Here is a 144,179-nt window from a genome sequence, read left to right as displayed (position 1 = left end):
TCCTTGTTTTTGTGTTATCTGTTTGTGTGCTTTGTCTTCTCTTTTGCAATATTCACTTAAATGGTGTAAGTTTAAGTTTAGGAGGATGACATGGGTGAGCAAGTGCTAGAGAACTATGGAGCTAAGACTTATAATAGGAAGTATAATTTTTCACCATTATCTTGTTAATGTAAAGCCAATTGTTAAGTTTAGTTTATTTTTAAAATTTTAGGATGTTAGATGATAAAAGTTTCAATATATCATTATCCTTTAATATGATTTTAAAATTCCTATCCAACAACAAGTTCTTTTATTATTTGGATTTGATATAAACAATTTGTTATTAAATCTGAAGTAGGCTTAATGACATGTGATGATTTTCACTCAAAAGATTTGTGTTAAACTAACGTGAAAATTTGTAAAGAGTGACTGAATAAAATAAATGTTTATAAACAACTTTACTGTATTGTCTAATAGAAAACATGCAACTTTTAACATATGTGATGAATAATATCAAATATGAAACTAATATTGTCTAAAGAAGCCACCAAAGTGATAATCTAATTTAATAACAAGAAATATTGTTTTGGTCTTTTTCATTAATTTATTTTAATATTTCACATAAATTAATTATATCAAATATATTTTGTTTAAATAAGAAAGGGTGTCAATTATAAATTAAGAATTGTTGCTCCATTGAAATAAGAAAAGATTGTAAATTGAGTAAGAATTTTCTAAGAGAGAAATTTCAAATTATATTTTTTGTTTAGAGTAAATTCTATTATGAAGGTAGATTGAAATTCATTATCAATTGAATTATATTATTTTTTTATGTATGTTTTTTTTTCTTTAATTTATTTACATTTTACGAATTGTCTTATGTGCATACACTTTTGCAATGGGTTAATTAGAACAATTGACAATGGTTAATAATGTGTGTGATTAATACTTTCAGCAGTGGATATTGTCCATTAGCAGGTGCACCTCGACATTTCTATGATTCAACGGCCTCTCTCTCTCTCTCTTGTCGGCTTTTCTTCTCTTGTTCCTTGTTTATTATTATTCTTTTATATGTCATTTGTATCTCTCCACTTTTCCTTTTGAATAATCACTTGGCTTTTATAGAAATCATTTTCTTTTCGTTCTTTTCTTTTAACTTTTATACGTACGAGGACGACTGTTTTTATTTATTGCACTATAAATTTTTATTATATAATTATATATAAATTATAAACTATTTCTAATCTTAATTATTTAAATATATTGAATCACTTTATATTTACTATTAATCAAATGTTACCGAAGGACTAAATATTTTTATCCTAAAGGAAGTTCACAAAAAGGGTGTATATATATATATATTCTATTGTTTTTAAATATTTTAAACCAATTTTAAAATTTAAAATAAATTAGTAAATTTACTTAAATCCTTAAATGGTCTACTTAAATAAATATAATCATTTAACTAAATTAGCCTACCCCTTAGTGTTTTCAGAGACGCATGGATTAAAAATACCTAACAAATTACAATATATATAGCTAATTTATTTAAACTTAAAATAAGTATTTCTAAAAAAATGTATTATTAAAATATATTTAGCTTTTATTTCATATGTTTTTTGTTTTAATATGTACTGCAAATATTATTCAAACATAACCCAATAAGGCATTTTTTTAACGAAAAACACCATACGAATTTGAATAATTGACGAATACTTTGCTTGATTAAATTGCATTTAATCTACCTCCCCGTGATGCATGCAAACCAATTGATTTATCAGTTTGAATATTCATTTGTTTTTGGTAATTTCTTTAAATAATGATTTACTCAATTAATTTACTCAATTAATGATTTACTCAATTAATTTCTTTAAATTATTAAGTTCATTTTATTGAATAATTAGAAAGTATTAAACACGATAATTTTATTTAATAAATTTTATAGTTAACCTAGGGTCGAAGAAATTTAATTAAAAAATATTAAAATGAGAGAATATAATAACATATTATATATATATATATATAAATATATATATATATATATATATATATATATATAAATATATATAAATATATATATATATATATATATATATATAAATATATATATATATATATATATATATATATATATATATATATAAATATATATATATATATATATAAATATATATATATATATATATATATATATATATATATATATATATATATATATATATATGGGGTTTGCTAACGCGCGTACGCCTGTTTTTCAGTTGGTACATTTTAGCAATGTGTACCGGGTTTTAGTAGACAAAAATATCCTTATATACCATGGATTTTAAGTTCTAAGGTTAAGGTAAAAAAAAAAAAAAAAGAAACCCCCAAACCCTTACTCACCTCTCTCATTCCTGTAAACCCTTTCTCTTTCATCTTTGTCACTCCATTCTTTTCTCTGTCATCCCTACTGTAGCCCCAATTGAAAAAATCAGAAACACCCTACTGTAGCCCCAATTGAAAGTTAAACAATCTTACAAAAAAAATGATTTTATAATGAGTTTTGATCTTATAATTTTTGTCTTATCTAATTTTATCCAATTTTCACAAGCATAAAGGAATTGGTAATTGACCTGGAAAAAATCAGAAATACTTGTTGTTAAACAATTTCTTACAAAAAATGACTTTATAATGAGTTTTTATTTTATAATTTTTGTCTTATCTAATTTTATCTAATTTTCACAAGCATAATGACATCCGAAAGAATTGGTAATTGGCTTGGAGGGTTTTTTTAGAGATGATGATTCAACATATGCAGATGATGAAATTAGAGAAATTAGTGAAGATGGTGAAATTGAAGAGATCTTGAATGAACCTTTGCCTCAAGGTGAATATGTCAATGACTCAACTCTTTAGAAAGACAAATTGTTTAAAGGCAAGTGTTTCTGATTTTTTCAATTGGGGCTACAGTAGGGATGACAGAGAAAAGGTAGTGAGAGAGATGAAAGAGAAAGGATTGGGAGGAATGAGAGAGGTGAGTAACGGTTTAGGGGGTTTCTTTTTTTTTTTTTTAAGTTTTGAGAATGAAAATTATTAAAATACCCTTAACCTTAAAGCTTAGAATCCATGATATATAAGGGTATTTTTGTCTACTAAAATCCGGTACACATTGCTAAAATGTACCAACTGAAAAACAGGCGTACGCGCGTTAGCAAACCCCTATATATATATATTTATTTATATTGAAAGGTTATAGAAGCATTATTTAATGTAAACATTTAATTGATAGGTTTTTGATCAAGGGACTCTTAATTGCCCAAGCTTGCTAAGTATCTTGTTTATTCAACGTTATCTTCACGTTGAATCATGATAGAATATGCTTACCCAGCTATATGCATCCCACAGTAACCAAAACTTGTTAACTTATGTATATGTAACAGCTGTTACAAAAAATCAATATTATCATATTTTATGTCAACTATACTTTAAATCAATGTCAATGTAGTGCATATATAATCAAAATCATAACCCATATATAAAGTAGACACATTTTAGTGTTCTGTTTATTCTGGAAGTATTCCCTACTAGTAAAATAAATACTTTCCACTCAGATAAAACTAAATTTAATTAAACACTTTTTATTATCTAATACCATTATAAGTAAAAGTATATAAAAGTACTACATATGTTACTAACTTCTAAAAGTTTGGTTGGCCATTTATTTTTTAGGTTATCATTTGTCTTCATAGGTAATGATTGTTTTTTTCTCTAAACACCTAAAACATAAAAGAATTTATATATGTTATTATATAATTATATTCCCTTGTTCCAAAAAATTTTATAAATGTCTCTCTTCTCTGTCCAATAGCACATTGGAATTTGCATGTAATTGTAATACCATAAACACTTTTGTTTGTCAATATGTATCACATCGACAGAAATCATACCTTTTTAGTTGTATGCCCTCCAACAAAAATCTAACACCATAATGCTATAAGATACTAAAATTTGACCTCTTGCATACCCTTTTAACATAGTTTTTGGCAAAGTATTGATTGCAGCTCCATGAGTTTATCAACTTTTAGTTCCTTGATTTTCATAATTAATATTAATGGTTTAAAGTGAAACTAAAGCCTCTTCGTATGAAAGATTGATGTATGCAAAATTCTTGAATTGTTGATTTACAAGCCACCTGAGTTACTCAAATAACTTTTGGTTCTAGGGTATATTGAGGGGATATATTGAGGGGAGAACTTATAATAGCAATGAGACTTGAATCCAATCCGTATAAGAATTGACCTCACTTCCAACCCAAAAGCTTAAGCAAAAATAGTTATGGGTCTTCCTTCTAATAAGGTGTTTAACTTTTTTATTTCTATCCAATGTGTGACTTAGACTCACATTTGTCTTCTCAACAATAAGGGCGAGTGCCTTCTACATTGGTATACTTCCTTTCAACTGGAAGCATTTCCAATCATGAGTATCCTTTTCATATCATCGTTCATCTTAACGAGACACATTTATTTGAATCTTTTGTCAAGAAGACTTTCGATATTAGAATCATATTGTACTCGTATGAGTCGATCACCAAGACTAACAGAAAAAATATTCCTCCAAACTTATAAGAATCTATGAGGTGAAACAACAAAAAGAAAATGACAACAATATTCACAAAAGATAACACCAATATTTTTAAGTTGGAAAACCCCCTCAATGTGAGAAGAAAAATCCACAGGCACAAGTTAGTAAATCAAGATCCCCTAAGATCAAATATCGATATAAGAGAGTCAAATCAATAGCACAAACAAGTGCCTATAACTCGCAAATACATCAAAGTAATAATGCTTTCAAATATGAAGAACAAGGAAATAAGAACCTAAACTAGAGCAATAATGAAAAAAATGATTTCTTTAACCACAAACCTCTAATTAATGATCCAACGGTTAAAATGACAAACTTTATGCAGCAAACTTAATGTCAAACTCTTATAGTCAAATCCAACCATGAATGAATCAAGAATCATAATTTTATTGAGGCGACTCGGTGAATATGACAACACATTTTGTATCTCTTTTTTTCTTCCAAGGGCTACGACTTATACACTTTCTTGACCTAAAAGAATCTCCATACTTAAGTTAAATAGTGAATTAAAATGGGATTGACTAAATTTGACATTTTTAGACACATACACTAGTGTAGCGAAGGGAAACGACCGCGGTTGTTTTTGAATATACGCTTCGGATTTAGAACCACGACATATACAGGCGAGGTAAAAGGGTCTGGAACTTTAGGCCGCGGTTCCAACCGCAGTAATACCTTGAAGGCTACTGCCTCGATTCTTTAGAAACCGAAGTAGTAAAGAAGAGAAAAAAAAAGGTGGGGGGAGGGGTTATTACCTCGGTTGAACCAAGGTAATAACCTAGGGATATGATAGTGGTTCTTGCTTGAATCGCGGCCAAAACCCTGTTTTGTTTTAAATTTTCATGTAACCTTTGGCCTCGGATTTGCCACAACTGAGGCCTATTCTCCTACAATTTTTTTAATAGCAGGTCTGTTTTTGTGATATCCACTATCACCACTATCACAAAAACAGACCTGCATATCAAACAATATCATAACAACACAGTTTCAACACAATAGTCAATATTTACATCACATAATGTACAAAGTCTAATAACTATAAATCAACATGTTCTAATGTATTTTAAATCTAATAACTATGAACTATTATATAATCTAACTAAATGTTTTGCAATTGCTTTCCTCAGGAATGTTAGTGGCTTCTCAGGAATTGGAGTAGGAGTCTTGAATATCTGCACAAGACACATGATATTAATTAGTGTATAAGAATTCCAAATGATAGAGAAAAACAAAATTCATTAAATCTAAATATTACCATTTCCCATCCTCTTGTGATATAGGCACGAATAATGTGTGTCATCCAATACATTACATAGTATCTGCACTCATATGACCCACTTTATCTGTTACACTATAATATATCATCACAGTTGTAAATAGTTAGTGAAAATCATTAAAACAAAACAACTATAAGAAAGTATGGCTTTAGCATATGATGGACGAGCGACCAAGGAGAGGTCGATTGAAGCTGTGCGAGCACGATTTGAACTCCTCGAGCCTTCCTCGACGAGATAAGACGCAACGGATATGTAAACGAAGCTCTAGATTGAGAGCTGACTCGAAGGAAACTGAGAGAAACGAAATCAATTGTAGAAAACCCTAAAATCATGAACGAACCCTAGAAAAGAGGGAAAACTCAAAATGAACCGATTAATTGGTTCAAAATCAAGATTGAACGGTGGAAAAGGTTTGGAACGGATCAAAAGTGATTTTAATCAACTAAAATCAGAGAAAATGATGAACGAAGAAGAAAAACCTAGGGAAGGCCATAGAACGAAGTACTGTTCGGTGAAGATGATGCACTGTGAACGAAAATGGATGAAACGAGGAAGAAGTGGTGGAAGAAAATGTAGATCTGTGAAGAAGATAACCTGATTTGGAGTGTGGAGACGCGAGAAACTTGGAATGGAGATAAATGAGAATGAGGCTCTCTGATATGCGCGAGAGAGAATAATGATAAGGCAATGTGAATGTTGACGCGCGTAAGGATGTGTCAGCGAAGGAATGGCTGACGCGTATGGAAGCAACGTTGTGGAAATGAGAGAAATAAGGTGGAGCACGGTGGAATTCAAGGAAAATGAAAATGGAGGCAGCGTGCAAGGAAGGTGGCTAGAGGGAGTCTTTGGACTCTCTAGCATATGACTTTCAAGAAAGAATTATTTCTGAATGTCAGAAAATCAAATTCTCATTAAGCTCAAAAGTCCTAATACAAGAGAGGAGTTGGGTATTTATAATAACCCATGCTCCTTAAGAGCTAAGCTATGAAAAGGATTCATCAGCATATGTCGAACCTTGATACCAATCCATGCAAGCTTTCTACTGTGATCAATTGATCTCCCAACCAACATCATACTTGTTGAAATAGAACTATATATAAAAAAAAGGTTTTAACATTCATTTATATAACAAAGAAAGCCCAAACATTGAGGTTCTTACCAATCAACTGCTTGTCTGAGATGTTTGGGAGGAGACTTGTGCAATGAGCAGAATCACAAAGCATAGCTCTCCTGTACAGAAATAACAAATAGTTGCCAATGGCACCTGAAATTCATAATAACTTAATTATTATATATTAAAATCCCATATGAACTTTATTATGTTAATAACATTCACTTACCCATATATATAAGGAATAAAATGTATGTTCTTTCCGCTTGCAAATCTGCTTGTGAGATATGTTGTGATCTCATCAAAATCATTTGTTTCGTGAATGACTTGTGGATCAATGAACCCATATACATCATTGTACCCCAAGTTGTTACTGATACCAAACATATACCTAAAATAAAAATTACCTTTGATATAAGTATACTTGATATATAAATCAATTTTATATAAATAATTGCTCATAGTCTTACATCATCCATAGCTGAACTAATGTAATATTCAACTCTTCTGTTCCCAACGCAAGCTCTCTGCCATCTTGGCTATGCAGGTATATTGGGACCTTAGAGCCTCTCCCAAATACACTAGCATCATATTCAACCTCGAAAGGCTTATTTGCAATGATGTCAGCAAGTTGCTGCAATGGACCAAGAGGATCGTCCTCAGATAAACGAATCTTCTCCTTTGCATGCGTTTGTTGTTACATGGAAAAATAAGATAAGTTTTGACATCAATAACATGTAAACTTTAAAATTGATAAGTGTAAAGTAGAATTCCATACCGGGAGGTTAGAAACCGAACCAACCAAGTGTTTAGGCCAAGTGATAAAAGACTGGAATGCCTGTGCCACAGTGAAAATCTCATCTGTGGGCAGAGTAATTGACGCATCTGGTATGATAATGTCGTCCACTAAGACCTTCACCTCATCCTCTGATAACTCCATACCATGAACAACAGTCGCTGCCTGAAACATTGTTCCACGAGCTACCAGCATCGTCACGGTACCATCTAAAATGTATAGCAGACATGGACTAGCATCGTCCATGTCATCCCCTGGGATGGCTGGTGCTGGACAACTTCCTTTCCCGCTTCTCCCTGTCAGAGTAAATGTTATATTATACAAACAAAACATAGAAATTATTGAACATAAATGTTTATTAATTTTACCTGTAGGAGGCACAACATGTTCCTGTTCCTGTACAAGAGATGGCAACGGGCGCATGCCATAAATCTCAAACTGCTGCTAGAACTGACGCATAAATCTGTCAATCACTTCTGTAGTGACCTCATTATACAATTCTAACCTAAGCTCCGTCCTAAGCTCCTCCCTAAGGTCCGCACGAAGCTTTTTTGTGATCTCTTGTGTCAGCCTTTGTTCTTGTGCTTCGTTGTATGCATATGAAGTCTGACGAGAAGAACTCCCAAAATAATCTTAAATTCCTACTTCAGTTCCAGCAGCACGCACACGTCTAGGGTGCTCAAGTCGTCCAATTGCAGTGCTAAGAATATCCTGGCGGCCCTCTGGAGTGAATTGACCTTGGGAGCTCTACTCAACCAAGGAGTCCTGTAACATAACAAAACACCATTATTCTTAAAAAAGTTCAAGGTAGTATGTATAATGAAATTATTATTATTTTAGGAACAGTGGTAACTTACAATTCTTTCAGATATTTCCTGTGCAGTGTCAGAAGAGTAGGCGCGCGATGATCTTAAACGAGCCAACTTCCATTTCTCATGTCGAGAAGGTGGAGAAGGAGGCTGGGGGCTACCACCCTCAGATGATGGTCTAACTTCTACCTTTTGCTTGAGGATTTTCTCCTCAAGCTTCCTATACCCACCACGAGATAATAGGTGGGGTTTTTATTTTGAGCACTTATTCCTTGTGCTTTGCTTTTTTTTTCCTGTCACATATGTTTAATTAATTAGTTCATACGATATATATTTGTTAATGAGGAATTGAATAATATCAACTATACTGAGCTACCATTCCTCTGATGTCCGACTCTGTACAAAGAGGCGCCAAGTCTCCTCATCAATGACCTTATATGTTTGACATGGAGACTTATCTTTTTTGCTTCCAAATATATATCTCGAGGTCAACTTACTCTTAAAACCTCGGAAGTTTTCAACAACAGTTGATAAACACTTATTTTTAAGTGTTGTGACATTTGGAATGTCAAATGTCATCTGAAATAAACATAATAAAGTTGTATCAGTACAAAATTATCAATATAAACAAACTCTAATTTAAATGATATTAATTAACTTACCAATATATCGTTCCATATAATGTTCCAATCAACCTCAAACACATGGTCAAAAGATGGAGTACAAATATTAATCCTATCACGCACCACTACTCCAAGGTATGATCAGAAGTCATATGCATTTGGGCCAGATGCCACACCCACGATCACATTAACATTCACGGGTGTTCTTTCACCACTATTTTTTCTGACCAAAAGTTGTTTCATTCTGGTGGGTCCTCTAGTAGGTCTAGATGGGGGAGCCTCATCCCCTGATGAATGTGGATGGTCAGCCATATATCTGTCAAAATAAATAACAACATGTAATATTAATAAAAGACTTATGTAATATCATATAATTTAACAAAACATGTAATAGTAGTCATAGGAAATATTAATAAAAGACTTATGTAATATTAATAAAAAACTTATACACAAATTTGAAATTCATACATAAAGATATGGATTCATATATTCCCTCATTATGATCTGACCAAATTGCATGTACATCATCAACTAGAGGTTGGTCATCCAAATTTGTCGTAGTTTAAAATGAATGGTTGTCAACAATATGAATATTAATCAGATTGTCTTTGTTAACTTCAATTTGTTTTTTGCCTTGAAGAGCAACATACCAATGGTCAGACACAAGATCTTTGACATAAAAAACCTGAGATGCTTGAAGTACCATGATAAACGGTTCGTCATGATAACCCACCTTTCAAAAATCAACTAGTGTATACCTAATTCATCTATTTTCACACCACTCTTATTGTTAAACCACTTACATTTGAACAATGGAACACAAAACTTGGTGTAATCAACCTCCCATATCTCTTCTATTATACCATAATATCTCATTGATCCAAGTACAGGAGATTGATCTTTTGATGTGGAAATTTAAGCTACTCAACTTCTAAACTGACTCCACTATTTTGTACTATGCTTTTATCATCCAAATTCTTCGTATAGAATGTGCAATTATTAACTTCATAACCTGTACAACATACGACATCAAACTTTAAACCATTTGCAAGCCACAACAAAGTTTGAGAAGAATGTGACTCTTTGTCAATTTCATATTTGAACCAAGACATAAATGTTTTTTTATGCTCCATCAACTGCCATTTCTCTGATTGTCTTGGATCTTTATTCTTCACAATGGCTTTGTGTGCTTGCAAAAAAGGGATCACCTTATCTGTGTTGTTCAATATATAAAGATGTGCTTGCAACAATTCTTCGCGATCTTTTGTCACCACATTCACACCTTGGATGCTTTTACTTGTAGAACATTTATTCAACCATGATGTGCGAAGAACTCCTATTGGATTTGTTGATGTCATGTAATCTGAACAAAACTCGATACTTTCTTCAGCAATATACCTTTCAATCATTGAACCTTCGGGACGATATGGATTTTTAACGTACCATTTCAAAATCTTCATATAACGCTCAATAGGATACATCCATCTTAAGTATACCGATCCGCATAACTTGATTTCTCTAACCAAATGAACAAGTAAATGTACCATGATGTCAAAAAAATATGGAGGGAAAAACATCTCTAGTTGACACAAGATGATAACAATCTTGCCTTGAAGTTCATCTAACTTTGTAGGATCGATGACTTTACTACAAATTGACGAGAAAAATGAACACAACAAAGTTTGAGAAGAATGTGACTCTTTGTCAATTTCATATTTGAACCAAGACATAAATGTTTTTTTATGCTCCATCAACTGCCATTTCTCTGATTGTCTTGGATCTTTATTCTTCACAATGGCTTTGTGTGCTTGCAAAAAAGGGATCACCTTATCTGTGTTGTTCAATATATAAAGATGTGCTTGCAACAATTCTTCGCGATCTTTTGTCACCACATTCACACCTCGGATGCTTTTACTTGTAGAACATTTATTCAACCATGATGTGCGAAGAACTCCTATTGGATTTGTTGATGTCATGTAATCTGAACAAAACTCGATACTTTCTTCAGCAATATACCTTTCAATCATTGAACCTTCGGGACGATATGGATTTTTAACGTACCATTTCAAAATCTTCATATAACGCTCAATAGGATACATCCATCTTAAGTATACCGATCCGCATAACTTGATTTCTCTAACCAAATGAACAAGTAAATGTACCATGATGTTAAAAAAATATGGAGGGAAAAACATCTCTAGTTGACACAAGATGATAACAATCTTGCCTTGAAGTTCATCTAACTTTGTAGGATCGATGACTTTACTACAAATTGACGAGAAAAATGAACACAACAAAGTTTGAGAAGAATGTGACTCTTTGTCAATTTCATATTTGAACCAAGACATAAATGTTTTTTTATGCTCCATCAACTGCCATTTCTCTGATTGTCTTGGATCTTTATTCTTCACAATGGCTTTGTGTGCTTGCAAAAAAGGGATCACCTTATCTGTGTTGTTCAATATATAAAGATGTGCTTGCAACAATTCTTCGCGATCTTTTGTCACCACATTCACACCTTGGATGCTTTTACTTGTAGAACATTTATTCAACCATGATGTGCGAAGAACTCCTATTGGATTTGTTGATGTCATGTAATCTGAACAAAACTCGATACTTTCTTCAGCAATATACCTTTCAATCATTGAACCTTCGGGACGATATGGATTTTTAACGTACCATTTCAAAATCTTCATATAACGCTCAATAGGATACATCCATCTTAAGTATACCGATCCGCATAACTTGATTTCTCTAACCAAATGAACAAGTAAATGTACCATGATGTCAAAAAAATATGGAGGGAAAAACATCTCTAGTTGACACAAGATGATAACAATCTTGCCTTGAAGTTCATCTAACTTTGTAGGATCGATGACTTTACTACAAATTGACGAGAAAAATGAACACAACCTGTTTATGGTCTGCCTAACATTTTTGGGCAAAATTTCACGAATAGCCACCGATAACAATTGTTGCATTAAGACGTGACAATTGTGAGAGTTCATGCCAACAAGCTTTAAGTCCTGCATCGACACTAAACTCTTCATATTTGAAGAGTATCCTTGTGGTACTTTGATACTCTTTAAACAAAGGCAAAAACTTATCTTCTCTTGTCTATACATTGTGTAACATGCATGGGGAAAATAAATACGTTTACCAATCTCCCTGGGTGCCAACTCTTCTCGGATATTCATGTCAACCAAATCGAAACGAGCATTCACTCCATCTTTTTTCTTTCGTACTAGTTGCAGTAAAGAGAAATGACAGTGGTTATTTTTGCCTATCTGCATCGGTTCTGCAACCGAGGTATATACAGACGAGACAAAAAGTCTATCACTTTTTGCCTCGGTTCTGAACCGAGTCGAAAAAGTGTATGTTTTTGCCTCGGTTCAAATGCAACTGAGTTAGTAGAGTTACTTTTTTTTCATCAGATGGTCTTATGCCTCAGTTTGGAGTTGAACCAAGGCAATAGAAGGGTATTTTTTAATATTTTCAAACGACCTGTTATCACCACCATCCAGAAGAAAAGTAGAAACGGAAATTTAAAAAGTGGCAATAGCTTGGGACTGAGAAGAAAGTGCAGAACCAGAAAGAGTGGATGCTTATTAAATATACAGACATTGGCATGAGAGATAGGAAGAAAGAAACATAAATCATAAAGGCAATGTGAAATCATAAAAATAAATTCCTGCTCACAGAGGGGTATTTACCAAATTGGTATGTTAATCCTGTTGTGCAACGGAAGACACCACCAAAGCTTAAAGTAGCATACGTAACACAGAAACTCAGTTTGTCAACGTATTAGAAGAAACAAAACCAAACAACTTCTCAAACATATTAGAAGAAAGAGAAGGAAACAACTTCTTAAACATGCTAACGTTTCATTGAGATATGCAACATCTGAATATTAGTTTAACACAGTTTAAAAGTGTTGAAATACAAAGTTTCGAAGAGCAACCTTTGTGAACAAAGTTTAACTTACATAAAAATTCACTCTTCCATTAAATCTCAAAATAATGTTCTATATAGGGGATTTGAGACATGGGAGGAGTCACTAGCAACTATTTGTAGACTTCCCTATTAGGTCCTTTATAGAAAATAAAAAATTATTTCCTTAACAGAAGCCCCAAATCTAAAATAAAGATAAAGTTTTAATTAAAAAGTAAAAATGAAAATGAAAAAACTCTGGAAATTGAATGTTTCTTGGAATTACGTTAGATGCTATAGAGCTACAAATTCCAGTGTAAGACAAGAACTCAACACATAACTAATTCCAAGCAGGTTGTTTCTACACATTAAGGAAAAGGAAAGATAAATAAATAAAACAAACAAAAACACTTCAAGACATTAAATTAATCAAACACATGTTTTAGTAGATTACAAGAATGATAAATTACTACTGCTGCATTGCAAAACAAGGATAACTTCTAGATAGCAGTGGAGCCCAAATGCTTTTGGCATTTTTTTATCACCATTAAGGAGGCACGTGCAAGTGCCAATGTTTCCAGTGACCAATTTCTAAAGCTCACTAGCAACAACACTGATGAGAGGGTCGCACCTCCCACAAAAGTTGTGCATAAAAGAATGCAGTATAGTACTAGGAAGTGACCTAGGTCGTCTCTCAAGGACCAATTTCGGTTCAGTCTTAGATCAACACGTAGTGGGGGGGTTTTGTGAATTTTCTGGTTGCGGTAAAATTAAATTAAGCTGGAAATTAAATAAACACGACCGAATATAATTGAAAGCATTAAGGTGCATGAAAACATTTAAATAAAACGATACAATAGATAAATATGCAAACACAATTCAAATTATAAAAATACAACACTTAAGCTAAAACATTAAATAGACAATGCAACAATAAAACTTAGAATCACAGAGTGAATGCAAGAAGGTAAAATTTAGGATTAACCATGCTAAATAGCTCAACAGTGTAATCACAAAATAAGACAATAAAAAAAATTACAGTGGCAAGAAACAAAGAAAGTGATGCATAAATAGGAAATCTGAAATTTAAATGCAAGAATTGTAACAAAACAAAAAAAAATCATAACCCCAATTTAAAAATCTTTCCAGGCAAGAAGTCAAATTAAATTCTTTGGACATCACCGTCCATGTGCATCCAAGAAGAATCCAGCATGTGAACTTCTTCTTATCCGTAACACCCATGCACCTTCTTCTCCACATGGCAGCTGCATTCTCCACATTCCAGTGCACACCGCTTCTGCATCTAAATGTAACACCATTCATTCCTAAAAAAAATAATGCTGCACCGCTGCAACCCCTTATTCAAACGTTCCAGCCCCTTCTCTTTGCTTCCAGCTCATTCCGTGCACACCATTCATGCTTAACTCCATATGCTTCTATTTAAAAGAAAGAAAAAAATTATCCTGCGTGCTGCATTCAAAAGCCAGCACCGTGTGCTTTCTGTGTGCTTCCCATATTCCCGTGACACCTTTTCCAGCACCGTTCCAGCCAAGCCGTGAATTCTAAAATGAAAGAAAGAAATCTCCACTTTTTTGAATCAGCGTGCACACTTCAAAGCCAAATTGAATGCGCCTCCCTCCTTGCTTCCGTGATTCAGCACCTTGTGCCATAAATCAGCCCTCTCTTCCAAAATTTAATCCAGCGTAAACGTGTGCCTCTCTTGCTATATCAGACCGAAACTTCACTCAAATTCATGAGCCAAAATGAAATTAAACGGAGAAGTAAAACGTAACAGCGTGCATAAGACAAAGCTAAGAAAATGAAATTGAATCAAAGCTTCATTCTCAAACAGCGTTTTTCAGCCAAAGAAAAAAAATTCTAAAACAAAAGTCTCCCAAAACCAAAGACCGAGAGAGACTCTCCTCGTGAGTGGCGGCTGCACTCTTTTTTAAGGGCCGTGTGTCCTTCCTTTTTTAGGGTAGGGCCCACATAATAAAACCCTAGGGTGCCAAGTCACTAACTTCTAATTTTGGGTCTAATCTAATTTACCAAAAATTGTCCCAAAATGTAAAAGTTGATACAGAAATTCTAAACTACTGAATTACAATTTAATTAATTCTAAAATGTCTGTGTGGAGAGTCTTGAATTTATTTAGCATTCTTCCTGATGTCCCAAAATGTATTTCCGAAATTTTCCTGCACTTCAAAAAAAATGCACTTAATCAGCTCAGAAAATCCAAATTAGCACAATTACAAATTTCCGACCAAATTAAGCAGAATTCGGAAAACGGGGAAATAACAAACAATTAAACACAATTCCCTGGTTTATTTAAGTGCAATAAACTAAATATAATTCAAGAAATAATGACTCATCAAAATAGACCACACTTAGTCTTTTGCACTCCTGGGCAAAACCAAGACGAAAACCAGGGAACTACTCAAACATCAGGGAGGTGACACAGACTCGACAGACAAACCACAAAGACTCCAAAATAGGAACAAAAAACAGAATTACACAGTTCTCCAGGAATCTGGACCAAGAAAGGAAGTAGACAATATCCAACACAGAATGAGTCAGAGAAAGCAGATACTCATGAAATCATCCAAGCAATTCAAGACATGGCAAAATGATTAATCAGCTCAAGAGGTGAATCAAAAGTAACAAAACCTCACAGATGCACTATCAGTGTTTCCCTCAAGTGTTGAGGGTAAATCAATGTCTCTCAATGCACTCAAGAAAGCAAACAACAACAGACTTGGCAAGCCTCTAATATCAACACTCAGAAACCTATGCATGTTCAAATCAAAAGGTCTTTTCATGGTTGTGATGGGGCCAAGGACAAGGGAGGATATATCTGGATAAGAAGCTACAAACCATAAGGAACAGAGGAGCAATGGGGAACAAGTGTAAACACATTCAAACACACCCACAATCTCTAATTCCATCCTCTTCTTGACTCCATTATTCACTTTTTTTTTTCGCTATTTTTCTGCTCTTCTTTTTTTTCATCCTGTCTCTTTTCTTTTCTCTCTTTTCAAAACAAAACTGTAAAAGACAAGATACACATATATTTACCAAAACAAAACAAGAAGAGGAACCAACTAGCCAACTCATCAGAATCCCCAAGGAGACCACACTTGTTCCCAAAACACTTCCAAAGCTCCAAAATTCCCTAAGGTTAAGGTACTCATGGTTTTTCACTTAGGGCTAGTGTATGAGCTTCAAAACAAGGAAATGGAGGAAAGTATAGGCTCAAAAGGGGTTATCAAAGAATCAGAGCAAGGTAAGCTTATTTGGCTAGAGAGGCTCAACAACAAAACTGCCTTTATCACTTCCAAACATGCATATCAATCAAGAATTATCAACAAGAGTCAAGCCAAGGCATATGTGCAAGCAATCAAGAGACATATCACACACAAGAAAGAACATAAAGTGGCTCAAATTCTCACACAGGGCATTTGTGTCACAATCAATTCAACTCTCAAACATCATGATCATCTTCCAAGCAAAGAAAAGCAAGGATTTCAAACAAATCAGAGTATCAATGAAGTGAAAGACACATCTACAACCTAAACAAAGTCCAGAAATCAAGAGAAACATGTAAAACTGTACACAAGACACGACAAAAATAACCTAGAAAAGAAAAAAATTTAACCAAGAAAACAAAAACTAACGAAGAAAAATAAAAATCTCCCCCTATATAGACCACACTTAAACTACACAGTGTCCTCAATGTGTTCTAAGCATAAGATCAGAAATCAAAACAATGAACAGATCATGGACAAGTGCAACAAAAGTAGGGAAAGGGGGAGAAGAGAGAAAGAAAACTCCCCTTATCATGGTGGCAGTTGCCAATTTTGGACTTGAAGGGAGATATCTTCCACCATTGGATCCAGCAAGGAAGTTGTGAGGAAGAATTGCTTCATCCTCCAGATTTGATCTAGCAGGGAAATGTCTTCCATAGCTGGATCTAAGAAGCAAGGATTGTTGATGAGCAGGTTCAGCTGGTGCCTATTGATCTTGAAGCTTTTGTCAGTGTTAGCACCTTTATTTTCCACTGTGGGTGCATGTTGGTCAAATTCATGTGTACCTCCTGCAACATGGTTAGTGCAATGTGGCTCCAAAGAAATGACATGCAGAGGTATAACACCCAATCCTAGTGTAACAGGCATAACCTCAGATACATCCTCAGAACATGAATCAATTTCAAAATCACAAGCAACATCAACTACAGATTCAGATTCATGTTCAATGCATGGAGAATAAACATTCGGATGCGACAACAAAAATTGGTTCTCATCATGCATAGAGGGAAAATTAAAATCAGACTCAACAACAATATAATTGTCAGCATACCTCTCAACAACATAATCATCAATATAATCAAATTGAGGTATGTTTACCTCCACTTCCCTAAAGATTGGAATAGTGGTGGAGGATGAAAATGGTCTACCTGGCTCAAAATTGCTGCTTATACCTGCCTGCTCCTCAAAATACTCATCACTCTCCTCAGGTGCAAGAGTAGGGACATAGGATGATGGGAAAGTAGATGGCACCATAGTAAGTTCATGACTCTTCTCCCCATCTTCTATGTTGATGCCACTATCATCATCATCTGGAATCTGAACAGTCTGAAATGGTAACTCTGAATCTTGAGACTGTTCCTCAGTGAGTTGAGTGGCCATCTGCCCTATCTGATCAGTCATACTCTGAATGGCAGCTCCTATTTCTTGCTGGAACTGCATGTTCTCTTGCCGAAACTGAAGGTTCTGCATGGTCATCTGCTCCAACAACTCCTGCAATGTAGGCTCAGAAGTAGAAGGCTGAGGAGTTATTTGGGCAGGAGCATCATATTGCTGACTTTGGTATTGCTGGACTGGTGGAGGCATAAAAGTACTCTGGAATGGTGGTTCTTGATATTGATGCTGTGGAGCATCATACCATCCCAAGGTAGGGTCATTCCATCCAAGACCGTTGTTGTAAGCATATTGCACAGGGGAAAATTTGCTCAGAAACTGATGCTCAAGATATCCCCAATCGGTAACGGATCTCAGAGGAAGAGAGTCTTTCCAATCCTTAGCTGCTCCTTGTAATGAATGCGGAAATGCGCTCAAGAAAATGTAATCAAGAGGGACATCTGGAGGCTTCATTGAAGAGCACATGATGTGGAGCTCCTCCAAATGTCTGTGTGGGCATTCTCCTGCAAAACCATGAAACTTAGGCAGCAAATGTATCAGTCCAGGGGTGAGATCGCAATGAAGATCATCCTCCTTAAGTGAAACCGGCTCACAAAGAGCACTCTCAGAAATTAGAGGATGAGTCGTATTGTTCTCAACATAGAAATCAGCAGAATATGAATTACAATCAGAGTAACATGCAGAAGGAGAATCATAATCAGAGGCACTAGCAAAACAAGCAGTGTTCACGAAATCAAAATAGGTAGACATGGAAAAAGAAGAATACTAAAAATCACGAAACAAATAAAACACAACACATTTATACATGCAACACGCACACTCAAAACAGGACATCACATCACATCACATCACAACACAACACAAGACAAAACACAACACACACAAACACAACAAAAAGACCTAAGACTGAACCGTTGATCCCCGGCAACGGCGCCATTTTGATGAGAGGGTCGCACCTCCCACAAAAGTTGTGCATAAAAGAATGCAGTATAGTACTAGGAAGTGACCTAGGTCGTCTCTCAAGGACCAATTTCGGTTCAGTCTTAGATCAACACGTAGTGGGGGGGTTTTGTGAATTTTCTGGTTGCGGTAAAATTAAATTAAGCTGGAAATTAAATAAACACGACCGAATATAATTGAAAGCATTAAGGTGCATGAAAACATTTAAATAAAACGATACAATAGATAAATATGCAAACACAATTCAAATTATAAAAATACAACACTTAAGCTAAAACATTAAATAGACAATGCAACAATAAAACTTAGAATCACAGAGTGAATGCAAGAAGGTAAAATTTAGGATTAACCATGCTAAATAGCTCAACAGTGTAATCACAAAATAAGACAATAAAAAAAATTACAGTGGCAAGAAACAAAGAAAGTGATGCATAAATAGGAAATCTGAAATTTAAATGCAAGAATTTTAACAAAACAAAAAAAAATCATAACCCCAATTTAAAAATCTTTCCAGGCAAGAAGTCAAATTAAATTCTTTGGACATCACCGTCCATGTGCATCCAAGAAGAATCCAGCATGTGAACTTCTTCTTATCCGTAACACCCATGCACCTTCTTCTCCACATGGCAGCTGCATTCTCCACATTCCAGTGCACACCGCTTCTGCATCTAAATGTAACACCATTCATTCCTAAAAAAAATAATGCTGCACCGCTGCAACCCCTTATTCAAACGTTCCAGCCCCTTCTCTTTGCTTCCAGCTCATTCCGTGCACACCATTCATGCTTAACTCCATATGCTTCTATTTAAAAGAAAGAAAAAAATTATCCTGCGTGCTGCATTCAAAAGCCAGCACCGTGTGCTTTCTGTGTGCTTCCCATATTCCCGTGACACCTTTTCCAGCACCGTTCCAGCCAAGCCGTGAATTCTAAAATGAAAGAAAGAAATCTCCACTTTTTTGAATCAGCGTGCACACTTCAAAGCCAAATTGAATGCGCCTCCCTCCTTGCTTCCGTGATTCAGCACCTTGTGCCATAAATCAGCCCTCTCTTCCAAAATTTAATCCAGCGTAAACGTGTGCCTCTCTTGCTATATCAGACCGAAACTTCACTCAAATTCATGAGCCAAAATGAAATTAAACGGAGAAGTAAAACGTAACAGCGTGCATAAGACAAAGCTAAGAAAATGAAATTGAATCAAAGCTTCATTCTCAAACAGCGTTTTTCAGCCAAAGAAAAAAAATTCTAAAACAAAAGTCTCCCAAAACCAAAGACCGAGAGAGACTCTCCTCGTGAGTGGCGGCTGCACTCTTTTTTAAGGGCCGTGTGTCCTTCCTTTTTTAGGGTAGGGCCCACATAATAAAACCCTAGGGTGCCAAGTCACTAACTTCTAATTTTGGGTCTAATCTAATTTACCAAAAATTGTCCCAAAATGTAAAAGTTGATACAGAAATTCTAAACTACTGAATTACAATTTAATTAATTCTAAAATGTCTGTGTGGAGAGTCTTGAATTTATTTAGCATTCTTCCTGATGTCCCAAAATGTATTTCCGAAATTTTCCTGCACTTCAAAAAAAATGCACTTAATCAGCTCAGAAAATCCAAATTAGCACAATTACAAATTTCCGACCAAATTAAGCAGAATTCGGAAAACGGGGAAATAACAAACAATTAAACACAATTCCCTGGTTTATTTAAGTGCAATAAACTAAATATAATTCAAGAAATAATGACTCATCAAACACCATGATACTTTCATGTTCAGCAGAAATCCAAATGAGATAATCAACCCAGGTCCCAAAAATCCATGTGTAGAGTGATCCCAAAAAGCATAAAAAAGAATACTTTTACCAAAACCAGAACCAGAAAACAAGTAATCACAGAGTAAAATCCAAATTCCTTTGATCAAAACCATCACAACTATTAGACAACGTTATCATCATCATCAATATCATTCATAAAGACAGGGATATCGTCATCAATATTCAATACCCTTCACCCCAACTACTGAATGAAGTTCTGAGTTACAATTCCACATGGAATTGTATTGAAAGCTGAAATATTTATCACAGGATTTGCCTGTAAAGAAAACTATGATCATGAAGTCCAACCACTATCATGGAAGCTCCAAGCTCACGCACCGTTGCCAAAATTTTCATTCCCTCCCGGTTCTCTTTCGTGATAATAATCTCAACCTTTGTCTGTAACACAATCCTAAGATTATAGCACATACCCATTTGAACAAGCAATATTTGTCAAAATAAATGAAACAAAAATGGCAGTGTTATACTTCCTTCTCCATTTCCAACCTTTCTTATATAGAATACTTCTATATTCTACCTCCTCTGCCACTTGTCCACCTCTAACACACGTCCTCTTCCAAACAATTCTCTCACAGTGGCAGCTTTACCACAACCTTGTTGTTTCTGTCCCAAAAAAAGAAAATATCTTTATATTTTTATTTAAAAACAACTATAAACGTTAATTATAGATATCATCATATACTAGAACTCCAAGCTGTCACAATATTTATTTTAGAATTCAAATTTAGCACCAAACATAATCAAGTTCAATGCAGAAAAGGAAGCATACTTGTGAAAATACCATAGCATAACAGCTGATGCAATGTAGAGCAATTGTGCAATCACAATCAACCACCATGATGTGTTAAGAGTGATAGTTGCTCCAATCACCCACAAACCAAATTTTCCTTCCAAAACGAAGCATATGTGTTAATAACATTTGAAGTTGTAACCTACAGCATGTGAGATTTGAGATTTTTCACCATTGGGATGAGGATTTGCCTGGATGAGTGATGACAAATTTATGAACACCGAAAAACGGCGCCACAAACTTGTTGAACAATCGGCAAGTGTGACCGAATCGTTTCAAGTAATAAACTCGGTAAGACCAAGTATCGTTCTCCCAAAGGACTCACGGCCTAGTTTAGTTATGTGATTCGTTGATTATTTAAGACTTAAGAACGAAATAAGTGGAGTTTAATATGCAAAACAGAAAATAAACATGTATGCATGAATTTGATCAATGGCTAAAACAAAATACAAACACTTCAATGGAATATATGGATGAGTATGTTGTTGGGGTTATCAATTTCATCTTATCCACTCTCATATACTTTAGGAATTCAACATTCTTTTCATCATTGTTAATGTCACTCTCTAAATTACCTTGCAAGAAGGTCTATCCCTAATTACGAGTTCATACGATTCCTAGCATTCCTAATAATTAGTTCTTTTAGTGCAGGAGCTTAACGGCAACCAATATACTATTGGGAGAAATTCCCCGGATCTAGACTTCCCCGTACGTTCCTGTATCGACAAAATCAATAATCATGCATTGAATGAGTTAAACAAAGCAAGCATTGAGCAAAGAGGAAAAACCCTAACTAATGATGAAAGAAAGCATGTATCTCAAATAAGATGTTTAAACACTAATTCCATATATGAGAGTTTCACAAGACTACATTGATTCCCCAACAACAATATAAGGTTTAGTTCACCATATTCATGGTGAAACTAGATGAATAATAATGAAAGAATGAAAGATAAAATCCTAGAAAGGTGAAGAGGTAGCCTGAGCATCCAAGATCCTCCTTCAAAGGGGTGGAAGAGAGAGTGTTTGCTTCGTTTCTGCCAAAGATACAAACCCTAGGACGTCCTAAAGCTTATATACTATTCTAAAATTACAGAAAATTTAGGCCCAAGCCCATAAGTGTGTCGCTCAGCGGTAAAGTACCGCTCAGCGGTAAGTGCGTGAGTTGGTTTCTTCCCCTCAGCGGCCATTTTTCCCCTCAGCGGATCCCCCGTGAGCTTCTGAGTGTCGCTCAGCGGTAAACTGCCGCTGAGCGGTAGTTGCGGCTTCTCCTTTTGCACTTTTTGATGTCTTTTCTGATTTCATCTCTCTCCTTCTTCACTTCTTTCACCAAATTCACCTTAAAACCTGCACAAAAACACTGAAATCAAGCATAAACCTGTCCAGCTCTCTTATTTCTGAAAATATGAATAAAAGCATGATTTCAAGCTAGTTTCAAAGTGTTAAAGGTTGCTTTTAGTATCAATTTCAAGCATGAAAATAACAGTTTTTCAACTGTTATCAATGAGAACCCTAGAGCTGTTATCGAGAAGCTGCTTCACTCCAAAGGCGACACATTCGCAGGCGAGGTGGAAGCCGCGCTCCCAGCCGTCGCACACGACGAGGTGGGGGTGGCTCCCGGCGACGGCAAGGCATGGCTTAGAGCAGGCAATGCAAGGAGCTTGAAGTGAAAATATGAAGAGATACTGACTCAGTTACCTGATTAACCGATGTTTAATATGTTTGGAAAAATAAAAATTTAATGCAAAAGAAGACACGTGGGATTTTTTCAGGTTTTTATACCTCAATTCTGAAGCAACCGAGTTAATAGACGTTTTTCTGCCTCGGTTCCTCTTGAATCGAGGCCTATAAATTCGTTAAAATTACAAAAATGTCACCGAATTTTTTATGCTTGGGTTTTCTATCAACCGAACCGTATTATCCGCGTTTGAATCCTCATTTTGTACTAGTGTCCCTGAATGTTGAGTAATGTATCAATCAAGCTTTCACACACATTCTTCTCTACATGCATCACATCTATGCAATGTCTAACATCTAACTTTGACCAGTATGGAAGATCAAAGAATATTGATTTCTTCTTCCAAGGGGTCGTTACAGATGACTTCTTGGATGTTTTCCCAAATACATGATGTATTTTATTAACTTTTTCAAGAATTTGAAGGCCAGTAAGTGGATTTGGTGCGTCGTCCTTCTCTTGATATCCATTGAATTCTTTTTTTAACCTTCGATATGGATGATTACATTTTAGAAATCTCTGATGACACAGATACACTGTCTTTCTTCCGTGTTTCAATTGATGAGTTGTAGTGTTTTCTTCACATATAGGACATGCTTTATGACCCTTGACACTATATCCTGACAAATTACCATAAGCTGAAAAGTCATTAATGGTGCAAAATAACATTGCACGCATCACAAAAGTTTCAGAATCGAATGTATCAAATATTTCAACCCCATCAACCCACAACAACTTCAAGTCTTAAACTAGTGGGCTTAGATAAACATCTATGTCATTTTCAGGCTGCTTTGGACAAGATATCATCATAGACAACATCATGTACTTCCTCTTCATGCACAATGCAGGAGATAAGTTATAAATTATCAATATAACTGGCCAACAACTTTGATTGGTAGTTAGATTACCAAATGGGTTCATTCCATCAGTTGCTAAACCAAGCCTAAGATTTCTACATTCTTGACCAAATTGGGGGAATTGTTGATCAATATTTTTCCATTGCTTTGAATCAGTTGGATGACGAAGCAGCCCGTCAATTTTTCTCTCATTTGCATGCCATCTAAGGTTTTTAACATCTTTTGGATTCGCAAACAAATGCTTAAGTCTGGGCACAATTGGAAGGTACCAAACTACTTTCAAAGCAGATCCATTTTTTCTATCTGACCATTATCTTCACTATTGTTTTTTGACTTGTATCGTGATAGCCCACATTTTGGACACTTTGTCAAAAATTCAAACTCTTTCCTATATAAAATGCAGTCATTTGAAGCATGTATCCTTTTATACTCCATTCCCATCGGACAAAGAATTTTCTTCGCATGATAATTACAAGTGGGTAGTGTATTTCCATCTGGCAGCATTTCATTCAACAACGTCAACAATTATGTGAAACTCTTATCAGTTCATCCATTGGTCGCCTTCAAATTCATGAGCCTTAACACCGCTGACAAACGTGTGAACGTAGTTGAACCGACATACAAAGGTGTTTCTACATCAGTCGACATCGTTTCATACACATGAGCTTTGGCAAAATTTTCTGCGTCAACATCGCGGATCATGTCCTCTAATTTGTCTTCATCCGGACGATCTTCTTCCATGGTGGAATTAATAACATTTTCAGTTAGGGAGTCAGTCGGAAAGTATATTTCTTCGTCGTGCCATATCCAAGTTGTATAGCATGTTAGGAAACCATCACAGATAAGATGTTTTCTAATTTTAATTTGGGTTGCGTTCAACTTTCTCGCATTCAAAAAGTTCACACAAGGACATCTAAATTTCACTTCATCATCACTTCTACCCTCATTACGTTGCACAAATTGTATAAATTCCTCTACCCCTCTCTCGTATTCAGCACTAATGCGTGGTAAATTAATTCAATTTCGATCCATACGTAAATATTCTACAAAATTACAATCATACAATTATACAATATATTCAACATACAATCAATTCAATCATATAATCAAACAATTAATAAACATTCAAATTATCAATTCAAACATTCAATCATATATGATTATTCATATTCAACACACAAAAAATTAAAAGTTAACAAAATGAAAATTAATAAACAGAATAATACAATCATACAATCAAACAACTAATACACATTCAAATTATCAATTCAAACATTCATTCATACCTAATTATTCATATTCAACCTACAAAAAATTAAAAATTAACAAAATGAAAATTAATAAACAGAATAATACAAACCGGAGAGCGTGAAAAACCACACAATAATTGAGAAGATGGAACAACCCGTGGTCTGAAACGAAACAAATTTAAAAGAAAAAATACAATACCTACAAAAAAATACAACAAAATGTATGTTTGATAATCCGAATCAATAAAAGAACATATCAAACCAACCGAAAAACTAAAAAAAAACAAAAAAACTCCGGCGACCAAAGCCAAATTTGATCGAATACAAACGTAGGTGATGAAAAATGAGGAAGGAAGTCCTTCTACAGTGACGACGGCGGTGCACCGATGGCGTAAGGAAGAAGGGAGAAAGGTCGCGGCGGCATAGAGAAAAAGAAGAAGTTGTAGAGAGAAATCACTGGAGAAGAAGAATTGTTTGCTTTTTTGCGAATTTTTACCCTAGATAGGGGCTACTACCTCGATTTTCAATGAACTAAAGCAATAAGGGGATACTACCTCGGTCTATAGTCCCCAGAAAAATATTCAAAATTAATTTAAAATGGCATTTTACCTCGGTTACACGCCCAACCGCGACAAAAGAGCTTTGTTACCTCGTTTCCCTAGCAACCATAGTCAAAAACCAATACAAAAATATATATTTGAATTATGTTACCAAGTCAGGAAATCTGAAAAGACATTAGGAAGTGGGTCTATGGCCTCGGTTCTGCAAGCAACCGAGGCCATATACCCTTTCCGAAAAATCAGTCATTTAAAACGTCAGAGTGCAGGCGGCAATATCGTAGGGCCAGGGGGTTTTTGGCCTCAGTTGTGTGGACAACCGCGGTCAAATCCTCTGCACAAATATTTGGCAGGTGAAAAGTCTTTTATTGTCAGTTCTTGGAGACATTATGGCCTCGGTTATGAGGGCAACCGAGGCCATATACCACTTATGGTCGTGGTTAAAATAGAACCACGACATATACGTTAGCGAAAATTTCAAAAATCCCATCGCGCCAGCTTATGCTTCGGTTTCTATTCAACCAAAGCATAGTAGGCGCGTTAAAAACCCATATTTTTACTAGTGATAGTTGGGAGTCCAACCTAACACATCTCCTCCTTCACAACTATGTGGAGATGACAGCCAATGTAACAATCTCACAAAAAACTTTAAACTTCTGCTTTAGGAGTTTCTTAGTCATCATATGAACACCATTGTATTGTTGGAGTTTCTTATCCAACTCCAACAACTTAACATACAAAGCATCAAATCATTAGTACCACGAAGATACTTCAAAATCCATTTCACAACATTCTATTGATTGTTATTTGGATTTGACAAAAATCGATTAATTGTACCAGCAACATGTGCTGGTCTTGTACCTACCATTGCATACACCAAACTGCCCACGCAGATGCATAAGGAGCTTTGCTCATATATGTCTTCTTAACTTCATTTGAAGGATTTTGTTTAACACTCAATTTTAAATGAGTAAAGGAGTGTTAATAATTTTAGGATTTTCCATCTAGAATCTCTACAACACCTTCTTGATGTAGTGCTCTTGTGCTCCTGTGACAACTAAATTTTATTTTCTCTTCAATCACATGAGATACTTATGCAAGGAATCTTTTTAGTAGCTCGCTAATTTTTCATGGAAAAAGACTTACCAAGTGTCTTCTTGAACCTGTCAATTTTGGAAATATTTTTCCTAACAATAAGTATGTCGTCAACATACAACAATAAGATAATAAAGTCATCATTAGAGAACTTTGTAACAAAGATACATTTATAAGTAGTCTTTTTGTAATCTTGATCACACATAATGACTCAAACTTCTTGTACTTGTCTTGAAGTATGCTTCAAGTAGTATATACTATATCTAAGCCTACACATATAATCTTTCTTGCCTTTCAACAAGAAAACCATTAAGTTGTTTCATACATATCTCTTCCTCCAAGTTGCCATGAAGGAAAGTTGTATTCACAATCATATGCTCAACCTCTAAATCAAGAGTAGCAGCTAAACTTAACACAATTTTGATGGATGATATTTTCACCATAAATTAGAAAATCTCACTCAAATCAACACTCGTATAAAGCATTGCACCACTAATGTGGTATTCTACCTTGGAGATGTAGAATTAACATCTTGCTTCACCCTGAAAATACACATGTTCTCTAAAACCCTTAGGCAATTTCATAAAGTTATCATACAAAGATTTAATCTCATATTGCATTGCATTTAGCCATTTTGGTTTTTCATCATTATCTAAAGCTTCTCCAAAATACTTAGATTCTCCACCATTGTTAAGGTTACATAATCATTAAAAGGATACCTAAAAGATGGTTTTACCAACCTGTTGGACTTTATCATAAGGACTTGTGGTAATTCAGGTGTATCACTGAGATCATAATCATGTTGCTCTTGAGCATCATCAATCGAAACCTCGATTCCACCTTTAACTTGTTGATAATCAAAACTACCAAGTTTTCATCATCTTGAGCATCAATCTCAACATTATCTAAATTATGAATAGGCAGCATTATTAGATTACCATCAATGAGACTATTATCTCTCTCAGGTGTTATCTTTTATACCTTGTTAATGTCTTCAATGGTTTGGTCTTTCATGAATTGCACATCACCACTTCTGGCTAACTTCTTCTTTATAGGATTATACAACCTATAACAAAATTCATCCTGACAAAAACTAGTAAATATACATTGCCTTGTCTTTGCATCTAACTTGTATCTTTCATCCATTGGAACATAAACTAATGTCTTGCAACCAAAGACACACAAATGATCACAAGTAACATTCTTACCAATAGATGCACCAATAGATGTATGATTTTATATCTAATGAAGAATGAGACTTTAAGCACCAATAGATGTATGATTTTATTCGATAATATGTAGAAGACATTGTTTATAACTACATTGCTAATGAGACACATGCTACAACTTTGTAGGAGAAGATTAAGTCTTTTTATGTTTTTAAGTTAGGCAATACTATATTGTGTTTGTTAAATTGCTTGATGAATTTGAGGTATAAGGATAACTCTTCCATTTCAAATCATTTCATTGAGTTTTAAGGATTCCTAAATTAACTATCAGGAATGGGCATCAATTTTGATTAAGTTTTAGGACTATGGCTACTAAATACTTTATCGTAGTCTTAGAGATATTTCATGTTTCAATTATAAAGTTAGCCCTTAATGACATTGTTTCTTTATTGATGGAAAAGAGTGGTGATCCTAATGAAAAGATGAAAAGGAAGACACATGGTTCTTCATCTTAGTTTAAGGAGCTTGTCATAGAAAATAGGGAGAGAAGTCAAAGAAAGGAACTAAAGGGTGCTGAAGAGAAAAGCAAGAGCAAGTCTAAGTCAAGATACAAGAATGTAGAGTGTTATTGTAATAATAAAATTGGACACATTTGAAAATATTGTGTTAAGAGGAAAAAATAGAAAAAAGACAAAAAGAGAAAGAAAAAAGACAATGATCATGATGATTATGCTACTAATATTATTATAGGTGGTAATCTTGTTCTTCTTCATGACTTTGGGTATGATAATTGATTATAGGTGGTAATCTTGCTACTAATATTATTATAGGTGGGTAATCTTGTATTGTATCTAATGAGAGCGTGCAAATAATTGATATGGTGCTACATTACACGTTACACCAAGGAAGAAATTCTTTAAATCTTACATTTCTTGTGATTTTGGATTGTTGAACATGGGTAATGATGGTGTTTCAAAGGTTGTTGGTGTTGGAGATGTATGCTTGCAAACCAACACGGGAGCGCAATCATTACTCAAAGGAGTAAAAAATGCTTTAAATGTTCATTTTAATATGATATTGGTGCCTTTGCTTAATGATAATGATTATGACAATCACTTTGGTTTTGGTAAATGGAAACTCATTAAAGATAACTTGGTTATGACTAGAGGGGAGAAAAATTCTAAATTGTATTGGGCTAAAGTTTTGGTTGCTCAAGAAAGTGTGAATATGTATATAAATGCCTCTTTATGGCATCAAAGGCTTAGTCAGATAAGTGAGAAATGGCTTAATTGCGTAGCAAAAAATGATGTACTTTCAGGATTGAAGTGTGTAGAGTTCGAGAAATGTTCTCATTGTATGGTTGGTAAACAAATTAGATTATCCTTTAAGAAAGATCCTCCCTCAAGAGAGTCATAGTTGTTTGAATTGATGTATTATGATGCTTGTGAAGGTAAAGTCATTTAGTGGTGTACTTTACTTTGTTAATTTTATTTATGATTGTTCCATGAAGTTATGGGTCTATGTACTTCAGCGGAAGGATCAATTACTTGAAACGGTCAAGGAATTTCATGCTTTGGTTGAGAGGAAATCGAGCTAGAAGTTGAAATGCATCCTACTAATAATGGTGGGAAGTACATGGACCCTTTGATGTTTATTGTAAGAAATAGGTTATCAGACCTGGGAAGACTATTCCTAAAAGACCTCATTTGAATGGTTTAGCAGAAAGGATGAAAATGACTTTGGTTGAAAAAAGTTAGATGTATGCTTTTTGAAGTAAAGTTTCCTAAGCACTTTTGAGTTGAAAGTGATGTTGATCCTTTATGTGGATTGGATTGAGGTCTTAATGATTTTGTATTTCTCCAATGAATTCTCTTCTTGAAAAGACCCATCAACATTATTGTTTCAAATTCTTCTTATCATTTCATATTTTTAATGTGTCGATTCAATTGTTGTTAAATATTCAACTAATATAATTAAAATAACCCTTATTGCATTCCTTGTTTAGTTTTCATACTTATCCAACCCTACTTACTAGTTGATCAAAGAATTTTGTTGGAAGTTTCACATCAACTAGAGATAAGGCCAATTTAAAGTATATAAATGGATGCAAACTTCACCTTATAAGTTGATTTTGTAGTATTGAGTTAGGATTAAACACCAGTTCATAACATGGTATGAGAGCCATTGTTAATAGCCCATCCTAGTAAGATTTGTTGTTTGATGGAGATACTATCTCACTTGTTATCGAGTTGCTATCGGACTCCATTAATGTCTAGCCCCTCGCTCAAGGTGTATATACCTTGGCTTGATAAATTTTAAAGTATATATGTGGGTGCAAACCTCACCTTACAAGTCAATTTTGTGAGATTGAGTTAGGCATAAAGTCCACTTCTGAACAAGGTATCAAACCATGGTTTAAAGTTTATCCTAGCGAATTTTAATGTTTGTTGGGCTATTGTTACCCGTTATCGGACCACTTATTAATGTCTAGCCCTAGTCACGAGATGTATATGCTTCAATGTGAGGGGAATGTATTGGAAGTTCCACATCGACTAGAGATAAGGCCAACTTAAAGTATATAAGTGGATGCAAACAATTAAGACAATATCGTTTAGAGAGACTGGATTGTCAAGAGAGACTAGATCGTCTAACATCTTTGATTTTGAAGTTTAACAAATAACATTAAAAGAAATATCATCCTAGACAGAAAAATGTCTAAAGATAATGAATATAGATGATATGATCATAGATAGGGCAATAATGAAGAGTTTTCAAAGTGACAACAAGCACAAAAAGAGTATAATAGATTTCATAGGCTTGTATTTGCCTCTTTGTTTCTTTTCGTTAGTTCTAGTTGAATAAACGCTTATAAACCTTTCTTTTCGTTTATGCACAAGCAATGTGGGACTTTCCATGGCTTGGTCTTAAAAGAAAAGAAGAGAAAGAAGGCGTCTTAGCTTGTAGCGCAAGGTAGCATAGCTAGCTTTTATTTTTAACTTTAGGAGAACTAAATGGCTTATAAATCCTTTTGGATGGAGAGAATTAAGCAATGTGGGACTCCAAGCACCAAGGAGAAGTGTTGCAGCTGTTGGCCGGCATTGAGACTTATAAGTCCCACATCTCTTAATTCCATTCTCCAAACTCACTCCAAGGGCTATATAAGAAGGCTAAGGGGTCTCCTTTGTAGCAACCTTACCTTGAATCAATTGAATTTTGAGTTGATTTGCACTTTTGCAATCTTCTTTGAGATAGTATTCTGTCTCCAAAGTCCCTATTTTGGGCATACCTTATCTTGCTCAAGCAAGTGGCGGTCCTCCTTTGATGCTTATCTTGGAGCTTCCTTCAAGTGGCGCATCTTCAAATCATAAGTTTCCTCTTCCTTAATCTCTTCCATTTTTAATTTCTTTCCCATTCCCTTAAATGTCATTTAGTATATTCTCTCTAGGTATGCACTTCCCCATCAATAGACATGACCCTAAGAAAACATACTTAAACAATAAACTGTTAAAGAACCTTGTAGGAAACAAATGCTTGAGGAAATAGAACATAGATACATGTTGATGAATCGACAAGTGTACCGAATCGCACAAGTAATATAAAATTGTAAGACCAAGTATCGTATCCCTAAGGACTCTCGGCACTAGAGTGTCATTTGATAACTCGATTAATTAAGACTTAAAGAAAACGAGATCATTGGTTTTAGATGCAAAGACAGATAATTAAATATGAATGCAATTTGATCAATAGCAGAATAGCACAGTAATGAACAGATGTTGTTTAATATGAGATGAGTATCTTGTTGGGGTTAGATTTCACTAAGTTTCCTCTCATGTATGTAAGAATTCTTCTTTATGCATTAATGTTAATGTCACTCAGTAAATCACTTAAACCCGATCTCTCGGCGAAATAAGCTTGTCCTCAATCACTAGTTCATGCAATTCCTAGCATTCCTAGTAATTAAATATGAAGATCAAGAGCTTTAAGACGACCAAGACTCATACCCTCATCCTTGATATATATTACTCTTGGGAGTAATTCAACAAGAACCTGAATTGTAAGGAACCTCCCGGCACTCATGCAATTCATAGATCATGCTATGAATGAGTTAAACAAAGCATGTAATAAGCACAAATTAATTACTCTAACAATTAATGAAAAAGCATATGTTATTAAGAATTAATTCAAATACATGAGAGTTCACAAGGTTACATCATCCCCCAACACAAAATAGAGTTTAGTTCACCATAGACATGGTGAAACTAGATAAATAATGGAAAAGCATGAGATAGCAAAACCCTAAAAGTAGAGCATGGAAGCTCTCGCATCCAAATCCGCCTTCAGAGAGTGGAAGAGTGTGCTATTGTGCTGCTCCAGCTAGAGATACAAAACATAGGATGTCTGGGTCCTTTAAATAGAGCGAAGACAGAACAGAAACAAAGCCCAAGCCCGTGTCGCTGACGCTCAAGCGCCCCACTTAGGGCGTCCAGGCGGTGAGCGGTGGTCTTCTATGATCAAGCCTCAGAAATGACGCCCAAGCTTCGTGCTTCTGGCGCTCAAGCGCCCCAAAAAGGGGCGCCCGGGCGGTGAGTGGTGGTTTCATACGCTCAAGCCTCCAAAAAGGGCACCCAAGCTTTGAGCACCCCTCCCTTCTGGTGCTTTTCCAGGCCTTTCTGAGCTCCATCTTCATGGCACTTCATCCCTGCTTTCCATATTATCTCAGTTTCTACCAAAACAAGGAGAATTGGTAATAAAATCATCAAATTCAACCTCAACTCTCTTATTCACACAACTTAACAGAAAAACATGATTCCAAGCAAGTTTCTAAGCAGAAAAGGGTGCATTTAGTATCAAAATTACATCACAAATAACGGTATTTTCAACCGTTATAACAACCCCAAACTTAGAACTTTGTTTGTCCTCAAGCAAACAGATTGTAACTCAGCTTTTCAGAACAATCACTACAATGACTCAACATTTTTCAAAAACGTTTTCTTCTAGGACAAGAGATTACTTTTATCAGCTCAGCATACAGATGTCAGTCAAGATGTACAGATGCCTTAATTCCATAAAAATCAATGTGATGCTCATATACTTCAACAGATGCTATCCTTAAGAATAATCAATCAACCAAGCAAAGATGCAATCAAAAATTCAAAGAACTACTCCTCACCAAGGAAAGTGTTTCACTCAAGTACTCAAAAGTGTATCACTCAAGCATTCAAAAGTGTATCACTCAACTAAAAGGTGTATAGTGAGGTGTTGGTGTCTTTTTCACTTTGCTATCACAATGTCACACAAATTAACTTTTCCTTTCTTTTAACCACAATCAAACATACTCACAAGCAAGTTGTCATCACAAAGGCTTTTCATGGCTTGTAACTTGGCTAGGCTAAGAAGGAAATTGGTTTTTCTGGTCAGCAAAATCCTTGAGTTAAGAGAGACATTTATGATTTCATCATTCAAGTATAAACTCTCTTTCTTTTTCCCAGCTTTCCCTAGCATTGAGCTTTTCTTGTCTTTTCTTTTTTTCTTTTTCTTTTGCTTTTGCTTTTCAATTACTTACTGCTTAGCTCAATGCTTTTTTCCTTTTCAATTTTTCCAGTAACCCCAAACTTGAACCTTTATCAATACCTCACAAATCTTCTCAACTTAACTCAAGGTAAAGATTTTCACAAAGGGTTTTCAAAACATGCATAAGGCTCAAGGTTCAAAGGGTAAAACAAATTGTTTTCTTTTCGGTGGATAAAATCATGTGAAGGCTAAAAGAATAAGGGATAACAAAAGATGGCCTTGATCATATGAAACCTGCAAGCAAGTAGTTCAATTACAGAAAATTTGGGCAAAATCATTCATGCTTCCAAAGTAATGGCAGTTATTCACAAAAACTCTAAAGCCCAACTCTCACACAGGTAACTCTCAAGTCCCAGAATTCAGAAAAACACCCTACTCAGTATCGCAATTAAATTTTACCTCAAGAACCTGATCCATACACTATGAACCATCACCTGTATATTATCACATCATGCATAATCTCAACATCAATCAATACACTAGAGCATCACAAAGCAATACTATAAAACACAGCACAGTTGAATCAAAGCAGTGTAATTTATCCAAGCAGAGTAAATAGCAAAACAAATGATTAAAAGTGGCAAAAGTGGCATCCAGCAGTAGATGATTAAAAATAGCAAAACAATGAAAACAAAAACAAATCAAAGCAATAAAAACAGTAAAATAACAGAAATCATGTTCTAAAGCAAAAGTGGCATCAAGTAGTAGATGCCAAGTACAACTCATCACTCATCATCAGAGTCCTCTTCCTCCTTAGCTTCATCATCCTCATCCATGGGTGAAGCTTCAGCTCTACCACCCTCCTGTGCTGGGCCAGTGGGCCATGCCACTCGAGCTACAAAGTCCTCCTGAGATATGAACTGTCGCTTAGGGAATGCGAACGTTAGTGTCCTCAACAGCTCCTGCTCGCCCTTGTATAAGGCAGCCAGTCTAGAATCCAACAGAGAAAAGTACATGTCCCGCATCTAAAAAGGAGCGGCCTCATGAACTGGATCCTGGCTTGTGGTGGTACTCTCTTGTGTGCCCTAGGTTGTTGTGGTGGTGGCGCTGGATGGCCTGGCTCATCCACTGCACAGTAATGTGTAAAATAAGCTACGTGCAACTCCTTTCTTGGAAGCTCCAGTGGTGGTCTAGAAACATCAATACCAGCAGCCTCACAAAGATGAGTGATCAAGGAGGGGTGTCCCAAGGGTGCCTTGCTTCTTGCACCAAGTGCACAACTTTGGATCTCATCAGCTATAACCTGACCAATATTAATGTTGAGGCCCCTGAGAACACAGTAAAGGAAGATGGCCCTCTAGACAGTGATGTCTGACACATGGGAGCACGGCTGAATGTTGGCATGAGAGAAAGTCATCCAATACTTTGCCAGAGGTGTCAAATGGGGTCTTATGATGTGGATGGGTGCCCCAAACCTATTTCTCTAAAAACGCCCTCCGGCCACACATAAAGTCCGCTCCACATCCTCATAGTCCACTTCTTCCATCATGGACATAGCATACTGGCACTATTCCCCCTCCCAGTTTATACCTAGAAAAGTTTCAATGGTGTCAGCATCAAAGGTAACCCTCTTACCCCTTACGTAGCTAAAGTACGTCTCATCATGTCCCCCAATGCTTTGGCTTTTGTGTAGAATTCTTTGATGATGTCAACATTGGCGGGAGAGGGATAGGTAACATGCTTGATGAAGAGGGATGATGAACCAGATCAAACTACAAGAAAACCTGGTAGATGTAGGGTAAAGAAAGTTAATATTAAATGTTCAAAATAAAAAACTTCTAAAAAACAATAAGTTTTAATGGCATTTTTGGGAACGCAAGAGGGTTAACTAATGATAAATCTTTTAGTAAATTAAGGCATTTGATTACTCAACTTCAGTTTTGTATTGTTTGGTGTTGTATTGGTTTATTATTTTCCATCTAAGTATTTACTTAATTTTTTTGTTCATAATATGTATTTTTTTTTACATATGTGTGTGTTGTATTTTTATCATGGGTTTGGTATGGTACCCAAAGTTTTTTTGTTCTTTTTACTTTTATTTTTAACAAAATCTCCATGTTTCGGTAGTAATGTCTAGCATGAATTTATTTAAAATAAATGTGAGATATCTAATAAATTTTCCCACTCGAGACAAGTACATCTCAAATATAAAACTGGATATTAATAGATTTTAGTAGATTATTTGGTAATAATACAATGATGAATGATACAATAATATACTTAACAAACAACACACCTACATAATATATGATTTAAATAACTCTAATATCATCTTGAAAAATTGATTTTAAACTTAATTCAACGTTACAAAATTTTTAATATAGGCTATAAATATATCATCTTAAGCTTAATTCAACCTACACTACAAAAGATTATCATATCACTCCTCACTTTTCTCGGACAAATTCAACTTTGAAACTTTTAACATAGACCCCATCAAGTTTTTCAAGCTTTTTTATGCTTCTCGATGAACAATAGCAATAAGTTCAATAACTCCTTTGTCATTACTCATGATTTTGTGAACCAATACTTTGGCCCTTTCCTTAAATTACTTGTTCATCCAACCCTATCAACGATTTTATCAAAATATATATATATATATATATATATATATATATATATATATATTAATTCTTATATTAAAATTTCATTATGTCTAACCTAAATTAATATACATTTTCGTTAATTTTCTTTTCAATAGTAATTGAGTTAAAAAGTTGAATATTATTCATAGATTGTTGATATTTAAATCATTCTATTTTTATTTTACATATACTCATCTCATATGAAAACACTTAGATTTAATGTGGTACTCCATGTTTTTCGGTTCTTTTTATTTTTATTTTTTAAAAAAATATTCATGTTTAGGTAGTAATGTTGAGCATGAACTTATTTAAAATAAATGTGAGATGTCTAATATATTCTCTCACTCGAAACATGTACATCTCAAACATAAAACTACATATTAGTAGATTATTTTGTAATAGTTTAATGATGTATGATACAATACACACTACAAAAATATCATATTTTAGTAGAGGTTAAATTTTGGGGGTTTATAAAACCTCCGTAAATTTTCGACGTTATATTAAAACCCCGGTTAAATATAATTTTTAAAAATTTTTAAAATAAATTTCTGTAGTTCCAACTTCAAATGTCTCCAACCCGCCCATCTTACACATTTTCCTCTTCACTTCCTCCTCCCCTCTTCCCAAACCCTAGAAATTAAGAAACCAACCTCCTATTGATCTTGACATTTTCATCGTTGGTGGAAGCGTTGGTGGGCACTGCGAGTGTTCTATGGTGGTCATTTTCGTTCCCAAACCTTTTTCACTTCTCCAGTTCCTGTAAGATCTCTCTTACTCTCTTTGTCTGTTAGGGTTTTAGCATAGGTCTAGACATTGGCTCCCATGACGACATTGTAGAAAGCGAGTCTTCCATCGCCCTTCACCATCGTGAAGGGAACTCCCAAGGTCCGGTTCTGAAACGCTACTACGACAAGGAAGGGGTAAGTGTCTATGTCATGTGGTTGTCGGCCCCAAGGACAAGGATTTTGCCATGGACCAGCTATTCATCCATGTCGATGTCTCTAAATCCTCGCAGAAGGAATCGTTGATTTTCCTTTGTAGTTTGTACGAATTCTCTGCTTCCATCAGGTCTAAGGTCTAAGCTCCAAGACACTGGATAATGAAGCTCTCGATAGTGAGGTAGGGAAAAAAGAGACGGAATCTGATGTCGAACCTGGTGAAATCAAGGTGGCCGAAGATCGAGATGTTCAATATAATAATCAAAATTTGGTATGTTGTGATTAATTTCGTTTATTTTGTTTTAGTTCACTTGTTTTCATTTTTGTGTATCAATAAACGTGATATTTGTTTAGTCTCGGAGAAACTAGAGACCATTTTTGTAAAGGGAAAGGTGTACGCTACCGGGGAAGAGCACGATTACAGGTTCCCTGTGTTCAAGGCTAACTTGCGTCGTGCTCGGCACCACCAGAGCCTGGATCCTTTCGCAGTTCACGGCGTGACTCAGTTCTCCGACCTTACGCCAAAGGAGTTCCGAAATAAGGTTTTGGGCCTGCGAGGTGTGAGGTTGCCCTCCGATGTGGAAAAAGCTCTCATTCTCCCCACCAATAATCTTCCGAGTGATTTTGATTGGAGAGATAACGGTGCAGTTACCGTTGTCAAGAATCAGGTGCCAATAGTACTAATCATGATGATATGATTTGTGAATGTTTGTTTTAGAATAATTGATTTCAATTGGTTGGTGAGTTAGGGTTCATGCGGCTCGTGTTAGAGCTTCAGCGCTACTAAGGCTTTGAAGGGGCTCACTTTCTGGCAACAGGGGAACTTGTGAGTCTTAGTGAGCAGCAGCTTGTTGATTGTGATCACGAGGTTTTTTTCCGTTCTTTCTTTCGCCCTTTATCTTCTTGCTAATGACCTTTAACTCATTGTTTGTTTGTGCAATTTTTTATGTAGTCTTATTATTGCTCTTGATATGGTGTAACTTTTGTCTTGGTTTAAGACACTTCATGTCCTCTGTAGTTAGGAAACTAACTGTTCTGGAAAAATGATAAACATTTAGGACATGAAGATCAAGCATGTGTGTTTTTACTACGCCTGTGTTCTTTCAATTGTTCGTTCTTTTGGGGTTTATCATTGATCAGGACATGTCACTATATTGCTGATAAGTGTGAAAAAGAGTTGTTTTTACACTTATAAATGATCTCAATCTTCTAATTATTCATGTTATTACTTAGTGAAATGTTGTAATAGGAAGTAGATTGTTATGTAAATTATTGTACAGGAAAGGATGTATAATTGGGAGTTTGTCAGCCAATTCTCGCATAGCACAAGCCAAAATTCGCACTGCCAGGAAACGGAAATTTGCATAGCGCATCAATACTTGTGCATTGTGCGAATAACATCAGTTAAGAGGCAGCAGTTACAAGAAATTCGCATAGCGCACACACACATGTGCGTTGAGCGAATTAATGAAGTTAAGTGGATTTAAAAGACGTGACAGAAAGGCAGAAACCATCTTCTGACACAGGAAAATAGCCAAAAAAATACTGGAGAACTCAGGAGACGATCAGGAGACCTTTCAAGACATCAAGACTTCACTTTCTGCAAGGAATTGCTGAAAAGAGTACGTTTGAGATGTCTAGGATAGGCTAAATTTTCTGTTCATTGGAATTGGGTGTATGACGAAACATTAATGTAAATTTCCTGTGCAATATATGTTTTTGTTCTTGTTCTTTTCTTGACTTGCTTTTGATTATACGGAAGTATTAATGTCTTTAAAAGTTTTATTGTACTGGAAAGTATTTTTAGAACCAGAAACTTAAGAAAAGAAACTAAAAGTAATTACGCTAGGAATAGTTTCTGTGCTTTTGGTCATTCTCAACATCTAAAGTCAATGCAAAATTATCTGATGAATTAATTAAGGAATTAATAATTCAATAGATAATTTTAGAACTTGTTTTAAGGAATTAAACCAAGATACTCTCATGTGAATGCTTGAACAGAGATATATGTTGTCCAGGATTTTACTGTAATGTTAGTCAAAGACCAATTCCAGTGATCTTTTATTGCATTTTTCAATCTTAATTTTTTTTACGTTTTTAATTTCATGCTTAAATTCAAATTGAAATCACAAATGTTATCATCAGTAATTGATCTTGATAAATAATTTTAATTGAATAACGTAACTAAAATTCCCTTGGGAGAACGATACTCTTTTACTTATTCACTGTATTACTTGAAACGATTTGGTATACTTGCCAAAAAGTTATCAATTGCGCTGAATTTGGGAGGTGAAATTTTGTAATGGTTTGTTTAGAACGAGTGTCCTAAGATATAATTTGGCTTTACCATTTAAGGTGTTTTTTCTGAACTTAATTCTTCTATGCTTATTGATGGGAAAATTTAGTCTGCCTTAATTCTTTTATGGCTGCCAATTAGAGAATATGATTTCGAAGGGTGATATTTTTAGAGGTTAAAATACTCTTATTTCATTCATATATGTTCAGACATCAATGCAATAAATGCAGTCAATTTTCTAATGTATATCCTCCATCTTAAAAGGTGGTGAATCTAAAAAGGTCCATGTTAAGATCTTTTCATAGCAATATGCATACCATGAGTATGCTTTGCCCTATGTTTGGAACATTCAATTTTAGACGTGACTTTGAAACTGAATTAAATAATTTTATTAACACTCTTCAAAATAGTAAATGAGTGAAATAATTCTATTGAATCAAACACAGTGAGGGAGAAATATTATTAATCAAAAACTATATAATTGATTTAAAATGTGTGAACTGGATAGCTGGAGAGAACTGCTCGTGTTCATTTTGCTCCATCGTCAGATCAAACTCCCATTACAAAGAAAACTTCTGCTTTTGAGAATGGTGTGATCCTCTGCTTCTCTTTCCATCACTAAGGCTGAGTTGTCTGTGATATATGTTTAATATTCTTTATGATGCAGGGAACCTATCTCGGAAAATCTCTAGTGCAAGCTCCCTTGGAAGCTTGGAAGAAAGCCACTTTCTGCAAGCATCGTTGGACTCATCTGATAGTATTTCTGATAGGAGAAACCCAGGAGAACTAAGTATGAGTCCTTACTATGTGAAAAGCATGACACTCAGTTCTTTTGAAGCTGCACTTTGTCAGAAGGAGGCTAAACTTGCTTCATACATGTCACGTCTGGTATGATTTTTCTTGCCTTCATTCCCTGTAAACTTTTTGCACCATACATTCTTATTTAGGGCTCGACATTCTCTTATCATTGAGAATTTATCATGATGTTCAAGTAATAGAATTTATAGTTTATCACTAATATAATTTATATTAAGCTGTTGGATCATAAGACAGTGATCTGGATGACCCTTTTTTATTTGGGATACAATGATGATTTATTTTAATAATACAAATTTCAGGCATCAATGGAATCTATCTGTGATTCTCTTGCTAACGAGCTGGTCAAAATGACAGAACAGGTGAATTTTGCTTCCTGTTTACCACTTATGGGTCATGTTCCTTGTCATTAACCATGACATGTATATCATATCTACCCTGCAATGTGAGAAGTTGCATGGGGAGGCTGCTGTATTACCTGGCTTACGATCAGAGCTAGAAGCACTAAGGAGGAGGCACTCTGCTGCTTTGGAATTGATGGGCGAATGTGATGAAGAGGTAATTCTAACTTTGCCAACCTCTGCTTTCTTCCTAGGTCTAATTTCTTAGACATAATTTGGTTTTTGGATTCCTGACCTAGTGGCCTGTCTGCCTATTCAATCTGTAGGGAAATCATTGCCATCCTATGGACTAATTCTTAAGTTTGTTTTCTGATCATTTTTCTTGTGTTTGAAATACTTTAGGGTCCAGACAAGAGTATGGCACTTCTGAATCGTGACCTATTCAGAAAATCTGAGAAATCAAATGAAAGAAAAATGCTAAACAAACTAGGCCATAAATACAATAATGGGTGAAAGAAAAGAAAATAATCTCTAGGCTTGTAATTATATCATATTTTAACATTTTTCAACCATCAATAATTCTTAAATTCGTCTAATAATTTTTTCAAAATATTATTAACTAATTATTGTTTTATATTGTAGGTATTTGAAAAAAGAAATATATCAAATGATGGAAACAATGAAGAAGTACCAAATGATGAAGACAATAAAAAAGTATCAAATGATGAAGACAACGAAGAAGTACAAAACTATAATTATTATTCATAACATGTTAATTTTAGTCTTTAAGAAACATTAATTGTATTTCTATTGTTTACAATTTATATAATAATATTTTGGTTTATATTTAATGTTTACATTTAATTTTGGTTTCATATTATTTAATTTTGGTTTATTAATGATAATCAAGTCATTTGAATAATAAAAAAAATAGATTACTTACATTTCCGGCGGTTTTGGAAACCCCAACTATGTAAACTCAAAAGTTATCGACGGTTTTCATAAACCCCCACAAATTACCGACGGTTTTGTTTAACCTCGGTTATTTCCAACGGTTTTAGTAACCCCTACTAATACCGACGATTTTAGTAAACCGCCGGTAATTACTTAGTGACGCAGGTTTTCCCAACGGTTTTCCTAACCGCGGGTAACGTATTTTTCGAGAGTTAAAACCGTCGAAAACGAAACTTCGGTAAAAATCTAATTTTTTGTAGTAACACTTAACAAACAACAAACCTCAGTAATATATAATTTAAATAACTCTAATATCATCTTAAAAAGATAATTTTAAACTTAATTGAACATTACAAAGTTATTAGTATAGGTTCTAAATAACTCTAATATCATTTAAGTTTAATCAAACCTAATTAGAAAGAATTGTCGTATCACTTCTCACTTTTCTCGGAATGACACATGCAATTAAGTTCAATAACTCTTTTGTCATTACTCTGATTAATTTACTTCTTCATCCATCCCTATCAACTATTTTATCAATATATTTTAGTTTTAGAATATATATATATATATATATATATATATATATATATATATATATATAAATAGAGGTCCTTATACACCTGGATTAACATGCTTGTTTAGAGTGAATTTGACCCCACTCTTTTATTAATATTTTTATCTTTTATTTATTTCCTCTATTAACGCCTTTATAAAAAAAATAAAATTTTTTATTATTCAACGTGGGTTTCCCAACACTATCCTTTATAAATAAAATTAATTTTTTGTATTACTCTATATGAACTTGGTTGATGCTATATAAATAAAATTTTAATTTTCTTTTATTATTTATCATTGGTTTGACCAAAACTACTCCTTTATAAATAATTCTTTTATTACTCTGATTGAGCTTGACTCACGCTCACCTATATAAATAAAAATTTAAGTTTATTTTATTATTCAGTATGTGTCTGACTAACTCTCAAATACTTTATAGATACAATATACTTTTTCTATTTGCAATTTGAATATGCTAGATGTTTAGAAGAGTTTAAATTACATCAATGAACTTTGTTAATTACATAAAAATATTTCGTTTCCAAAAGTAGATCACAAAAGCATGAGCAATTTATTATTGTTATTTATATTTTAAATTTCATTCATTACTTTTATATTGCTCAATTTAAGGGTAATCAAAGTGTAATCAAATCAAATATTTTCATATATTTGTTCAAAAAGATGTTAAAGCAAACGAAACAAACATAATTAAGACATGTAAGATTTAAAATAAAATGTTAAACTATTTTTTTATCAATAAAAATTAATTTATTAAATAGGGAGAATTGGATTTTTCCAAGTCATACAAAGAAATATGAACATTCAAGAAAAAAATGTTTCTTTCTTAGCAATCAACTAAAGCAAGCCTAAAATAATGAGTGTGTTTATCAACTTATGAGTCATCTTTAACTCAAACATATATCGTATTTCAGTCTAATAACAACAAACGCAATCGTTACCCACACGGCTAAATACATGAAATTCGTATGACATACCTTATACTAAACAACTTGGTACTAAGAGTATATAAACTAAATGACAATAAATGCTCGAGACAAACCAATCATTATTAAATCAAGTTTAAAAGTTCAAGAAAAGGGTGAAGATTTAACACATGCGCAAGAAGTAAATGATAGGAACTTAAATAAATAAAAAGAAATATAATCTCATTTTCTATTTTTCTAGTTCTAATCATTACAATATTTATAGTAAAAGTAAAAATTCATCTAATCATCTTTGAAGTCTTAAATGATAAATACAATTTCTTTGAACTAAAACTACATCTTTCTAAGTTAAAACTAATCAATTTATGGTGCCATCACTCTCATACCCGTGTAAAGGAAAAAATGCATCTCTCATCATGTATTTATGAAAACTTCAAAACGAAAAGAAAAGAGTTAAAGACTCAACGATATCTTCAAAACAAGTATATACAGTGAATACTCGAAGATGAACACAGATGCTTACTTGTAAAAATAAAAAACATTGAACTTTCACTTTGAACAATATCTTTAGACGCCTACACACGTAATTTCACAAAGTTATGGTATTTGTATTATGGCATTTTAGTGTCCTCCATCCGAGAGTTAATTTTTTGTGAAAGTGCGAAAAAAAGGCTAATGAAAAAGAATACTTTACTTGCACAGCTACAAAATGAGTAAAAAGTACTTCTTGTAACTTGTTTAGTTAAGGAAATCATTTCTATTAAGAGATTAAATATAGATTAAGTTTATTAACTAGTTTAAAAAAATTGTTCATGCTTTATTCTCTTAGGTTCTACTTTAGATGTTTTTGAACGAGTTCGGTCTACTATATCTAAAATGTGTTTTTATGAAAAACACTTTTGAAAATTTACCAACACAATTTATACTTTTACTTTGTTTTTGTTTCAATAGTCACATTACATTTTTCCTCCTATTATAGAAGTTATTTATATATATTTTCATAAATTAGAAAAATCTTGTCGAAATAATTACTCCACATTTCACTAACTATTTCTTTTTTCATGATCAAATTGTATTTAATTTTAAATTCATTTCGAGAATTTTGTTCACTTTGTGTGAAATCTATCATTATTGGTTCTATTTTGGTTCTATTTTGAGATTTCTTATTTTTCAAGCCGAGACCTACAATCTAGATAACCCAATCATATTATTCCTTTTTGATCAAAATATTTATCTTCTACCCAAAACACTGCAAGTATATTTACTTTGTTATGTACGATTTTATTATCATATTTCAGTAAAGATAAAAAAGTTAAAATGTTAAAGCAATTGCCTTTAGAAATAATTTGATTCTTTACTCAATGATATGGAAGTGTAAGAATTCAATAATATTTGGAAAAATGAAAACTCTAGAAAAAATAAATAATGGGAGCATAAACCAAAAACAGTACAAACCACTTGTTTTCATTTTCATTTTAACATGAGAAACCCAAATTAAATCAGTTTAACTTTGGTCAAGTTAGAAAAACACTCTGATATCTTAACAACTTTTTTTAATAATTTTTTAACAATAAATTATGTATCATTATTTTATTGATCCGTATATTTGAAACGGATCAATCATAAGCTACCACATAAACTGTTGTAAAAGAGGTGTTAAAAAAGTTGTTAAAAGAATATTTTCCTTAAAAAAAAAGCAACTTTAGATGAAAATATTATTTTATATATTTTAGTATGAAAAAAAAAAAACTTGATTGTATTTGTAAAAATAAAAAAGGAAATTGAAGGATAAAATAGTAAATGTAAAAAAGTGTAGGAAAAAATGTGTTGAATGTGAAATTAATATTAGGAAGGTTAAATTGAAATTGTTTAAAGTGATAATTAATTATGTCCCTTTATTAAAGAATAAAAGAACAATGTTATATTACGTGTCAAGAAGAACATAATGCATTTGCGAGAAACAGAGGAAGATGTTAGCGTAACACGGAAAAGCTTGAATTGCATGCAGTAAAGAGAGTTTTGCAAAGAAGGGAATCGCAAAGCAGAGAGGCACAACAAAGGTAAAGGCGTGGAAATGACACAGCATTGTTGAATCGAAGAAGCTTATGCGGCAAAGCGTGTTAGAGAGAAACCGCTACGCATAGCTTTTTGGGAAACCTCTCACGTGAAAGCATCACATATTTAGTATCCTATGCCCTATGACCTTCCCCTTAACTCATAACGTAAATCATCTTCACGAAGTTTTAGAATTACAGAACAATATATAATTATTAGTCCATCATGAACCGTAATTCTTACCTTCCCCCTCACGTGTTTTATCTACTTCTACAAGCGTGTCTTTTGTGCAAAAGTTAATGGCAGAAAAAACCATTATGCAGAATGCAAGTGTGCGGTGCATTATATTATGTGAAACTTTAGTTTTCGTGCCGTGTCTATTAGCTGAATTCCACTCGGTGAAAGCTACAATTTCGTAGGATATACAAAAATCATGGTTCAAGTTGCATGTGAACATTCCTAAATTAGGTAATGTAAATGGCTTGCTACTACGCTACCTTCTAAAAACATCAATCAGATCAACCCATCAAACATGCATGCCAAGTACACCCTAATTTCACTTCTTCGGTTAAATTAATTATTTAATTTTTGTCTTTTTAATCTTTTTTCATCATTTTCATGCCCCTTTTCTGTATCCTTTGTGTATATATAGGGCATGCAGGAGTTACTCAACCTTCACAACCTTCCGTGTTCTTGCATGTCATTTTAGGGGTTGAGTAGCAAGAAACCCAGTTAAGGTTTCTTAACCTATCAACTCCTAAACCTTCTCGTATATTTTTTCCTCAAAACCAAAAGCATGGCTATTCTCAACAGTCAAAATCATATGGCCTTAGCCTTTGGCGTTCTAGGTAAAACTGATCGGTCTTATCATCGCTCTCTTTCACTAGTATAATTTTCTCCTTGTTGTTTTTCTTTCTAGATCTGGTATTCCAGTACCCCACGAAAGTTGCTCCACCAAATTTAATGCTTTGCTTCCACTTCTTCTCATTTTCCTTATCTTTTTCCTCCAACCTTTCCATTTAACTATATTAATTCAAGAACAACCCTTTGCGTTTCATTTCCATCCACTAATATAACTCCTAGAAACCATATAATAACCTGATATAATTTCCATTATATCTAGAATTTTTTTTCATGCACTGTGTTTTACTATAATCAATTTTGACCAACCTCATTCTTTCTCCAAAAGCCAAGAATTTAACACATATTTTGATGTGCAGGGAACGTGATCTCCTTCATGGTGTATTTGGCTCCCCTGTAAGTATATGAACACAGTGTAACGTCCACCTAATTATGAGACTGTTATCGTTTCTTACAATTTCCTTTGAATAGGTTTTAGGGTACCATAATGAATGTGAATGGTAAATATCTTTTCCTTTTCCTAATTTGTAGGCCAACTTTTTATCGGATTCACAAAAGGAAATCCACTGAAGGTTTCCAATCACTTCCTTATCTGGTGGCACTGTTCAGCTCCATGCTTTGGCTGTACTATGCTACTCTCAAGCCAGCTGGTGCTACTCTCCTAATTTCCATTAACTCAGTGGGAAGTGTCATTGAGACGGTTTACATTGTCATGTTCTTACTCTATGCCACCCATGATGCCAGGGTATATTCACCTGTCACTTTTCCAAAATGTTAATCAAATTATAGGAAGCCTCAAATCTTGTTACAGACTGACTAACGCTGATGAGCGTTACTGGTTTTCTTTTTTTTATTATTGCAGAAGTTAACCGTTAAATTGTTTATGGTGATGAACGTGGGTTCCTTTGCCTTGATCTTCACCGTCACCTACTTCACTATGCATGGTGCCCACCGAGTCGCAGTCGTTGGATGGGTTTGTGTATCTATTGCAGTAGCTGTTTTTGCAGCACCCTTGAGCATTGTGGTGAGTAAACTTCTTACCATTTCCATTGCTATTTCCATGCTTGCACCACCTTCAATCTCATTACCCTAAAGGCTTAAAACAATGATTGTGATCACGATATTTTATACTGCAAAAACTCTCTATCACCCATTGATTTCTTGATCTGCAAGCAGGCACAAGTTATTCGAACCAAGAATGTGGAGTTTATGCCCTTTAACTTGTCGGTTTTCCTGACGCTGAGTGCCATAACGTGGTTTTCCTATGGTTTCTTCCTCAAGGACATATGCATTGCTGTAAGTACATGCAGACACAAAAATTCAGTGCCATAGGTTAACATGAAAACAAATTTCATTCTTTTCTTGGTATGTGTAAGCAGGTTCCAAATGTGCTGGGTTTCGCATTGGGACTACTTCAGATGCTGCTGTATGCCATATACAGAAACAGTAAACCGAAGAATGTTGCAAAGGAGGAGCCAATGAAAAATATTGTTGTGGTGAATCCGTTGGGAACGTCTGAGGTGTACCCAGTTCAAGTAATCGACAAAGAGAAAGAAGGTCCCAGAGAAGACGAGAAAGGTGTTGAAGCAAAGGAACGCCCGGCATAAACATCGTATATACTATGCTCAGTGCTTAGGAGCACTTCGAAGCATCCTAGGAAATAAATATTAATAGTCGGTGACTGTTATGTTAAATTCTAATTCTCTTGCTATCTATGAACTATGGTATGGTGTACCCTTCATCATCAAGAATTTTCATAATAGTTACCTCAGTACAGCACCTGCAGTGGATAGAAAAAGGATTATATTTATCTTTTCAAATCATTGTCTTTGACTTGTTTCAAAATTATTGAATACCCTTGCGTAATCTTATGAAAATGCTCTTAAGTGACATATAATTATACCATATATAGATAGAGAACCTCACCTTTTAAAAGTTGTTAATATTCTGTTTTTGATATAAAGTTGTAAGTTTAAGAAAATATAAATTATAAGGTTTATCATGCTTATAAAGTTGTTAAATATTTTTTTTTCAAGTATCATGAAATCCGTTTTACTTTAGAATTAAACTAAATGGATTAGCGATTTGAGATTAGGGATTTGATTATAATGAGAAATGAAATTCAATTTCAATAATAACTTAGATTTGAGTTAAATGAGTTAGAGTTTTCGAGATGGGAAGATGAGATTGAGTTTCAAAGATGAAGTAAAATGGACTTTAATCAAATAAGAAATGGACCACCTGATTGTTGTTGAAGAGAAAGGAATTCATGATTTCATTTTGTTAATAAAAATCAAAATATAAGATAATATGGGTCTCACCAACCTTTCAACAAGTTTTCTTAATAACATTAAATAATAATTAGCTTTAGATAACCAATCTTTAAACACGTTTTTTTTTAAATCAACTAAGCCAACATAAAACTTTTTAATTTTAATTTTTTTTTCAAAGTATCTAAATATAAAATATACATAAAAAATAAAATTTAAAATAGTTTTACATGTTTTAACTCAGTAAAAAACAATGACACATTTACATTGTCAAAAAGGATCCATCAACTCAACATTGCTCGAGAGATTTAGGGTTCAATGAAAAATGAACTTCGCCTAGAAACTTGGGATGGAGGGAAATGGATTAGGGATTTGGCAGGGATTATGGATCAAGGAGTGTGCTTCTGCTGAGAAATGAGATTCAATTTCAGTGATGACTTGAGATTCAGTTAAACTAATTATGATTTTTGGATTTTGCTTCAAATGGGGAAATGAATTTGAGTTTAAAAGACAGTTTTTTGACGAAATAAAATGAACTTTAACTATAAAAGAAGAAATCAATCACACGTGATCATCGTGAAAGACAAATTGAAATTAATGTTTTCATTTATTTCATAAAGAGTAAAAAAATGCACCATAACATCATCCTAGCCAATGTTTCAATTCAGTCTCTTTATAACGTTAAATAATAAAATAATAATTTGATGCTAGCCAAGCCAACTTTTAATTTTTTTTTCTAAAATATATTCGGGCTAAACCCATGTAAAACTTTTTAATTTTAGAAATTTTCTCAAAATTAGTATCAACTAAAACTGAAATATAAATTAAACATAAAAATAATAAATTTTAAAATAATTTTTAAAAAATTACATGTCTACACTACAAGGGTCAATTGACTCAACGTTGCGAAAGAGATTTGATATGGTATTTATCTTATATATTCATACTCTTTTCATTAGGGATGACAAAGTGAGTCAAGACTTATGGATCAATCCATTAACCCATTCAAAATTAGCTAGGAACCGACTTAATATTTTTAATATGTTAATCAGTTTTGGTATGACCATCATGACTGCCAAATTTGACTGGCCAAAGATAAGACTAGACAAACTTACTCATTGATCCTTTTGTTTTGAAATTAAAAATTAAAATAAAAATTAAGAGATTAGTTCTTCTATTTTATATTTTTTTAAGGAGGTAAATATGTAATAATATTATAACTTAAAGGTTTAATTGCTTCCTTTGTCCCCAGTTTGGTTGAATTGTGTCAAATTCATCCTCATTTTTAAAAAAGTTTCATTGTCGTCCTCACGTGGTATAAAAGTGTCAATTGAATCCAAACATAGAAAAAATTTGTGTCAAAGTAGTCATTTTTCCTATATCTCTGTGTCTTCCTTTCATATGTCACTTCTCTGGAGCTATGAAAAGCCTTAAATTGGATAAGGTAAAATGAATATCTGTACTTGATTGTATGAAAGGAAGACACAGATATATAGGAAAAATGACTACTTTGACACAAATTTTTTCTATGTTTGGATTCAATTGACACTTTTACACCACGTGAGGACGACAATGAAACTTTTACACCACGTGAGGATGACAATGAAACTTTTTTAAAAATGAGGATGAATTTGACACAATTCAACCAAACTGGGGACAAAGGAAGCAATTAAACCTAACTTAAATTATTAACACCTATAAATTATCTTTCAATTATTAGTGATAAATGTAATTTAACACGTAAATGTAATAATTTAATTTATCTAAGTAAAAATATTAATTAATCAATTAAAAGTTTATAAAATATTTATATGACTAAATATACTTTATTTGTATAAATATATATATATATATATATATATATATATATATATATATATAAGTTAGTCTTCCATTTGATAAGACGAGTTACTAATTTGATTTATTTTTGTCGTGAAAACCACTTTTACCTAGTTTTTTTTTAAACCAATAGCGGGCTAGACCATATAGGTCCGATAGATCTGTTTTGTCACTTTTACTAGTTTGAAAATTCTTTAATGTATTCTTAATTGACTTTTGTCATCTTATAACCATCATCAACATTATTATTGTTGGACGAGCCAGTTTGTGTTTTCTAGGTGAGCGACAAAAGTTTGCATTTGTAATTTTCGTTTTATGTTACTTTTATGTTATTTTGGACTTCGAGTTTTATTTTAAGGTTTTTAGGTTTTCTTAAACTTATGTGCATAGAGGTATTAAAAGTTGACGTAAACACTTTTGAGTCATATTATATGTATTTTCATTATTTGAGAGGATTATCTTAGTTCTTGGAGTAGAACTCTGATTCTTATCAAAGATTAACATCCTTGTGGTGAATATTCACTTGAATTATCAATGTGCTAAATTGTATTGTCCCCATCATTGTCTTATTATGCATTCTTCTGTGATATATTTTTCTTGTGCCTCTTAAGGATTCAAATTTAGAAGCAATTATACTCTTTCCAGAACAACATTGTATCATCTGGAATCTAAAGCAAGGTTCTGATTTGAATATTCTCTTTCATCTTATTTTTCTGTCATATTAAAAAAAATATTATTTTATCTAATTCTGTTAAGATTTTAATTTTTCTTATTCTTTGCTTAAATTGTGTTTTTTTACATTTGATTCCTGAAAATTATCTGCTTTTATGTTTTTTGTTAATTGTGGTCCCAATTAACTATTTACCTTGATCTTGTATGATCTTTGGTGTTTGAAAGACAATTTGTTTGGTTTTCTTTATTTGTGTGTTGAAATGCAAAACTGAAAAAAAAAAATAGTGGATCCAAGTCAAAAGGAAACAAATATATATTGAAAGAAAAAAATTAAGGATTCTGTAAGACCCGGGAAATTCCAATGTAGTAAGGGAACAATGGTAATCATGCAAAATGTTTTCTTTTATGAGAAGGCTTGCTTTCACAAGGTGTTGTATAGCTCAATTGCTAAAAGCTCCTTGTGAAGAGTTGATGGTTTTGTTGTCAAACCTTGTTGAATGCATATTTGTTTCTGTGTTTACGTTTTTCGGGGAAGAAATCCCTAAAACTGAACGAAGTAGTTTATTTCCTTAAAAGTAAGGATTATAAATTATACAGTTTCCTTACCTGAGAGATAACCAACCCATTCTAGAAAGCCTAAAACAGTTTCAAACTCACCATTAGGATAACTAATCAATAACGAGTCTGATAGAGGACTCAAACATCACGTGCAAACACAACAAGCTAACGTGCAAAGGAAGACAACATAGACTAAAAAGAGGAGTAGAAAATCAAGTTACTTTATTTAAGAAACTGATCAGTTCAAATTGAAAAGCTCACTACTAAGACCAATCAAATGGTCTCAATTATTTAATTAGACAAGAGGATGATAACTCCTAGTGAGAAGTCAAAGAACTCTAAAACAGTGATTATAAGGAGATGATTTATTTTAAAATTATAACTATTTATATTAAAATCGTTTAATATTAAAATAGTCAAGTCCACTAATTTTAAACTACTATCACTTATAAAATGTTGTTTTCTAAATCTTTACCGTATATAAGGAAGAAAATAGATAGTAACACGTGAACAAAACAAAACAACGAGAAATCAATCATAAATTCCCATAATAAAAATGATAATGTATAAGTTAGGAAGAGATGAAAAGAAAATAATAGGAACGAAGGCTAATAGATGAACAAAAACAATGAAAAATCACAAACTCCCACGATAAAAAATAAGCATGTAAACATAAAAGTGTATAAATTAGGAAAATAAATATTCTATGAAATGACAGATTTTTTTTTCTTAACTGGGTGTTTTCATCAAGGTTTTCTTTCCTAATCCAAAGCTTCTATCATATTATTATTTCATTTTCTTTTTTTGTGTCACTATATTAAGCATTATCACAATGCCTTAAAAACGTGTTAACGATTATTTATATATATATATATATATATATATATATATATATATAATATAAATATAATAAATAAAAATGTTAATAAGTATATACAATCGAAAGAGACTTACGGACAAGCACAATTTTGATCTTTGAACGCATTAGTATTAAAATTTTTTGAATGTATACTAAAGGTGAGAACATTAAAAAGAATTCATGCAAAGAAGTAGAAAACTTCAATTTAAAACTTCAAGTGAGAAACTTGTGGATAGAAATAAAGCTTGCGTAGACAAATTATTGGTATACTATAAAGCCAAAAGAATATACCAAGAACAAGTGAGAATAGAAAAACAACAGCGATATTGTGAAAGGTACCATGAACGAAAAGAGAAGAAATTAAGGTTAAAGTATTAAAAAAATGTAAAGGAACTGTGCTATATAATAATTACCTTTAAACTTTCAAGTAGTTACTATTAACATATAAAAAATGAAAGGACAAAAATTCAAAATTAAAGGACGTCACTGCTATTCTATTTCCTCACGAAAATCTTCTGTCACAAAGATATTAGAAGTAAATTGTTTTAAAAAAATGTAAACCAAAAAGTAGTATTTCCTTTATATATTATGTTCCAGATGTCAGATATAAAAATATCATAGATGTTAGGTAACCTTCCAAAATTAGCTGCTTAACGACTCTGTAAAATGGAACACCAACGTCTTGTAAACTTTATTTGCATACATCCGGGAACCATGTCTAAAGAATTTAGAGCAAGGTACTATGACAGTTACATGGAAATGTTGCACAATAACATGAAAATGTAATATATCTTACTAGACTTACAAAATTTAGTCGCCACAACATCAAAGAAGAATACTCAAAAGAGTAAACAAAATGGTTACATGATAAAGGAATTGTAAACAAGAAAGCGACAGTTATTGGCACCAATAGTGATCCCAATTAATCGTATTAATCTATGACTTTCTATTCTGCGGCTACAAAAGTTGATGTTTCCTCTCTATATGTAAAATCGCCTTCTTCATTGGACTACTCGGACCCAACCCACAAGTATTTAATCATTGTGCTAAATAGTAAAAAGGCCAAAAAGAACTCAATCATCGTTTTCTTTCAGCACGCCACTTGTACACTGGTTGACTAGTTGGACAGACAATCTCATCCTCAGTTAGTTTGCGTTTCCTACCATTTTTCTGTTCATAGATGGAATATTCTTTCTGAGAATTCTACCTCAGTAAGAATTAAAAAGGTACACAATAAACTATGCAAAATATCACTACCTGCAACTCCTTCTTCATTGCCATATCCATGTAGATTTTCTCTAGTTGGCTGAGTCTATCTTTTCTTGCTTCCAACTCTTTATAAGACCGATCTGTTTTCCTTTATAACCAAAGTAACTTATTATAAAGCTGATATGGTAGTAGAAATCAAACAAAGAGAAAAAGGGGAAAGTAACCTTAGTAGTACTGCAGACAAGTAGCAATATCTTAAGAAATTGGAATTTGAGCTTAATCCAACATCACAAATCCAGTTTGATAAAATGGAAATTACACCCATATATATATATATATATATATATATATATATATATATATATATATGTATGGTCTGGTCGATAAAAGATCTTTAATACATTATAAAAGAACTCGTGACCTGATTTACAACCTATTTAACCCAACACAAACAATTTAATATAGCCAAATAAGAGAGAACTAATAGCAATCAATCTGACCATAATTGTTATTCATATCTCTATTTTGGGTTAAATTATGTCAATCATTCCTACCGAAAGACCAATTCTCAATAAAATTGCACTTTAAAAGGCATGCAAATATATAAACAATAAACTTGTCCTTATGATCAAATCCTCAACCCTAGTCACTAGGTCGTGATTGCCAAGACTCAAAACTCACATTACTGCAAAAACATCTTAATATTGTTGGCATTAAAAAACTTAATAAAATTAACAATCTTAAAGCACATTGAAGAGAACAAATAATAATTTCACACAGTATATTCCTGAAAAAGTTTTAGTAGAGACAAATCATTTATCAACTTTTTTTAATCTACCATAAGACATCAAATAAAACAATTGACCAAAGATTGTCAAGTCATATCATTTAACAAAAGATGTTTAATCTCATACACGATGTCAGAAGAAAAAGGAATTAATTTTAGTCTTTAAAGCCAGATGTATGTACCTCTTAATGCCAGTAGGAATATTATCGATAGTAAGAGGAATTTCACTTTTTGAATATCTTGATTGTAACTCTTTAGCCTCTTCCCTATACATGACAAAAATTAAAAAAGTTAGCGATTCAGAATAAATTTGTGGAATGAGGATGGGATCTACAGTATAAACATATGAAGAGCAAGAAAGGGAATGGGAGTAGAGGTAGAGAAGTAGTATGTCAATCAATAAATCAAGAATGGAACCAAATAGCTGGAGAAAAGTAAACGAGTTTACTACTCAAAAAAGATATCTTAAAAACATGACTATGGGACCATTTGAAAATACTTCTATGATATATATAAATATAGACGCACACACTTGCTTCTGATATGGTAAAGTATGTTCGATTTGACATTATGGCTATGATAAAAAAGATTTGGTAAGCAATTTCCATTTTTGTGTGTAAATGTTATTTGTTTATAAAACCTACTTTACCATTATATAAACAAATAACATTTACACGCTCACAAATGGAAATTTCTTACCAACTGTTTTTTATCATAGCCATAATGTCATATTGAACATACTTTACCATGTCAGAAGCAAGTAAAAATTTGTGATCAGGGGTCTAATACAGGATAAAAACATCACCCTTTAAATTTTGCATACCAAAGTTTTTTTATCATAGCCATAATGTCAAGTTGAACATACTTTTTATCATCTCAGAAACAAGAAGGAAGTTACAAATCAGGGGCTTTATACAAGATGAAAACATCACCCTTTAAATTTTGCATAACTAAATAAGAACTTTCACAACAACTAAGTACACCAATAAAATAAAACATATTAACATTCTAAAAAATCAACATGCTGATCACAGAATGATAGCTCAGAAACTCATACCTGTCCTCAGCAAAGAAAACATGTTTGTTTGCAGGTTGATTATCAATAGAGTGTAGCGAGGCAGTTAGCCTTTCAATTTTCTGCAATGGAGACCAAAACTTTCCCAATTAAACCTACACTGTCACAATATTTCGTGCAAAAACCCCATTAAAAACAAGATAACAATCCAAAACAAAGCCCCCACCTTTCTCTCACTCTGAACCTTCTGAAGAATGTAACCCATGTCCTGCGTCTTCATAAGCATAAGCTCTTCCTGAGTGTACTTATTTGCTTCACTCCTACTCAAGTCAATAAGCAAATATAACAATCACGACGACGAAAACAACAACATCAAATCACAGAAAATCGAAAAGGCCATGTAGCAAGTCATCAATTACTCTGGTCTGTGAACTCCATCAACTGTTTTTGTTCTAACCATCTTGAAGTAAAACTCATCTTCATTCCTATTAGCTGCTTTTTCCCTAAGTTTCTGTAAAACAATAAAAATTACAAAATAGTTAAAGCGGAAGGAATGAGAATTCGGTGAAGAGAGAGCGAAACTGTACCCGTAAAGTATCCTCTTTCTTGTGGAATGCTTTAGCACGTTGGACATAATCCTTATGCTTTTCGAGCAAGCCGAATTTTTTCCTCGCTGACCTAATGAATGAAAAAAAAGGAAATTGGAAAAAAGCGATTTTGATTGAATGAATAGTCATTGGTGGAAAGAAGAAACTCACGGTTGAGAACGCTCTTTGTGAGCACGACTGGGAATGGCGTTTCGAAGGGAGGACATGTTTGGTTTTGGTCACTCCTTTGCAACGATGGCTTCTGCGTTTGCTTTTCTTTTCGGGTAATAATAATAACAACCTATTAACCTGTTGTTTAAATGGGTCGGCCCAATCTACAAATTGCTTTCTTTTTTACACATACTTTCTTTCTGCATTCTACTTATTAGATTCTATTCTCATACTATATAATTCAGAAATATACACTCAATTTTTAAATTCGTAATTTGAAATAAATTTATAGATTATACCATTTTATAGACTGTGAATTTTTTAATTTAAAATGTATTTATAAATTATTTGAAAACAACAGTTTCATGCAACTAATCTTAATATTTCCTCCACTACTACCTAAAATTAGCAACAAGAAAAGTAATCACTAATGTAACAGAAATATAATATATACATATATATATATATATATATATATATATATTCTTTAGCGAATTTTACTTGCACATTTTTCTATATATTTTAATATATATAATTAAAATAAATACGTATATTAAATTATAATTTACTAAAATAAATTAGCTTATAACAAGAAATTGTGACTCAGTGCTAGGACAGCTATGTTTTTCTAGTAAAATATAAATATACAATATTTAACATTTTATAATATATTCTATAATTAAGGTGTAACTTTGTTTTCTATTATGATATTTGGGAAGTCGAGTTTTATTATTTGACTTTTTTTATTTTGTCATTTTTATTGATTAATATTCTTATTGTGCTTGGATTTTATTGTTTTTAGGAAGTTTAGTCTGGTTTGTAAATTGTGTCATTTTTTTTATAATCTAAAACAATCTCCACATATTTGGTTTGGAAAATTTAGCCATGTTATTTAAATTTTTGGGTTGAAATGGCATATCATTTTGTCTTTTATTGTTGCACCTTTCCTAAAAAAATGTGTATTTAATGGTTTAAGTTGTCCATGTAACCGTTATGGGGAATGATGTTGTTAGACTATCTCAATTAAAGGAACACATATGTAATCATTTTTAGAAGGATTAAGTCTAAAATATTTCTTGACATACAAATAGCTCAATTAAATGAAGGAGTTGTAATTTGTCAAGGATTTTTGCTCTTAACATCTTAAAGGAGACAAACATGATTATTGTAAATCAATAGATTGTTCTATACATCTAAATCAAAAATTAAAGATAGAACAATGAGAATTTTCTTTGACCATTTTGGTTGGAAAACTTGTTTATCTTATGAGTACTATACCAAATTTGTCTTTTGGAGTGGGAGTTGTAAGTTAGTTAATGTAAAATCCATGTATTAATCATTAAAATGTTGTTATCCATATTCTTAAATATCTTAAAAAGAATCTAAAATAAAGATCACTATATGAAGATAAAGGAAATATCCAAGTCTTTGGATATTATAATGCTCATTAAGGTGGTTCTCCTATGGACAAATACTATATTATATTATATTGTGGTTTCTTGAGAAGAAATGTGATCTCTTGAAAAAGTAAGAAACATGACATAATGTTCTTACATAGTTAATAGCTTAAGTTAGATATAGGACAATAACATTCCTCACTTGTGAGATTATATGAGAAAAACAATTACTCTAAGAATTAAATTCTCGTGAGATTCAACCAATGAAGATGTTTTGAGATAACCAAGTTGTTCACATTACTTCCATTCCATTGTTCCATGAAAAGACTAAACACATAGGGATTGATTATCACGTTGTCAAGAAAAAGTTGTTGTCTAAGAAAATTTATACTAATGATCAACTTACAAATATATTAACAACATCCTTGTGGATACCTTAGATTGAAGTTTGGTATATACAATTTGTATGATCTAGTTTGAAAAAGAAAGTGTTAAAATATTTATTAAATATAGGTAGTTGTTAAAATAGATATTGATGAGCTATTAGCATTAATTATCTAGATATTTTTGATATAATTTTTTTCAAATAACAAAAATAAGCGGAGAAATAATCAATCTCTTAAACTTTTTTTTCTCATATTTTAAATCTTAAGCTCTATTTAATATATATTTTAATAGAGATGATTATTTTTATATTTAGATCTCTTGAAAGTCTCACATCGACTAAGGTCAATTTATAATATATAAATGGGTGCAAACCCCACCTTATAAGCTGATTTTATAGGGTTGAATTAGACTTAATTACATATTTTTTCCTAATTCATAAACAAATAATATAAAATAATTACATATTCTTTAATTACCAACAATAATAATCCTTAACACATGTTCTCACAAAAAAGAATTGATAGATCTAGTGTCAAGTAAGGAGACTAGGCTACTCGTTTTTTATAAATATTCCAGTGTTCACGTGTCTCAAAAGTTGATAATAGTAATTTTTATATTTAAAGTATTATATTTAAATAAAAATAAAAATTTAATACTTAAATTATTTTATTCAAACAAAATATTTAAAAAATTAAACTTTTAAAATAGAAACAAATAAACTTTAATATACTTCAATTTTTTAAAGATTATAAATTATATATCTAACTAAAAGCTAACATGTGTGTGCTGAATAACTTGTGGGATTATGCACCAGGGTTGTTTGTGGTTTGTTTTCTCAAGTGCGATGTTTAGCTTCCACTTCCACGTTACATTTTGTAAGTTCTTTTTTTTTGGATAATGATACTTTAACAACATTTTGACACTATTTACATGTCATTCTGTGATTGATCCATATGAAAAGGATTAAAAAAATTAAAAATGACTTGGAATGCTGGGCAATTGGGGTTGCAGGGGTTTCAATTTAGCGGATTGCACTTTTGGGGTTTAAAAATTTTCAAATATTTTTTTTTGAGAGATAACCCACTAGAACGAGAAAGAACGTCCTCCCACCCACAAACCTCCCTCGATCACAATCGGCTGTTCATCGACAAAGGAGCGTTCAACGAACTGCCACCATTCACCAGAGTGTTGTCTGTCGCCGTTTCGCCATTTCACCATTTCAAACCACCAACGAATGCGAAAACCACCATTGACGTGGTTTTTGAAGCTTTCCATCGTTGCTTTCGCTAATCCTTTCAACTTGTTTGGTGGGTTTTAGTTGTTTTTAATATTTTTTTACCATTTAGAGGTTGTTGATCATTTTAGGGTTGTTGTGGTTTTTGGGTGCAAAGTTTCAATTTTTTGTGTTTGTGATTGTTGTTGGGTTATTTTGACTTATCTTTTGTACAATGTTTCTTTAACAATCATGGATTTCATTGCACAACAACCTCAAAACAATGTAAGTAAATGTTGTATAGAAATTTTTGTAGTTTCTTTCAAGGCTTAATTACCTACTTAGTCCCCATGTTAGGAGGTAATTTTCTGTTTAGTACCCGGTTTTAAAAATGTAGGCATTTGGTACCTATGTTTTGAAATTTGTATCAATTCAATCCTATCCAGTTAACGGCGTTATAATTGATGCGAGAAATTAAGGACGTTAATGAAGATGCATTCAAACATTTGATAGTTATTCCACCCAGGCTATCATTAACGTCCTTAATTTCTCGCATCAATTATAACGCCGTTAACTGGATAGGATTGAATTGATACAAATTTCAAAACATAGGTACCAAATGTCTACATTTTTAAAACTGGGTACTAAACAGAAAATTACCTCCTAACTGTCGGAACAATCGGTACCGTTATAGAGTCGCGCAGCGGAATAAAATACTCGGAAAGCGTGTTACGGTCACAAATCAAGTTTTGATAGTCCGTTTTAGAAAAACAATTTTCTTAGAGAAAATTTATCAAACAGTTGATATGCGTAAAATGTAAAGAGTATAGAGAGCAAGAAAATTCAACACAGAATTTTTATCCTGGTTCGATTCAAAAGAATCTACGTCCAGTTGTTAATCACTATAAAAAGTGATTAACGTTTTCACTAAAAACAGTTTTACAAATTACAATAAGAGTGAATAAAAACAAATAAAAAACCTTCCTTCGACGAAAGAACCGGAAGATGACCACCTTGCCAACTCGAAGAGAACCGCTCCGACTATCGACACACGAAACGCGAGCTTCTCCTATTCACGAGACCAGGCAAAGCACTTGAACTAGCCTTTTAGAACTTCCTCAGATAACACTGTATTCTCAAAAGCTCAGAGTACTTTCTAAGAGTTCTGGAACTCATCTATATAGCCCACTGGTCTAAAGTTTGCAAAGATGAATTATAACTGCCGCAGATAATCGATTATTGTTAGTGATAATCGATTATTCGAGTCCGTTACAGGGTTTTCAAAAAGTGATAATCGATTATCCTGAGGAATAATCGATTATTCCAGAGACTTTTGGCAGTTCTCATCAGAACTGTGATAATCGATTATTCGGAGTAATAATCGATTATTCCAGAGCAACGAGGTTTTTCAGAAGGGCTCAGGATAATCGATTATAGCTTCTAATAATCGATTAAATGCGTAGCAGTTCTAAAAATACGAATTTTTCTAAGTATTACATGTTGAAGACTTTTCCTAATACATTTATAATCTACAAATTGCTTTTAAAACAACAAAAACAATGTATCATCTTTCAGCATCATCAAAATTGTTTATCTTCAAATTTACCAATGCTCTTCATTGGTAACAATCTCCCCCTTTTTGATGATGATCAAAAATCACTTTTTAAAAGCAATGTTGGGTTATCTGCAAAAGATACAAACTGAGAGACAACAGTAGGAGTTAGTAGTAACTGCACATATTTCTCCCCCTTTTTGATCATAAGCAAAAAGAGTGATAATGCTCCCCCTTAATATGAGCTCCCCTCAATTAAACAGTGTAAGTACTAAAACAGTAGATCATTTTATTCAGGAAAACATTAAAGAGTACAAGGGCACATAAAGCAAGACATGAAGATGATAAAACATTCTAGGAATTCAAAACAAACAAACATGAAAGCACACTAATCAGAAAATCCTAAATCTAAAATTCAGGACTTGGTGGTCTCTCTGGAGGTTGGAGATTAAAATGATTTTCAATGTTTCCAATGCGAGTGTCAAGGTCATTGAACTGGTCGATCACAAATTCTTCATGATTTTGTTGCCACTCATATATTTGGTCAAAGTGAGATTGTTGAAAGAGACGCATATCCTCCAGTTGTTTAGACAGGTTTGCAAAATGATCCTCCATAGTCAGGGATGAATTTGAAGGCATGTGAGAAGGACCATCATCAGCAGAGGTAGCAGTTGGGACAGGATCAACCATATGGGCCTCCATATCGTCATTGACATTTTCGTGGTGATCATCATCCTTGTGAATGATCACACGGCCACGAGCAACAAAACCCATTTGGCGAAATGTTGTCTCACCAATTTCAGTGCCAATTGCTTGAATGGAGGTAGTGAGTTCGCCGTCCACACTTACACCTTTGTATTCTAAAATTCGAGAGATGAGAAGTGCATATGGAAAATGATAAGAAGAATATTTCTTGGCCTTTACCATGGTGTCGGAGATGAGGGCTGGCCAATCAATGTGGATGTGATTTAAAATCCCATATAGTAGTAGAAGATCTTGCTCCGAGCATTGAGCATGGTTAGTGGCACGAGGACATAGGATCCATACAATTAAGTAATGAATCATCCTTTCTTCAACCTTGAATCCACCCACAAGCAATTGTCGACGATTGATTTGGTGTTCAGGATGACGCAAAAAAGATTGAAAGGCGAGGAGACGATTGAAGTCCGGAACTCCAAGATGGACTTTGACAGCATCATCCCATAGTGTGAGTTGTGCAACATTTGTCCATATGTCATCATCCAGAATTATAGGGACACCTTTTACCTTTGTTGTGATGATGCCGTCACGATAACGCATATTGAAGTAGAAGACACGGATAAGATCAGGGTATATGCACCCCTTGTGCTCCACTAGATGAGTAAGTCCTTGAGCACGAAACAAATCTGGAAATTGAAAGCCATAATAACGATAAAAGTCGAGACGGATGAACTTTACCGCCATGATTCGGCGTTCTTGCCAGAAATGAACATAGTCACCATGTTGCTCCTCATCTGAAATCCAACCTTCGATGGAAGCAGGACGAACATTGCGGGAGCGAGAGGAAGAAGCACCAGCAGTCCTCCTTCGGGTTCTTCTTGAATCAGCCATGAGAGAAGTGGGCACAAAAGAAACGTTGGAAGGAAAGAATAAAGAGGAGAGATTTGGTTCAGATGTGGGTACAGCAGGTTTCTGGGTGCAAAGAAGTGAGTAATAATCGATTATAGGGGGCTATTTATAAGAAAAAATGGAGAATCTAGCCGTTTATGACCGTTTCCAGCCGTTAGGATTCACTGTAACGGCTATATTTTTGAAACAGATCGCGTAATAATCGATTATTCTAAGTGATAATCGATTATCTGCTCATAAGTCACTTTCCAGAAATTGTGTAATAATCGATTATGTATGAAGATAATCGATTATCTTCGCATACAAGTCCAGTTTTGGTTTTGAATATGGATAATCGATTATTTGTAAGTGATAATCGATTATCTGCGAATAGGGGTTTTTCCAAAGCTAAGAAATAATCGATTATTATCTTTTGATAATCGATTAAAAGCGCTGATCGTACCAGAATTGAGAAAATTTTATAAAGTTTGAATTTAGGACATATCTAACACTCCTAACTCTCTTCTAAGCTCATAGAATCTATCTTTAGGTAGTGCTTTAGTGAAGATATCAGCCAATTGATGTAAAGTGTCAATGTATTCAATTTGGCAATCTCCCTTTTGAATGTGGTCTCTCAAGAAATGATGTCTAATTTCAATGTCCTTAGTTCTGGAGTGCATTATGGGGTTCTTAGTGAGGTTGATAGCACTAGTATTATCACATTTCAGAGGAATGTGATCAAGGAAGATATCAAAATCCTCCAGTTGTTGTTTCATCCATAAAATTTGGGCACAATAATTTCCAGCAGCAATGTATTCAGCTTCAGTGGTAGACAAGGCTACACAAGCTTGTTTCTTTGAATGCCAAGACACTAAAGAACAGCCCAGAAAATGACATGTTCCACTAGTACTTTTCCTATCAATCTTACAGCCACCATAATCTGCATCAGAATAACCTATCAAACTAGGTAAAGCATCAGAAGGATACCAAAGTCCAAAAGATGGGGTGCCTTTAAGGTATTTCAAAATCCGTTTGACAGCAATGAGATGAGATTCTTTAGGATTAGCTTGGTACCTAGCACACACACACACACTTTGCATAATGTCTGGTCTACTAGCAGTTAGATAAAGTAAGGATCCTATCATTCCTCTAAACATGGTTTCATTTACTCCTTCACCAGATTCATCCTTATCTAAATAGCAGGACGTTGCCATAGGTGTGTTGGCCTCTTTACAAGTATCCATACCAAACTTCGTAAGCACTTCTCTACAATATTTAGTTTGGGAGACAAAAGTTCCCCCATCTATTTGCTTTATTTGCAGTCCTAAGAAGAAGTTAAGCTCACCCATCATAGACATTTCAAATTCACCTTGCATGATTTGTGCAAATCCCTCACACAATGAATCATTTGTAGACCCAAAAATGATATCATCTACGTATACTTGAACAATCAAGATATGTTTTTCTACTTTTTTAATAAACAAGGTTGAATCAACCTTTCCTCTAGAGAAGTCATTTTCAATCAAGAAAGTACTAAGTCTTTCATACCAAGATCTAGGTGCCTGTTTTAGACCATACAAGGCCTTTTTCAACTTATAAACATGATTAGGATATTTAAAATCCTCAAAACCAGGAGGTTGACTAACGTATACCTCTTCTTTAATGAAACCATTTGAAAATGCACTTTTCACATCCATTTGATACAATTTAAACTTCATCAAGGATGCATACGCAAGTAACAATCTAATTGCTTCTAACCTGGCTACTGGGGCGTAAGTTTCATCATAGTCGATACCTTCCTCTTGGCAGTAGCCTTTTGCAACTAACCTGGCTTTGTTCTTGGTGATGTTGCCATCTTCATCAAGCTTGTTTCTAAACACCCACTTTGTTCCAATGATTTGATAATCATCTTGTCTAGGAATGAGTTCCCAAACATCATTCCTTTCAAATTGATTGAGTTCTTCTTGCATAGCAACACACCATTTATCATCTTGAAGAGCTTCCTTTATGTTCTTAGGTTCTACCTGAGACACAAAAGCTACTGTTAAGCAGAAATTATTAAGATTGTGTCTAGTAGTTACCCCTTTTAACATATCTCCGATGATGTTGTCCAGAGAAAGTCCTCTTGGTTGTTGATAGCTTTTAGGATCAACTACTTGATGTTCATTTTGAGTTTCTGGAGGATAGTTTTCATTTAGATACATCTCTTCAAGAGCTTCCCTCAAATAATCCTCATCACCTGCAATTGGTTTATTTGACTCAAGAGGGTTCACCTCAAGGTCCACAATTTCATCAAAGACAACATGCATTGATTCTTCAATTTTCAGGGTTCTTCTATTAAACACCCTATATGCTTTGCTAGTTAAAGAGTATCCTAAGAAGATTGCCTCATCAGATTTAGCATTAAATTTGCCTAGATTATCTTTACCATTATTCAAAACAAAACATTTGCATCCAAAGATTTTCAAATGAGATACATTTGGTTTTCTACCGTTAAACAGTTCATAGGGAGTTAACTTAAGAATAGGCCTAATTATCATTCTGTTCAACACGTAACAAGCAGTACTAACTGCATCAGCCCAAAAGTATTTTGGCACATTAGATTCATTTAAAAGAGTCCTAGCTAGTTCTTCTAATGACCTATTTTTCCTTTCAACAACACCATTTTGTTGGGGAGTTCTTGGAGCAGAAAAATTATGAGCAATTCCATGTTTTTCACAAAACTTTTCAAAAGATTCGTTTTCAAACTCACCACCGTGATCACTTCTCAAGGTTTTGATTTTCAAATCCTTTTCATTTTGAACACGTTTTGCAAATGATTTGAATGCTTTAAAAGCTTCACTTTTCAAGGTTAAGAACAATGTCCAAGTAAATCTAGTGTAGTCATCAACAATCACAAGAGCATAGTAGTTTCCACCAAAACTTTTAATTCTAGATGGACCAAACAAGTCCATATGCAAAAGTTCTAAAGGTTTTGATGTTGAAATCATGTTTTTAGACGAAAAAGAGGATTTGGTTTGCTTTCCCTTTTGACATGCAGAACATATTTTGTCTTTCTCAAATTTTAATTTAGGCAAACCAATCACAAGATCTTTTGAACTCAATTTATTTAAATGTTGCATATGAATATGCGCAGCTCTTTTATGCCATAACCAAGGATTTTCCTCTTTGGCAACTAAACATGTTATACTATGACTAGATGCATGTTCAATATCAATCAAGTAAATGTTATTATGCCTAACACCTTGCAAAGCAATTTCAGTAGAATTTTTAAAATATACGGTACATCTATCACTTTCAAAGGTTACCTTGAGACCCTTGTCACATAATTGACTTATGCTTAGGAGATTGTGTTTGAGACCTTCAACGCATAATACGTCCTTTATAGTCAATGTGTTTCCTCCTCCAATGTCTCCAGTGCCAATGATTCTACCTTTGTTATTATCTCCATAGGTCACAAATCCTTGCTTCTTCTTCTCAAAAGAAATAAACCTTTTCTTGTCACCGGTCATGTGTCTTGAACAACCACTGTCAAGATACCACAGTGACTTCTTTGACTTAGTAAGTTCCTACAAAACAAATTTTAGCAAGACTTTAGGTCCCCAATCTTATTATGGGTCCTTTGGGTTAGTTTATGCATAATATACATCATTTTACAATTTTAACCCATGCATATTTACCATTTGGAACACCAAAATGTTTGATGTTGCATTTGTTTGAGGTGTGACCAAATTTCATGCAGTAAAAACAACAAGCCTCATTCACTTTATTTTTCACAAGAGTTCCTTTTTCTACCCAAACTCTACGAGTTCTTATCACTTTATATTTTTTGTGTAGATGCATGTTTCCACTTCTAGCATTGCTTCTCTCAAAGATTGTTTTGGCATGTGACTTAGACTTATTTGCCTTTGCAAGTAAATTCTCAAGAATGTCAATATCAAACATATGACTTTTACATGATAGACATTCAGCAGGTTGTATAACAGTATCACATTCAGATAATTTAGTTTCCAAATTACTAACTTTGTTTCTCAAAACAACTTCATCATCTAGTGCTTTTTCATACCTCAAATTCAATTCATCATGCCCTTTCTTTAGCTTTTTATGAGCAACATCAAGTTTTTCAGATTCATTTAACAAATCAAGAAATGCCTTTTGTAAGTCAAACTCATCACTTGACTCTAAGCTAGAATTACTTACTTGGCTTCCTGCATCTTCTAAGTCTGCCATTAAGCACAAGTTTGCTTCTTCATTTGAATCGCTTGAACTTGAAGAACTAGAAGCATTGTCTTCCCAAGCTATGTAAGCTTTCTTCTTCTTTGGAAACTTTCTTTCTTTCTTTTCTTCACTTTTCCTATTCTTAGGACAGTCAGTCTTCACATGACCCCTTTCTCCACATCCATAACATTTAATGCTTGATGGAGATCCTCGATTTTCTTTCCTTTCTCCATGGTATTTGTCTTTTCCCTTTGCTTTCATAAATTTAGCAAACTTCTTAATCATAAGACTCATGTTTTCCTCATCGTTATCGGAATCATCATCCTCAATTCTCTTAGAACTTTTTCCTTTTGAGATTTCAGACTTGAGGGCAAGCGTCTTTCTTTTGCCTTGATCCTCTTCTGTAGTTAATCTTCTTAGCTCAAGCTCATGCTCACGAAGCTTTCCAAAGAGAATCGCCGTTGACATTTGAGTGAGGTTTTGAGACTCCGAAATGGCAGTCACCTTTGGTTGCCAAGACCTGTCTAATGATTTCAATATTTTCACATTCAATTCATCAGTGTCAAAAGTCTTACCCAAACCTGTCAGGTGGTTCACAATGTGAGTGAAACGCTTCTGGACATCAGATATTGTTTCTCCAGGCTGCATTCTGAACATCTCATACTCCTGAATGAGCGTGTTCTTCCTTGCACGTTTCACGTCGTCTGTACCCTCATGTGTGACTCTGAGGACCTCCCACATCTCCTGTGCTGTCTTACACACTGAAATTCTATAAAATTCATCAAGTACTACAGCAGATGAAATAATATTACGAGCCTTAATATCAAATTGGGCTCTTCTACTTTCCTCAGGAGTCCAATTAAAGTATGGGTTTTTCTACTTCTACACCATCAACAGTTCTTTTAGGAATATAGGGACCATTTAGCACAGCTTCCCAGATGCCTCTGTCAACAGACCCCATAAAAATTTCCATTCTGACTTTCCAGAAAGCATAGTTATCACCCGTAAAAAGAGGTGGTCTGTTGATGGATGCACCCTCAGCATATACTTGATTTTGATGACCGGCCATTTTCGCAAAAGTTTGAAAGAATATCAAAGCAAGCTCTGATACCAATTGTCGGAACAATCGGTACCGTTATAGAGTCGCGCAGCGGAATAAAATACTCGGAAAGCGTGTTACGGTCACAAATCAAGTTTTGATAGTCCGTTTTAGAAAAACAATTTTCTTAGAGAAAATTTATCAAACAGTTGATATGCGTAAAATGTAAAGAGTATAGAGAGCAAGAAAATTCAACACAGAATTTTTATCCTGGTTCGATTCAAAAGAATCTACGTCCAGTTGTTAATCACTATAAAAAGTGATTAACGTTTTCACTAAAAACAGTTTTACAAATTACAATAAGAGTGAATAAAAACAAATAAAAAACCTTCCTTCGACGAACGAACCGGAAGATGACCACCTTGCCAACTCGAAGAGAACCGCTCCGACTATCGACACACGAAACGCGAGCTTCTCCTATTCACGAGACCAGGCAAAGCACTTGAACTAGCCTTTTAGAACTTCCTCAGATAACACTGTATTCTCAAAAGCTCAGAGTACTTTCTAAGAGTTCTGGAACTCATCTATATAGCCCACTGGTCTAAAGTTTGCAAAGATGAATTATAACTGCCGCAGATAATCGATTATTGTTAGTGATAATCGATTATTCGAGTCCGTTACAGGGTTTTCAAAAAGTGATAATCGATTATCCTGAGGAATAATCGATTATTCCAGAGACTTTTGGCAGTTCTCATCAGAACTGTGATAATCGATTATTCGGAGTAATAATCGATTATTCCAGAGCAACGAGGTTTTTCAGAAGGGCTCAGGATAATCGATTATAGCTTCTAATAATCGATTAAATGCGTAGCAGTTCTAAAAATACGAATTTTTCTAAGTATTACATGTTGAAGACTTTTCCTAATACATTTATAATCTACAAATTGCTTTTAAAACAACAAAAACAATGTATCATCTTTCAGCATCATCAAAATTGTTTATCTTCAAATTTACCAATGCTCTTCATTGGTAACACTAACATGGGGACTAAGTAGGTAATTAAGCCTTCTTTCAATAATGTTGGTTAATGGTTGTTTTTGTTGAAAAATATTTGTAGAAATGAATTCAAGGTTTGCAAAAGAGGTCTTCAAGAGGTAAAGGGAGCTAACTCAAACTTATTTCTAAAATTTTTTCTAGATGTTGTCATGATGAAGTGTATGGAAAATTGGTTTGGTTAAATGTATGATATGATTTCAAGAGGTTGATTGAAATGAGTTATTATCATGACTTTGATCTATGAAATTTTATATGAACTTTATGATGAAAGACTTGTGAAAATTGATGAATAAATGTTGGATTGATGGTGGATTTTCATTCTACCATGTTGATATACATGTATATGAAGTTTTTGATGGATTGGATTGTGAAATGGGATAGAAAATAAGGAAGTTTCAACTTACTTTTTATCAAATAAGAAAATTGTGTGTTTTGATTGGTTAATGAATTTTGGATGGATGAATTGATGGATTATATAAAAATCTTTGGTAAGATGGAAATATGGTGAGTTAACCATAAAATTTTGATGTTATAAAAAAGGTTTAATATCCTATTTTGTCCCAAGTTTCGCTCAAAAATGTCAAATTAGTCCATCCTTTAAAAAGTGCGTCAATTACGTCCTCACTTAATAAAATTTGCATCAATGAAATCTCTTCCGTTAAATCCATACAAACGGCGTTAACTATTTTTCTTTCTCTTTTACTTTTCTTCTATTTTTCTGTGCAATGCAAATTTTTGTCAGGTTTTTTTTTTCTCTTCTACTTTAAATACTCTCTCCTCCCATATCACTCAAATACTCTCTCCTCCCATATCACTCATGTAGCCCCTTACCTCCCATGCATACTCTTCTTTACTTTCCATTCTTCTCTCTGCTCACTCCAATCCAATTTTTCCAACCCAAGGCACCTTCTTTCTTTTAAAGATCAAGAACAAAACTTTAATAATCCCATTCTACAATTTTCTCTCTCCACATTTTTCCTTGCTTTTTCGATACAATCTTCTCCCTCCTACAAATAGAAAACCAACCCATTGCTCTCTCTATTATGATGCCTTCCTTCATTCATCTCTTTCCTTCTTAAACAATAGAAACCACTAAACTTTTCTCCTTTTTCTCTTTTCCATCACCTAAATACCTACTCATCTAAAATCACACTCTCATACATAAAACCTTCACTTCTCTGTATGCAAAACTCGCTTCCACCCCACGGTCATTCTCCCTACTTTTCTACTCCTTCTCTTCTCATTATAAAGGGTTGAAACACTTACTTCTACCAACTCATCTACACTCCCTCACAACATTTTCAACTCTCTTCTCCTTTAGATTCACATCTACTCTTCCACCTTATACTCAACCTGAACTTCTATCCACCTTTACAAATGGGTATACAACAGCGCTAGCCAGAGGGGACCATGTGCTGGTGCAGCCTTTTGGCAACTATTTGTTGAAGGAATGGAAAACATGGCCGATGGTTATGATATCATCTTTCAACGGAATCCTTCCACTGCCAAAATCATCGCCCAACAGTCTTTAAGGATGTCTCGTATTCGATAGTCATATGTTGTACAAATTGTTTTTTAAATCAAATAAATGATTATCGTCTACAAGCTATAGTAATTATAAAAATATGACATGTTTGATTTGCACTTGTCAACACTCAATTTTGTCCGGGTTGTAAAAAAATTCTATTTTTATTGGTTATTTATTATTTTCCTTTTTATTATTTTACCTTTTTGTTTTATTCTATTTTTATGTATTTAGATTTTTTGTTTTTAATTCAATTTCTATTTTTCTTATCTTCAATTTGTTTTAATAGAGTTAATTAATCAAAATAATTAAAAAATTGAAAAATAAAATTAAAACTGAAAACAATTAAAAAATAAAATAAAAATAAAAAAAAGGGGAAATAGAAAAAGAGAAAAAACGTGGGAAAGGGGTATGCGAGAGGCGTGTTGGAGGAGGGGGGACCAGGTAGTTAGAAGGGGATTTTGCCAAGATTTTGGGGAGCAGAATTTTGTTGGATCAGAGAGAGAAAAAGGGGAGAGGAGAGCACACGAGGAAGGATCATCTGGAATCATCATCCATAGTTAGTATTGGCATTGGCACCGGCAGAGAAAACGAAAGGCTAGGGAAGGTCACCAGATACAGAGTGATAGCAGCAACCATAGCAGCAGGTAAGTTTCTGTTCACTTGTGCATCCAGATTCATCATGTATGCTTACTGCTTAAACTCCATTCACCCCATTCTCGCCAGCCCATATACCATTATCACAGAATCAATTATCCCCTTCACGCTCATATGCACACAACACACTCATCTCTTCCAGTACCAAATTAACGAGAATCAATCAATTAAACCAATCAAGAAACAGTAAGAAATTAAGGGAGGCAGAGAGGAAAAATGGTGTTGCGGGGGGCATTTGGCAGTTGAGAAAATACTCGAATGGGGAAGAAGAAGAGTGGCGTTGGTGGCACCGGTGAGGTTAGTGGCGCGAGGGTATTGAATCCCGGCGGCCTGGAGCCGTTGAGAAGGAATCTGGTGGCCGTGGAGGTGACTGAGGAGGTAGACGAAGGTAGGCACGGGGAGCCTTATCGCGGCAGTGGTCGTGGAGGTTTTAGTAATGGTGAAGTTGATGATGATGGATGTTGATGACGCGAAGGGATCGGAGATGAACGTGGAAGAAGACCCTCCCTGAGAATCGCTGTTTTCGAAAAGAGAAAGGCGGAGACAGTGGCGTCATGACTGGTGGTGGTTCTGGTGGCGCGAGGTGACGCCGGCGAGGCCAAGGCTTATTCTGGTTGAGGTGACGGTGGCCGGATATGGCAGAGGTGGTGGTGAGTTCGTGGTGCAGAGCTTGGGACCTTGGGTCAGAGAAGACGCGAGCTAGGGAATGGGGAATGAGGATGAACCTCCTGAACCCCTAGAAAATTCTAGGTTAGAAAGCATTGGACTGGGCCAAGCCTAGAAATGGGCGTACGTCTGGTGCATTGGGCCTCTTTTGGAGCGCTCGTTATTTGGCGTCCGTTCGCCATCTCCCCACAACGAACGCTCGTTATCCAAACAAACGAGCGCTCGTTAAAACTTAAGCCTTTTTGACCGTTCGCTCAACCTTCTCCCTAACAAGTGTTCGTTCTCCAAGCGAATGAGTGCTCGTTAGCTAAACAAATGAGCGTTCGTTAGCTTTAAGCCTTTTTGACCGTTCGCTCAGCCTTCTATCTAACGAGCGTTCGTTCTCCAAACGAATGAGCGCTCGTTAGCTAAACGAATGAGCGCTCGTTAGCTAAACGAATGAGCGTTCGTTAGCCTTAAGCCTTTACGTCCGTTCCCCATTTCAATAATGAACGTTCGTCTTTAAGCTCCCATTTTTTTAACGTTCGTTCGCCATTTCAGTAACGAACGTTCGTCATTCAGCCCCAATTTTTGAACGTCCGTTCGTCACTTCAATAACGAACGTTCGTCCTTAGGCTCCCATTTTTTTGAACGTCCGTTCGTCTTTTTAAATAACGAGCGTTCGTCATTAAGCTTCATTTTTGAACGTCCGTTCGTTATTTCAATAACGAACGTTCGTCCTTAAGCTTCAATTTTTTTGAACGTTCGTTCGCCATTTCAATAACGAACGTTCGTCATTCAGCCCCAATTTTTGAACGTCCGTTCGTCACTTCAATAACGAACGTTCGTCCTTAGGCTCCCATTTTTTTGAACGTCCGTTCGTCTTTTCAAATAACGAGCGTTCGTCATTAAGCTTCATTTTTGAACGTCCGTTCGTTATTTCAATAACGAACGTTCGTCCTTAAGCTTCAATTTTTTGAACGTTCGTTCGCCATTTCAATAACGAATGTTCGTCATTCAGCCCCAATTTTTGAACGTCCGTTCGTCACTTCAATAACGAACGTTCGTCCTTAGGCTCCCATTTTTTTGAACGTCCGTTCGTCTTTTCAAATAACGAGCGTTCGTCATTAAGCTTCATTTTTGAACGTCCGTTCGTTATTTCAATAACGAACGTTCGTCCTTATGCTTCAATTTTTCAACGTTCGTTCGTCATCTCTTCAACGAGCGTTCGTCATTCAGCCTTCGCTCTCAACGTCCGTTCATCATATCTCTTGACGAACGCTCGTCATTCAGTTCACATTTCTAAATGTCCGTCTGTTATATTCCACAACGGACGTTCGTCCTCTCCCCAACGAACGTTCGTTCTCTACCTAACGAACGCTCATTATTCTGAATCTCTTCCCAACGTTCGTTCGGCAGTTCCATTTCTTTTGTTTGTTCATTTTATTGTCTAATTTTATTTTGTTTTATCTATTTATTTTAGACATTTACTTATCCTAAATATATATTTAATAATACAATATTGATAGTTTAAATAAAAAGAATTTACAAGAAAAGTTTTAAAGGTTTAAGCGCACGTGTGACCGCTCGCGTCGTCCTTGTGCTAAAAAACCTTTTCTTCTTCCTTAAATAAAATTTCAAAAATACGTTTTGAAGGTTAAGCACACGTGTGACCGCTCGCGTCGTCCTTGTGCTAAAAACCTTTTCTTCTTTCTTAAATAAAATTTCAAAAATATGTTTTGAAGGTTTAAGCACACGTGTGACCGCTTGCGTCGTCCTTGTGCTAAAAAACCTCTTCTTCTTCCTTAAATAAATTTACAAAAATATGTTTTAAAGGTTTAAGCACACGTGTGACCGCTCGCGTCGTCCTTGTGCTAAAAACCTCTTCTTCTTCTTTAAATAAATTTACAAAAATATGTTTTAAAGGTTTAAGCACACGTGTGACCGCTCGCGTCGTCCTTGTGCTAAAAACCTTTTTCTTCTTCCTTAAATAAATTTACAAAAAAAAATACGTTTTGAAGGTTAAGTACACGTGTGACCGCTCGCGTCGTCCTTGTGCTAAAAACCTTTTTTCTTCTTTTCTTAAATAAAATTTCAAAAATACGTTTAAAGGTTGAACACTCGTGTGATCGTTCGCATCGTCCTAGTGTTCAATATTTTTTCTCTCTTATTTACGTAATATTAAACGAGGGTACGAGTGCTCGTGCGATCGTCCGCATCAGCCTAGCACTCAATATTCTCAAGTCTTCCTAAATAAGTAAATAACGATATGAGTGCTCGTGTGATCGTCCGCATCGTCCTAGTGCTTAATATCGTTATTTCTCTTTTTTAAAAAAAAGATGATTAAAAATATTTAAATATCATTTTAAAGGTATGAGTACTCGTGCGACCGTTCGCGTTGGCCTAGTACTCATTACCTTCTTTTTCTCAAAAATATTAAAAAAACATAAAAATCTCCAAAAATTAAAAACATCTGCTTTTCCAAACAACAAACAGTCTTTCAAGCTAGAACTACGTAACCCTGATTTCTCATTTTGAATGAGAATACGTAGGAGCAAGGTCAATCCTTGTCGGGCCCAAAAAACTAAAAAATATGTTTTGTTTATTTAGAATTTTATTTTAGGGGATAATTAAACATTTTGAAAAACCACATCATATTCGTGCATTTAGTTAAAGGTACTGCCTTAGGGCAGGCGTTGTGGGGTGCTAACACCTCCGTGCTTTATCGTTTTGAGGTTTTTCCATAGTTTTCCATAATAAACTATAGTGGCGACTCCAAATCTCTTTTCTAAAATCCGTTTCTTATTTGGATCGTTGTCCCGTCGCGATTCCGGTTGCGACAACACTATTAGGGTTTGTAATATTCTTTGGTTGCCATAAATTACTCTCCCGTGTCTCTTAAACTTATGTTCTAATTTAAGAAGTCAAAAAGATAATTTATCACTTAACAGAAAGAAAGGAACAACAAGAGGAGATCTTTATTTTATTAGAGACTTTAATTAATATGTTAAAATTTCAAAATAATTATGTGTGTTTTTAATATATATACATAAACACATAAAAATAAAAATTCTAAAAGGTAAAAGTAATAATAAAAAGAAGTAGTGGTTGTGACTTGTCCTTTGACAAAACACCTCACATAAATTTTTTACATTAGATATTATCTTTTCTTATTTTTTATTCTTTTTTTTAAAATAAAAAATTTATTCTTTTATTTTACCTATGTATTGTATATATATAATAAATATAAAATTGTCACTCTCTATATTATTTTAATATTTTCAATTTTCTCTTAGGGCAATCACCCTACCCTATTTATTGGATCAATTTCAATGAAACTAAAAGGTTATTACGGGGACTAGAAAAAAAATGGTTAAAAAGGTTCTATAAAGAATTTATATTAAAATGTATATTAAGTAAAATCTGACAAAAACCTGTTAAAACCTGCCTTGGACGAAAAAAGTAAAAGAAAGAAAAAAATAATTAACACCGTTTGTACGAATTTAACGAAAAGAATTTCATTGATACAAATTTTATTAAGTAAGAACCTAATTAACGCACGTTTTAAATAATGAATTAGACATTTTCGAGCGAAACTTAAAACAACTGAAAGTGCAGGGTTGTATTTTTATATTTTATTTAATTAATTTAGTTTTAAATACAACATACTTATTAACAACTTATTTCATACTAATCTATTGTCCGGTCTCTACTGAATGACATCTTATTACTTATTTTTTTAAATATTATTATTAAAATATCAATTTAGCTTTTATTTTTGAAGTAGATTAATATAATCTTAATTTTTTTTATTAAATAAAATTTCAATTTTTGTTAATTTATTGTTTAAATAATTAACTATTTATAAACATAATATATCATGTTATTTGTGATAAAATAACTCATGTATCAAATCAATATTAATAATAAACATGATATGACGTAACAATATCAAAGGTTAATGTTACATAATAATATTTTATATTAAATAATTTCTTCTTTTAAAATAAAAATATCTTCTCCAAATTAAAACCAAATTTAATATTTATATAAATTTATATTAATATTTTTATTAAATTAATATTTTTACTAAATATTTTTAAATTCATTTTTAAATCAATTCTAATTATATTATTAAAATATAATTATTAAATGTATCCTAAAATTAATTTAAAAGTAATAAAAAACTTAATTAAAAAGATAGAATTAGAATTAGTTTAAAGAAATTAATTATTTTTAATCCAACTCTATCGTATATTTTAGATGTAACAAAAGTCAAACATAAACTTAACAAGTATATTTTAATAATATAACTAAAACTGATTTAAAATGATTTTAAAAACATTTAATAAAAAATCTGAATTTTAATAAAATCATTAAAATATTTATATAAAAATTAAATTTAATCTCACACAAAAACACAAAATCATTCCATTTAAAAAGTTAAAATTAAATCAAAATAAAAAATATAAAGTTAAATAATTGAATAAATATAGATATTCAATTAAATACAAAACACATATCATACTTGACACATAATTATTTTAAAATAAATTAAAAAAATCATGACCACATATTAAGATTTCAATAACAAAACAAAAACTACATTCAACAAACTAAAAGAATAAAAATAAATTTTAATTTTAATTTTTTTAAATAAATATTTAAACTCAGCCCTTATCTTAATTATTAAATGAGAGGTAAAATGACATAGATAATTTTGCAAAAGTAACTTGTCTTAATCATGTGACATTCAGGTGATCTTTCCGTTTACATGAAATCTGCTAAACACTATTCATGGAATCCTCTGACATGTAACTCATCCACTAATCATGACATCCAAATTGCCTAAATTATCACACCACAAACTTTTATTTGAACTCTTCCTACAAGGCCTAATCCTGACAAACCTCACCCAGAACCATGGATCTTCCTTGTAGATCAGTGGAAGAATACTTTCTAGTTGAATTAAATTACTTGGATTAATTGACTCCAGCTTTTTTTTTTTTCTATACAATGTAACTCCGACAACCTGCAAATGCAATGACATTCAATCTCTTAAATCTTTCCCTCCTTATATCTACACCAAGTCACAGCCTAGTTTGTTGATCAGATGGGTGATGAAACATCACAATGATTGAGCTGAATTTACTCTCCGAAGTTTCTTTCTAGGTTTAGGCATCACTTCAACTGGAATTATGTACTCCAAGAGCTACATGAAATGAAATTAGAGAATATAGAGATTAGATTATCAGTACACATAAGGTTCCAAACTTGGTTATATCATTTTTCTGTTATTACTACTTCTTGAGGTCGTCATTCTTGGTGTATAAATTATATAGATCTATTTCTTCAAAAAAGAAGATTATATAATTAGAAACAATCAATCGATTAGGCTAGCAAAACAGGAAGATAAGAGACTATTTCATCACAAGAGATGTTATATAGAAATTCTGCTACTGATGCACAAATTCAACCAAAAAGTATAAAATTTAGACACCGATGTCATAAACAACAGGTTCAATAAATCGGTATGTATAAAGTGTAAATTAAGAATATATGAAAGTGTAATGAAAGTAAGGGATATCTATTCAATAAGTATGATAGTAGGGACAATATAGAAGACATAACATTTTATGCAATGTAGAATAAGAATAAAAGTCATGGTCACTATTATGCAGAGTTTAGTTGATAAGGGCAAGTAAATAAGTTCAAGCAGAAAAGGATGACTACAGACAAAAACTAATCCCAAAAGAGAGTATAGATTGCATTTAAGACAGTTTAGTATAATTTTTATCTCAGAACTAAAGCTTATGCTTATTGTTGAATCCACGTTTCTAAGAAAAAATAAATTAATATAACTTCGCTTCTATAATGAATACATGTTATCACAACACAGTTTCAAGTATATCAGATAATGAATATGTCTAAAAGAGAGGATATCCATTACAGACCTGTTTCTTCCTCTGCCTTCTCATCTCAGCCTGCATTCAAGACCCAATATTTCAAAATCCAATAGAAAACAATTCAGATTGCAGACACAAAATTAAACAATCTTTGACCACAAAATAAAGGTTTACAACAGACAGGATTCAAATTCACAAATAAAGTTGTATTAACCTAAGGGAAGTTTCAACTTTCATCAGTCAAATAGAGAAAGCCAAATCATGCAATCCACAACTGCACTCAAAGAATATTCATATAATAGAATCTCCCCAATCACTGCTTGAACCAAACCAATTCTATGCTTTTAACAAAACTAATCATTCAACACAAGAGTCCCCCAGCGCAAACTAAAAAAGAATAAAAATTCCAACTGCACTAACCATTTATTCCCATCCTTTTTTTTTTTTTCTGATAACTGCAATTAGAAGTTTAGAAGCATAGGCTACCCAGTAAGAACCTAAAGCGTTTTTACAAGCTTTAATTTTTTTTCAACAGGAAATAAGACTAACCTTACATCGCCTTTGCCAAAGGATGTACCATACAACAACTAAACAAGACATGATTAACAAATACTGAAAAAATAAGAAGCTCAATAAACAAAAACAAAATCATCAAACCCTCACCTCTTCGTTAACTAACCGGGCGTTCTCTTGCTCCAGCTGGTGAACCAGATACTCAAGCTCCGATGTATAAGCCTGCACAGTAAAGGAACATCCAAAGAATAAGCTCCAGAACAAAACCCAGAAATCAAAACAAGACAAAAATCCTAAGTTTAATCCACATGGTTCCCAATCCCAATCAGCTAAATCCAACCTCGAAACTAGAAACCACATTGAACAAAAGATTTTGGACTTCCCACAAGAATCCCTGTTCAATAAAAGTGAACACATTTCGAACAAGGATTTCATCCCAACCTACTCTGCCAAAGATTAGCCCTTTGTCTAACATCAAACACGTTAGAAGGGTATGTACCTGCTTGCGTTCCCGGGACCTAGCAGCGGACTCTCGATTCTTGATCATCCTCCTCTGCTTCTGAAGCGTGGCCTTGTCCACCGGTTCCTCCACGACCCTTCTCTTCCCTTTGGGAACCGAATTGGTGGGCGCAACGCCGTTTCCAAAGGGTTCAACGGAGGAAGATGAGCCTTCGGCGGGCAGAGGGAGAGGAAAGGGGAGAGAGGAAGAAGGGGGCAGAACCCCTCTCACGTCCTCCTCTCTGACGGCGCCGGCCTTGGTGAGGAAATCCTCCAGGGTAATAGCCTCGTAGCCCTCTGGGGCGGTGGCGTTGACGGTGGCGGCATTTCTGTCTCCGGAGACGGCGGCGGCTGGATGGTGGGGGTGAGCGCCGGCAACGATCTCCTTCCAGACATCGTCGACGGTCTTGGCGGCTGAAGGGGTGATGGACTTGAGAAGGTCGTCCATGGAGGTTGAGTGGTGCAGATCGGAGAGGAGAAGAGAGGAAAGGGGAGATATAGAAGAGTCGCGTGGCAGATCCGGATTCGTCGAGACAACAACCTTCGACGACGCCATGCCGCTTTTCAAGCCTTCTTTTTTTCCTTCTTCTTTCTCTTTCTTCCACTTCAACTGTCACCAAAGATTACAGACTACTTCCATTTCTTTTCTTATTAATCTATTCACCCTTTCACTGTATGTTTTTTTCTTCTTTAGTTTTGGGCACAAACCCCACAAAAAAGAAAGCAAAGCATGGATTATGTACTTGTTATTCTTCTTTATGTTATTTTTTTCTACTTACTCTCTCCTTTCACTTTACATGCCATTAATGAATCTCATTCTTATTTCTCTTCAACGCTCACATGTCTTTCGTGATTTACTTCTCTGTTTTTACTACTTCCTCTTCTCTCGTCTAATTCCTTATTCATGTCTTTTCTTCATGCTAATATCTCTTTATATGAAATACTAAGTACCATTCAAACGGAACTGCAAAAACTTCTAAGAGTTTATTTTGTCAAAATGGCAGGGTAGACAAATTTGCATTGCTAAATAATTTAAATAATAATAATAATAATATACGCATTTTCTCTCTGTATGTATCTAGATCACACTAGCAACTGACATATATTATAAATTTAGGTACAATTTTTTCTTTTTTTTCTTTAATTAATTTTTCTTATTTTTAACTTCAAATATAATAATAAAAATAGTACTACAAATATAGTAAATATATTTATTTATAAATTGATAAAATCATAATATTAAATATTTAATATCATTAAAAACTAAAATTATATATTATTATAATATAATGCCAATAAACATAAAAAAAAACAAAATATCAACTGAAAGAGCATAAAAATAAAACTGTCAATAAATTAAAGGAAAAAATAAATTATATTAATTATGATATCATTGTTATTATAACATGTAAAATCAAACATGATTTAATTAAAACGTTTATTTCATTTTTTTTTATCAAGAAACCATATTTTGAAGAGGTTTTCTTCCCTATGAAAGAAAATTGTCAAGTACAATAAAATCTAATATTAAAAAAAGTTATTGTTATTATTATTTAAAACACAGTTAATATATATGATTTATTATAAAAATATATATTTATTTGTATATATATGTTCTTAAAATATATATTGATTTTGTTAAAAAAGATAAATATATATTTAAATGAGTTTTTTTAATTACATATATAACATATCATCTAAACTTTTTCAATTATAAAGAAAAAAAAACAAAAAATATTGTAATGCACACATGATACATTAATAATATATAATGTATTATAAAAGACTAGTAAATAATTATAATTTCTGGTGTCACAATAAAATATTTGTTTATGTCAATTTTATTATTTTATATTTTAATTCTAAAATATTTATTATTACATGAAATATATCTTTACACACATTTGTTATGTGAAATACAAAGTATTAATGGTGTAACATCTATTTTTAATAATATTTAACTATTATAAAAATATTATAAATTTAATATAAAAAAGTTGTTAACTCAAAAAAATGAATAAATTATTATTATAATTATTTAAATATAACCATAACACCATAATATATCTAGGTCTTAAACTACTCAGAATAATTACACTTTAAATAAAAATTATAATAGAGTATATTAAAAACTGCTAAAACAAGAAAACCACATCTTATTCAACACTTATATTATCATCATCCTGACCGTAGTAAGCAACACATTTTCATCTACTCACATCAATTAGTTGATCATTACAAATAAGAATACAAACTCAAAAAAAAAAAAACAAAAATAGAAGAGTAAGCTAATTATACCAAAAGAGTATACATATATAACACAAAATGTAAATGTTAATTCATAGGCGAAGATATACCAACAAATCCTAAGACATACAATAATAAATTCTAGACTTGACTATCTAGATACATATATTGATATCATACTCTAACGAGTTATTCATTTGAAGTGAAACAATTTGTCCTCCCAAGCTACCACACACAAGGTTAGTTTGTCAATCGTCTTAAGGCAAGGGAAAATCCATAAACTAGGAGATCTTGCTCCTCTTACTAGATACCCCTACCCTTCTCTACTTGAGATTGAGATTGGATGGTATAAGACCTAGGAAAATTGATAGGTAATCATGAGAGTTGTTATTTAAAATAAGAAAAGATACTTATTATAGAAGTGAAATCTATCACAGTTGGTTAGAGTTCCTTGTTATGGATTGGTGGTCATGTATTTAACTATTGTTGTGTGCATAATATATGTTTATTTCTTTTATTATTTGTTTTATGTGCAAGTGCATTAATATTTATAATAATTATGGTGTGTACATAAGAAGAATATACCTTTATTTTTTTGTAAGTACATTTTCGGGATGAAATTTGGTTTTGACGGGAAATATGAGATCCTAGAAATTTTAATAATTAGGAGAAATATATAAATGTGATTAAATATTTTAAATAAAAGATAAAACGATTTGTTAGTTATATTTAAAGGGTTTATTTATTTTAAAATATTTTCTAAAAAATAAGATTTAGTGAAAAATTATTCAATTAAAAACTATTATTAGATGTTGTTAGATTATTTAAAAGATATTCTTGGGTATTGTTATAAACTAGATAAATATTTACAAAATTAAAAGATATAATGAGATATTGTTACATATTATAAATGATATCTTGTGATATTGGTATAAATTAAATGATATATTGAGATATTATTAGATATAATTAAATATTGTTATTAGATAATAATAATAATAATAATAATAAAATATATTATTTAGGGACTTACCATAATCAATTAGAATAAAGATTATTTTATTTTATTTTATTATGAAAATAATGGGATTTTATAAAGATTAAGAAAATAAACCCAATAGATAGTTTGTTATTATTCCTTATTTGTATTTCAGGCTTAATTCATATTTCTTCTATTATAAATATTGTACCTTATGTGTATATTCAACATAAGGAAAATTAATCTTGTACATAGTTTTTACTATATTGAACACCTCATATTTATATTATGTTAAGATAGAAATCATGTCCATTCGGAAAAAGGGACAAAAACTTTGAAGGTGGGAGTGAAAGTTTGATCGAGTAAAGTGTTAAGATAAGATCGTCTATAAGACTGAACTGTCTAAACATCCTCATATGTTCTAAAGTTTAACAAACAAAAATAAATGAAATGAGCATATGATTGTGTTATCATTAGAAATGTAATATAGCTAAAATATAAGTGGTTTATGAAAACGCTTTAAAAAATTCAAACATCTTAAGGAAAACTTTAGTAAAAACACCAAAGTATGAACAAACACACCATTAAACAATTTCCCTATTTAATGCGTCAATGATAATCTTGTTGAACACAACTAGTGCTATACATTGTTAGGCGATGATCAAACGAACTCTCAATATATCTTGATAAATGAAAGTGTCAAAAGATGTTTTTGGAAAGAAATCCAAAATTCTTAAACGATGATCCAAAAAATTCTGTTGAAAGACACCTTGCTAAACGCACTATTGAACGAAACAAAAATAACTCAAAGAAGCGTTTACATAGGCTAAACGATACTATGTGTCAAATGATCTACTTCATCCAACGATGAAGTCTTCATTAACTGTTTGGTATCTTAGTGAAAAACTTAAACGATCAAATCTTGCCAGAACAGTAGAAAATGTAAAAAATATTTGTTGTTCTGAACATGCATTAAATGGCTTAGCCAGAAACCCAAGTTAGGGGAGCTTACATTCTTGATTTTTTTTTGTTTTCTTGTTATTCTTTCTTGGCTTATTGCTTGTATGTGTACATGATGAATTGAGTTAAATTGTTGTTACTTTTGGTTTGATTCTTTTGAAGTTAATAAAGCTTTTATTTGAATTATGTTAAGATTTTGGGAAAAGTGATATTTTATAAAAATAAAGAAGACTTTTCATGATTTTATGAGTTTCATGGGCATAGAGGTGAGTGAGTTTTTTGGGTTGTAAATGGAGTTATCCTTATTTTTTGTTTTGGTATGATTCTCAATGCATTGATCAATTTGTGGTGATGCTTGTAAAGAAGCTATCCTTCTTGATCATTGTATGATGTGTTTTGTTAATTCTTTACGTTAATTAATGTTGTGTGGTATTCTGGAATTAATGTGTTTGTGCATGATGTATTGGTGTTCCACTGTTCACGTTGGACAAATTCTGATGTGCGTTATGGTGGGTGAGGATTAGGTATTAGCCTTTTTGTGTTTCCAAGATTGATATTTCTAGGTATTAGAAAAGATAAGCCTTATATCTCAAACCAAGAGAGACGGGGGAGGGAGGGGGGGTTTGAAGAATTGGTTTTAACCCTTTTTGAAATCTTTATGAGTTCTTGTAACTTGAAATCAATAATCAAAGACAAATGAATCAATAAAGATAAAGAGAGGGAGAAAAAGATCAAGACATAACAATCTATACTAGTTCGACTATCAGAAGCCTACATCTAGTCCTCCTTCAACAACCTTAGTTAAAGGAAATCCACTATAATGATTGAGTATACAAGAATACAATGACAACCTTTAATTGCACTCCTCCGACCACTCAAAATCAAAATAGCAAAACAAGAGATGAACATACTCAATCTCTTACAAACACAAGAGCAATCCCAACTCTCAAACCTGGCTATCCTCACACAGGTATACAATGCACAGATTATTGGTGAACCTAATATTTAACACACTCTTCAAGTGCAGATTGAATCAGAACCAATGTAGTCCAAAGTCTTGAAAGAATCCTTGATGTGTAATCACCAAATGAAGCTTTGATTCTCCAAGAATGTTTCTTGAAATCACATGTAATCAAAACTCAACAAGAATGTTAAAAATTATAACGTCTTTTAAACAAGTTTCAAGTCACACATATATAGGATTTTCAAATCCTATCGTAGAATAATCGATTATGTTAATTGCATAATCTGTTATGTTTTTCTTTTTGTTTTAACATATTATCTCATGTGTGTAATCGATTATTTAAACTCTTAAGTCTAAAATTGTTTCTTTTAACAGTCTTAACATATTAGACTATTTGTGCAATGAATTAGACTATTCTTTCTGTCTTAATCGATTATCAAACTTATGTAATCTATTATATTGACACTTAGCCATATTAGTCATCTATTTGTCATCCTTAACCTATTATGTTACTTATATAACAAATTATGGCTTTCTCTCTATTTTAATCGGTTATGTAACTTATATAATCGATTATAACAGAGTGATTTACTCATGTTTAGCTTTCTAAGTGTTCTCGCTAAATCTAACAGATTTTTACACTTTTTTAATCGATTATTTATACCAAAAACTAGATTTCTAATATGTTTTAGGCTTGATTCACTCATCATTAATGGATTCAAACATCTAGCACTAACATGTTAAAGATATACACATTTGTTATGTCATTTTGTTGTGCAAGAAACCATTTAAACAATTAATCTATTCATCACAAAAAACAAATATGTAAAAACGCTAAGCTCCCCCTACCAACACTAGGTATTCTGGTGCATGTGTTTAAATGATATATCATGTTCATGGTTTTGTTATATTATATTTATTGTTGTTAATAACACTACGCGTACGGTGCAGTTGCTTGGTCTATGTTGGTGGCCCTTTCTAATTTTATTATGCTATATATGATGTTTGATTGATTGAGGTTTTTGATTTCATTCTTGCGGTGTTTGATTTCCATTGTTGCAATTGACATGTCATTCATTCATTATTTTATGCGATGCAAAGTGTAAGGTGTCATGCCACTCATATGTTATTTATGTGGGATAGTGCTTGATGGTTCCTGTCTTTGGCCACAATGCATGTTCAATGCAAGACATCTTATAATTGAATGTTGGCCATGAGGGGTAAATAATATATACATTATAATCATTAACGCTTGCCATAATATATTATGCGATTTTGGGTTGTTAAATGAATGATATGGGGTTGGGTGGCTTGTTGAGTTGTATTTCTTTATTGTCATGTTGTTGTATATGTTTCCAAATTGTTGTCATGTTATTATATGAAGTTGTGGTGTTGATGCATGTTGTCGTGTTGTTTTTATATGAAGTTGTAGTGGTGATACATGCTGTCATGGTGTTTTTATATGATTTTGTGGAGTTCTACTTATTGTCGTGCCTTTTTATATATGGCCATGTTGTTTGGGTATATGTTACCATGATATTTTATACGAGGCTATGCCATTTAGGTTTGTTTTCGTGTTGTTTAGCATGATGCCATGCTGTTATGTTGAGGTGCTATTTTGTATAATGCTATATTGTTTGAGTTTGTTTTTGTGTTGTTTTGTATGAAGCTTTGGATTTTTATTAAAATTTGCCAACATTAGTTTATTATATTCATTACTACAAAAAAAATGAGTTTCAATATCAACTATTTTTTAGTTTTGACATCAGTCCAAACATCGACGTCTTAGATAGAGATGTCAATTTAATGTTAGACTAAAAATGTGACGTTGAATGATGTCGGTCATCAAGCAAACCGACGTCAATTGATGATGGCCAGAAAGGGATCCAACATCTAGAGCGACAGGACGTGCACCATTGAGCGCAAGTTTTTGCGAATGTAAAAAAGATGGTAATTGACATCCATCCTTACCATAGTTGACGTTAATTGTAGTTCTTTTTTTAAATAATTTATTTGTTTTTAATATTTTACCAAATTTGAAAAGCAAAAAATCATTATAATTTGAAGTATTGAATGTTTCCAAAATACATTTTCAAGTTTAAAGTACGAACTAATCAAAACTAAAACTAAAAAAATAAAATAAAAAATATAAAAGTATTAAAACTAAACTAATGAATGTCTTTAAGAAAAAATAAATGTTGCTATGGTATAAAAGATATGTTTCCCACTCCTGTCATATCTCCATGATTATGTCCTCTGTTATTGGTGATATATTCTTGAAGCACTGCAAAAATAACACTTCTTCATTAAGTTTACATTCTAAAATTTAAAGTTGAATGTTGTTGAAAAGGGGAGCAATGTGAGTGCTAAACCCATTCCATGTGTCTGTTTTTTATGATGACAACACATTGATTGTAACAACACATAGATGTTGTCATGACACAACAAAAATGTGTATTTGTGATTGATACATATGTTGCTATGAAAATTTTTCTTGATGAATACATATGTTGATATGTTGATTAGTTTGCATACTTCTGTGATTATAATTGTGCTTATATCTCTGTATACATACTGAATATTTTTGTGTGTTAAAACCACAAGCACAAAGAAACTTTGTATGAAATAATCGATTACAGTGACGTTGTAATCAATTAGGTTCATCAGATAGCTTATGTTTTTAAACTGTGGCAAAACAACAAGTTTAAATCGATTACATTAAGTGTAAAATCAATTAAAACTTGTGTCTTTGCAAACATATTGTTGAAATGTGTTGTGATAGGTTTTTGAAGAGAATTTTTTTTCAAAATCTGTTTAAGTGAAGAGCTTAATCGATTACACTGGTTATGTAATCAATTAAGTTTGTTATAATTTGAAAATTGTTTTCAAGCTTAGTCATATCTACAACAACAGTCATATTTTTAAATATGTTTGACTAGCATCTATTGCAAATCGATTATATTAATTGTGCATTCAATTGGAAATGTGTTAGTTGTAATAAATGCATCATTTGGTGAGACAAATGTTTATTCATCAAATGATATGAACATAAGATGCTTTCTCAAGGCTAAAGCGTTTTGGTGGTCACTTATCAAATGATGTTTTCTATAGAATGCTTTGCTTGATATAACATTGTATGAATATATTTCTTTTAGTCTTAGCACCATATAAGATAGATTTTTGTTTTCATAAGTAGCTAATTTACTTGCTCATATAGTCTATTGAGAAACTTCAATGAGAGACACTTGTTCTTAGACCTTGTTTATGATTTTCTAATTCATTCAATCAGTTTGGTCTAGAAAGCTTTACTTCAGATCTAGCTTCAGACGTTATAGGATGCTTCTAACGCTACTTGTTTAAAACAACTTTTCTTACACAATAATATTTTGTTTAATTTTGACTATTAAACTTCAAAACTTGAGTTGCTTATATAGTCTACTCTCTAGACGATTTTTGTGTTAACACAGACACACACACAGACACACACACAGACACACACACAGACACACAAATAGAGACACACACAGACACACAGATAGACACACACACAGACACACACACAAACACACAAATAGACAGATACAAACACACACACAAACACACAGACAAACACACACACACACAGAGACACACAAAGGCTCACAGACAGACACACACAAACACACAAACAGGCACACACAGAGACACGCATACAGACAAACACAGACACACAGACAGACACACATAGACAAACACACACACAGAAAGACACACGCACACACACACACACACAGGCACACAAACAGACACATAGAGAAACACACAGACAGACATACACATACAAACACACACACAGACAAACATACACACACACACATAAACACACACACACACACATACACAAACACACACACACATACACAGACACACACACACACACACAGACACATGCACACAAACACACACACACACACATACAGACACATACACACACAAAGAGACACACATAGAGACACACACAAACACATAGACACACACATAGAGACACACACAAACACATAGACACACACATATAGACACACACACACACATAGACACACACAGACACACACATAAACACACAGACACACATAGATACACACAAACACACACAAACACACATAGACTTACACTGACACACACACAGACACACACACTCACACACACAGACACACACTCACACACAGACACACACATAGACAAAGATATAGACACACACACACAGAGGCACACACACACATTGTAAAATAAGAACTTAGACCATAAAATGTGGTTATGAAAATCCTCTAAGGTTTCTAATTCGTAAATAACTTATTTTATTTAAACATATGTGAAAACATGCAAAATACTCAATAAGAGAAGTTTGAATTATGTATTTAACTTTTTAATGACTTTTTTGCAATATCAATGGTTAAATCAGCCATATGATATTTTAACTTGATAAACACATTGTTAACAAGTTTTCATAAGATAAGTGTTCGATGAAGATAGTCAATTTCAAGCTCAAGTTGACAAACACAATGTCAATTTTTTTTTGAAAATCTCGTTTTAGAAAAAAACTCTTCTTCTTTGGTGAAAATTGGTTTAATAACATGCAAAGAGAAAAAAATAATGCAAACAATCATTTATTATGGATATTCTATTAGTTCATTTATTAAACAAGATTATGTCAAGTTTTTTTTTTAACACGATCAAGTTATACTGTGTAAACTAACGTTGCAAAATACAGTATAAGTGTTCTTCAAATTTTAGTCACACTCATGGATAAAACTGAGTAATATTTGGAACACAATCACTCTTGGTCAAGATTATGTATTATTTAGAACACAACTACTTCTAGATAAGACCAAATATTATATGGAACACGTCTGCTCCCAACTAAAATCAAATATTCTTTATAACACAATCACTCTTGGCAAAGACAATTGTTTACAAAGTAATCTAAATGATCATAAGTTTTCTTACTAAAGAAAATGTTGCATCTTACAACATATACAAGATTAAGTTCACTCTTCTATACTAGTATGGAACAAGGATTACTTAAGGATTGCAAAGATGTTAAAACACTATTGTTGTGAACAATTGATGAAGACCCATTTTAGTTCTTTAGGAATATGGTGTTAATAGTGAAGAAAATCCAAGGAAGATCTTCACTAGACATTAAAATAACTAAGAGGTCATCTAGATGTGAATGTTCACTTTCCAAAGATTCAAGAAGAAGGGTAGTTGAATTAAGTAAACTTAACACAACACATGAAAGTAAAACAACATAGTCAAATAGTATAAGCAAAAATGTGAACCAAAAGAGAAGCAAAAAATGGAGTATAAGAAGAAAGACTAGAAGGGGGAGGGGATTAAGGCGTTGACAAGCCACTTAAGGGGGTACAAGGCTTACCAATCTCACTATAAGTGAATGTGGCACCATTTGAGTCCTAAACTCAAGATAAAACTTAAAAGAATAGGACAATCTCAAGAGAACTCTCACAAATGGTCAAATATAAGTGTATAATCTCCAAATATTCAACCTTCTTACAAGTTTAAGAGACCTTCTTTTATAGGTGATGGAAAGAGTCTTTGCAAAAGCACAAACTAAAGGACATGAAAGCAAATACAAGGGAAATTCTTCTAGAAACTATGTCATCTCAAAAGGACTCGTTGATGTGAGGCGTGACCTAGCTTGCCTACCAAGTCTTTCATAGGCGCCTTTGACCTTCTAGAAAAAAGTCAACTCCAAGCTCTCTATGTTCTCCAAAAGGCGCCACATATGTGTGGATGCAAGCCCAAGCCTCTCCTCCTCTCCAAGTAGTGTTATCCTCCTCCAAGATGATCCTAGTAAATACTACAAAACAAACATAAGAGTCAACAAATCAACTTAAGTCAAATCAACAAGTCAACCTAAACACAAGTCAACATAAACAAATGCTAAATAAAAAAATAAATGATGGATTAGAGGCCCCTTCTTGTCATGCTCCTAGTCATCCTCTTAGGAAGGTCCTTTATATTCTATGAGGAGTCATGGACTCATCAATATTTCTTCTTCAAGGGTATCTTCTATTTATAAAGGATTCGAAGAAAGAGTTGTTTAGAATCCTTTCTAGCCGTTAACATCTTTAGGGAATTTTTCTTCTTTTGTCCATGTTAAAGCATAAAGATGCATTTGCTCCTTATGTGGCATTAATTGAATATCTTTTTCCCAAGCAACATTCTAATATACAACATGGCTTATCAAGCCTAAGTGAGATAATTTTTATCCAAATTGAAGTAAAGCACATGATCATACAAGGTTGATGGTCCATGCATAGCTTACATGCTATATTTTCAAAAAGGCTATTAACATAAAGCAACTTTGACACATTCTTCAAGTGATCTTTGATATTAGAAGACTGTCATAAGATCCTCTTATAAGATGGAAGGGTTAAACATTATCTTCATATCTAGAAAAAAAAACATGTGTAATATTCGAGTTGTACCATGAAAAACTTAAGAGTAGGCCTGGGCACAATTTAATAAACTGTACTAAAACTACAGTTAACCATACTATATTGTACTAAAAATAACTAAACTTGTTTTAACTGAAAACTAATTAAACTAGTGTATAGTTCAGTTAAAAGAAATTGAACTTTCCACGGTTTTCAGTATAGTTAACTGTGAATCACAAATTTTTCTTCTAATTGATAATTTCACCCCAAATTGAAAACTTTCAAAGCTAGGGTTCGAGAGGGCTGAGAGAAATGCGAAGAGAATTCCATTGTTGCTTCGTGAAAATGCAGATTCAGTGGATCAAACTGCCTACAAAGGATTAAAGCTGCAAAAGGGGTTGATTGAGGGGCGCGAACCCTCCAACCCCAACCCTACCCTTTTTCCAGTTTGATGGTTCAGCTAGAGGACCTCGACGATCTTGAAGACGACGACGGCGACGAAGAAGAAGCACTACGTGGACCCTCTAAATCGCCTGATTATGATGATGAACAGTGGCAAATTAGGTCTGGTATTGGCCAAGATTGCACCCTCGATTACGAGGTATATATCGCTCATACCTCTTTATTCTTTTCCCCAATAATGTTATCATGAACTCACATTATGCAGTTATAATTTTAATTCAACCAATTTGATGATGAAAATTGCTTCTTCTTTTTTTCCCTTTTGAAAAAAAAAATCATTTAGACCTGCGATGAAGGAAAGCTTTTTCCTTTTAATTTGGGCTTACTACCACTCTTTTTTGTGTGAGGAAATTGTGTAGGAAAAAGATTTAAATATATTGAAGAGTCTGTTACTGCTACTACTTAGTCCCCCCATGGGTTCACTGTTGTTCCACCTTATCTAGTGGTCTCTAAATTTAAAGGTTTTTTTGGTTTAATGTGAAAAATTGTGTAGGAATATGAATTTATTGAAGAGTATACTATGAAGGTGATGGACTAAGATTGTATACTTAAATTTCATATATAATTAAACACATGGATCGAATCGGATGGGGTTGTTTCATTTTAGTCAAATGATTTTGTGTTTGAACCCATGGTATGCCTGCCTGTAGAGTAGTCCTACCCGGTTCAAGCAACTGTAGAGGATACTTGCTGCACCAACTTCCTTTTATTGTTGTTGTTATCATTTGTGTAAGCAAATATATAATTAAACTTGAGAAGGAAGGTCTCTCTGTTTTTTCTCTGTGATTCTTCTTGTTGTTGTCAGTTTTTGTTACCAGTTTTTCACTGTCAAAGTTTGGATTGGAAAAGAAAATTGAGTGAATCACACTTTATGTAGGAAGAGGAAGACCAATATGACAAACAGGCTATTGGGAAAGAGGATTTGTTTTTATTTGTTTTTCTCTGGTGACTGATGTAATGCATTTCTACTTGATTGCTAGGTGTTGTTTAGGGCTAGAATTGACTGAAGAAAAGTTTCCGAGCATATGATTGTGTTGGATTATTTTTCCATTACAATTATTTTTCCATGTAGAGAGTACATATTCTAATGTAGAGAGTGTGGATTCCCAACTTCTAACTTCAAATCTTTAATATCCCTGTAGGAGTGAAGAAAGATGTCATGAACTCATCACTTCCTAAATACGTGATGAGTTGAGCAATAAATAGAAAGAATATTATTAGGCAATTTTGACCCAGAATTTTCAGATATTACCTTGTGGTGTTCAGGCAAGACTGATGATTTGATGAACTGACTATTTTGTTTATTACTAATCTTAGCTTCATAAATAGAGTGGCAATACATCTTAATGGTATTGTTTTTTTTTATATATCTATGTGGTTTTGAATCAGATATCTTTTATCAATGTTGTTATGGAATTGCAGAAGCTTTATATTGAAGAGTCTGTTACTGCTACTACTTAGTCCCCCCATGGGTTCACTGTTGTTCCACCTTATCTAGTGGTCTCTAAATTTAAAGGTTTTTTTGGTTTAATGTGAAAAATTGTGTAGGAATATGAATTTATTGAAGAGTATACTATGAAGGTGATGGACTAAGATTGTATACTTAAATTTCATATATAATTAAACACATGGATCGAATCGGATGGGGTTGTTTCATTTTAGTCAAATGATTTTGTGTTTGAACCCATGGTATGCCTGCCTGTAGAGTAGTCCTACCCGGTTCAAGCAACTGTAGAGGATACTTGCTGCACCAACTTCCTTTTATTGTTGTTGTTATCATTTGTGTAAGCAAATATATAATTAAACTTGAGAAGGAAGGTCTCTCTGTTTTTTCTCTGTGATTCTTCTTGTTGTTGTCAGTTTTTGTTACCAGTTTTTCACTGTCAAAGTTTGGATTGGAAAAGAAAATTGAGTGAATCACACTTTATGTAGGAAGAGGAAGACCAATATGACAAACAGGCTATTGGGAAAGAGGATTTGTTTTTATTTGTTTTTCTCTGGTGACTGATGTAATGCATTTCTACTTGATTGCTAGGTGTTGTTTAGGGCTAGAATTGACTGAAGAAAAGTTTCCGAGCATATGATTGTGTTGGATTATTTTTCCATTACAATTATTTTTCCATGTAGAGAGTACATATTCTAATGTAGAGAGTGTGGATTCCCAACTTCTAACTTCAAATCTTTAATATCCCTGTAGGAGTGAAGAAAGATGTCATGAACTCATCACTTCCTAAATACGTGATGAGTTGAGCAATAAATAGAAAGAATATTATTAGGCAATTTTGACCCAGAATTTTCAGATATTACCTTGTGGTGTTCAGGCAAGACTGATGATTTGATGAACTGACTATTTTGTTTATTACTAATCTTAGCTTCATAAATAGAGTGGCAATACATCTTAATGGTATTGTTTTTTTTTTATATATCTATGTGGTTTTGAATCAGATATCTTTTATCAATGTTGTTATGGAATTGCAGAAGCTTTATATTGAAGAGTCTGTTACTGCTACTACTTAGTCCCCCCATGGGTTCACTGTTGTTCCACCTTATCTAGTGGTCTCTAAATTTAAAGGTTTTTTTGTTTAATGTGAAAAATTGTGTAGGAATATGAATTTATTGAAGAGTATACTATGAAGGTGATGGACTAAGATTGTATACTTAAATTTCATATATAATTAAACACATGGATCGAATCGGATGGGGTTGTTTTTCATTTTAGTCAAATGATTTTGTGTTTGAACCCATGGTATGCCTGCCTGTAGAGTAGTCCTACCCGGTTCAAGCAACTGTAGAGGATACTTGCTGCACCAACTTCCTTTTATTTTGTTGTTATCATTTGTGTAAGCAATATATAATTAAACTTGAGAAGGAAGGTCTCTCTGTTTTTTCTCTGTGATTCTTCTTGTTGTTGTCAGTTTTTGTTACAGTTTTTCACTGTCAAAGTTTGGATTGGAAAAGAAATTGAGTGAATCACACTTTATGTAGGAAGAGGAAGACAATATGACAAACAGGCTATTGGGAAAGAGGATTTGTTTTTATTTGTTTTTCTCTGGTGACTGATGTAATGCATTTCTACTTGATTGCTAGGTGTTGTTTAGGGCTAGAATTGACTGAAGAAAAGTTTCCGAGCATATGATTGTGTTGGATTATTTTTCCATTACAATTATTTTTCCATGTAGAGAGTACATATTCTAATGTAGAGAGTGTGGATTCCCAACTTCTAACTTCAAATCTTTAATATCCCTGTAGGAGTGAAGAAAGATGTCATGAACTCATCACTTCCTAAATACGTGATGAGTTGAGCAATAAATAGAAAGAATATTATTAGGCAATTTTGACCCAGAATTTTCAGATATTACCTTGTGGTGTTCAGGCAAGACTGATGATTTGATGAACTGACTATTTTGTTTATTACTAATCTTAGCTTCATAAATAGAGTGGCAATACATCTTAATGGTATTGTTTTTTTTTATATATCTATGTGGTTTTGAATCAGATATCTTTTATCAATGTTGTTATGGAATTGCAGAAGCTTTATTTGCAAATGATCGTATTTCTGCAATTTCCAGATCTTTTAATTATAATTACCTCGTTGATAAATGGTCTCAATTGCGTTCTTGTTGTTCTGACTATGCTCGAACTGTTTTAAATGGATATTTCAGTTGTAAATGGATCTATTGCAGTGTAACTGCACTGTTGCAGTTTCAAAAATGCATTATAGTTCTAAAAATAGTTAAAAATAGTTAACTGAACTATTGCAGTTTAATTGAACTAAAAAATAGTTCAGTTCAGTTTTTTTGAACTATTTTTTAGTTCAGATCAGTTTATTTGAATTGTTTTATAGTTAACTATAATTATTTATAGTTCAGTTCAGTTTAGTACACTTTGCCTAGCCCTACTTAAGAGTACGTATCTTTATTATTTTTTTAAGTGTTAGCTTATTAGACAAAAAAAAATACATGCAAGTTGCTTTATTTTTATTGCAGTCAAAGACACCATTTTGCATTTGAAACATTGCATCTATCATCATTAAATAAAATATTTGCATCTATAATGATTTGATGTTAATATGAAACAATTTACATGTTTTATAATTTAAATTTACATATTTACATGTTTTATAATTTAAATTTACATATTTACATGTTTTATAATTTAAACAACTTAGAATCTCATAAACTTTTATCTAAGAATATCTCGACTTCAATGTTGAATTTGTAAATAGTTTTGTGTATAACCTTTTTTTTATTAAATTTAAATCTATAACACATCTACACTTTTACTATACAATTTCAATAATTATAATTAGGCTTAATTATTAATTTGGTCATTATTTTCGTTAAGTTTTTTTAATATGATCTTAATTTTCTTTTCAATCAAATTTCAATTTTCGCTAAATTATTCAATTTAGTTTTTTTTCTAACATTATTTAAATCATTAATAATATAATGTACAATCAAACGCATTACTATATCAAATTAGTATTTAAATCTTATATATGTTTTTATTTTTACAATTAAGAAACATTATTTTACCGACATAATAAAACTTCCATCGATAATATAACGGTTATATATATATATTATATATATATATATATATATATATATATATATATATATATATATATATATATATATATATATATATATATATATATATAATATATATATATATATATATCTTAATAGTTGGTTAGATTAAGATTAAGGTTCTCTATCTAACATCTTTCCAAAGTATGATTCTGAATTTTCTAATCACATATATTATACACCTTTTAATGTTAAGGATTACAATTATGATTTTTTTTTTTGTCTAAAAGTAATATTTTAGCTAAACACAAGTAAGGAAAAATGATGAAAATTAAAAATTTAATTTGAAATTTCATAAATTTTTATTTAAGTCACTTTTAAAAGAAGTAAGAAAGATAAGTCTTATATTATAAAAAAAAACATAAAAAATTACTCTCATGTTAAAAATAGAAATAATATGATTATCAATGTAAAGATAGATAAGTGGATAATTTAAAATATTTAAATAAGGTTTTAGTTTTTGCAACTATGACTTTATATATATTTACATAATTTTATTTTACTTTATTGAATTAAATTTTAATTTTTGTAATAATTTTTATTATTTTACATATTAATATGTATATTTCTTATAATTTTATTTGAATTTTAATTAAGATATTTAAACTTAAGTTAAGTTCATTAGAACAAATTTTGATAATTATTTTGAAAAAAAATAAGGCATATTAATTTTTATATATATTAAAAATTAAAATGATTATAGCTTTTTAAAAGATTAATATGTGTTAAGTCTTTTATCTTTCATGAAAAAAATGGATTTCATACTATTTTAAACTTTAAATCATTTTCATTTCTAAACTTTATTAATAAATGAATATAATCTTTATTACCAAACAATATTAAATATTTAATGATGTAAAAAACAACATTGTTACATATGTGTTCATATACTCACATAAAAACATACATGACTTTTAGAGTTTAGGATCAAATTGTATTATGAATAAAATCCAATTTTATATCATAATTTAGAATTAAAATCATATTTAACCTTTTTAAATTTATAACAGTTTGTAACAATTTTTTTAATTCTTATTTTTAATTATAATTACTTTTACACTGAAAATGTAAAATATTAATCAATATAATCATGATAATAAAAAGTATATTTAATCATTGTTTTAGTAGGTAATTTAGTTAAGCTATATAGATATTATTTGATATAAAATAAGTAATTATATATATATATATATATATATATGAGAAGTAATCCTTTTTACATCTCTGAATCTAAATTGGTTTTCCAATTAATGTGAAAAACTGTTTTTAAAAATTCTTGTTTTCCACCAGTACATTGGCATCACATACTGTCACAAAAAAAAAAGTAAGACATACTTACTGATTTGATAAAAAAAAATATACTTACTTTTACCATATACAAATTATTGTGACTAAATTCAATTACTAAGTATGAAAATCATGATTTTTTTTTATAAAGATGTCAATTTTAAATTTGAAAAAAACAATAATTAAGTCTTCCTACTCCTATTAAATATAATTTTTCAATCTTTCTTCCTTCACTCTTTCACTGCATCATTCTCAAAATAAACATTTCATAGTTTAAAATTATTTCAATTCTGGGTGATGAAGAAAGTAGGTATGCACATTTTGTGGAAAACTAAGTGTTGCAGCATTAAAAGAGATAGTTAAATAAATACGTAATAAATAGTTGTTTGTCCAAAAGAATGAAGAAAGGTGGTAGAAGCTTTTCCATCACTTTATGTGCATTAAGGACTTTGCTTCTTTTGTAAACTCCTATGCATGAAAATTCCTTGTCATGTTGTTACTATTTTGTTCCTCTTACTTTTCCCTCTCCACCATTGATTGCTTGCTTTTAGCTCTGCCTTGTGCAACTCTATGAAACTAAAAACATGTGCTAATACTATAAACAATAATTTATTTTTCAACTTTAGTATAGCACAATAATTGCCTATGCAAGTACCTACTTATTATGTACAATAATATTCCTATCAGGAATCATATTATAATATTATGTATGGTGGATATTAATTAATGTTTTATTATTAAAGACTTGTATTTCTATTAAGACATAATCACATCTCAAATTCTTCGTATTTATAATTAAGTCTTTATTAAATTTTGTTGTATATTGAATATTAAAAAAAATTAATTGAGTTTTTATAATTTAATTTTTTTTCATAAACTATGTGATGACTTTTTTTTTTGTTATTTTATTTATTTGTTTTTGTATATTAAGAAATGAGTTTATGTTGTTAATATGTTAAATAACAAACGTCTTTTATTTCTTTCATTAAAAATATGTTAGATAATGAGATCATCACAATATTATTTTATAATTCATTTTAGACTAACCACAATATTATGTTATAATAACAAAAACCTTATAGGATAGACCTAAAACTTAATCAAACCTTTTATTAATTAATAAACTATTGTAACCATGTATTTGTAAAGATTTTTGTAATGTCCTATGTACACAAATAAAGAACATAAAGTATATACGAATACTCTTAATTATTTAATAAAGCTTTTAAATAAGCAGCAAACAAAATATAGGGAGAGAATAGTAGAGTGAAAATGTTGATTAGCCTCATAATTTGTTTGCTAAATCTGTAAGATAAAACAATTATTTTATTGCAAATAAAACCTGACCTCAGGTTATACCATTTGTTCACATTTACCTTGTAAGAATATCAACCGAATGTTTGGCATTAAAATTGAAAAACGATCTTTATTATTAGACATGTCAAGAAGAATGCATTAAAAGTTATGAAAATATATTGAGAATGCTTCTTACCATCAATTTCAATTTTAATATTTTAACAACTGTCCTAAGCACCCAGGTTAGTGTTAAATAGTAGTGCTTCTTTAAAAAGTACAACTTAATAAAGTAACTTTAAAATTGCTTTCATCCTCAATCTTGCCATCATGTGGAAATAAAGCAGAATTTCATTTGAGGGCAAAACAGAGACTAAGGTCGAAAAACAGGCCTAATAAGTTAAAAAACTGTGCATTTTTACTTGCATATAATAAATACCTGGTAGAAAATCAGTAACTATGCAGTGTCTTTTTCTGCATTAAACGAATACTATCATTTTTCCTTCTCATGACAGGAAAATACATAAATTATATTTATACACTCTACAACTCAACTAATCCTCGTCGAAACCCGCATCATGCATGTCCACGTCACCATCGTCGTTGTCCTCAGCTTGTCCTTGATCATCAAAGGTTGCAGCAGTGTTGGGCTGCACATCATTATCTACTGTATCAGTGGGTCCAATCACCTGAGATGGTTCGGCTACCTTTTTTTGCATGGAGGCCAGACTGTCATCACTGAAGAATGATGAATATGGTTGAGAAACCTGCAGATGGAAATTGTTTAGTTCTTCTTCAGCTTGGTGAAAAAGTTTCTTGGTTCCATAATCTAACCAGATAGATTCAGGTGGACCAACAAACGAATACTTATGTAGACATTATAGATAAAAGGAACATGTACTAATGGAGAGTGGAAACTCTGATCAATTAGGCTCAATTAAAATTCTTATTTTAACGGATCAAATTCATGTATTGCTACGTATAAATGACTTTACTTTGAATAAACAGTCCCTTTTCTCTGCACTTTCCACTAGCTTGTTCCATTGTTCACTCCTCCTTAATGTTGAGGCAGATCCAACCACCTATACCAACAACATAAAAATGGATCGATATTCAGGTGTATGGACCAAATGAAATCCATGAATCATCACATTAACAAAAAAAGACACAGTACCAATACTGCTGACTTTGCTCTAGTGATCCCAACATTCATCCGTCGGATGTCTTCTAAAAAACCTATGCCTTTATCTTTGCTTGCCCTGACACATGAAAATATTGCAATGTCCTTTTCCCGTCCCTGAAAGAGAGTAAATTATGATTTATTTCTTCAATTCCTAACGTTTTTTAAAACTTTAAATTTATAATTTAATCAAGCCAAATTACACAATGAAGGCTCGTCTATGGTGCAGTGCAACAGTTCATAACCAGCTATCTATGCACTCGTAATCTTAGTCTTGCAAATGACAGGTTTATTGTATTCCAGATGGTAAACAATTAAAACCTTTTTCAAGTATTTGCATAATTTCCTGTTAAATAATCAGCAATAAAAGTCAAAATGAACATGAAGGATATCATACAATAAACACTACGCTAGTTTACCTGGCAACCATCAACAGTACATATATCCACTACTTTCTCAGCTGACATTCCAAAGATCTCCTCAAAACGTTTTTGGAAGAGCTTGACTTGTTGACTATAGGGTGATATAATTGCAACTTGGTTACCAGATTTGAGTGCCGGATAAAGTGAAATCAGTTTTTGATACAAGAATAGAACAAAGTCAACTTCCTCGATATTAATCCATGAACCACTCCCAGATGGTTGAGTCTCTTTTCCCTCGTGTATATCAAAGAAGCAGAAGGGGCCAAAGCAGCGGTAATCATGCCATGCCCGTATTGTCCGTGATTTCACCTCATCCCCATCTTGCAATGAGTCTCCATAAAACTCACTGGAGGGAAAGCTTCGTATCTGTTCGATCATTACATAATAAAACCCATTCAGAAAAATTCACAGGAAATTTCAAAAAGAACAAAGTAATAAAAAAGAAATAATGATGAGTTTTCTCCACAGAAAAGTAATAAAAAAGAAAAACAACTCAAGGACCAAATACTAAATGATATTAACATAATCCCTTGATGCAACACGATAAAACTGATTAACAGGAACATGTTATATTCTCTGTTATGTGATACAATCAAATCCTAGGGATAAAACTCCAGGATTTTAGAAGTGTGGTACACGACAGAATTTGAATCGGACCAGAGTAGTATTTATATTGAAATGAAGCAAAAAGTAGAGGAGAATCGTCTATTAAAATGTGGAAAAGAGGAGACCTTTAAGAGAAACAAAACCATTAATAGATCAGAGTTCCCATGCAAAATGGTAATTTAGGAAAAGAAACCCAAACCCCCTCCCTCCCTATCCTGGGGAAGAACTTCTCAAGCTTCCCAAAATAATTTTCCAGCTTATCCCCCTCCAAATGCTTACTACTCTCCCTCCCTCCAGCACAATTCTTGCATCTCCACTCTCTTTCTGCCAGCTGCCCTACTTTTCTCTTTCAGCTGGTGCCACTTCATTCCTTTTACACTCATACACATGCAGGCCTAATTTATGAGGCATATTTGTCCCTTTTTCTATTCCCGTAAGCCCCCTCATTTTCCATATATATCTTCGTCGTGGGCCTATTAGTAACGTGGAATATATCAAGATCAAATGCTACGAAAGTGTAGCCTGGAATATTCTCTAGATATTCCATTTGTAAGTCATCAATTTAAAACAACCTGTACTGTTTCTCATTTATATTCTTCAATCTAAAATATTGCCTAACTCAGTTTCTTGATTAGGTATCATTAAATGTCATTCCTTCAAAACCATAATTTTACTGCACTTAAATTTTGCTAAGAAATCCACCACTATAATACCACTTAAGCAACAGAGCCAACATGGCCCCGGTATTTCCCCAGCAAATGAGGCAATTCTTAGGTCTGAACCAATTGAACTCATTTGGCCACACGAAGACCACGTTAGAGAAATTAATTTTGCAAGATTCTGCTTAACATGTATTACAAATGAATTATGGCCTATGTATACTCCAAAATAATTCAAAGGGGGAAAGATTGTCCACACCTTACGAGCAGTATTTTAGCCATATTCTTAGCTAATATAGAACATGTTAACAGTATGCACCAACCTCAGGATGCATTCGATATTGGGTCTTCAACATTTTAACTGGATAACCAGCCTCCATCAATCTTTCAAATAAGCTTGTGCCGTATCTTAATTCATGAAACAATAAAGCCAAAAACTCGTGTTAGAAAAAAGAATGGTTTAATGTATTAAAATCATAATCACCACAAAACTAATTGTTTACCTGTGATTCTTAGCAATGTCCGAAATTACAGTTGCTGGAAGTTGAGCTGGATCACCAACCTTTAAAAATGTTGCAACAAAATGTAGCCTCAATAAGGACAACATTATTTAAAAAGTCTGTAAACCAACAAGCTTTTAAAAGGATTCAACAATTGTATAAATATATTTCCACTGTCCAGGCCTTTGTCTAAACATTAGCAATTAATAGACAAGAATTATCAATCCCATTGCTGTATACCATTTCACATTGTTTTGATTAAGAGCTAATATGAATAATGGCTTTTCTTTCTTCGCACATGCTGTCAAAATGCATTTTTTTTCCTCAATTTATATTTTATACATCATATAGAATATTGTTCAAACATATATTACGATAAGTAAAAGGTAAAATGATGTAGGTTCCTGTAATGCAAGGATGAGCGATGTAAAGTACCAGAAAAACTTTTTTGCATTGATTGGCTAATGGAACAAGAGTTGCAGGCTCCACCTGTCATAAAGAGTTGAAATAAAATAAGCAACATCGTTTTAGATGTTATTGACAATCTTTAATCTGCTCATTAGTAAAAAATTAGTTATACAGCCGGAAACCACATAATAATAAACCTTTTCAACTTTCTAAGAATGCCCATTTTCATTGCAACTTAGGAAAAAAGATTAAAGTTATTAGTCTAGTTTAGTAAATAAATACTGTCCCTAAAGAATCTTGTTACGAAGTTCCTCCTTGTGTATCTGGTTCTATTAGAAGTCTCACATCGACTAGAGATAAGGCCAATTTAGAATATATATAAGTGGGTGCAAACCTCACTTTAGAAGCCAGTTTTGTGGGGTTGAGTTAGGCTTAAAATCCACTTCTTAACATGGTATCAGAGCCAAGTTAGAGTCTATCCTAGCGATATTTGTTGTTTGTTGGGTATATAGTTCCACCCGCTATTGGACCACCCCTTAATGTCTAGTCTCATGTTCGAGATGTATATACCTCGGCATGGGGGTGTGTTGGAAGTCCCACGTCGACTAGAAATAAGACCAGTTTAGAATATATATATAAGTGGGTGCAAACCTCACTTTACAAGCCGGTTTTGTGGGGATAGAAGAATGTAGAAGCTCCTTAGATAGAAGAATTGAAATGTAATACAAGTTCTAGAATATTCTAGAAAAACCTAAGATAGGAAGAAAAATCAAGAATATTCTACATAGGTAAAAATCTAGAACATTCCACATAAGTTGTGGCTAGTATGTTCTAGAATAATCTATGGGTCTATAAATACCCATGAACTCTACCATTTGATGTATGTAGCCAACATCTATCATTTGTATGAAGCCAACATCTACCATTTGTATGAGCTAACATCTACTACAACTAAAGACAACTACATCACTTCTTTCAACTACTACTTCTACATTCTACTATCTCTACATTTTCTCTACCACATCAACTACTCCTTTCACAACCTTCAAAATACTAACAGTGGTACCAGAGCTACGTTCGGTCATCTACTAGGCGTAGATAAAATTTTCAACTACCTCAAACAAAACTATAACTCATTCTACTACTTCCAAATATATTCTCAACACATGGCTACTACTAATCAAACATCATCAATTCCAGTACCTATTTTCAAAGGAGAAAATTATGATTTTTGGAGTGTCAAAATGAAGACATTCTTCCGCTCTCAAGATTTATGGGATATCATAGAAGAGGGATTCAATATTCCAGAAGACACCTCTACTCTTACTGCAGCTCAAAAGAAGGAGTTGAAAGAAAACAAGCAGAAGGATTCAAGGGCTTTATTTGTTCTTCAACAAGCAGTTGATGAGACAATTTTTCCAAGGATAATTGGTGCTACAAGTGCAAAACAAGCTTGGAACACAATACAAGAGGAGTTTCAAGGAAGTGACGAGGTACGCAATATTAAACTTCATTCTCTAAGACGAGAGTTTGAATTATTAAGAATGAAAGAATCTGAGACCATTAAAGACTACTATTCTAGAATAAAAGAAATAGTTAGTCAAATGAAAGCCTATGGGGAAAATATTCTTGACAAAAAGATCGTTGAGAAAATTTTAATTTCTATTCCCCAAAAGTATGATGCAATCGCAACTGCGATTGAACAAACAAAAGATTTGGCTACATTGTCAGTCACACAACTAATGGGCTCTCTTGAAGCTTATGAACAAAGATTGAAAAGGCATGAAGAAGACTCGGTTGAAAATGCCTTTCAATCAAAACTAAAATTACGGTCTCAGAATAAAGAATATGAAGGAAATAAAAGTAGAGAAGAAATTTCTAGAAATAAAGAAAATCCTAGAAGCTTCTCGAAGACTCGTCAAGAAAAATATCCTCCATGTGGCATATGTAAAAAGACAAGTCACTTGGAAAAAGATTGTTGGCATCATGGAAAACCTCAATGCCACTATTGCAAGAAATTTGGTCACGTAGAAAAGTATTGTCGTAATAAAAATAAGTATCAAGCAAACTTTGCGGAAGAAGATAATCAAGAGAAACTCTTATTCTACGCCAATCAAGAATCTCCTGGTAGAGAAGGAAGTTGGTACTTGGATAGTGGATGCAGCAATCACATGGCGAAAGATCAAACCATCTTCAAAGACATTGATAAATCTGTCAATGTCAAAGTTCGGCTAGGAAATGGCACCACAGTGGAGTCTCGAGGCAAAGGAACTGTCATGGTGGAGACAAAGAAAGGTACGAAATTCATCAAGGATGTTTTACTAGTTCCAAATCTTAAAGAAAATCTTTTAAGTATTGGCCAAATGATGGAGAATCGATATTCTCTTCATTTTGAGAAAGATACATGCAAAATTTATGATAGTAAAATGATAGAAATTGGCCAAGTAAAAATGGAGAAGAGAAATAGAAGCTTTCCTATAAGCTTCAAACCTGGAACTAATATTGCCATGAAGGTAGAAGTTGATGACTCATGGCTTTGGCATAGGAGATTTGGCCACTTTAACACACATGCCTTAAAGCTTCTATATACGAAAAACATGATGAGAGATCTTCCATGCTTGAAGGAGAACAATGAATCATGTGAAGGATGTCTCCTCGGAAAACAACATCGATTACCATTCTCGACAGACAAAGCATGGAGAGCAAAAAACTTATTGGAGTTGATTCATACCGATGTTTGCGGACCGATGAGAACACCTTCACATCATAACAACAGGTATTTCATCCTCTTCATCGATGACTTCTCTAGAATGACATGGGTCTATTTCTTAAAGGCAAAGTCAGAAGTTTTTGGAGTATTCAAGAAATTCAAGGCCCTTGTTGAGAAGCAAAGTGGAAAACAGCTAAAAGTACTTAGAAGTGATCGTGGCAAGGAGTACACATCTCACGAGTTTGAAAAATTCTATGAAGATGAAGGCATAGAGCAACAACTTATAGTCGCATATACTCCACAACAAAATGGTGTGTCAGAGAGAAAGAATCGCACAGTTATGGAGATGGCAAGATCAATGCTGAAAGAGAAAAGTATGCCTAACACTTTTTTGGCTGAAGCAGTTTACACTGCAGTTTATATTCTAAACAGATGTCCAACTAAAGCAGTCCAAGACAAGACTCCTATTGAAGCTTGGAGTGGGAGAAAGCCATCGGCTAAACACCTACGAGTATTTGGATCTATCTGCTACATACATGTTCCTGATCAAAGGAGGCACAAGCTTGAAGACAAAACTATACGAGGAATATTTTTGGGATATAGCACACAGTCAAAAGGCTATCGAGTTTACAACCTACAAACTAAAAAGCTCATCATCAGTCGAGATGTTGAAGTTGATGAAAATGCTTCTTGGAATTGGGAAGAAGAAAAAGTTGTTAAAAGCAACATTCTACTTCCAGTGCAACAATCTCAAGAAGAAACTCAAGAAGAGGAAGAAAATTCAGCATCAAAGCAAGAACTATGGTCAAGGAAACGGAGGAAGAAGATCAAATTGATGATATGTTACCAAGACCAAGATTTGAACTACTGTGCACAATGCTTGGAGTTACCGAATTTGCATTAAGGAGGAGTATTAAAGTGTAATGAAATTCTAGAAGAATGTAGAAGCTCCTTAGATAGAAGAATTGAAATGTAATACAAGTTCTAGAATATTCCAGAAAAACCTAAGATAGGAAGAAAAATCAAGAATATTCTACATAGGTAAAAATCTAGAACATTCCACATAAGTTGTGGCTAGTATGTTCTAGAATAATCTATGGGTCTATAAATACCCATGAACTCTACCATTTGATGTATGTAGCCAACATCTATCATTTGTATGAAGCCAACATCTACCATTTGTATGAGCTAACATCTACTACAACTAAAGACAACTACATCACTTCTTTCAACTACTACTTCTACATTCTACTATCTCTACATTTTCTCTACCACATCAACTACTCCTTTCACAACCTTCAAAATACTAACAATTGAGTTAGGCTTAAAGTTCACTTCTTAACAGGTTCTACTTTTTTCATGTATGATATTTCTCCAAGATAAATTTATCTTGCTCATCGAATTCTCTTCTTCGGTGTTCTTGACTTGGGAGACCACATTTCCTCCATGACAAGTATCCAAGTACTTGGGAAACCTACTTTCAAAAGAACCAAACAGTTAAATACTCCACCAAGTCGTACTGCTCAATGTGAGACTTAGGCGCCATATACTACCCAAGTTCCTATAAGGCGCCAGTACTGAAAGTTGACATTTTGATGACTTTATCTGTATGACACTTAACTCTGACACTTCATTCAACTCCTGTATTGGTCAGGGCTCCTAGTAGCAGAATTTTGTGTAGGTAACCGTTTTTGAGACACCAAGAACTAGGTCTGATGCCAATTGACAAGTACCTAAGAATTTGAGTAACTCACTCTCAAAAGTCAGCCATCAAAGGGGCAAAAGCAAACACTTGAATACTTCACCATGCACCCCATATTGCAGCTTGATGTGGGACTTAGGCGCCCATAACACCGAAGTTCCTATTGCTCTGCTACAAATTGATTCTTTAGTTCCTTTAATGTTGCTTTTTTCAAGGAAATGCCTTTCTTCACTACCCAACAGAAACCAAATTCAAAATGTTACCACTGCCTTATCTAAGCAATCCTATCTTTTATCCTCAACTTTTGAATTCTCAAATATCAAAAACCTATTCCCAACCACAGCAGCTATCTCCTTTGACACTCATTTCTTATGAGTGTCATCCTTATATAGTGATTAATCCTCTGCCTTAGTGGTCTTCAACTATTCTAGTCCCATCTTAATCTTCCACTGGCTTACCTACTGTGGTTAGTAATTGTATTAATTCTACCTTTAATCTCCACCCCTTTTATAATTATTAGATAACTTAGTCAAACTACCATTTTTTTGCAATTTACTTTTGTGATACGGTGGATCCCTTGTACTCGAAATACATTTTAATTTTACTCTTTTTATAAAAATAAATAAGCCAAGTGTTACACCAAAATGAGCATGTTTTAGCTTGCGGGAGGATCTGAGTTATGATACAAGTAGAACCCCAAGAACAAGGAAAATTCTTCAGAACACTGTCCCATTGAAAAACTTCACCAAAGAAAAAGATGTCCTCTCAAGAGACAAAGACTTTTAGGGATTTCAGATATACTTCAGACTTTAGACTTAGTCCTCAGTAGCTTATTTACTCCAAGAGGCAAAAAAAATGTATTCCAGCCCCAAAATATTTGAAAACTCATTATAATCTAAAATTATTTCTATTTTTACCTCAGCTTAAGCTTTCCTGATAGTTGGTTCATGGGATATTATCAGTCTCTATGAACATAAGGTCTAGAGTTCAATCCTTTCCTCCCCTATTATTTTCTAATGAAAAGTTATACTCTAGCACAATACAGCTGGGTCTGTGCATTATTCACAGCTAAAGCCCAAAGGACTCCGGTGTGGGCAAGTAATAGATTCCAAGATTTAAAACATAAAATCATTTTTATGTCTTCACATGATAGCTTAAGTTTCAGGGATTATTGGTTCATGAAAGTTATTCCATCTGCATACTACAATTAAAAATAAATAAAAATTAGTTGCTGGAATATTTTGAGATACCCCAGCAACTTCTTAAGATCAAACTTTGTCAAGTTAGTTTATATTATAAGCAATATTAAAAGTGACTCAGCAACTAAGAGGATTTGACACTTACAGCCTGTGCTGCTTCATCTATAATCACAACATCAAATCCACGATTTAGTTTACTGAAAACATGGGAACCACTAAAGCTGAGAGTTGAGAAGACCTGCCAAGAAGACAGAAAATACTATGAAAATCAGATTGCTTTTGCTTATGCATTCAACATAAAGTGTGGGAATATACATACAATAGTGGCCTCGTCTAAAATTGCAGCTCGGATACTGTCATCATTACTTCCTGCAGTACTCTGCTTATTGGTGGATGATTTATTGGCACTAGAACGTTTTTGTTTCATCTGCATATAAAAGTTTCAACCTTTAAATTCAACCCAATTACATTTGAAGTGTGTTAATAATACAGATTGCAATAGAAACAGCAATCCTGTAAGTAATGCTTAGACTACCAATTCAATAGTTAAAATACTGTCGCAATTGCTAGGGTGTGAACCGAATACAAGAAATATCTATTATGCTCAATTTATTTTCTTTAAGAACATCATTCCAAAAAAGGTGTATAAAGTGATCACCGTATCATAAGTGGTTGGTACACATCATAAATAACGCCACGACAGATGCACATGTTTTGGGCTTGAAATCTACATAGGTGTTTTCAGTTAATAACATCATATGACTAGATGACCCAAATATAAGATATATGAAGCCTGAACATGAAGGTAAATCATTTCATTGATCAGAGATCCTTGCCCAGAAATGATGTAAAGTTTCAGTCCTAGTGCAGAGTGATGAAGCTTCAACATCTTCAAGTGCCAATACACCTTAGGCATAGTTCTCAATGTTGAGCTAAGATACATTGCATGGATATCTATTGATCAAAAGCATACAGAATAATGCACGTTTGTCAATATTAAATTTAGCATATTATCAATCCTTTTGTGGACAAAGACAAACTACCTGCTTTTCAGAGCTCATCAAATCATGAATGGCCTTATGCAAACAAGGTTCCAGAATATGGAAAAAGAGGAGGTTCTATTAGACTTCTCTTTTCCATTGCAGTTATTCACTTTGGACTCTGTTACAACTTGACATAAAAAATGCTACATGGTGATTTTGATGAAGTCTACATGGAGCATACTCTTGGATTTGTTATTTAGGAAAAGTCGTCTAATATGTATGTGTCTACACAAGTCCTTATATGGTCTCAAGCAATCACTATGTTATGGTATAAGGTAGGGGGTAATAATAAGGTTTGGAAAGGATATGAGAAGGAGAAGGAAGGTATGAGGGAAGTGAGGCCGAACGGTAATGGTAGAAGGCGTGGAGCAAGGTTGTCAAACTCGAGAGTTTACGTGAACTCGTGAGAGCTCCGTAAACTCGACTCGTAGACTCAAATCGTAAACTCGTAAGAATTTACTTTTTTACGAAAAAAATTATAAATAACATTAATTCAAATATTATAATAAAATAATTAAACAAAATAGTTAAATTATTTTTATTTCTATTTTTTAATAAATAAGATAACTTAGACTACTATTAATTAAATTTGATTTATTCCTAAACATACTTTAAATTATTCCTAATTTTAGTTTCCAACTACAACTTTACAATACATTATACATTTATTAAATAATTAAAAATAATCTCTAATTCGTAATTAAAAATCCTAATATATATATATATGTGTGTATATATATATATATATATATATATATATATGTGTATATATATATATATATGTGTGTATATATATATATATATATATATGTGTGTATATATATATATATATATATATATATATATATATATATATATATATATTACCTTTCTAAAAGCTGCAAACCACGAGACAAAAAAAAACTCACAAATCCCCCAAGTCCCTTTCCGCAACTGACAAAACTCACAAATTCCCTAAATCCCTTCCTCCAGAAAACGGTGCGCAGCTGAGGAAAAAAAACTCATCTTTTTGAAACCGAGAAGATTAAAGACAACCTCAGAGACACGAATGGCAAGCGAGCAAACGACGACACAACTGTGCGACGAGCAAGCAACGACACAGTGAGCGAACGGTGGCGCCGCGAGCGTGAGCAAACGGTGGCACCACGAGCAATGAAGAGACAATCGTGCAGTGAGATGCCATTTTATTCACGACGAGTTTTCCTTTTTCAGTTTTGTGAACCAAACGATTATGGTTGTTGTCGTTTTTGGTTTAAAAAATTTCTTCTCTAAACTCGCCAACTCGGTTGCAAACTCTCGGGTTGGGGCGAGTTGACCGAGTTTGCTTCCGATTCTACCGACTTTACATCAAAAGCGAGTTTACTTCCGAGTTAACTCGAAAGCTGTGTGTTGAAACGCAAACTTGGATGAGTTAACGAGTTAACTCGTGAGTTTGATAACCATGGCGTGGAAAGGTCTAGCCGAATGGTGGAAGGTGGTGAAGAGCTAGAGCCGAACGGTAGGAGGCAGGGGGAAACAAGCCGAACGGAGGAAGGCGAGGAGCGACAAGGCCGAACGGTGGAAGGCGAGGAGCGACTAGGCCGAACGGTGGAAGGCAAGGAGCGACCAAGCCGAACGGTGGAAGGCGACGAGCGAGCAGGCCGAACGGTGGAAGGCAGATAGCGAGCAGGCCGAACGGTGGAAGGCAGGGAGCGAGCAGGCCGAACGGTGGACAAGGGAGAGCGACCAGACCGAACGGCAGGAAGCAGCGAAGGACCTGGGCCGAACAGTTGAAGAGCTACCATCCTAACTGTCACAACTGTTAGGATGGGCGGGAACTAATTACAGTAAAGGGAGCTATATTTGAGGAGAATATTCAGTATAAGATAATTAGAGTAAATAAATATATATTCCAGGGAAATATACAATATAAGATATTTATAATTAATGATATATGCTAGGGAAATATATGGGGGAATATTTACATTAAATATAGGGATATTTATATTAAATATAGATATATTCTAGGGAGATATTTAGTAAGAGATGAGCGGGAAACAATTAGTATAAATAAAGCTAGAGTCTAGGGTTAAGGGTATGCTTTTGATTATTGAGTTTTGTGACAGACATTATTGTTTTGTGAGGGAGGTTATGCTCCCAAATAATTGATGGAGGTTATGCTCCCAATTATTGTTTACTTTTGTTTGTTCAGATATTACCATCAATAAAAGATATTCATTCGTTCAATTCCATTCTTTCATTATTATTTTGCTTGTTGTGAGTGTGTAAGAGGGTGATTTCGTTATTCTCCTACTCGGATACGTAACACACTATGTGCATGGTTTGGCCATATGTCAGAAAGTTTACTTTCGACATTCTAGAAATGCTACGCCTATGGACACAGCAATGGATTTAGGTATCAAACCTGTACCCAACTAAGGAGAGCCATATTCTGATCCTCAGTACAAATGGTTAGTTGGTATGCTAAATTACCTACTGTGACTCGTCCAGGTATTGCTTTTACACTGACCTTAGTAAGTCAATTTTTAAACTCTCCTTGTCAAGACCATTGAGATGTGATAGGATTCTTGGCAGAAAGAACCCTGAACCCACACAGATACACACTTCAACACACCCACATGCAGTACACACCAAAGAACCAAACTGTTTTATTATTCTGGTAACAAAGACTTATGTTCGTAAGCAACCAAGGGAGCAATCCTCCTTTCACCCAGGATGTAATAATCCTGTCACTACAACAGTAAACCCAAATCTGTCCCCCTAAGACACACCTCCCCCCTATATAACCAACCCTTCTTCTCACCTAACAACCAACCGTCTAACCAACTAACAACCTCCCTCACCCTATGTCCTGTTTTTTATCTCTTTTTTCCTTAACATAAACTCTCAAGGTCCTATCAAGATGTCATCATACGGATCCTAAAGTATATTAAGAAGCCTCATGGCCAGCCCTCATTTTGAAGATATGTGAAATACTCAAATTGTTGGGTATCCTGACAACAACTAGGCAGGGTCACCAAGTGACACTTCAGGGTATTGTGTTCTTATTGAAATGATTTAACATGTGGAAAAGTGAGAAACAAAATTTTGTGATAAAATCTGCAGAAGCATATTACATGGCAATGACATTAGTCCCTTGTGAGCTTATATTAGAATAAAGTTCTGAAATGCACCTTATATGTGTCAACTTGGTAGCAAGACACATTGCCTCTAATCCTATCTTTCATGATAGAACCAAACATATTGAGGCAAATTGTCGTCTCATAAGAGAAGAATTAGAGTCTTAAGATATCACCACTAGGTTTGTCATTCTAGTGAACAATTAGTTGACATATTTACCAAGTTGCTAAGAGGACCAAGTATATTTGCAAAAAGCTAAGCATATATGATTATATGCTCCAACTTGAGGGGGAATATTATCATTATAGAAATATGGAACAAATCCTATATAATCAAACATATATAGATTATATATACATATTATTGGAAACCTTTTTATTTATTCAGATATCATATCTTTTATTATTAGAGGATGTAAAATCTCTTTTATTTATTGTAATGATTCTTTTTTCTCAATATAAATAAAATATCTATGTTGTATTAGAAACACACAATCTCAATTCAATCTCAATCTTTCCTATAGTTTAACAGGAAGGATGATTAGAAGCTAAAGTAATCTAAAAAGAAATGAAGTATAACCTACTTCACAGGTTCTAGTAAAACATTCACCAGCATAATTAACTCTAAAGAATCAATGTTTTGTTAGGAACAAATTTTAGAGCCTTTTCATCTAACTTCATATCACTCATTATATCAAGACTCTTCATTCATTTCAGGAGAATGTCAGCATCCCCTTAGGGTTGAATATTAACATCTAAAAGTGGTGGTAAGTTTTTATTGGAAAAGAAAAAAATCATTGCATTTTATAGTTTTGAACTATAAATGTTTTCTTTATCAATAAAAACATACCACTTTTAGATGCACAAATCAGTCAGTCCCAAGCGTTAATGTTAATAAAACCGTTAAATCAATAACAAAGTTCCCCTCCAGACCAGCTGAGCCATAATCATGGCATTATAACAAAAGTTTACAATAGTGATATGAAAAATTATATAATGATGGTGGCAGCATAGCTAATTGAAACACATTTGGTCTAATATTCCACGTACAAGTTCATCCAGGGAAACAGCCTTGATAGAATGATGTGCTTTGAGACCAATCCGTACAATTTTAGGGCAATACACACGGTCATTTTCATCATGTACACCTAAGAACATCCATGAATAAAAATAAATATGCAATCATGATAAGACAGTATAGAATACAGAATTCTTTAAAGAAAAGACCAAAAGGAGAATGTAGAAAGAAAAAACAAGAATTGCTAGGTCAAGTTCAGTCTGCTTATAATATGGAATAGTTAATTACAAGGCCTGGCCACACAACCAAGATAGCAATGACACCTCGCTAGTCAATGTGTCCTAGTTGAAATCTTAACCCCCACCCCCCCTCAATCCCCATTACAAACTGTTAGGATATAATGTGTGCAAAATATAAGGAAATAGATTATGAATTAGTTGTTAATTAGTTAGTTGGTTAGGGGAGCCTTTATAAGAAGGCAAGGAGGTCTTGTGTTAGGGTACTTTGGATAATCTTGTAGATTGAGCTTTAGCTCTTTGTGAAGGGGAAACCCTTGGAGAAGGGAGTGCTCTCCTATTCTTGTATTCTTTGGCTACAATAATACAAGATCACTCACTCACTCCCCAGATCACTCACACTCACTCACCAGATCACTCGCACACCTCCCTGCCTTCTTATAAAGGCCCCCCTAACCAACTAACCAACTAACAACTAATTCCTAATCTATTTCCTTTTTATTTTGCACACATTATATCCTAACATTACACCCCACTGCAAAACAACCTTGTCCTCAAGGTTGGAACCCTAAATTGTTTCCTCTTAATGTTATATTGCAGCCCTGCAAAGAAATATTACTGCCATTGGTCTTCTAGTGTTTTATTTGTTTGTGACAACCATATCTTGAATTTTTGGATGAAATTTTTTCCCACTCCCAGTCCCTGTTATTGCTGTCAAACCATCCAATACCACTGCTACTATTTGCAATTTTAAATCTGGGGGCTTGGGTGGTGGCAAATCCTCCTCTAATGACTTCCACTCTTCCTGGATTCTTTTAGTCCAATTTTGTGAAATCCTCAAAATCTCAACTCTGACTTCATTGGCTCTTGTAGCCACAACACTTTTGGCAGATGCTCCATCTACTTGCAAACTCTCATGTAAAATTTCCACACTCCCCATCTTAGTTACTGCTTCCCAACTCTCACATAGAATGCTTCTTCTGTTCCCTTCAACTATCTTTAGTAGAGTTGTGGCTAGATTTTTCCAAGAAAGGTTCTTGGATTTTTTATGTCAAGTCTTGCACCCTTGGACTACATTTTCTTTGTTGTTTGGGTGTGCTTTTGTTGATCCTTTAGTGTTTTGAACTTCAAAAGCATTTGCTGCCTCTGTTGTTTGTTTGATCTTGGGTGTCAATCCTTTCATAAGAGGTCAACTCTTCTCTTTTCACCCACGAAAAAATTGGTGTCTCCTCACCCTTCCTAGCTCCATTATTGTCAATGGCATCCTCCTCTTTTTGCTCCCACTTGAGAATTAAACTGTAAAATAATTCTAGAGGGCTTGATTGATCCCTCTCATAATCTTCTATTTATAAAAATAAATTGATACAAGAGTACATGATAATTAGGGTAATATAATCATATAATTAGAGTAAGCCTAGACACAATATAATCATGATAAATAGGGTAACCCTAGATACAATATAATCATGATAAATAGGGTAACCCTTGACACAATATAATGATGATAAATAAGATAAATATCCTAACACTCCCAATTGCTTGAATTTTCTCCTCCACCTGAGGATTTCTTTCCTTTCTTGATATCTTGCAACAGGTCCTCTCTTGCTCTGTAAACAGACTCAACTTGGTTGCTCTTTGACACCACTGTTTTAACCCCAGGCCTTCAACAATTCTTCCCCTTTCTTTACTGTTTTGACATTCCCACCACAACCTACCACTCTATCTCCACTAAAAACAACAACTTTTGCAACTTTACTTGGAGAAGAAAGAGTCACAACCTTCCCATCATGATCTTCACCTGATGTATTTTCCCTACCAACATTTGTCATGTTATCCACCCTTACAGCAGAAACTTCGGCAACGTTCTCAGCAGCAGCTTCTGTGACTTCTGCAATTTGAGCTAACTTCTCAAAAACAGAACCTCTATCTCTTCCTCCGAACCCCCTTATCAATGCCTCTTTCAGCTCTTTCCAAGGGTTCTTGGTTTTATTTTTCCAGGCCCTGAACCAATAGATTGTGCCTCCCTCCATGCACTTGTAAGCCAACCTGAGCCTCTCCTTCTTTGGGACATTTTGGATGTCAAAGAACTTTTCTGCCTTAGAGATCCACCCAATAGGCCCAACCCCTCAAACCTGGGCAATTCTACCCGCTTCCTCCAATTTTGTTCACCCTTGTCTTCCTCCAGCTCTTCTTCTGAACCCTCTTTCTGTCCTTTCATGACAGATTTCTCACTTCCTTCTAAGCCCTTTATGTGAATCTTGATTTCTTGAAGCATTTCTCTCATTTCTTCATATTTCTTCTCCATTCTGCTAGCTCCCTTTTCTGTTTGCTGGCCCACCTCTATACATAATCCTTCCTTACCTCCAGGGCATTTATTCTTCCATCCATCCTTCCCTCCAAAGCCTTCATTCTTCCTTCCATCACGCTTCTCTCCCAATGATCCAGCACTCCTCTCCTAAGGATATCCGGCAGGTCAGACCAATTTGTTAGGCTTCTTTAGTCAAGAAGTCTAACTATCACTCAAAACAGCACACACACACTCACCAGATTACTGGAAACAGAACTGTATTATTATTGTAACCAAAGAATACAAGAATAGGAGAGCACTCCCTTCTCCAAGGGTTTCCCCTTCACAAAGAGCCAAAGCTCAATCTACAAGATAATCCAAAGTACCCTGACACAAGACCTACCTGCCTTCTTATAAAGGCCCCCTAACCAACTAACCAACTAACAACTAATTCCTAATCTATTTCCTTTTATTCTGCACACATTATATCCTAACACAAACACAAAACTAAGAGGGTCAAAATCATGGCAAGTAAATGAATGCAGAAAGAAGAATTCTTTTTCCCAAACAAATGCATTGAAGAAACTTAATACCTCCATTGAGAACCCTCAACACAATCTCATCAAGGGCAGAGTTTGATGGGGCGCAAACTAACACTCTTACACGGTACTTCCGACTTGAAGTTACAGCTTCAGGTTTCTGATAAAACCCATCATTAGAGATGTTATTTTGCAAGATCAACAATTTTAACCAATGAAAGGAGTACTTACTAGTTCATTTCCAGTAGTTGGGTAAAAGCCATCATCACCGTCTTTTGGCATCAGACTATCCCTTGGATTAATACTACTAAGCCATGGAGACGCTAGTCCCCAATGTCTTTTTCTGTCATGGGAAAAGGGAAAAGAAAATAAAATCTTCTAGCATGATGGAATGTGAAAAGTGCATTCTGCTAACAATTGAATAAATAAGATGGAGAAATATCAGTGTATTCAACATAAACTGTTGTGCTTTTGATTGATGTATATATAAAGGTTACAAAAAGAGGCAACACAAGCTTGGTATGTATATATAAAAGAAATAATAAAATAACATTACATTTCAACACTAACAATGCTAGTATAAAACCCATTTGCGGTTTATTTTAATTGATCTTGGGACAGAAGTGGTCACCATTCCTAGGTAATTTTGCAAGATATGTACTTTGAAACCAAATATTACAAGGCTCTTGTTGAACATCATCTAACCAAACTAAATTATTCTTGAATTCTACAAAAAAGGGTAAAAGAGCAAGCCAACATGCAAGAGATACTATAGAGGTTAAAATCAACTTTATCAATTTGGAAGGGTACTCTGCTATGGACCTGCATTCATAAAATCAGCTAAAGAAACTGACTTATGTAATACTCCAATCATCTAGAATTGTACTTTAATTAAAATAATTTCTTGAAACATCCTCAAGAATATTCTAATCAAAATACTTTATTTGGACCTTGGAGAATTCTAAAGTACAGTTAAGCCAATAGGTTCTTTCTCTCTTATCATACTCCAACAACGCAAGTATCAAACAAGTAATCATCCAGATCACTTACTTCTATAAGCCAAAGTCCAAAAACATTCATAAGCTTTAAACAATTTTCCCAGCTTCTTACGATGTTGATATAAAATTAAACCATCTAAAGTGAAAGAGAAACCAAAGAAAAGTGCCCTTAACTTGAATTACAGCTATTTTCTTTATGATATAATACAAAAATCAAATTTTACCCTTATTGTTGCACTTCTATTTGATTCACAACATTTGTTTATGAACTACTTGAAGGTAGGCATGGCAAGAAAGCAAACATGCATAACACAAAGCAAGAAGAGATTAATAATGAAAATAACAGATAAGGATTTCAAAAGATGGCGGATATGGGGAATTAAAAGAAATATTATGTTAAGAATCACTGGAAATAACCAACATCCGTGGCAAGAAGTTTTCTTAACCAAGTAAAGCCTAAATATTTTCAAAGAAAATCTTACTTCTCCTCAGTAGGTAATTGTGGTCCTTGCCTTAGCTCATAGGTCCTGCTTCCAAAAGAAAATATCAATAACCATATGTATGAATAAAGAGAAAGAAAGATTAAGCAAAAATAAGACCATAAATTGCTTGGTAGAAACAAAATTTGCTTCAATATCTCACTTCTACCAGGCACACTCCTAACACAATGCTTTGCTGAAGACAACAATAGCAACAAAAAACTGAATTTTTAGAAATAGAAGACTGCAGACATATACTAAATATTATGCTTACTTAGAATGCACTCTTGTAGGAGTTGCATGCAAAATGGTACTTAGAATCCCAAGTATGGTCTGAGTCTTCCCAGTCCCTGGGGGGCCCTGAAAGGAGTTGGTTAGGCTGGATTACAATTTTTTTTATTATAAAAAAAGACAACATTACATTGATAAAAACCCAGATGTCTCATAGGTATTTTGCAAGAAGATAGTTGAACAAATAAGATTGATAGAAAAAATGTTAGGTTTCTGGATTAAAAGGAACCTAAAACGTTTAGTTCTACACCCAAAAACACCAGTGTTATCAACACCCAGCACTGGAAACGTATCTATTATTCCAACACAAGCAGAGTACAAGAAAACAACCAAGGGATATTGTTTCCCTTCACACAGGTTGCAACTAGTCTGTCCAGCCTCTCAAACTAATCAAAAACGTCCCTTCTAAAAGACACAACCACACCTATATATAGTCTTCCCACTAAGGAGACTATAGCAGCCCAAACCACCTGGACAGCCCAAACCACCTGTAACAAACTATGTTTTATTTTTAACAACTTTCCTCCTAACATAAACATTCATAATCCTATCATTACACGCTACGGCCTGAACAACTTTGTCCTCAAGGTTAAAATCTAGAAAGTGATCCCATATGGTTGCCACATCCTCCCATGTTGCTGCCTCTGGTCCCCCTTCTTGCTATTCAATGAGAACTTACTATTTCAAATTGGCAGTTCTTTGAAATAAATTTCTCCATTTCCCGAATATAACAAACAAGTCTTTTCAGAAAAATAATTCAGCATAACTGATAAACATAACACCAAGCATTGCCTAACAGAAAAGGGAAATATGAAAAAGCATTAAAAAAATTTTAGAACAGAAAGCCAAATAGAGACCTACCTGTATCAGGACAAAGGCTTTTGATGATAGACCAGCCTGGAACAGAAATAAAATGTTAAAATGGAATGAATATAAGGTTACAAGAGCTTTACATCTTATTAAGGAATGAAAACTTCTGATCAATCTTCACTTTCTTTTTTCTGCTCTTTGTTGTTTGACTTGTAACTTATTATGATGGCATATGTTGCAGTGTATATTTTTCTAACAATTGTGCATGCTTGAATATGCTTTAAACTAAAGGGATAAAATGGTTTTCTTTCCTAGCTAAACTATTATGCTTCACCTTACAAAAGCTAACTTTGAGAAAGGAGAATTGGTTCAGACAGTATAAATGTAACATAGCTTTTAAATTTTTTAAAAGATCTTTCAAAAGGGTTCATCAACAAAAGCACATTCTCTTCCAAAAGAGTGATAAGAATTTTATTGGACAAAAGAAAATAATAAAGGAGAAAGAATTTATAAAGATGGGGAGATAAATGCGTGATTTAGGTTTATTGTTTCAGTTCATTTGAAATTAGATATTAGGTAGTTTGTTTTGGATGCCTTTTGCTCCTACATTTCTTTTTCTGACTCCTATATCAAAACCAAAAGAAATTAAGATGAGATTGAAATTGGAAAAACCCAAGCCTTTAACAAGTACAGAAGAAAAGAAACGTGGAAAACAAGGAGCATTTTCAAATTGAGAAAACTTGGTGACAAAAAAGTAAAACAGAACTCTGAATGATATGCTTGCATCATAATACGTTTGAAGTAGTATATCCTTCAACTAAATGCGAAATCCAAACTTGCAAATATGCCCCCCTCTAGTCATAATCCAGCATTTATTCTTTCCAAACTATATATCAGTAACAAAAAATGAGAAAAAGCCATTGGATTGGTTAAAAGAAGAAGAAAGACAAAAACAAGCCTGAGTTGATGAACAAGTGTTAGTTTTATTTACTTTATTCAACTTCTAAAATAAAAAACTTACTGTAATGGCCTCACGCTGGTACTGATTAAAACTATTTTCAACATATTCCCTCAATGGTGTTGGGATTTTCCATCCCTCGACTTCTGTGCCAAAATCTTCTCCAACTGCACTTAATATTAAATCCTTGTACGGGAGACAGCCTAAAGTTCGAATAGCCAAATATTCACGAGCAATAGTAGATAAGCTGCATTGCTGCATGATTTTCACACTGGATCAACGGCAAAGCTAATTTAAAAGAAAATGCCTTTTGTTAAGAAAAAAGAATTCTGAAAACCTTTATATTTCTATTATAAATTAATAATACAATTAATCAAGGAAGGCAGCCTCCACATAGAAAACACACACAATATTGATATTACTAGAAGTACATGATAGAATAGGCTACCTTCATAAAATATAACTGTCTTTCTGTCTCGCATATATGAGATCGCATGTTAAGCAGCCTAGGACAAGATTTTACATCATCTGTATTATATTTTAAGAACTCCCCAGCAAGATAGAGTCTAACTCGAGCAAGTAGGTACTCTTTTTTCCGGACATGTTCCACCAAAGCAAATGCATAAACAGTAGGTACTCTTTTTTCATCTACAACCTGCAGCGACAAATACAGATAGGCAATCAATTCAAATTCGAATAGGCAAAATATTCAAAGCCCAAAACACATAACTTCTCATCACTGGTAGTACCTTATCTCTGGAAAGCAGCAAAAGATCATTCTGTGATATTGATTCTCCCTCATTAATTTCACACGGAAATTCTATAAAATGAAAATCATCTGCCTCACTCCAACTTTTTACCACCCCCAATTTCCAATCAGTCACTGTGGTCAGGCAAACAAAAAAAAAAATCTTAAGCAAAGAGACCCTTCAAACTTTTATTTTGGTCCCTAGGGTATCTCAGTACTAGAGACTAATCCAAAGATTTATGAAATCTCTCGTAGGCGACAGCTAAAAGACTAATCCAAAACTCTATTTAAAGGGCAAGTCTCTCTTAATAGATATTCTCTATTAACACAGACCCAGAATCGGACCTTTGATTATGTGCTTAAGAAGTAGATTTATTTGTGAACCATACCTCACTACATTATTGATGGACCCTTCTAACTTTAAAACATGAAAAGCAAACCAGTTATTATTTAAATTGAAGTGAAAAAGAGAGAACCGCAACTTAGACAGGGCTTTAACATTCCTCTGACTAGTCCTACAAAGTCAGTCACTCCCACCCAACTAACAAGAATAGTATAGAAAGGGCTAAAGACCTGAGACAAAGGCTGTTAACAACTGTGCTACATTGCTACTGCAAGAATAATAATCTTCTCAAAAAACGAAAAAATAGTTGAAATTAAAGATACCCTCTTCTTCCTCTTTCTCCTTAATGATCTGCGATTTGGCTTCTTCAAAGATGAGCGGTTCGTAGGTTGCAATATAGTCATCAACGTCTGTATACCGGTTCTTCACCTTCACGAGTGTTGACTTCGCAGTCCCTTTCTTCTGCTTCTGAAAACACCACATTCCAAAAGACATTACGAAAGCAAATTAAAAAGAAAAAAACACAGAAACAAAAGAAAAATAGTAAGGAATGAAGTGAATTGCCTTAGATTCCTTGAGGAGAGCAACGTAGTCCCAACTAAGAATAATCTTGTAGAAGCGGCGGATTACGGATTCTTCCTGAAGCTTTTCCTTCTCAACTGCCATAACAACCAATGGAGGGAAAAGGGAAGCAAACCTCCAAGTGTAGTGGAAATACAGGCACTCGTTACTGTGTCCACCTTTTCTATACTATTATATCATATACCTCTTTCTCAGTTGTAGATAACAAAGAAAATTGTCACGGTAGCACCAAAGCGAAAGCACGACGAACTTGACCCTCAAAAACTACAAAAATTCATAAAGAAGAAGCACGACCACTCCAACGAAAACGCCGAGGAAACCAACGACGACAACGCGATGCAAAGCCCTATGAATGTCAGTAATGCGGGAGAAGCGAAGTAGGCAACAGTGATTAGGGGTGGGCAAACCGCACTACAGTGCACTACACTACAGAAGTTTATAGTTTATAACAAAGTGCAAATCAATTTTCAAATTAGCCAAGACAGAGGTTTAGGGCTCAGTGAGCTACTTGCTGCAGTGGGCTACTCTAATTAATGGAAAAATTATCATTATTAATTAATATTCAACCTTTCATATCATATTTTGACATAAAATATATATTATTGTAAAATATAACTAACTTTAATATTAACAAAAAATATAAGTATAATATAATACTCATTATAAATAAGAAAGTATAACAGAACTACTTATAATAATGAGTGACGAAGGATTACACGTGAGAATCACGATTTTTTAGCATTCCCGGTCTAATAACTAAATTAGGATGACTTCTAATTTATTTTATAAAAAATGCCATTTGATTTTAATAAATATTAACATATTAAATTAAATATAATAAAAAGACGATAAAATTTAAAAGAGAAGAAAATTTAGATATTTTTATATTCTCTCTTTAAAAGTTTAGTTCATGATCTCTCGAATAGTAAAACACAAATTCTTTATTTATTTTCATTTATCGTGTGTATGTTTTATCATAATGAAATAGTAAAACATTCATAAAACTTTTATGATCTATTCATTTGGAAAAAAAAAGTAGATGAGAAACTCATTATTTCTATTAATTTTTCATCTATTTTGTTAATTTTTTTTAAAAAGAAATAGCTCTCTCTCTATCCATTTGACTGCGAAATTTGGTTTTCGTTTTCATAATATAATATTTCTTATATATAAGCTTTCAATGTTTCTCATACAAAATGTTTTTTTTATATTCGAATAATGTTTGCAATATTAGAATTTAAAGAATTATTTTGTTTAAGTGTTGAAATTTTAACTAATTTAAAAGTTCAAAATTAATTAGAATAGTTTAGTATGATTTTTTTAGGAACATAATATATATATATATATATATATATATATATATATATATATATATATATATATATATACTTGGTTAGAATGATATTTTGTCGGTCAAAACAGAATAGTGATCGATAAATTGATTAAGTTAAGATAATAACTAAAGCTTATTAGCAAAATATTAGGCAAAGTTAATCAAGTTAATTAAATACATGGACAAAACTCATTTTGGAAAAAAAATCCATAAGCACAATATAAATAACACAACGACATAAATTGATTAAGTTCCCTTATTATAGTATTTTGTAGAAATAGTTTGGCCAATATTCTCAACGAAGAGGGGTGAATTGGTTTTCCCCTTTCAAAAAATGTTCTTTAAAAATATTTTTAAAATTTTTAAAGTTTTCTTGGAATGCAATCAATCAAGAACAAAGACAACGTAAAAGTGTAGGGAAAGAGAGATTCACATAGTTGTTTATACTGGTTCGGCCAACTACCTACGTCCAGTCTTCCTTCAATCAACCTTAAATGAAGGGATATCACTATATTGATAGAGTTCTTACAAGCAAGACATACATAGAACAATCCTCTCATGTACTCTCCTTCCTAACTTAATAACAACTATAGTAACCCACAAAGATCACCTACTTTCTGTCACCCTTACAGTAATACCAACTCTAAGTTAAAGAACTTCACCAAGTCCTCTTCCTAGCCGCAACAACAGGGAAAACAATCAACCTTGATTGCAGATAAATTTGATCTCCAGAAGTACACCTTGAAGTGCAAATATGATCAGTAGTGAAACCACAATTGTTCTTGCAAGAATCTTTAACAACTTCTTCCAAATGTAGCAATCTTGATTCTTGAAGATCTCAGGATGTTCCAGCAATTAAAATCTCAATAACAAGTTAGTTATGAAATATATGAATCATAAAAGTTATTGAATACAAAGAACAATGCGTCTATTTATAGATTTATGAAGTCTGACGCATTTTAATCGATTACCCAATTAATGTAATTAATTAAGCTTTTCTTTAAGCTTTAACACTTTTACATTTGCACAGGATTTAACAGATTAAAAGAGCATGCAATCAATTAAACAATTAAAACAAACCGCAACATTTAAAAATATAATTGTTATGACAGTTATGGCTTTTCATGAAAAAGGTTTTCAAATGAAACGTATTTTAACCGATTAGGAAAATAACATAATCGGTTAAGTTTCATACTAAAGCAAATTTTGAAAAATATTTCATTCATAACAACTCAATGTAGTCAGTAAACATGTGCAGCCATAACCATGAGTTTTAATCAATTATCCACATAATTTAATAGGTTAAAACTTGGTGTTTTGCCTCTGTTAAACGTATACTGATATATGATGAATTTAACAAATTATGCAAACATAGTAATCGATTAATTCATGCAGATATGCAATGTGCAAAGTGTTTCAAACAATGATTCATTCTTAAACAATGAATACACAAATCACATAGTCCAAGCACAATCACAGAAATAATAATATAATTGTTTTGTCATTTTTGTTGTTGTTGTGTAAAAAACTATAAAACATTTCTTTTGTCATCATCAAAAACACATATATAAGATATATGGGTTCCGCTTTACATAACTCCCCCTGTGAACATATTTGTTATACCATTTGAAACACTTGACTCACTTAAATATTGGAGTGTCTCCTGTCGACACCCTTTCGTATTGTAAGGAGACAAAATCTATATAACATTTCAACTTGAAGGTTGGAACACATGAAGACTTAGTCTTAAAGGTCTTTACAAATTCTATTCCATCTTACACACTAGTGCAAAAAGGACTTTAGACGTCTGTTATTTTGGGCTTTTAACGTCTGATCTCTGTCCGACATCTATATGGACGTCCGATCCATACAGGTTAGATGTCTCTGAGGTTGCTCCTGACTCATGGTGATTCAAGTTTACAACTTTATATTTTAGTTGAAGAGAATGTATTGTACATTGTTTTTATTGGATGGTTTCAAAAACGTAGTAGAGGGAATTAGAGGGGTACAAAACGCAAGAAATCGCCGCCATAGAACGCCGCCTAAAGACACGAGAATAACTACACCAAAACCCAATGAAAACACATTTTAATCGGTTCAAACGAAAGATAATGCATCAAAGAGTGATGTAATCGGAGTAAAATTAATTTAAAACGGTGCAAATGTGAGAAAACGAACCTGAAAAGCGTAACCCGTAGAGAGAAAACACGACGAAGATGATGAATAATGAGTGCGCGTAATGATTGTCTCGCGTTCACGGTGTTTTAATGCCAAAATTTAGATGTTAGTTCCCCCAATTAACAGACGTCTAAAATGCTTTAGAAGTCGGATTGGCGGGATCAGACGTCTAAATAGAGTCAAAAAGTGACTTTTTAAATTTCTGGATTTAGGGTTTAGACGTCGGTCCCCCAATTAACAGACGTCTAAAGTGCTTCAGAAGTCGGAGTGGTGGGATTAGACGTCTAAACGGAGTCAAAAAGTGACTTTTTAAATTTCTGGATTTAGGGTTTAGACGTCGGGTCCCCCAATTAACAGACGTCTAAAAGTGCTTCAGAAGTCGGAGTGGCAAGATCAGACGTCTAAACGGAGTCAAAAAGTGACTTTTTAAATTTCTGAATTTAGGGTTTAGACGTCGGGTCCCCCAATTAACAAACGTCTAAAGTGCTTCAGAAGTCGGAGTGGTTGGATAACACTTCTAAACGAAGTCAAAAAGTGACTTTTTAAATTTCTGAATTTAGGGTTTAGACGTCGGGTCCCCCAATTAACAGACGCCTAAAGTGCTTCAGAAGTCGGAGTGGTTGGATCAGACGTCGGTTCCCCCAATTAACAGACGTCTAAAGTGCTTCAGAAGTCGGAGTGGCGGGATTAGACGTCTGGAGTCAAAAAGTGACTTTTTAAATTTCTGGGTTTAGAGTTTAGACGTCGGTTCCCCCAATTAACATACGTTTAAAGTGCTTCAGAAGTCGGTTCCATCCATAACAGACGTCTAAATAGAATAAATTTTTTTTTTTTAACTTTTTCGTTTAGTTTTAGCGTCTATTCGGGGGAGCTGACGTATATGAGTATTAAGATGTCAGGCCCTTCCATAACTAACGTCTAAATAGTAGTTTTATTTATGAAAAATGCCACCGGTCATTTTTTACGTTGGATATTCAAGGGTCAGACGTCTAAAGAGTGACGTTAAAGATCTTTTTTGCACCAGTGACAATAACAATATAAAATGAAATGTTATATATATATATATATATATATATATATATATATATTATCATTGTCATTGATATAAAAATAATAAGTATGTAATGTAATATAACTATAATTAATATTTAAAGGAATGTCTTTTGTTCTTTTAGATTTTTGTATATATATATATATATATATATATATATATATATATATAAATAAATAAATAAAAGTATGCAAAATTTATGTATTTTTTATTAAGTCTTTATTACTTTTTTTTGTCTTTATATATACATGAGTATTAAAAAAATTTATATATTTCAATTTAGTCCCTACATTTTAATTATTTTTTATTAATTGGGTGGCATAATAATAATTTTGTCTCATCATCTTATTTGTGTATTCTCCACTTATTAATAAATGTGAGAACTACTTTGTTGTTAATATGAAAGGACGCCACAATTAATTAAATTAATTAAAATAATAAGTCATTTGTTATTTAATAAGTCGATATGCAAGGGAATGTGATTTCACCTAATTTTTTTTATGAAGGTTTTTCAAAATAAATAGATCAATTAGTCAAGATCATATAATTATGGACTAATTTAAGGATGATCAATAGGAACATGTATGAAGTGGGAAAGGAAAGTGTACTAGAACACGTCATTATATAAAGAGGCTTGTTGCAAGTGCTTCATAAAGATCTTGCTCTTCCTTAGTGGTTGTAAGACCATCTTTGCCTTCTTAGGTTTCTTTTTTCATATTGTGTGCACTCAATAAAGAGATAGATTTTAGTATCCTTTTTTTTACTAGTAATTATTACTTCAAGGGCTTTACATATGTTTCCCTAGTTCTCACCACATGGATGTCACCCAAGTAGATGAGGAAAGTTTAAAGTAAGGTTGGATGTTGGTGGTAATAATCTAAAGACCATGATTGAATTTCTTAAATGGTGTTGGACAAGAAGTTTATGTAGGCTTGGAAGTGCTGGAAATCTGTGTTTTTGGTCTTGGAGGGTGGTTGGCATATAAGTCTATGACACTTGGGTTCAAGAAACTTTTGGAGTTGTAGGACATCCTAATTAAAGTCAAGTGTGTAGGTGTGTTGAACATTTTATGGGATCCTTATTACCGAGATCTTAATTTATAAAAATGTTTCGCAAACACAATTAAAATTATGAAATTGTGATTATCTTAACTTGGCTTAACAAGCATTAAAAAGAAAGTAAAAATATTTAATCAAAGAGCCAAATAATGTTGGAATAAAGAAGATAAATTATATGAGTCAAGTAGTGTGAACCTTTATTTATACTTTTCATTGAGTCCAAAATAAAATGAAAGGAAATAACTCAATGTACACAGATATTCTTATATGTGACTTGTTTAGGATGAATTATGATATTTTTCAACTCTCAAATTTATAACATTTTGAGTTAGATCTTTTTTCATGATCCACTCTCAAAGTATTTTTTTTAAGTCAAATTTTCCTAATATTTGAGAATCTTTCAAGAATGCAAGTCACACACCTCTTGTTTAAGCTTCCTAGAGACTTACTTAAGCAAGAATCTTAGTTTTATTTTGACATAAAATCTTCTCATTTTCATGACAAAATAAATAAAAAACAAATACAATGTAAAATCATAATAAAAAAATTGAATTAAAACAAAAAATAAAACAATTATAAATTACAAAATATAAGTAAGAAATAAGGTCAAAATATACCAAAACATATACCAATATTTTACACTTATCTCAATACCAAACTTAAAATTTGATTGTCCCCAGCCAAACAAAAACAAGCAAAGAATCTAGTAAGAAAATCAAACACTTTTAAAGAAAAATTTCAAGTCAACAAATAATTTTTCAAATATTGTGGTAATCACACAATTCAAAAGCAGAAATAATAAAAGTTTCATCACTAAACAAGAAGACAGTTTCAAAATTACTAACAATTATAACCTTCATAACATAGAATCTTAGAGTTAATCTTTTCACCTATTGTATTATATGTGTACTTGGGTTGTTTTCTCTCTTTATTGATAGGGTTGGTGCAGTAGAGTATTTTGAGAGAAAGTGCTAATAGCAAAAGAAATGTAATACAGAGAATGGAGAAACGATTATTTCTCATTAACGTAAAACCAGTATAAGTACAGAGTAGGATAACTGTCATTTTGACAGTTAAAGTAGTTATGCAGTTTAGATTTACATTTTAACATCCCCCTTTAAAGCTAAACTACTCAATGATCTAACTCCAAGTGATTCTCTCAGCTTTTCAAATCTGTTTTGCCGCAAGGCTTTAGTGAAAATGTCTGCGATTTGATCATCTGTGTTGCAATATACCAGTTCTAGCTTTCCTTTACTTACTTGATCTCTGAGATAATGAAACTTGGTTTCTATGTGTTTGCTTCTACCATGTGAGATTGGATTCTTGGATAAGTTGATGGCAGATTTATTGTCCACCATTAAGCGTGTTGGTTTGCGGTGCTCAATCCTCAACTCTTGTAGAATGGCTTCCAACCATGCACACTGGCAAGCAGTTTCAGCCGCAGATATGTACTCTGCTTCACAGGATGAGAGCGCTACAACGTTCTGCTTCTTTGAACACCATGATATGGAAGCTCCCATTAGTTTAAACACATACCCAAAAGTGCTCTTTCTGTCCACTTGATCGCCACTCCAGTCTGCATCACACCATGTCTCTAAAATATCGTTTGTGCAGTCAAATTTCCTGGGGAAATAGAGACCATGATCTGTTGTTCCCTTCAAATAACGTAGAATGTGCTTGGCAGCAGCGAGATGAGACTGTCTAGGGTCATGCATGAACCTGCTGAGGAGTCCGACTCCGAAACTGATATTCGGTCTGCTGTTGCATATGTAGCGGAGAGTTCCTACTATCTGCTTGAACAATGTTGCATCAACTTTGGTTTCTTCTTGCTGACAAGAGAGTTTCAAATTTACCATGATAGGATGGATGTGTAGTTACAGTTCTTCAAGTTAAATCTTTCCAAGGTCTCTAAAATATACTTTCGTTGATGTATGAACATTCCACCTTCTATCTGCATGAATTCCATTCCGAGGAAGTAGCCCAGGTTGCCAAGATCTGTCATTTCGAATTCAGTCTTCATTTTTGCTTTGAATTCTTCAATCTCCTGTGTGGAGTTCCCAGTAACCAATAGGTCATCTACGTACAAGCATACTACGAGAGTACCTAGCTGCTCAACAAATTTCACGTAAATTCCATATTCAATTGTACATTTTTTAAAACCATACCTGATAAGCAGTGCATCAATATGTTTGTTCCAGGCTCGTGGTGCTTGACGAAGACCGTATAATGCTTTGTTTAGTCTGTACACTTTCAGCTCTTGTTCCCTTTTAACAAAGCCAGGTGGTTGATTTACGTAAACTTCTTCTTCGAGAGGGCCATTCAGGAATGCAGATTTGACGTCCATTTGGTGAATGGTCCAACCATTGAAGTTGGCTATTGCAACGATGAGCCTTACAGTCTCTAATCTTGCAACCGGGGCATAGACATCAGTGAAATCTATCCCGGGTTTCTGTAAAAAACCTTTTGCAACCAACCTAGCTTTTAACTTTGCAACACTTCCATCCGGTTTGTATTTAGTTTTAAACACCCATTTTACCTCTATGGCTCTCTTGTGCTCAAGCAATTCAACCAACGTCCACGTTCTATTTTTCTCAATAGTTGATAGTTCTTCCAACATAGCTTCCCTCCATTGTTTAATCTCAATGGCTTGTTCCCATGTGAGTGTTTCTGCACCTGCCAAGAAAGAACAGTGAACTAAATCACCTGTATCTGTAATATCACTGTCATTAAACAGTTCATGATCTGCGAGTCTCGTGGAGGGAAATCGCGTTCTCTGTGATCTTTTGGCTTCAGCAATTTCGTTAGTATCAGACTGTTTGGTCTCCTCGGTCCTATCCTCCTCCAGCCAGGTAGTCACTTCAGCACTCGATTGTTCCATTGGATTATTCTTTGCATCAGACCATCTAGGCGTAGCTGACTCATCTACTATCACATCCCTGCTGATTGCGATTTGTCTCTTCACCGGATCATATAGCCTGTATGCACCGGTTGGATGATATCCAACGAGAATGAGAGTTTCACTTCTGTCGTCCAGCTTCCTTCTTCTTTCATCTGGGATATGTTTATAGCAAACCGAGCCAAAAACCTTCAAGTGTCGGACATCAGGTTTCCTTCCTGACCAAACCTCTTCTGGCGTGCATGATGGTAGTGCTTTGGTGGGACTCCTATTCAGCAGGTAGGTAGCCGTCGAGACAGCTTCTTCCCATAGGTAGTTTGGAAGACTTTTCCCTTTGATCATACATCTGGTCATATCCAAAAGCATGCGGTTTCTTCTTTCAGCTAATCCGTTGTGCTGGGGTGTGTAAGGTGCTGTAACCTCATGTATAATCCCTTTGTCAGTGCAAAATTTGTTCATTTCTCCAGAGTTGAACTCGCCTCCACCATCAGTTCTGAGAATTCTAACTTGCTGACCCGATTGTCTCTCAGCCATGAAACAAAATCTAACAAAGTGTGTGTAAGTTTCTTTCTTTTCTCTTAGCAAGTATATCCAAAGTTTTCTGGAAAATTCATCTACAAAAAGTAAGAAATACTTGTTACCTCCTACACGTCAAAAGGGCCACATACATCTGCATGTACCACACTCAACAACTGTTTTGCTCTCTTGGGTGCGTAACGTTTGAACGATTTTCTGATTTGCTTTCCAGTAGCACAACCCTCACAAACTTTGTTTGGTATAACGAATGTAGGAATGCCTCTCACAAGGTCTTTATCTTTCAGTTGACATAGGCTTCTAAAATTGAGGTGCCCATATCGAAAGTGCCACAACCATTCATTTTCTTCCTTAGCACTTGTTGCAGTCAAACATTGTACTCTGTTGCATTCAGATTTACTCTAAATGTTCGATTTCGCGCAAGGGGAGCTTTGAGAACCATCCTCTGTCTTTCGTCGAATACCTCAATGTGTTTCTGTTGCATCTTCATGGTATAACCCTTTTTGAGAAGTTGACCGAGATTGAGAAGATTGCTTTTCATTGCGGGTACATATAGAACATTGTGCATGAATACAGATCTTCCATCTTTGCGAGTGATTAACACTTTGCCTGTGCCTTCAGCTTTAATTATGCTATTATCTGCAAACCGTACTGTGCCTTTGACACTTGTGTCCAGATCAAGCAACCATTTTCTATTACCTGTCATGTGATTGGAGCAGCCCGTATCCAAATACCACGAAATTTCTTCCTCTGCATGGCTTGTTTTCCCAGTAAGTGACACATACTCTGTTTGGTCGGCCTTACCTTTGTCTGTTTTCCGCCTATTGTAGCTTCTATCATGTGCAGCAATACTCATCAGCAAAACGTGATCTGAGTCTGATTCCAGTTCTTCTTTCACAAGATTTGCTTCATCGCTCTTCTCTTTCTTGTTATTTTCATTATGCCAACACTCAAATGAGTAATGGCCATATTTACAGCACGTGAAGCATTGCACATTTCGCTTGTCAATATTCTTTCTTCCTCCCTTACCTCTGAACTTTCCTCTAGCTTTATTATTTCCTTCTCTGTATTCGTTACTGTTGTCATCTTTGATTTGTTCAAAGGTATTCGTGAATCTTCCTCCATTTCGGCCTCCACGACCACCGCGTGATCTTCCTCTTCCTCTGCCAGTTCCACGGTTCTTGTAAGTTTGATTGCTTCTAGCCTGAAGTGCTTGATTTGTGTGTTGTGTTGCATTCTGTTCTGTTGTTCTTCTCTCAATCAGTCGTTGTTCGTGTGCTTCAAGAGAGTTTTGTAACTCTTCTACCTTCATTTTCTCCAGATCTTTGCTTTCCTCAATGGCCACGACAATATGATCGTACTGAGGCATTAATGTTCTCAAGATCTTTTCAACTATCTTCTTATCTTTTACTACTTTATCACACGCTCGCATTGCATTAACAACTACCTGAATTCTGCCAATATACTCTTCGATGGTTTCTTGCTCTCCCATGCTCAAGAGTTCATATTGTCTCTGCAGTGATTGAAGTTTTACCTTCTTTATTCTTCCTGAGTTTCCATATCCGTCTTGTAATATGTCCCAGGCTTCTTTGGCTGTTACTGCCTTAGACACCTTCTGAAATATCGTTGCAGAAATACACTGGTGTAGAAGCATTCGTCCCTTGCAATCCAGTTTCTTGCTTTCTTTGTAGATCTTCTTCATTTCTTCCGTGTCACCTTTTGTAGGTTCTTTAAACCCTTTCTTGACAATTTCATCAAGTTCATGAAAGCCCAGAATGGCATCCATCTTTACGCACCAATCATCGTAATTCTTCCCATCGAACACCGGCAAGCTGTTCTGGATCATTCCTGCCATCGCCCTTTCAACGTGAATCCTTCTTCACAAGACAATTCCTTTGTTTGTTCGATGCTTCACCAGGTTCAACAACCTGTAGCTCTGAATACCACTGATAGGGTTGGTGCAGTAGAGTATTTTGAGAGAAAGTGCTAATAGCAAAAGAGATGTAATACAGAGAATGGAGAAACGATTATTTCTCATTAACGTAAAACCAATATAAGTACAGAGTAGGATAACTGTCATTTTGACCGTTAAAGTAGTTATGCAGTTTAGATTTACATTTTAACATTTATATCATCCATTTACACAATTATATGTGTGTAGGGATCACAAAGAACTTTTCACGGTTGATAGCATGATTGGACTATGAAGAAATCATGTTTTTTTTTCATATTAAAAATTATCTTAGATCAAATGAACAGTTAGTCATAACCTCAAGAATAATTTTTTATTCTTCCAAGTCATATTTTATATCTCAAATGACAAGTCACTTCTTTCAACATATTTTTTATATTCATTTTTTAATTATTTTTTCATGAAGGTTGCTTTAACATTTGAAGAACCCAAATTCTCTTACTACCGGGTTGTTCCACAATTAATGATTCTATAACGTCACTATCTTGAAACATGAAAATTAGTTTTAGTAAATTCTCTTTACCGAAAAAACATGTCTCCTTTTTCTTGGGGTTTTTCTTAACTTTGAAGAGTTCAAAATTAATTTCTTTATCATACATCTTTAATTTAAATTGCCTTTGTTTGACATTAGTTAGAGTTCTAAAAGTTGTAAAAAGGGTCTTTCCAAAATAATTTATATCTTTTTAATTTTCACTAAGGGTGGGAAAGTGGGTCACAACTCGTGGATCAAAGTAGTCCATTTTAATATGTCTTTCTTAGTTCGTGAAATTGATCGACTAACAGTAAAGTAGGATGGGCTGACACAAGTCATTTTTTTAAATTAAAAAATATTTTTTCTATATTATAGTACTTTTAAAGATGAAAATGTATTAATATTCTAACTTAAATCATTAACACTTACAAAATCAGTTTCAATTATGAGTTATAATAGACTAATTGAACATGTAAATGTAATATTATTTTAATTTATTCAATGAAAGACATTAATTAAATAATTAAAAGCTTAACATATATTTATATGATTAAATATGCTTTTAATATTTATATGTATATATATAAACAAATTTTTACAGTAAAAAAAATTTAACAAAAATTAAAAAAAAATTGGTTAGTTGGCTTGGCAACGCACTAGCTCGTCCTTGAGACGAGTTGAAATTTTCAGCTTATTTTTATACGACGGGCCAACTCGACTTACCTCGTTTTCATAGGTTAATGGCAGGAGGAACCAAAACATGTATGCTAACCCGCTTTGTATCTCTAATTTTTTCTATGTCTATTATTATAAAATTTATAGTAAAATTAGAGTTGTTACCTTTACCAACATTTTCTCAAACCACCTTGGGAATTTTTATCATTTTTTCATTAGTTAAAGGATTATTCATGTGGGCTTGAGTTCTACCTCTCCTATTTTCATAGGAGCATAAATAAGGACATCAATTTATCAATAACTCTAATAATTTAGGGTAAATAGTTAGCTTAGCACAACAAGACATATTTCATTTTCAGTATAATAAAGAAGAAAAATTGCTATCTTAATAAAAAAATTAATTATGTCAATTTTGTTTGAAACCATTAATAATAATTGTCATGTGTGTTTATTAAAGAAAAATTAAAGTTAATAAAATGACTTTCTTTTTAATGTTAATTACATATTAACATTAATGAACACATGCCAATTTAATAAAGACCAAAGTGGTCTTCAATTATATTAATCTTTAATTGAGTTAAAAAATTAATAAAATTAATAAAGTTTTTTACTAATACTATAGTTTTCTTTTTTTTATTGTACTTAAAATAAGGGTTAAATATGTTTTTAGTCCCTAAACTATTGGCCGTTTTTGGTTTTCGTCCATCTTTCAAAGTAAGGTACAATTTGGTCCTCATTCTTTTCGAAACGTTCGTTTTAGTCCTCGAAAACTAAACACTGTTTAAAAATTTGGTCCTCATTTAGCAACAAATGAGGACTAAAACCAAAATTCCGAGGACTAAAACGAACGTTTCGAAAAGAATGAGGACCAAATTGTACCTTACTTTGAAAGAGGGACGAAAACCAGAAACGACCAATAGTTTAGGGACTAAAAACATATTTAACCCTTAAAATAAAATATGTCAATATTTATTGTCCTGGATATACTATTTACCTAATCATTTATCATGTGATAATTTTTCTTTGGTGATGGAAATCATGAACACTCTTGGAGTGTCTCATTTGGTCAATCAACAACAGTGACAATGACAACAAAGTGTCCACTTAGCACTGACATATTCATGTTATTCGTCTATCCTCATTAGTGCAAAAAGGACTTTAGACGTCTGTTATTTTGGGCTTTTAACGTTTGATCTGTGTCCGACGTCTATATGGGTGACGTTAATGAGACGTCGGACCCTTTAGGTCAGATGTCTCTATAGACGTCAGACCTATATAGGTCTGACGTCTCTGAGGTTGCTCCTGACTCATGGTGATTCGAGTTTACAACTTTATATTTTAGTTGAAGAGAATGTATTGTACATTTTTTTATTAGATGGTTTTAAAAACATAGTGGAGGGAATTAGAGGAGTAAAAAACGCAAGAAATCGCCGTCATAGAACGCCGCCTAAAGACACAAGAATAACTGCACCAAAACCCAACGAAAACACATTTTAATCGATTCAAATGAAAGATAATGCATCAAAGAGTGATGTAATTAGAGTAAAATTAATTTAAAACGGTGCAAAAGTGAGAAAATGAACCTGAAAAGCGTAACCCGTAGAGAGAAATCGTGACGAAGATGATGAACAATGAGTGCGCGTAACGGCTGTCTCGCGTTCACGGTGTTTTAATGCCAAAATTTAGACGTCGGTTCCCCAATTAACAAACGTCTAAAGTGCTTTAGAAGTCGGAGTGGCGGGATCAGACGTCTAAACGGAGTCAAAAAGTGACTTTTTAAATTTCTGGATTTAGGGTTTAGACGTCGGTTCCCCCAATTAACAAACGTCTAAAGTGCTCTAGAAGTCAGAGTGGCGGGATCAGACGTCTAAATGGAGTCAAAAAGTGACTTTTTAAATTTCTGGATTTAGGATTTAGACGTCGGTTCCCCCAATTAACAGACGTCTAAAGTGCTTCAGAAGTCGGAGTGGCGGGATCAGACGTCTAAATGAAGTCAAAAAGTGACTTTTTAAATTTCTGATTTTAGGGTTTAGACGTCGGTTCCCCCAATTAACAGACGTCTAAAGTGCTTCAGAAGTCAGTTCCCTCCATAACAGACGTCTAAATAGAATAAAAAATTATTTCTTTTAACTTTTTCGTTTAGTTTTGACGTCTATTCGGAGGAGCCGACGTATATGAGTATTTAGACGTCGGGTCCTTCCATAATCGACGTCTAAATAGTTGTTTTATTTACGAAAAGTGCCACCAGTCATTTTTTACGTTGGATATTCGAGGGTCAGATGTCTAAAGGGTGACGTTAAAGGTCTTTTTGCACTAGTGCCTCTTAAGTGCCTTCAATGCTCGTTTTAAGCTACAATCTTGGATTCTATTTGGGCCTAAATTTCTCTCATTTTCCAACAACAATAAAGAAAACATAAAGTCATAATAAAAAATGGTTTGGAACTAAAAATAAAGAAAACAAAAAGAATGATAAGTGAGAAATATAAGTTACAATTAATGTCAAAATATATCAATATTTGACCTTTATTAAATAGTTTCTCTATCTTCAACCAAAAAAGTTATCAAGTCTTCTCCCAACAAATAAGGCCATTGAGAGCTTGTTTCACAAACTCGTCCGACAAGTCTTACTATTAAGACAAAATATTTTATAAGACTAAAATGTCTAAACGTACTCATATGTTTTCAAGTTTAACAAAATAACATTAAACAAAATGAGCATATGAATAGGTTATCACTAGAATATAAGAATAACTGAAACATAGATGATAAGTTAAATACTTTGAAAATCTAGTAACCTAGAAAAGTCGTAGAAAAATAGTTGGGCTTAACCTAGACACAACACTAAACGATTTTCAAAAAGTTAAAGCGTCTATGAGAGAATCATGCTAAACGCATAAACTTTACTGTACCAAACGGTAATTAGTCAAAACTCTCAAATAGATAAAAGTGTTGAGATGTTTTTGGTAAGCCATTTGAAAGTCTTAATCAATATCCCAGAAACTTATGAAAGACAACTCGTTGAACGCTGTAGCTGAAGAAAGCAGAATCTTAAAGCATTTACAATAGGCTAGACGATACCATGAGCTAAACCATTTACTTCATCCAACAATGAAGTTTTAATTAAGGTTTGATATCTTAGTAAAAAATCTTAAATGATAAAATGCTACCCGAACGGTAGAAAATATAAAATGCACTTTGTTGTCTAAACAAGAATTAAATGTCATTAAATGCTCAACGTTTAAAAACAACAAAAGTGATAAGAGAAAAGACATGTCTCCTGCATGCATATATACTCTACTTTGTGTAGATAGCCTACTACACGCATCCATCTGCTTCATCAGATATATATCAAAAGTTTACGCTAGAAACAACAAAGACATTCACGAAATGTTCTCTTCATAAGAAGTTGTGCTAGAAAAATTGTACAACCTAATTCTATCAAAGTACTGAAAAAGCAAGTTTGCTCTGACAAGTTGACTTCAACCAACAACTGCTTCACACGACAAGACTAAGGAGACACAAGATTCAAGGCAAAAGCTTAGTCTAACGAATATCTTTTGAGAAACCTTTAAATAAAAGATGATTCGAAGAAAGAATAAAGAGAGTATCTTACGAAAAGAATATCATACGAAGATAAAAGAAAATATTGTCGAGACAAAGCAAAGAAGAGCTCAAGAACTCAAAAGAGAATATATGAGAAGAAAAAACTCAAATCGAGAATCACTCTTAAGCTTCATTGTAAAGTAAGCTTGCATTTGTAAGAAGAGAAAAGAAAAGAAAAACAGCTAGCGAGTCTGTAGACTAAATTATATTGAATATATATCCTCTTTGTGAGAGTAATCATCTAATGACTTTTAAGCAATCGGATTGATTGCACCTTATGAAGAGAATTCAAACACTTGTTGATTAACTCAAGTGAGTTAAGGATTACTGGGCAACGTATCAAGAGATACCAAAATTGTCTAGTGGAAATCAGAAGTGGGTGAAACTCAACTAGATGATGTATCAAGTTGATACCAGGAGCGTTTAGGGATACCAAGAGTGGTGAGAATACTCAGTTGTAATCTTGTTGAAGATTATAGTGGAACCCTCTAAAGATATAGAAAACTGGACGTAGCTCTATTGGAGTGAACCAATATAAAAATATCTGGGCACTTATTGTTTTATTCTCTCTCAACACTTCTCTTACAAAACTTGCAATTGCACTTTCATTTCTAATATATATATATATATATATATATATATATATATATATATATATATATATATATATATTTCCTATACTAAACGAATTTTATTAAAAAGGAAGTTTTATTCAAACATTGCAGCGAATATCCCTTAACCATTGAATAACACTTGAAAAGAACCCATTGCTTAAATTAATTTCAAAGTTGGGCTTTTAAATAATCTAAATAAAATCTTTCAATCTCGACGAAGGTTCTATATCATATTGGTTGTGAAATTTTTTTCCAATAACACTATTCAACTCTCCCTTCTAGTGTTTTTCAAGTTCTTCATTACCTCGCTCAATGAGTGAGACCACTCTTACCGTTTGGTTTTTTCAAAAGCCATTTTCATCGAGCAACCAAAACTCTATCCCAGTAAGTCTATGTAATCTGCAAATGCAGATATATTATATCACCAAGGAGACCACCTGACCAATTTTACTCATTCATCATGTTAAAATACTCGTTTTTTAGTTAAAAAAACATCTCAAATGGAACCACTTGATGGAATTGATAAATCAAACTCACAATTCACTAAATCACCAACCAGTCAACATAAAACTCAGTTCAAAAGCAACACTTGAAATTATATATTTCCATAATCACCAAAGCTACTATAATCACATTCACACAATGAAGTACAACCTCAACACATCAATCAAATATTTTAAGTACTATTATAATTTACTAATATCCCTTACCTTGTTAACATATTCCTTAACACCTATGTATTATCCACAACACAACTCTCACAGTAGCTTTAACAACACAAAGAAAACCTAGATCAATGATTTGAATATTCCCTCATGATCACAAAAGAACAAAGATTCACTTTGAACTTCCTAAAGTCATTTGAAACCCATGGAAATTACATGCAAACAAATCAAAATTAACTCAAGAAAAAGAGCACAAAGTAAACTTTACACTTTTGATTGATTGGTTATGTATGCCAGAAGTCTTTAAGGTTGGTTCAGATTTTCAAAAAGATAAAGGATGAAGTTAGAATCTTAGAAAGATTGTAAAAAAAATATTTAAAGTAAATGTTTTAGAGAAACGATGGTTTTTATATAATAAAACTCTATTAATTGAAAATTATGTTTATAACTTAACTTTTTAAATAATTGAGTATCATGAAGAATATAATTTCTATTCTTAAACTATTCTCTAAATCTTAACAACCATCAAAAGTACATTATCACAAAATATTCCACAAAGGTTAAATCTACCAATATTACTTTTTCATTACATTCATATCGCATTTCATAATATATTTTCATTTGTTACATCCTTTCAAACATTTCATTTTTATCCATTCCTAAAATAGAAAATCATACCTCCATTAAAGCAAGATTAACTTGTATGTGTTTTGTTTTCATATCAAATAAGGACTAAATGTATATATTTATATAATTAAAAGTAAACTAAAAAGGCTTGCATGTTATTATCAATAAAATCTGAAAAGACCGATGAAATTGGAAATCAAACGAAGTTGATCGATTTTTCAAACATAAAATTGATGAAAATAATTATTATATATGAAAGTATTATTAATATGATATGTTATCAGTGAAAGTAATAGAGGGTAAAGAATGAAGAAAAGATGCATTGCTTCATTGATCAACTCAAAGAATACGAAGAAAAACTTTAACAGGAAACTAACTCTTAACAAGAAAGTTACATATAACAGAAAACTAACTCTAATACCCCTCTCAAGTTGGATTGTGAATATTGATTAAACCCAACTTGGAAATGAAATCAGAAAAAGGTGCATACAAAGATTTTGTCAAAACATCAACAAGTTGGAGGGAATGTGTGAGAGAACAACGAGCCCGTCGATGATCTTGGCACAAACGAAATGATAATCCACTTCAATGTATTTTGTCCGCTCATGGAATGAAGGATTCTTATCAAACTGTACAGTGATTGATTGTCACAGGTGGAAATAGGAAAAGGTATGGCTAGAAATAAGTCATCTGAGATATATTTTAAGCACTGAAGTTCATAGGCAATAGTGGCGAGAGCCCTATATTCGGCCTCAATAGAGAGCTACGAGAAATTGTATACAGAAGGTGGCTAGAAAATAGTGGATTGATTGTCACAGAAGGTGGCTGCTTGGAAATGAGAAGTTCAGGGTGCTATCATGAATTGGTTGACTTGCTGCAAAGCGAAGCTGATGTCAGGCAGCGTGTGAGTGAGATACAACAATTTGTCCAATGAGTTTGCGAAAGTTTGTAGGATCAGAAACAAGATCTCCATCAGTACCATTCAACTTGACAGAGGGACTGGCTGGAGAAGGAACAACTTTACAACCTGATAAGCCAAATTTAGAAATGATGTCAAGACAATACTTTCTTCGGTTGAGAACTTGATGAGAATGTGCAACCAAAAGCCCCAAGAAGTACTTCAATTCTCCAAGATCTTTGATGTGAAATTGATCATTTAAGATTAGAGTTAATGTGATGAATTGTGCCAAGGATCATGGAGGGGGATCACTGACCGGAGGGCAGGGAAGACTACGTACCGTTGACAAATCTTGCTTTGTTCTTGGTTTCAAGAGCTACCATCATTTCTCTTTGCCACTGATGGAAGTTGATCTTGGTGAGGAGAGGTGAAACAAGAACAAGGGTTGGGTTTTCACCAGGGTGGAGGTATAAGGGTGGAAATCCGAGTGGTTTTCGCTTGATTGAGCCAGGTCGATCAAGAAGCAGAAAAGAGAAAGCGCGGAAACGTAGAAGGTGATTACCAAACTCATTTTATAATGAACGTAAAAGCAGAAACAGAGAATGTCATGTTTCAATACAATTCCATAAATGTTTATTTCAACTTTAAGCAGTTGACACAACCCACTGGTACCTTCTGGAATAGTGTAACCTGGTAAAAGGCAAAGAGTATTTCAGAATAAGAAGGTACAAAAGAACATTTGAGAGAGGGAGAGAGAGCATAACAGAATTGTTAGAGAAGAAATTACCACACGCATAAAAATGACCTCAGATCACATAATCTTTTAGAAATACATTCTTTCTTTTACACCTCATGCTTTTCCTTTGGCCTTCTCCTTGCTGATTGCTTGCCATGTGTCCTTGTGGTCTAACTAACTTTTCAGCATTGTTTTGGATTTCATTTTTTTTGCACGTTACAATACACATTATATATTTATTATAACTAAGAGTTATATTTAATGTGAAAAACACGTGACATAAGTAATTGTGTATCATTAGTTTAATATTCCATGCACTCTTTTATTTATTTTAAGTATTTGTAGTTTACATTAACGTTTTTTTTTATCTTTTGAATTTTCAATTTTACTTTACCTTTAATTGCTTTAACTTTAATAAGTAAAGTATTTAAGTGTGAGATCTATGTTATGTATTAACCTCTTTAAAAACAAGGGAAAATATAATACTATTTATGATATAATCAAAATCCATTAAAAGTAACAAAACTCATTAAAGTGTTATTGGTAGGCTGAAAAGATTATGAATACATCCTATCACATGTAGTTCAACAATTTGATAATCATATTCACTCATATACTCACTCTAAAACCTCTTACTAACTTGAGTGTTAAAGTTTTTGCAAGCAGACTTCCCTCCTCATGGCGATTCAAAATTAAGTTACATGTTAATTATCTGGTAAGAACAAATTGTATAAGAACATTTGGCGTCCACTATGAGACTCAGGTAAAACTTTATCTTGCCTCCACATTTTATACTATTATCACATTTCATTAAGATAGTTCATCACGATTAAAAATCATCTCATTCCTGCTAGCATAAGCATTTATGATTAGAATTTTGCATTGCCTTTAAGGATTGATATTATGACACTCCATTGGTTTTCTACATGAACATTTTTTTATAATATAATATTTTATTGAATATTTGTGGAGAATAGTGTCAAAAACATTTTTTCCCTTTGCTTTGACAACACCTATCTTAATAAATGTTACAAGTTTCAATGGTGGCCACTCTAAGAAGAAGTAAGCCCATAAGTACTCTTTCCCAAAGTTAAAGAGAGTATTATATATATATATATATATATATATATATATATATATATATATATATATATATATATATATAATTTGTATTTTTTTTCTAAAGAAAAAACCCTAATTCTTTACTTGATGCGTGCTAATATGAGCTTTTTGAATCGAAATAATGTAGCATGTTTTAATGGTGAAAGGGAAAGCGAAGAAGAAGAAGGCGTAACAACACATGACGTGTAAGGGACAAATCTCTTTCCACAAATCGAAGGGGGCAACTAATAAACCTTCTTGTCACTTGAGATTTATGCCGAAATGATTTCCTCTTTAATATAACATAGTGCAAAGCTAAAGTATCAATCTTAGGAGAGACAAGAAATTTGAATGAATGTGAATGTGCTAATATGATCTGGATGAAGGAAATCTAATATGCCAAATCTAAACTAACTAAGAATATACTAAGAATGCAACTTATATAATGAACTAAATCTAATCTTAAGACCTATATGCAAAACTAGCCTAAAATGAAGTAAAATCCATGGTTTCTTAAGCTAAAATGAGTATGAACGATTATAAATGAGATGCAAGTATTTACAGTGCTCAAATGAGTGATATGAAATGTATCATGAGTGATGGAATGATATAAAATAGTGCATAAATGCAAAAATAGATATGCACATAAAGTGTTTGACATAATGCTCTAATGAACTACAATGATGAATATGCAATACAAAGGTGATGAACATGATTTCAATGATAAAAATAACCTAAAATAGCAATAAGAACTAATTTATAACTAGAGGAACTCAAAATCACAAGTGAAAACAAAGAAAAATGTAGAAATTTAATTATGACAACATAAGTGGAATGTTGAGAAACTATTTTTGTGAAAGTTTCAATTTATACACTATGAAAATCCTAGAATAATATGTAAAACACTTGAAAATAATGTGCATGGATTAAAAATGAGGAACATAGAGATATAAAGCTTAGACAAGTCACATACGTGAGTATTAAAACTATCTACCTAAGTTAAACTAAAAAATCAAGTTTAAAGCAATTGAATCTTATTTTGCTAAAAAAACTCACTATATTGACACATGGAATGATATGGTTATTGTGCACTATCTAGAATTAAGTATGGTTCCCTACTTAATCTAGTATTGAGTTGCAAAATTCAGATTGAATCACTCAAATCTTAATATAATGAGCTTAACTTAGTCTATAAAAATGAAAACTGAACATTGAATTGGTGAAATCACTTGGAACAATAAGAAGAGGTATATATTGGTTAAATAAGATCAAATTGATGAACTAAACATAGAAAAAGGAAATTAAAAATAAAACAAATGCTCAATTGAAAATAATTTTAGATATTTGGTTCCCATTGATGAGTCCCTCATTTGCTTTCAAAAAACCTTTGAATTAAGTAAAATATTCTATAATTTAATGTATTTGTACACTAAATTCAATGTTAAAGTGCAAAAGCCAAAGTTCATTTGGCAAGCCAAATCAATTGAAACTAGCTTTGGAAGAAAAACATAAAAATCAACAATACAATTGATAAAAGCATGTATAAAACTGAACAAGGGAAGAATGAAAGAATTTAACTGAAAATTGCATTGCTAGATGGACTATTTACAAGTGGAAAGGGAGAATTACAATTACCAAAGATTACTTTATAGACAATTTGCTGGAAGCTGCATCGAAAGAAAGAAAACAAAACTCCAAAGTTGCAAAATGAAAATTCTTCTACACGTGTGTGTTCTCTAATTGCCTATTATCCCCTTTTAAGACAAAATCGTCTATGCGCCTAAACACTCTCATGCTTTGAAGTTTAATCAAATAACATTAAACAAAATAATAATCTGAAAACAACATAGGATGAAAACATAAGACTTAAAATCAAAATCACCACAATAGAAAAACCTTAGAAAAACATTAAGGATTTTAGAAAACAGAAAAAAAAACTAAGTCAAGACACCTAGATGCAATGCTAGATGACTAAACAAGTCAAAAGCTTCTAAGAGAGTTGAAGCTAAATACGTAAAGCTTATCATACCTAAAAGGTATTTAGTTTTGTTCTCGGGAAAACAAAGCAATGTCAAGACGATGTCATTGACAAAACACACTAAAAGACTAAAACTTAAAACACCAAAGATAATAAAAAATGTTAAATGCTGTCTGTCTAAACAAGCAAAATCACCAGATGCGTTTACACGGTCTAAATGATACCATGAGCTAAAACATCACTTCCTCCAACGATGAAGTCTTTACTCAACACTTGGTATCTTTAGAAGAAAAGTTTAATTGTCAAATGCTACACCAACGGTAGGAAATAAAAAAGAACTCTGTTGTTCTAAGCAAGCATTAAATCTCATTAAATGCTCAACTTTCAAAAACAACAAAAGTGATAAGAATAAACATATCTATTGCATGCAGAATCTACTATATTATTTGTAGATGAATTATTCTACACGCATCCACAAGTTTCAAATCAAAATATCAAAAGTGGACGTTAGAGAGAAAAGAGATATTCACAGAATGTTCTTCACTTGAAGTAGTGTCCAAAAGAACGTATAACCTACTTCAAGCAAAGTATTGAAAAAGCATGTCTGTTTTGACAAGTTGACTTTATCCAACGACTTTTGTACATGTAGAAAGAGAAAACGCAAGAATCAAAGCCAAGAGCTTAGTCTAATGAACATTTATCCAAAAAGCCTATAAAGAGAAGAGCTTTGAAAAGAAAAATCAAGAGGATAACATACAATGAGATATTCATCCTAAGAAGCACTCAAAAGAGAAGTAAAAGTTAGAGCTCAAGAAACAAAAAATATCTGAGTAGAAAAAGAGAAGAAGAGAAGAAGAGAAAAGAAGAAAAGAAATACTCTCGAGCTTCATTGTTATATTGCTTACTAATTGTAAGAAAGAGAGAAAGAGAAAAGAGAGAAACACTTGTGAGTGTTTAGACTGCATTGTATTGTAATCACATCCTCTCTACAAGAGTAATAGTCTGAACAACTTGTAAGCAATCTTTGATTACAATTATGAAGAGAATTAAAACACTCGTTGAACTCAGTTGAGTTAAAAAAATCTATGCAAGGTTGCTTAGTACAGGAGTGGTGTAAATACTCATTCAGTCTATGGTAACAAGTAGTTATTTGCTGACTGTAGACCAAGAGTGGTGAGAATAATCATCAAGTCTAGGGTAACAAGTGATTATTTGTTGATTGAGAAGACATGGAGTGATGCGAATACTCAGTTGTAATCTTGTTGAAGGTTATAGTAGAACCCTCTACAGAGGAGACTAGACGTAGCTCAATTGGAGTGAACCAGTATAAAATATTTGTGCATTTATCTCTTGTCTTGCCTAAACACTTCTCTTACAAAACTTGCAATTGTGTTTTATTTCTAAATACAAGAACCTTTCAAGCTAAACGATTACTCTTCAACAAAGGAATTTGTTGATAGGGGGAGTGACGAATCATTATGTTGTACTATTCACTTAGCTTTCCACACCGAATTGTTTAATTTCCCATTATTGTCACATTTTCACTATTTTGGCTTAATTTGAAGAGTAAT

At 33.3% G+C, this 144,179-nt stretch overlaps 6 protein-coding genes and 2 long non-coding RNA genes across 12 annotated transcripts; 3 read left to right on the top strand and 5 right to left on the bottom strand.

Annotated features, from left to right (window-relative positions):
- The first annotated feature begins 36,805 nt into the window (after positions 1–36,805).
- Positions 36,806–41,478, top strand: LOC148193607 (uncharacterized). Of its 3 annotated transcripts, XR_015782010.1 has the most exons (6): positions 36,806–37,445; positions 37,529–37,842; positions 37,924–38,796; positions 40,138–40,358; positions 40,589–40,844; positions 41,270–41,478. It is a non-coding gene; the product is annotated as an uncharacterized LOC148193607 (long non-coding RNA). The 3 variants fall into 3 exon arrangements; XR_015782011.1 differs by lacking the exons at positions 40,138–40,358; positions 40,589–40,844; positions 41,270–41,478 and having other exon boundaries at positions 37,924–38,042; positions 38,455–38,908; XR_015782009.1 differs by lacking the exons at positions 40,138–40,358; positions 40,589–40,844; positions 41,270–41,478 and having other exon boundaries at positions 37,924–38,908.
- A 4,328-nt stretch (positions 41,479–45,806) lies between these two features.
- On the top strand, positions 45,807–47,822 carry LOC124843877 (bidirectional sugar transporter N3-like). The gene is made up of 6 exons (XM_047320714.2): positions 45,807–45,986; positions 46,359–46,395; positions 46,531–46,744; positions 46,862–47,023; positions 47,176–47,295; positions 47,379–47,822. The coding sequence occupies exons 1-6, from the start codon at positions 45,935–45,937 to the stop codon at positions 47,604–47,606; spliced, it is 813 nt and encodes a 270-aa protein (XP_047176670.1). The 5' UTR covers positions 45,807–45,934; the 3' UTR covers positions 47,607–47,822.
- Positions 47,823–52,959: 5,137 nt separating this feature from the next.
- Positions 52,960–56,104, bottom strand: LOC124837896 (putative U3 small nucleolar RNA-associated protein 11). Its single transcript, XM_088099028.1, has 8 exons — positions 55,967–56,104; positions 55,796–55,886; positions 55,628–55,719; positions 55,435–55,528; positions 55,251–55,330; positions 54,376–54,459; positions 53,455–53,554; positions 52,960–53,367 (listed from the first exon to the last, which is right to left on the bottom strand). The coding sequence occupies exons 1-8, from the start codon at positions 56,020–56,022 to the stop codon at positions 53,275–53,277; spliced, it is 690 nt and encodes a 229-aa protein (XP_087955154.1). The 5' UTR covers positions 56,023–56,104; the 3' UTR covers positions 52,960–53,274.
- A 4,819-nt stretch (positions 56,105–60,923) lies between these two features.
- On the bottom strand, positions 60,924–67,061 carry LOC148193606 (uncharacterized). Its single transcript, XM_088099468.1, has 3 exons — positions 66,303–67,061; positions 66,009–66,200; positions 60,924–62,186 (listed from the first exon to the last, which is right to left on the bottom strand). Exons 1-3 carry the CDS (start codon positions 67,059–67,061, stop codon positions 60,924–60,926), a joined length of 2,214 nt encoding a protein of 737 aa, XP_087955594.1.
- Positions 67,062–75,975: 8,914 nt separating this feature from the next.
- LOC148193605 (bZIP transcription factor 12-like) lies at positions 75,976–79,056 on the bottom strand. The gene is made up of 4 exons (XM_088097977.1): positions 78,161–79,056; positions 77,812–77,883; positions 77,197–77,226; positions 75,976–76,454 (listed from the first exon to the last, which is right to left on the bottom strand). Exons 1-4 carry the CDS (start codon positions 78,713–78,715, stop codon positions 76,371–76,373), a joined length of 741 nt encoding a protein of 246 aa, XP_087954103.1. The 5' UTR covers positions 78,716–79,056; the 3' UTR covers positions 75,976–76,370.
- A 10,734-nt stretch (positions 79,057–89,790) lies between these two features.
- Positions 89,791–91,579, top strand: LOC148193604 (uncharacterized). The gene is made up of 2 exons (XR_015782326.1): positions 89,791–90,347; positions 91,351–91,579. It is a non-coding gene; the product is annotated as an uncharacterized LOC148193604 (long non-coding RNA).
- A 6,201-nt stretch (positions 91,580–97,780) lies between these two features.
- LOC124822549 (putative helicase MAGATAMA 3) lies at positions 97,781–120,684 on the bottom strand. 3 transcript variants are annotated; one of them, XM_088099147.1, is made up of 20 exons: positions 120,200–120,684; positions 119,959–120,103; positions 119,294–119,427; positions 118,993–119,199; positions 118,608–118,799; positions 117,638–117,673; positions 116,760–116,845; positions 116,489–116,536; positions 115,240–115,351; positions 115,063–115,168; positions 111,979–112,076; positions 107,086–107,193; positions 106,912–107,004; positions 101,183–101,236; positions 100,751–100,809; positions 100,571–100,655; positions 98,980–99,348; positions 98,555–98,677; positions 98,376–98,462; positions 97,781–98,147 (listed from the first exon to the last, which is right to left on the bottom strand). In XM_088099147.1, exons 1-20 carry the CDS (start codon positions 120,299–120,301, stop codon positions 97,935–97,937), a joined length of 2,457 nt encoding a protein of 818 aa, XP_087955273.1. In that variant the 5' UTR covers positions 120,302–120,684; the 3' UTR covers positions 97,781–97,934. The 3 variants fall into 3 exon arrangements, with proteins under 3 accessions (XP_087955273.1, XP_087955274.1, XP_087955275.1); XM_088099148.1 differs by having other exon boundaries at positions 116,489–116,533; positions 120,200–120,683; XM_088099149.1 differs by lacking the exon at positions 119,294–119,427 and having other exon boundaries at positions 120,200–120,682.
- Positions 120,685–129,634: 8,950 nt separating this feature from the next.
- On the bottom strand, positions 129,635–131,122 carry LOC148193603 (uncharacterized). The gene has a single exon (XM_088099467.1). The coding sequence runs from the start codon at positions 131,120–131,122 to the stop codon at positions 129,635–129,637; it is 1,488 nt and encodes a 495-aa protein (XP_087955593.1).
- Between the last annotated feature and the right edge of the window lie 13,057 nt (positions 131,123–144,179).

Source organism: Vigna umbellata, chromosome 9 (assembly GCF_029865625.1).
Source record: "Vigna umbellata cultivar VRB3 chromosome 9, Vumbellata_1.0, whole genome shotgun sequence".
Classification (NCBI taxonomy): Eukaryota; Viridiplantae; Streptophyta; class Magnoliopsida; order Fabales; family Fabaceae; genus Vigna; species Vigna umbellata.
The sequence above is the reverse complement of the archived record's forward strand: the minus strand, read 5'-3'. Positions and strand labels throughout refer to the sequence as shown.

Excerpts from the sequence above, each read along its gene's own strand:
- LOC124843877 (XM_047320714.2), top strand. The coding sequence starts at position 45,935 with ATGGCTATTCTCAACAGTCAAAATCATATGGCCTTAGCCTTTGGCGTT. Across the intron at positions 46,745-46,861 it reads ATGCCACCCATGATGCCAGG|AAGTTAACCGTTAAATTGTT; the intron begins GTATATTCACCT and ends TTATTATTGCAG. Across the intron at positions 47,296-47,378 it reads TCAAGGACATATGCATTGCT|GTTCCAAATGTGCTGGGTTT; the intron begins GTAAGTACATGC and ends ATGTGTAAGCAG.
- LOC124837896 (XM_088099028.1), bottom strand. The coding sequence starts at position 56,022 with ATGTCCTCCCTTCGAAACGCCATTCCCAGTCGTGCTCACAAAGAGCGT. Across the intron at positions 55,529-55,627 it reads GATGGAGTTCACAGACCAGA|GAGTGAAGCAAATAAGTACA; the intron begins GTAATTGATGAC and ends TGACTTGAGTAG. Across the intron at positions 53,368-53,454 it reads CAATGAAGAAGGAGTTGCAG|AAAAATGGTAGGAAACGCAA; the intron begins GTAGTGATATTT and ends ATCTATGAACAG.
- LOC148193606 (XM_088099468.1), bottom strand. The coding sequence starts at position 67,061 with ATGTGGGAGGTCCTCAGAGTCACACATGAGGGTACAGACGACGTGAAA. Across the intron at positions 66,201-66,302 it reads TAGAAGATGCAGGAAGCCAA|CTAAAGAAAGGGCATGATGA; the intron begins GTAAGTAATTCT and ends GCTCATAAAAAG. Across the intron at positions 62,187-66,008 it reads TTGAGAATTTACTTGCAAAG|AAACCTGCTGTACCCACATC; the intron begins GCAAATAAGTCT and ends CTTTGCACCCAG.
- LOC148193605 (XM_088097977.1), bottom strand. The coding sequence starts at position 78,715 with ATGGCGTCGTCGAAGGTTGTTGTCTCGACGAATCCGGATCTGCCACGC. Across the intron at positions 77,884-78,160 it reads GGTCCCGGGAACGCAAGCAG|GCTTATACATCGGAGCTTGA; the intron begins GTACATACCCTT and ends TTTACTGTGCAG. Across the intron at positions 76,455-77,196 it reads GAAGGCAGAGGAAGAAACAG|CTCTTGGAGTACATAATTCC; the intron begins GTCTGTAATGGA and ends CATTTCATGTAG.
- LOC124822549 (XM_088099147.1), bottom strand. The coding sequence starts at position 120,301 with ATGGCAGTTGAGAAGGAAAAGCTTCAGGAAGAATCCGTAATCCGCCGC. Across the intron at positions 116,846-117,637 it reads AAGCCTTTGTCCTGATACAG|GGCCCCCCAGGGACTGGGAA; the intron begins GTAGGTCTCTAT and ends AACTCCTTTCAG. Across the intron at positions 116,537-116,759 it reads CCTACAAGAGTGCATTCTAA|CAGGACCTATGAGCTAAGGC; the intron begins GTAAGCATAATA and ends TTCTTTTGGAAG.
- LOC148193603 (XM_088099467.1), bottom strand. The coding sequence starts at position 131,122 with ATGGCAGGAATGATCCAGAACAGCTTGCCGGTGTTCGATGGGAAGAAT.